This window comes from Aptenodytes patagonicus, chromosome 2 (genome assembly GCF_965638725.1).
Source record: "Aptenodytes patagonicus chromosome 2, bAptPat1.pri.cur, whole genome shotgun sequence".
Lineage (NCBI taxonomy): Eukaryota > Metazoa > Chordata > Aves > Sphenisciformes > Spheniscidae > Aptenodytes > Aptenodytes patagonicus.
In genome coordinates this window covers 44,869,236-45,013,414 of record NC_134950.1, presented here as the reverse complement: position 1 = coordinate 45,013,414, position 144,179 = coordinate 44,869,236, and the positions used below count along the sequence as shown (strand labels likewise).

The 144,179-nt window shown below is 37.8% G+C and overlaps 1 protein-coding gene across 4 annotated transcripts; it reads right to left on the bottom strand.

Annotated features, from left to right (window-relative positions):
- Positions 1-46,381: 46,381 nt before the first annotated feature.
- Positions 46,382-129,939, bottom strand: RB1CC1 (RB1 inducible coiled-coil 1). 4 transcript variants are annotated; one of them, XM_076329715.1, is made up of 24 exons: positions 129,885-129,939; positions 116,884-117,002; positions 114,764-114,891; positions 112,119-112,245; positions 111,686-111,856; positions 99,331-99,533; positions 97,769-98,204; positions 92,999-93,169; positions 86,646-86,830; positions 84,103-84,289; positions 83,941-84,022; positions 82,979-83,040; positions 81,861-81,964; positions 79,768-79,894; positions 69,703-71,618; positions 65,096-65,255; positions 62,158-62,266; positions 61,797-62,037; positions 58,045-58,096; positions 56,649-56,696; positions 53,362-53,420; positions 51,403-51,539; positions 48,387-48,457; positions 46,382-48,036 (listed from the first exon to the last, which is right to left on the bottom strand). In XM_076329715.1, exons 3-24 carry the CDS (start codon positions 114,832-114,834, stop codon positions 47,959-47,961), a joined length of 4,797 nt encoding a protein of 1,598 aa, XP_076185830.1. In that variant the 5' UTR covers positions 114,835-114,891; positions 116,884-117,002; positions 129,885-129,939; the 3' UTR covers positions 46,382-47,958. The 4 variants fall into 4 exon arrangements, with proteins under 4 accessions (XP_076185830.1, XP_076185834.1, XP_076185832.1 ...); XM_076329719.1 differs by having other exon boundaries at positions 51,412-51,539; XM_076329717.1 differs by lacking the exon at positions 129,885-129,939 and adding an exon at positions 127,341-127,408.
- Between the last annotated feature and the right edge of the window lie 14,240 nt (positions 129,940-144,179).

Here is a 144,179-nt window from a genome sequence, read left to right as displayed (position 1 = left end):
ATTAAATTATTTATTATTAATAGTTTACTTATTGTTATTAAATTTATTAAATATAGCAGAATTGCCTTGCATTAAATTTATGCTCACATAAATGACACATGATAAAATACACCAAAAGTTAAAAGTTATTCATAGGATCTCCCCAGCTCAGAGAAAGTAAGACCAACCCCATTTTATTTTTTCACTCACTAATCATGAAATCATGCTGTGACAGTTTAGATTAGCAGAACTAATAATTAACATGGTACAAAAAGCCCATGTCAGACAAAAGAAAAATGGCAAATAATGTGTTGTATCTTTCTCCTTCGGATGCCTCCAACATGAGATGCACAGCTGAATTGGGCAAAACCTGAACCCAAAACACAGAACTTGCAGCCAATGTCCTTTGTAACACCTCATTCCTCTATTGCTCCTGTTTGGTAGTTGGTACCAATAACATCCCATCCAACATTATTCCCCTTTCATTACTATTCAAAAGGAGAAAAGAATGGAAAAGAAAGGAGAGAATGTGAAACAGAAGAGACAAAGAAAACAAGTTGATTTTTCTCTGCCCTCCTGCCTTATCTTGCATAACTAATAAGCCAGGAAGCTTTTAAAAATGAGTGTACATATATTGCCTTGTTTCTCTTCATATATAAATCTGTGTTTAATGTGGCATTAGATTTGTTTTCTGCTTTCAGTCTAAAGTATCAGCCTAGACTCCAGAAGAATAGATCCTTTTTTTGGCATGTATTTCACTAGATTTTATTCCAGTGTAAAATTTTAACTTGGCCCAGACTTCCACAGCTGACTCAGTGCACGACATCCATAAATAATGTAATTTATGACACAGAACTTAATGCCACCAAGATAAGGCAGCAGGAAGTTTTCCTAGATCAGAACAGCTTTTTTCATGTGAGCCTTGATAGGTGTTAACAATTTCTCTTTGACCTTTTTAGAAAGGAGTTCAGACTTCTTACTCCTGAACTCAAGCTACAGACTGCCTTGATGATTTCTTGAGTTTCCAGTCAGTGCCAGAAGAGTTGCCAGAACAACCTTACTGCTGTTTATTTATGAGTTTCATTGGTTTCTCATTCACTTCAGAATAAATCCAGAGTCATTACTGCTTATCTTAAATCTGCATTATTTTTTCATTTCAGAAACATAAGAATTTACCTCTTTTTTCCATCTGTTACAGTAGCTCTGAAACATTTAAACTCTTCATCTAATTGGCTTCAGAAGAATTTTTATGGTTGTATTGACTTCTAGGTCACAGTGCCAGATTCATTGCTGTCCTCAAACATAAGTCTGGAAGGAGTAGAAGTCATTAAGAGGCTGAAAATAAACTTTTCTATTTTGAATTCTTGGAAAAGCAAGAAAATGTTATTAGATATTTAATTCTATACTGAGATCTAGAACAAGCATATTTCATAATGCACTTAATATATTAGAATCAATCCATTCGTAATAAATAATAGTAAATCAAGATTATTTGTTGAGCCCAGGTGTCAATCTGTTGCTCTAACCATATCTTGCTTGATTTAGTGAGAGCTCCACAGAGAGAACACTACAGCAGTTCGGTAATTACATAACCTATATTTGGATTAGGAACAGTCTCCTAATTAGTGAGGCCCCATGCATAATATGCAGACCTTTAAAAGAGAAAATCAACCCAGAGTAGTTAGTCACTGTCAGAAATGTATTTCAGTACTTGGTTGGTATCTCTCTTTAGAAAAGCAAATCATTCCATGGGTTTCAAAGATCAGAGCTCCTCTGTCCATTGATTCTCCTCTCTGTTTTATAAGAGAGATTGTATTTGAGTTGGTAAAATGCTTAATTTAAGCATAAGTTGAGTTCATATATGAGAGTTATAGCCTGTTACCAAATGCACCGGGATGGGAGAGAAGGAGAGGTGATACAAACTGAGGCCGGTGCTATCACCATTTGGCAATTCACCAGTCAGGATCATTTCCAGGTCACACAGAGAAGTTGCAGTGGATGCTGACCCTGTTAACTGTAGGTAGTTTAGCTCCTCTGGTAGCTTTTTTTAAGATTCCTCCTCTCTGGTGCGTTCCATTCACTGACATAACTAGAAGAAAGTTTGCAGAAGACTTTGGGGTGAGGTTTAAATCTATTCATTTCAAAGGCAAGGCTATGTTAAAGTAAAAAATCAAAGTCAACATGCCATAAAGCAACAAATGCATTTTAATATTTTGCAACTGTTGTATAGACTCCATTCTGAAATAGTTATCTTAGTGATAATATAGAATTGTTGAATCATGACATACATAATACCTTTCTCTCCTGGTTTCTGGCTGACTTGCTATGATGCTGATTAGAAAAATTTCTTTTGTAAAACCCAAACATTTCATAATAACACGTAAGTATTAAAATACAACACAATCTCTCAGTAAACAGGAATTAAATCTTAGAAGAATAAACATGTTCTCAGGCATATAAATAGGAGCTACAAACTCAAAGTAAAGTACTTTCTATTAAAACACTCTGCACAGTTCTAACCTACAAAGTTTAGAACGGGTAAATGTAATAAAGTGCAAACTACCAAGGCAAGATTCTCAGCTGAGAAAAATAATTCATCACCAGCTCTAATAAATTTTGAAATTACTATAGCTAGAGTTAACCAAGTTATTAAGAGTATGAGCCACTGCAAAGAGATAAGAGGTGGTCAAAACAGTAAAGATACAGACACAGACCTTAGAGATATACAACCTGTTGGCAAAAAAAAAAAAAGGTTTACATGGCTCACATACCAACATTCACTTAGGAAGCCAAATGCCCTAATTAGGACATTGGGAGAAAAAGTAGTTCCCTAGTAGGCAATAAGTGTATTCCCTTCGAGACACAACATCCTTGATCCACTTCCTTTTGAACTCTGTCTCGGTCTGATCAAGAGGATGGTAAAGTCAGATGATCTTAATTTCAGGAAGGACATGCTGGGAAAATAAGCTTCACAACTCTCCCATTCCCTCTGATTCACTTCTCTTGCCTCTTTTCTTTCTAAAGGGACCTGTGGCAGGTCTTCTTAGCAGTTATCCATTGTAGTTGGTAGAGATACGTAAAATTCAAGAGCAGGAAAGGCTTTACACCCATTTAACTACCTGTTGCGCTGACTGAGGCACAGACATAGCACAAGCAACTGGTACCTAATGAAACAAAGGTTCAATTCACCTTGTAAAGGAAGGGATCTGCAGTAACGCCCAAGGGAAAAATGGGACTTGTGCCAATTGAAACTAACTTCAGGCTGGATTCACAGAGTGAACTTTTCTGTAAATCTCTTCATTTTCAATTTCATCAGAAGCAATTTCTGCATTAAGCTAGAGCTTTTAATGCAGCTCTAGCTTAAATGTGACATTAATCCTAATTTACATGTGTTTTACTGGATGAAGTCCACCATAGTTAATATAAATCCCACAAGTGGATATGGAACAGGGCAGTGAGGGACCAATAGATTATACAAGGCCTGGTTGTGAAACATTTATGCACAAATTTAATCTCTCAAAATTATAGCAACATCACTCCATTGTACTCAGTACTTACGAAAACAAAATCACCCATTTTCTCTGATTTTATTGTGGTTCCATTGCTGGTTTAAACATGTCTCAAAAGAATCCTGTTACATCAGCATTTTGTTTATTAATATGATTAAGTTTGGACAGACTGTCTGTCTAGATTAACCCCTATAACATTCCAGCCAACAGGATCTTTGACATGGCATAATAGGTGAACACATCTCCATGGGGTTGGAAAATGGGGTTGCACTGATGTGATAATTGAAATTGCAACAAAGATGTCCACTTGAGCAAAAGGAGATGGAAATTACTTAAACAGTTATGGAGTCTTCAGAATTCTTTTTTAACCTGTGTCTCAGGAGACAACACTTAGACTTGTCTTTGAAAACAGTATGGGCATTTGTTTGGTTTCACTCTTATGGTGTCATTAATGGAATCAAAACCAGAACAGACTTCACGGACAATTCTCCACCTGCTATCATGAAAAACCAATAGCCTGAATGAACCAAATTCTTCTTGGCATTAAATCTGTGTAACTCCAATGAGTTTGATTACTTTGTACCATTGCTGAACTCAGCCCCATGAAGCTACTAATCTAATTCGTTAAGTTGTTCATTCCTCTCTAGGCATAAAACTCATGTGTATATATACACAATTATTACTACCTTCCTTCATCCTCATCATTTTCTAGGCCAGAGTCACCTTGGCCAGAGATGAGAAGCACAACTGGTGTGTTGAATAAAAAATACCCGCCATGGACAAAAAACAAGCAGAGAAAAAAAACACTCATACTGACTAAGAAGGAGTAGAAAGATGTCATCTGTCAGTCAGAGGGATTAGAAAGCATCCACACACGTTGTGTAAGACAGATAATAAGGAAGAAAGAAAATTCAGTCTCATAACTCAATAGGCATTTTCCACCCCCTGTGACTGAATGCAGTTTCAGAAACTGCTGATTTACTATTAACCTGGTATTACAACCAGAAAAATAGTTACTGCTATAATTATCCTTTAAAGAACATTTCAAGAAAGTTCTACTTAGCTACTTTAGCTCTATCACTAAAGTGGTCACCACTCTAATATCTCACAGATACATGAATAAGTAAAGTAACATCTTTTTTATGATAAAAAATGATTACCGTATAAAAACATTTCTATTGTGTTTCTACCAACAGAATATTCTTTATGACATTCTTACCCCAAGGCTATACCCTCTGATACTGCAGATCCCCATAGAGTAAATATATTCTCAAGATAAATAAAATTATCTTTAAGGATATTTGTGTGATTTAGAGGAGACTTGCCATATAAGCTTGGAATATTAGCTATGTAGTTATAATTAGACTTTCTTTCACTTGCTGATGATGAATTTTACATAATTTTTTGTTACAAGGCTTTGAAATGGTCACTGTTTCTGTTAGCTGCTACACCCTGGGATGGGTACTCAAACTTTCACTGCTGTCATATTCTTCCTTGGTCGTGTGGTTGTGAATGATTTGCTGTTCCCCAGACTTATTCATGGTGACATGAAGCTGAAAATGCTTCAGCTAAAGTGTTTCTTGCCAGTGTTTCTGTTTTCCTTCATTGTTATTCTGGCTTGTCACCCACCAGACTGAGACACGGAACATGGAATGAGGAGGTCAGGTCAGTGGGTTTTGGTAAGTAGAATCTAGGTATCACTGGAGTTGTGCTGAGTTTGTTAGTTTGAGGGTAAAAAAGAAGATGGCAAATGCAAGATCCTTTAGCCATATGCTCTAGTGTGACTTGTGGTCCAGATAGAGCATCCCTTTCTGGAAGGTTCCTAGAGCTCTTTTTACTGTTCTGAATTTATCGGAACTGAAAGTAATCGACCCATCTGAGGAATGCTCAAACTTGAAGAAGTCTCAAAGTTTTTCTTTAAGAGTCTCCTGGAAATACAGTGCTCATCCATTCAGCAGTAGGGACGACAGCATGTTTCATTCAGCTGAGAACTACTGAGCAGACTCCTGTGTTTTATCTAGGGTTGACAGGGAGCTCTGAGTATGTGACTGCTTTTGTGTGATCTTGAACTGCCACTCAGCCACTCTGTGACCCATTTTCTTTATCTGCAAAATGGGGTAGAATTGCTTGAGTAGCACCCTGAGATCCTCAGCTGAGAGACTTTATATAAGTGCAGTTGTGCAGTTCTTGTATGCTCAGGCTAAGCAGTAACTGCTGAAACCCCAAAGCGATAGCTGAGCTCTCAGAGCCTCGTGCCTGCAGGAATCATGCTGCATGCAAGAGAGTTGTGTCGGTGTCTCCTCTGGAGGTAGCCTGCAGCTAGTAAATGCTTCCTCTTCCATTAGCAAAGATGAAAGCAGAGTGAGCTTACACCTTGCAGGCACAACAGAGAAATGGCACTGCTTTCCCCATCATCCTTCCATTACAGGTCACATTGCTATTCTCCTACTTGCCTTATATATGGGTTGATGGTCTAGCGTTGGCACCATGGGAAGCATAGTCTCCACTGTCTGCTTTTAGAGAGATCACTGTTATGCTTTCTGCTTGCAGTTCTCAAGCTCCCTCTTCTTGTAGGAAAGTAGAGCTGGAAGTGATTATCACGTAACATCTAGTCTCTCACCCTTCTCCAAAACACACCACAGATGCTTGTTCAGTCTGTTCTGAAGAGTCTACAGTGGCAGAAGACTCTCCCATCTCTATAAGCAAACTACTTCAATGCTATAAGAAAGTTTTCTTCCCATATAATTTATTGTCACTTATTATAACTTATACCCATTATTCCTAGTCCCACTTAAAACAGGGTGAGTGTGCTTATTCTTCCATGTCTACCTTTAATGTAATTGAAGACTATTATCAAATCTTCTTCAAACCTTCACTTCCCTTAAGTAACACCCATCTTTGGGGAAGACTAGTGACTCTGCTGGTTATTTGTTTTCTGAGGGCCAATGGCATAATAGGAGCCCAGGAGAAGCTTTCTGCCTTTTTATTGTTTTTTTCCTGCAAGACAATTGTCCTGACCATTGCTCCAGGCTTGGCTCTGGGAATGGCTGGTACAACAACAAAGCCTGCACCATCTCCTGAAATATATCGTTTTTTAGATTTTAAAGGCAAAAGTTATTGTCTGGAAATATTAAATCATATCACTAGGAATTACGTAACCCTTGAACCAGGTTTTAAACTGTGATTCACTGAAGACATCAATCAATGATAGAAATAAACATTTTTCCAGGAAGGCAGAAACTACTTAATAGAAGACTAAGGCCAATAAAAAAAGGTCTGTCTCTTAAATCATAGTCCACCTTACAGAAAAGCCAAGAATCTATAACATTGCTGCATTACTGAAATTGCCTATTAGAGTCCTTAGAGAATTTCCCTTAAGACTTTTGAAACATTCAGACTGAGAAAGGAACAGGAAGAAAACTACTCTTGATTTTCGTCTTGTGTTATTTAACTTGAAAGCAAAGATAAAGGAAGGCAGTGAATTCAGCTGGAGGCATTACTTTTTGGAGGATGTATTTACTTGAAATATTCTGACACCAGCAGTTAGGAAAAAAGTGAATTTTACTGTAAAAGCATCAGCATTTTCACAGATCTGGGGCTCTTAGTGTTGCTTTGCCTTAGTTTAGCAAATCTGACTAGCTTCACGAAGAGGCATACTGAAAGGATTCATCTGAAAACTAGGTGTCTCAAAATCCCCTCCTTGTCCTTCCCTCTTCTGTCCAAACATTAGATGTCAATCCCAAGCACGATTCTTTCAGTACATGTCCATGTACAAACAATACACTTGGGTAGCAAACAGATATGAAGAAAAAGAGTCATTACTTAGTGACCAAACCCCCTTCTGCTGTACGCTGAAAAAAGAGACTAAAAGCACAGTGCTCTCTCTAGAAAGCTCCAAATGAGGTCTCTCTCACTATAAGAGGAAAGGGATTGAGGTTTTTCCATAGAAATGGTATCTCCCTGTTCACGCAAGCCAAAGTGAAATGAAAGATTGCCATCACTGTGTAGATGATGTACTACCCACAGAAAATGGATTTTCTCTCTTTTACTTACTAAATACTCAGAAGTCCACAGAGAAAGGTGATATGATCACAATAATAAATTTTACAGCTCTTTTGCTCTGATTTTCTGTCTGGGAATTGTAAATCACTTTTAAAATAGAAGCTTATCACAGAAGAAAGGGCAGTTCCTGTTGGTACCTCTCTGTAGCTGACAGATTATGAAATAGACTCATGGAACAAATTTGTGTAATCTGTCTAGAAAAGGCATTTTGTTGCATGGTATAAATTTCTACTGGATAATCTGTAAGAAAGGCTAAACCCCCTTAATTCCTCAGTGAACTTCTTAAGCCTACTCAAGAAAAAGCACTGGGTAGGTAGGAGAGAGGTGTGACTTTCCTCCTCCATCATCTTACACTGCTTATGAAACAGCGCAAACTCTTTAAAAAGAACATATCGATCCACCAGGCTTCTTCGTCTTTTTCCTGAGATGAAGCGCTGAAATAACTGCGTGCCACCATCTTCCTAAGCCCTGCTGGGAAGCTCTTGCATGTCTTGCTCTTCAAGGGCTGTGAAATAGCATAGCAGCATGCTCAGCGCACACCACCCTGATTTTGTGTCTGTAAAAAAGCAGTTTGTAACCTTTTTTCCTTCCAAAGCAGCTGCTTGTTTTCCATGTATTGCCTTGCAATTAGAGTGTGCCTGGGAAGGGGGTGCAGGGGCCATTTCTCCAGGGGTCCCCTGAGACCCACATTCCCCACCTGCAGCTGAGCGCACAGCCCAGTCCTGGGCCAAGCGTGCAAAAACCCTGTGTATTACAGTACCCATGCTGTAAGTAGCTAAGCCACTCACGTCCCCTGGCCCGTTGATGCTATCTGTACAGGTACCTGTTACAACCGGCATCTTCATCTTCAGCATGTTGCTTATTTGCCCTGTCAACCTGAAACAGTCCAGAAATGAAAGGGGAAAAATATATATGATAAAAAAAAATGGAATAAAGCTTGACAATATGCCAATGACATTATGACATTTTTAATGAGATGAGTAAGTCTACTCTGAAATATTCTGTCTCAGTGGATTTATATCGAGTTATTAATCTGTTATTGAATTATGGATCTATTATTATCGGTAATTTCTAGAAAGCATTCTGAACCTCTTCTTAATCAGCTAAGAACTGGAAATGTGTTTTCATACAAGCTTGTTTACATCAACGAGTACTAACTGGAAAAAGTTGGAAAGAAACTACTAGAATCATAAAAGAGTGGTCAGAAGAAACCAAATTTTCTCTTCTAGTCTAACCTGCCCAAAACCTGATATCAATACCTAGGGCCAAAGTTTTCATGTATGGTTTCGTAAAGGTGGACAACAAAAGTTATGTTTAGGTACCTGAAATCAAGCCAAATGTTCAACAAATCTGGAAAGATAAAAATAATTGAAGTTAGTATTTAGGTACCCAAGTTTGCAAATTTTGGGCTTTAATTATTGCATCTTACAGTCAGTAAAAACAATAATGTCCTCACTGAATTTCTCCTCAAAATGAGTGACGTACCTTCAATCACTAGAAGTTCTGAAACATTTTCTGATCTTCAGCATTTGGCAAATAATAAATAAGGATACTACTTGTATTTTTTCTTTAAATCATAAAGGTACCAACTGTAACAGGGAGAAACAGGTATGGCAGGCATTATACGGATACCCATAGTGTGTAATCCCCCTCCTTAAAAAGCTTGAGTGCTTCATTTACAGAGCGAATTAAATGTCCTTCCACCCAAAAATCAAACTATTTTAATTCACATAAATGAAAATTTTACCAGTGCAAGAACCAATGTGTAAATAAACTCAGATCTGGAAAGCAGGCTGTATCTCCATAATATATGCTAGTTTTGAAGGCTAACCCTGATATCACTATAATTTCTGCCCAAGGATATGCTTATGAAAACTTTTTCAAAAGAACACTTCTTTTCAAGCAACAATGTTCCCTTTCTGTGTGCCAGATTCTATTTTCTGTGACTAATAAGTAATTCAATTTCAAAGACTCATTCAGCAGCACTAAATATTACAACTCAGATTGCAGTATGAGCTGTTAAGAAACACTTCAACGTGACAGCCAAAAGTTTTAAGCCCATCATCAAAAATTCAATTGCATAACATAGGGACAGGAGCTGGTTGCAGGTGTAACTCTCTTTCACTTGATGACTCATTTCATTGACTCATTTTAATTATTTTAATGACTCATTGTGATGATTCTAGCAACATAAATCCAGTTTGTTTTGTCAGCAACATACAGATATCAGCTAAATGCTCCAGAGAGAATCAAATAACATAAGCAGCTAAAATTAAATAAAAAACTTATTTATTTTTTCAGGGTATTACCATTGATGTCAAACACATAAAAACATTTTTGTTTACAATACCCCTCATTTGCTTGTGGCATTCCTCCCAGAAGAAAGTGGCTGTTCACTTGTTGAGTGGTGTTTTGCAGACCATACTCTTGCAATTCTGTTGACCTTGATTGATGAAGACAAAGCTCTGAAAGGTCTAGGCCACCACTGTTTAGCTCCTGTGACTCTCAGCATGTAATTTCAAAGCATTTGTTACATCTGATGTGTTCATGCTAGTACACTTTCACTCAACTGAATACACTAATTGCCCTCTCCCTTTGGGAGAGGGGTGACGGGGCAGAGTGGAAGAAGAAACCGCCATCCATCTCCTCCCTTCTGCAGGCCCTCCATGGAAGCTGCCAGACACACACCCGTTTTTCTTGAACTGCCTGAGCCTGCAACCCCCAGTTTCCCTAAGGGGTCAGTAAAACCCCAAACCAGTCTGTATCACCATTTCGTGCTGGAGCTGAGAACTGCTAAGATGGGAAATATTTCAGTCACATACCAGTTTACTGCATGTTAGCAAGTGGCTGGGCAGGAGAACACCAACCTCGTTTCCCTGGTGCTCGCAGAGGTCTCCTGTGATGTGAGTGCCAGAGGAGAGATGATTTCCATACCTAAGACACAGAGAAGTATTTCCTAAGTCACATGTGGGTTATCAGGCAACTTGGGTATCTACACATACATTCAGCCATAACTACCAACAAGCTAAAAACTCACAAACAAAATTATGAACCAAATTAAAGTCATGAGTCATTTAGCTCAGCAGCAAACAAGAACTGTGGGCAAAATGCCCTCAACTAAGCCGTAGATCAGTCCTCTTTTAAATTTTCAGCACCCAAGGTCTCAATTAAGCTCACCTTTAAATTCACTTTTGAAAAAGTAGGCTAGTTAGTGTAAAATATTCTCAGACATGCACCATGTGGGAGATTAACTGTCATCCACGTCACTGAAATCACAAAAAAGTGATACTGTGCTGATGACAAGCCTGTTCTAATTTTTTATTATTCTACAGTCTTAATATGCAAAACTTTGATTGTATCAAAAAGGCATTTTGTTTCCAATACTGATAAATAAAATGTCCAATACAGATAAATAAATCTATAAAATATATCATATCAAGGGTTTTCATGGCATTTAAGAGTCCTAGAGTTCCTATGTTGTTAATGTGAAATACTTCAATTTTCCAAATTGTTATTTTGAAAGATGGCTCAAACTTTGTTATCAGGGATACATCTACATTTTTTTCTTTCCATTTCTTATTATTTTTTCTGCATCTCAGATGAGAAAATATTTAACAGCAAAGCAGACTTCCTCATTAAATATCTGAGTATTCAAGTACTGCCTTTTTTGTCTGATCTGTTTTCCTTCACGTTGAACATTTTCACATAGCAGTTTTACTGCAGATCTGTGGAAAACATGCCTACAGAGCATGCTCTTGGATTTGCTCTCACTCTTTCTGTGGTAAACACCAGAATCTGAGCAGAAGGAAAAACTCTTCAGAGAACAAACCAGCAGACGGCAAACTACCATGTAAAATGCTATGTTGCAAAGAAAGTTACAGAAAAATCAAAATGTATGGCATGTTTTCACTGCTTAAACCACATCACTTTGATGTGAAAGTAATCTCTAGTCTGATGAGGAGAAGTTACAGAAAACAGAAATAACAAAACACACATGGCTCTGAAAGTTGGTGGAAGAGGCAGTTTTTTTCTGGGCCTGACTCTACTAAAACCATTGCGTCCCAGGCTGCCTTAATATAAGTCATGGTAATTTCACCTAAATAGCAATTTGATTACATGATCTATTAATTTTAGTTCAAGCGCTCCACCCCTGATGCCTGACCCCAACTGTCCCATGTACCAGGAGGCGTCTCCTCAGAAACAGGTACCAAAGCTGGAGTTTACTGTGCTGCAGGAGGATGGGTCGGAGAGGAGGGAATATTTAACATCATTTTAACTTTGGAAGAATACAGCATTAACAGGCAGATCTGGGGTTTTTTTTGTAGTGCTAGCATTGTGGTCAAAACATCTGTGACTAACGTAGCAACAGCAGAATGAGCTTCTAGTAGTTGTGAAGACTGCGATATTATCGACAGTAGAAACAAAAAATCCTTCCTACCCAGGAAACAAAAAAAGAGCATCAGGAGGACAGAACATCTCACCTTTGCCCAGTAATAAAAAACTGGTCTCTAAGCGATAGAAATTAGTTTATTGACATATTATTGATTGGTTCATCTCCTATGAAGTTTTTCTTTATTTTTCATTTACCACTGGGGTGCATGGGGTCTACCTGGACCTATGTACACATACCCTACTGATTTGTTACTTGGATCAGTAAGCTGTCATATCATTGCTGTTTTAATTTCTACTTGTATGGGCAGCAGAGTGACACAAAAGCCAAAGCCCCTGTCATAAAATGGTTTTCTGAAACTTCTTTTCCCTGCTTTATTTGTTGTAAATTGAAAAAAGCACCGTCATCACATGAGGATTAGTTAACTGCTGTGAGTACAAGGGGAGCACTACCCAGACAGATTGCTTTTTCTTTTTTTTTTCTCTGGCTACAGTCACAAACCAAAGGGAAAGTTGCATATAATTCAGGATGAGCCCACATCTTCCAGGAACAAAATGCAGTGTAAAGCATTTCATGACTGACCTTAAACCTCACTACTACCAACTATTCTTGGCAAACAATTTCTTGATAAGCTTATAGCTCTGGCTTTTTGACTAATTTTCCTTTGATAAAATGGAACTATGCATTTTCCTGTGCTTGTCTGTCCATAGAGATAGAACAGATGACCAGAAGTATTTAAATACATATTTGTTGATATCAGACATCACAGAATCTTCACAGACTCATCATATATAGAAATCCAAATTGTTTCTCATATTTAAGTCAAACTATCTTTTGTTTTATATTCTTTATCTTCTTCTGCCACATCAGGTCAATAATATTAAATGCTTCCTTTCACCAAATAAACAAAGTGGCCCAGCCCTATTATAAAAACCATCCCAATGGTTCCTCCTAGCTCCTCTGAGAGGGACAACACAAAGATGTCCTTCCAGGAGAGCCCCAAAAACAAGTACACAGTTCATCACAGCTATAAGTTCAACCAGTTTCTTTAGGATTGTTCAACTGGACCTACTTTTCTCGTCTTCAGTACAGGGCTCCATGTCAGCAGAAGAGTTTCTAAGAGGCAGCAGAGGGGATAACAGCCTTCTCTAATCCAGTTTTTGCAACAAGGAAAGCAAAATAAACCATCACCATTTGGCCTTTCTGATTTGGTACCATGATGGGTCTTACAGGTAGAGAACTTCTAATAGCTTGGTTTGGGTTTTGTTTTTCAGATGGACTTGTGTATTCAGGAAGATAATTTTTCTGAAGGATTTATCATTCTTAGAACCTCTTGCTTTGTGTACGTTTACCACAGTATGAGACCAGAGCAATGTTGGTATGGGGTAAAAACCCAATAAAAGATAGCTAAACTTTAAAAATAAAGCTTTAACTTACCACGAATGAGCAGTCTGGGTCAGTAGGCATCCAAACCATTATCTCTCACCAACTTTAAGAATCACGTTCTTTCAAATAAAGAATTGGTTCTGTTTTGCAATGCCATTAAGTTGAGGCCAGCACTTTGGCCTCCTGCTGCAGCAGGCTGAATGGTGTCCAGCGAGCCTGCAGGTGTTCTTTTCTTGCTCTGGCCTTACCCGCTGACACTTGCTGTTGGGGACTGTGCCGTAGTGCAGAGGCAGGTTTTATCTCTGTGAATGAGACCAGTCCAGCAGCATTTGGCTTCAGGTGGGACTTGACAGCTTACAAAATATGAAGTAGGAGCAACTCAGACCTGTGCTGCAAGTTTACAGCTAACCATTCTGGTGTAAGACATCATTTTGGGGACAAATAATCAGCACAACTGAATTGAGAGGAGAGCAAACAAATTTAGGAACCCTAAACTAAGGCTTTAAAGTCAGACACGTTAATGTGCATTAGTGACAGCAGACTGCTCAGGCCTTCAAAGCACAAAATCTACTGAAAATTCACAGTCCTGCTGCCTGTCCTGGAACTAGTCGTGACCGCTAGCAATCACCAAACTCTTCAGCTGAAGGGGAGCCTTCAGGAACAAGGCACTAGTTTAAATTTTAAAACTTCTTTGAGATTAAGTTTATACCTAAAGAAAAAATCCCTTTAAAGTGGTGTCATCAGGAAGAGTTGTGAACAAGCCTTTCGGAAAGGGCTTCATCAGGTGTAAACTAACATATGAGGAATATGTCCTAAAATGTCGACTAAGTCCAGCCCATACTAGCAATGGCCAAAAAACATAAAGGTGTGGGAAATTTGATGATCAGTTCATTTTTCAAGTGACATTGCAGAGAAATTACATAGTTGTTGGCACAGACGATGGACTGTCGAAGAGGAAACGGATCCCTACAATCCTTTGAGGTTAAGAGCTGATTGCATTATGCTGGGCTTGAGCCACACTCCCAAGATCATCTGGAGGAAGCCTGCAAAACTCTCCTATGTTATACCTGTTCCTTAACTGGATATCGGCTTCCAGAATTCAGGGGTTCCTTTTTGTTATTTTTCCAGTGGGGCTAAAGTATGTTTTTACGTTGAAAACAGGGAGCAGAGCAGGGTGTGGACTCTTTTTGGAAGAGACGGGGTTGGTTTGCAAATACTGGAGACGTTCAGACATTTGGCTACACCCTGACTTATCTACAATAGCTGAAAAAAGGTCATCAGCCTGTAAACAATTTCTTGTGGATCTTACAGCAGTCAGGTCAGGTAATAATTACCATTGTGGAAATTAAGGCGGAATGTAGCCTCCAAATATCAATTGATTTTTTTTTTTTTTCACTTGTACATAAAACCAGCCAATATTTCTGAAGAATCCTCCCCTCCCAATTTATTTGTAACAATTCTGGTTCCTAGTGTCAATATTTGAATTCCCCTAGAAGAACAGTTTAAGGTGGTTAGGATGGCATTGTTTTCAACAGCACCAAAAAATCTAGTGAAACAAGCAAAGTGATTTTTATTCAGTTAAGAATATGTAGCTGAGTTTTAACCTGGTCTGTCTGCTACTACTACAGCTGAAAAACAGTTAAATCAGAACTAACAGAGGTTTAATTCTAGCCTTTGTATAAATATAAAGGAGTTTTAAATCACTATTTAAAGGTGAGCAACAAACCCACAAGCTTCTGAAACACCATCTGCAGTGCCCAGAAGGTAATAATTAGAGGTTGTCTACTCGCTGTTTTGCCAGTCCATTCATAAATCATAAGGCTTAAGCATTGGATCTGCACCGCATTTATGGAAGAGCTTGAACAGCCCCGCAGAAAATGCTGTATCACAGCAAGTAAACAGGCAACCAGCTAAGGAAGGATATTAAACACGTAATCAAACAGCAGTATAGGCTGTATTTCAGATCTCAAACAATTACACAGTTACTTTCATTTGTGTTGTTTTTTTTCTAAAATGTTGGACTCACTCAGAGGGAATGGTTTGCTCTGTGTTAAAGGGTGGAGGCAGCTTAAAAGACAGAATTGTTTTGAGCTTGGGGTTTTTTTTGAGTTACCATGAAGTTTAGGTTTATAATACTGGGAACACAGTATAAAAATTTGAGCATTCTTACAGATATCGCTAAGTCCTTTAGATTTTAATAGTCTCTGGCACATACTGATTTCTCAATGTATTTTATTTGTATAAACTAGTCCACAATCTAGATAGAAATACACCCACAGGGAAAAAATAGAAAGACCTATTCAAATGACTCTTCCTTATGAGCCCCTTGTGGTCCAGAAGTAGTTTTAGTAGAATCTGCAGAGAAACCAGAAAGTCACTAACACAGGCCCACATCTTAACAGGGTTGCCAGTGTTTCAGTAGTTGCTTGTGTGAATGTCAGAAGCCACAGATTATACCCTGTAACTTAAATAACTAAGACAAAAGAAAACTTGACTGTACAAAAATACAATCTTACACAACTATTTAAAGAGAGTAGCAACATTTTAAAATCAATATTAGCGGTATAACCCAGGGACCCCTCTCCGCAGTAGTTACAGACCAGTTTCCTCCTCCTTGTTCCAGACTGTTTGCTCACTGTCCTGTGCAGGCCCCACTGAAAAACAAGGCATGAAGATTTTAATCAAGGCAAAGATAAATTCCACTCAAATGCAATGAATTCATCACACTAAGTGAAGTAAGCTGTGTCACATGCAAATGTCAAAAGAAATTTTGCTGTGGTCTGAGTCCTGTATTAGTAGCAGGTCCCATTTGCAAGCATCACTGGTCAGACTATACTCACCCCAGAGGTAAGCTTACAGGAATGGGGAAAAGGTTGCATAAAACTTATTGGAATTTGTCTTCGTGTTTCTCTTCAAAAAGCTCTCCTGAATGCACTTTACTGTAAGGACTGAAGCTTCCCCATACAGCTTAGTTACCTTCACCTGTAATTAAGGTTAACTCCGAAGTTACCCACTAGTCCTCATCCACAACTCATTCCCAATTGACTCCCACCATCCTGTCAGCCTGAGCTTCACGTTCACGCTGGGCTGCTGGGTACGAGCCTTTGCCTGGTCCCGGTCTTTGCAGTGCCCCTCTCCCCATCCCAGTCCTTCCAGCAATGAGTCTGGATTCACTGGGCAGCTGTCAACCTTCAATAGAGAAAACCAACCAGTGCTCGCTGCCTTGCATTTGACCCTTCTGAACACCGTTTTTTCTTTTTTTTTTTTGTGCACAGAGGCAGGCATTGTGCAGAGCAATTCCTAGTAGGACTCTACAAGGGAGCCCATCACACCTCCTAGTAATGGGCCAGTAGAGCAAAGGGCTGCTGCATTTGATATCAAGCGGGGAGAAACAGCGCACATGGTCCAGACTGACTGAGGCAACTTGAAGATTTGCCCTCAGCTGAACGAGCACTCCCTGGTTTCACCCCTGTGATCGGTAGGGCCACTTTAGGCTACTTTGTCCCCTGCCACGTGCTTCAGCCTTCTGTCACGTTGGGTCTTAGCTCTCTTTACACTCCCAAGATAAGCAGATGGAAATTAAGCCCTATTCCTCTCAACACAACTAATTTGTAACAGCTTTTGGACAGTAAGACGCTACTAGTGTTTGCAGGAGGAAAGGCAAGTGGAGTTGCTGGTCTTGCCTTCATGCTGCAACATCTATCTGAGCTCCCCCCCTGCAGTTCCTTCTGCGCTGGGAAGCCTTCCCTGGGGTAACAGTCTGCAAATGCTCAAGGGCTGAAAATCTGCCCTCATGATCTAACATACATGCAGACAAAAATATTCACAGACATCAGAATAAAGTTATTTAAAAAACCCCACAAATTAAAAATAAAGGGCTTTCTTATGTGTTTTATGTGTAAAGAACAATTCCAGTACTTCTAACTGGTGAATTGGTATACCAGCATTTATCATCCAACAATTTTATCATTCAGTTTACCATACCTCAGAATTCATCTCTGTGTGTTGAAGAATCAGTATGACCGAGATGAAGAAGAAAGATTGCAAAGCTTTTCTATAACTCAAAGTCCTACCTCAAGAAAAAAAACTCTGCTTAATATATGTTTGTTCTTTCAATATAACATTAGCTTTCTCTAATGTGAGCCCAAAAGCCTTTGGGCTTTTTTTTTTTTTTTTTTTTAAAAAAAAACAACCTAGAAGTCAAGATCTATTCTCTTTCTTTGAAGATTTAGGGGAAATGGTCATGTGCAATGGGAACTTCAAGGCTCTCTTGGCTGATCTGACAACCTTTGGCTTACACTGGTTTCACTGGATAGACATAAACTCAGCCCACCTCATTGCTGCCTGGAGCCTTACAGAATCAAACCCGCATTTGTCTGAAAGTACTGAATACACCACTGATGTGCCATTGCTCTACCTGCCCCAGGATGGACTCTGAAGTAAAAGCAAGATATTTGATCAGCATATGGCTGCAGTGATTTTCACACTGAGAGTCATTTGAAAAATGCCATAAAAGCAATAGATCAGAGAAAAAAAACCCACCACTTTATTTTCATTTACTGTTTAAACACTTTCCCTTTTTTTTCCTTCTTTTTTTTTTTAAAAGGGATAATAAAGGGAGAAAAAAGTGTCCTCTTTAAAATGCTTGGTACTGAATTGTTTCCAGATAAAGTGTGGCACTTGATTGGGTAACTGAGAAAAATTACATACTTTAGGTACCCAAGTTTCACCTCTATTATTTGCAGATGCTTTCACACTTTGAAAACACTGTTTGATCTGGTACTGTCAGATGAGCAGTTGCTTTTGTGCCCATAGTGTCACTGCAACACAAGCGAGAAGACATTTAATGTACTGTTGCAACTGCAGGTTTGGAAGGTAGTTTTTGGGGAGGTGGGGGTTGGTTGGTTGGATGGTTTTTTAACTTACTTTGTATAGGACCACAGGCACTCAGCTGATGGAACACTTGTGAAAAATTGGAATAACCAATAATAATTCTTGAAATATTGTGTGCCAAATAATTAAACTCCTGCAAACCTCCACCTCATCAAGCTAAGAAAGTGGGAATGGCCATATGGTCCAGACAAAAGTCCTTAGCTCAGCTGCTCTACCCTGACTAGTTTTCAAAGTGGGAATGGCCATATGGTCCAGACAAAGGTCCTTAGCTCAGCTGCTCTACCCTGACTAGTTTTCACGATGGCCAGTAACAAAAGCAAAGGGAAGGAGTTTAAGTGTGAACAGTGTCTGCACCCAGTTTCCAGCACCCCAAGGTTTACAGTCTTCCTGAGCCAGCAGTTACACTGGTACCTTCACATACAGATATATCTTATGGCAGTAAGCAACACAATTTTATTATGCTTTGTGTAAAAAACCATACTATCTTTTGCTTTACATTTGCTGCCTAGTAATTCCACTTAGTTGGCCCACTTTTTGTATCAAGAAAAACAGTGAATAATTGTTCCTTGTATATGGCTCTACGGCAGCCTTTGAGACAGGCTGCTCCTACCCACATACACATCACAGCGTCACGCAACTGGGCACTAAGGAGTCACCCACCTGAATGGTAACAACGGTTTGCAAGGCAATCAGTCTTGCAAAGCAATTACCCTCATTTGACAGGCATGACTAGTATTTCAGACACAGCAAATGGATTGCTGAGAATATCTTTCTCCTACCGTGAAAGAGTAAAGAAATGATTCAAAACAAACTGACGTGTTCTAAAAAACAATTTCAGATATCCCAGGTACCCACGTGCAATCCTTTGAAAGAGGCAGAAACACTCCCAGGCATATACCTGGCCCCTTAGCTGTAACTATTATACAAAAATAAGCAATACAGGCTTAACTGTGGTTGGAAATGGTTATCACAGCCCTGTGTGATGCAGGAGTGCATGTGATTGTGCTGCGGCAGAGCAACAGGATGATCTGCCCAGCCCAGCTGGTACCTCACCCAACCTCTGCATTAGCTGCCTCAGCATCTTCATGGGGAGCACCACGGGCAGCACGGCTTGCCAGGTGTCACGCCAGCTTCAAGTGGATCTTGCTGCTGCTGCACCTGACCCCTGTCTCGCACCCTACAGCCTCTCCTGAGGAAATGCAGAATCATCCACCTCTCAAATTTTATCAGTCCTCCATTTCCCAGGTCTGCTTTCATCTTCTGTGATCCAAAGGTGTGCTTTGTACCATTAATTTTGCCCCTGAACTTCTCTCCCCTCGCTCCAGGACCTCCCTCAGACCTGGCCACCATGGTGAGTGTCTGAACGTCAACAAAAAATTTCAGAGTCACTGGGGCAAAATGATAGCAAAATCATGAATTAATATGCCGTTGCAGTAGGGCTGCGAGTTGGACCAGGAATCTGTAATCACTGTTGATTTTGACAATGCTCTGAAAAATACAGGCTTTGATAGACGCAAATGAAAAATTAATCTCTCAACCAACAAGTAGCATGGCAAGCCTGTGGCTGTGCCGTGACACACAAATGGAGCTGGCTGCATTGGAGTGAAGGTTTAAGCACTGACCAGTAACTTACCAGCCACCTGGTAGCTTATGGTTCATTGATGACCAGTGGGAATTGAGGAAGGAGGGCAGGAGCTGCGGGAGAGAGGCCTCTCTAATCCCAAACTCCAGGATACGCTAAATTCTGTCCTCAGATAAAAGTAGTCAGACCAGACACAACTAAGATGGACACCTGCTAATTTACGTGTGTGTCTTGCACGGACATTCAAACTATCAGGGTTTCAAAGCAAAAAAGTCTTGGTATACACACGGCATCAGCTGAAACAAGAGTAAAAGCATTGCCAAAATGACAGTGCAGAAACACTGTGGGATATCCAGAACCAGGGATATTACTCCGTACTTACAAGGCCTGTATCTCAAGCCAGCAATTCATAATCCCACAACAGCTGCAGCAGTCCAAGACCTTTCCAGCTTACGAAGTCCAGTAAGACAAGATTGGTCCATTTAGTCTCCCAGGCAGTCATGATCCCTTCATGGTTTTAGTTAACTGCAGTTTGTGTTTTAAAGTAGATAATGAAAGCTCTTTTATACAACTTAGTCAATGTAGATAAAGTCTGACACAGAACAATGTGCAAGTGCTCCCCAAACACCACCGTTCTTCATAACAAAGATGCCATTTACATTTCCTAAATTGGATGCTTCCAAAACAACGGAAGGTGATTGCATCCCATCAATACCAAACTTAAAAATTATGGCAGTAAAGTTCATGCAGTAGTTTTATAATAGGTTTTTCTGTAACTGATGATCTGTAGTTGTCTAACACTATGTTGATAATGTAAAACATTACACTATTTATAGTGTTTATCGACTCTTGGAAAACTAGGGGATAAATTTGTCATTACAAAATTGGAAACAGTTATAGGAGGAGGAAAGTAAGGTATATGAAAATTTATTTCAGAATCACACTTTATAATAGTTTATTCTCAGACATTTCAGTATTTCATCCCAGATGGGGGGGCCTGCAAATTTTCCTGCTTGCTCTGTCCCTCCCAGCACCTGAGACATCCTTTCTCTGAGCTCTTCTCACTGCTTTTGTTAATAATGAAATTGCCTCACACTCTCCCATCTCTCTCTCTTCGAGACTGTCTTTGCTGCTCTTAACTTCAATTAGCGAAAAAGCCCTTACTCTGCCTTGGAAGTTTCTCCAAATTTACTATCTGCAGTGTTTCTCGCTTAACACATTCCTCCTGCCGTAGGCAGTCCTGAACATCAGTGTCAGAGACACGGCCAAACATAGGAAGACTAAGAGATGCCCTGACAATGATCAAACACGAAAAATAACCCTCGATCATATGAAATGAGATGAGATTGCAAAAAGTAGCCTGAAAAGAAGATGAAAACTTGGTGCTGTAATAACAGCATACAAAATAACTATCATAGAAATAACCAGCACTCCAGAGAATGTAGACAAGAAATTTCTGTGCTCCTTCCCTGTTAACGCAGGAACAAAGTAGACTTCCAAAGCTGTTTTCACCCCAAGTGCAATTAAAGTGCAGATAGCACGGCCACAAAAAGCTGTGAAGGTCAAGAAATCTGCAAAGTTTGAGGAGAGAGTGGTAATTTCTGTGGATGACAGGAACATCCACAGTATCATAATTCATTACAGCTGATTCAGTGCAAGAGACATTAAACCACAGCCTTCAGGATTTAAGCCAATTTCAAATGATTACAAGTCAGAATAAGCCTTCAAATGTCTGTGGAGGAGCAAAGGCCACATAATCCCATTTTCGTCTGAAGTATATGACACTAATCATTGCTGGAGACATGGTATGGGATTAGGTGGGTTTTGGACCTAATCCAGGATGGTATTTGCCATATGCCTACTCAGCTCTACTTTTAGCTTTTCTGCTAACCCCCTTCAAGGTGCCCAGAAGCAAAACAACTGTTGCCTGCATTTGTCTTAGCTTGCAACCTTGAGACTAAAATGCTCTCAAAGACACCCAAAGACACAGTGCATCATCTAAGGGTCAGGAAATGAATCTTTCTCCCCAAGGAAGAAACACTATCAAAATATCTCCCAATTTCCATAATTCTGAACACTGCAAAGGGAAAAGCAAACAGTCGGGGAAAACACAGAACTGAGGAAAACTTTTTAGAAGTTCAAATGTGTTGTCTGAACTATCCTTTTCTATTTAATCATTGTTTCTCAACTCTGCTTTTTTCATGCTGGACTTGGATGGAAAGGAAAAAGACCTCTAGCCAACTTTTGCAGAGTCAAGAAGGTTGCTTTGAAATACATCAGGATTTGAGAAACCTGGGGAGATCCAGGACTGCCTATTCCAAGCATTCCAGTACTACAGGTCAGATCCCAAAGCATCACTTGATAGGCTTAAAAACACAAGAATTTAAAAAAAAAAAAACAAAAACAAAAACAAACTTTCAATCTATTTGCCTTCTGAAACTAGAACATTTGGTCAAGCTATTTTTCCAAGTTTACACTTACACATAAAGCATTAAATTCCATGGTTCAAGGCTTTAAAAAAAATAATTACAAGGGTTGGCAGTTCTCAGTTCTAATGCCACTACAAAACAGCCAGCATGCCAGCACTTTTTTCCTCTGCTCTGATCAAGCTGTGAAAAATATGAAAAAACAGAGCAAAGTCCTGATATCAAATAAAAACCTCCTATTTGATCTCCTGGAGCCAGACTTTCATCTCATAAATTGTTATAACATGGCCAAGAATTATACCCAGCTATTGTCCAACTAATCCAACATCCCCTTGATAGCAAACCCACGAGATTCACTATAAATCAGCATCCAGAACTATGAAAGGATTCCTGGGAAACCCCTAAGTCATCAACTCTGTTATAAATAAGGAATGTGATTAAGGAAAACAAAAGCATAAGCAGGCCCTCACGATATTGTACTTTTCTTCCTGGAGCTTTTCTTTATCGTTCCAAATTAAACAATTCACATGACATCTTTTTACCTCTTCTGCACGCCCTGTTTGCAAGCACATATTGCATGTCTTCTCTTCCAATTTCCTTGCTGCCTCTGGAGCTGCTAAAGACTCATCTTCACCTTTTTGATATTTCCTGACTGCTAGTATACTTCACACATCTGTTTTTCCAGAGTAACAGATGTTGTTGCTCAACAAAGACAACAGTCTGTATGTTTAGGCTAGGAAGCGCAGAAAAAGCATTTAGAGCTAGTTTCTGCTTTTTCTCAGTAGATGCTTCAACAATATAGATTCCGTAAATAAAGTGTATTTCCAGTGCATGTGCCCAGGGTTTACAAAGCAGACCAAACTGCAATGGACTTAGATCATTCTTGCTGCTCAAGAGGGCAAAAGGCAGACATCTTTCTCATATATAAAAAAAAATTAAGGCTTTAGCCCTCAAGCTGTCATTAATTGCCTGTAATTAAATCCACTACATTTATTTGATTTTGAACAAGATATTAATATATGATGTATTAATGCATACTAATTGCATTAATGCAATTCTCCTCTATTCTTTTGTGTTCTGGTTTTGGGCCTTGTTGCTCACTAACATACCACACCATTTAGCAACAAAATATCTCAGAACTGAGACAAAGAAAATAGATTTCAACTGACATCTAGCAACATGGCCAGAAGTACTTAGAGATTACCATTCTGCTTGTGATTGTTATTTCCCATCATGACTGTTAAGTCATTTTCATGTATTAAATGAGTGTTTCCTTTCCTGAGATTTTAATACCATTGTAACTTAATCTGTCTTCTTCTTTAACGAAACCACAGGTTTGTCCTATGTGCTTGCAGTATAGCTTGAAAGTTATGTGGCTCCGTAGAGGAGTTTGTAAGTTCTGCTAAAGTGACATGACCATGCTAGAAGTTGACATAGGCGTTGCTACTCAGTCAGTAAGCCAGAGGTCTATGAGAGCCAGCAGTTTCCCTCCCACATTTAAAAAAGCGCATCTGATACATAACAAGTCTGAGGAAGCAAATGCAGCTCTAATCCTCTGAGAATCCACCAAGTTCTCTTGTTAGCTGGTGGCTGGCATGTTCTGAATCATGACGATTATAGTCATCTGTTTTGGGTGGCTGGTTGTTTTTGGGTTTTTTTCCCTTTAAGTTCAACTGTGAAAACTATAGCTGCTATATATGTATAAAATGTCCAAATGCTCATCGAATTCACAGGATCACAGAAGTGCTGGTTGGAAGCCACCTCTGGAGGCCATCCAGTCCAGCCCCCTGCTTGAGTAGAAGGCCCATCTCCAACACTAGCGCAGGTCAGCCATAGCTTTGTCCAGCAGAGTCCTGAAAGCCTCCAAAAGTGCCACTCCCAACTCCTCTGGACAACCTAATCCAGTGCTGCACCACCCTCCTAGCCAAGAAAGGCCACTCTGAACTCTCCAAGTTGTGATTTGTCCCTTGCTTTACCATCTTTCACTATCCAAGAAAGCCTGGCTTTACTGTGCTTGTAACTCCTCTTCAAGTGATCTGAGGCTGCCACCAAGTCCCCCCTTAGCTTGCTCTCCAGTAGTTGTATGCTGCCATTAACAACCCCTCCCCACCATAGTCCCTTAGCCCCTCCCCACAAGTCAGGTACCTCTGACTATCTTGGTAGCTCTCTGATAGACCTTCTTTCAGTCCAACATCCTTCTCAAATCAGGGGACCCAGAAAAGGACACACTACAGCAGCCTCAGCAGTGCCAAGCAGACAGAATAAAACCTTCCTGCTGGCCATGCTTCTCCCAAGGTAGCCCAGCATGGGTTTTACCTTACTAGTGATGAGAGACCACTGTTGACTCATATTAGGCTGGTTTCTGCTCTAACACCTGGTCCTTTTTTATCAAAGCTATTCAGCTGGTCATGCCACAGACTGTGCTGATGCATGGAGTTATACCTTAGAGCATCAGGAAGACACAGAGCCCAGAGACTCCTTGCTTTGCACATCTCCCCGCTGAAACTTATGAGGGTTTTTTTTAACTCAAATTTCAGTTTTCTCTAGGTCCGTCCTAATTCAGTGTCATCCACAAATTTGCTGAGGGTATGCTCTGCCTCATCACGAGGCACATCGTTCACGATCTTTCCAAGAACGTGGGCAAGGCAGCCTAAAGCTCCCCTGATCCTCTGTTTACCTTTCCCATCCACCTTCCATAGCCTGTCACCTGTTGCTTTCAGTGATAGCTCTCCCTCTTCTTCACAAACCGTGATAGGGTTGCTTTTTCCTGTGAAGACTAAGGGGGGATGTATGTGTGTAAACGTTGAGTACTTCAGCCTTCTCTGTGTCATCCCTCCCTCAGCTGTCTCCCACCATTCACCCAAAGCCCACATTTATTCTGAGCTTCTCTGTGAGCAAACTTGTAAAATCTTCCTTTTTGCCCCTTACTACTCAGGTCCAGCTGGGCTTTGACCTTCTCAATTTCATATCTACATGTCCAAGCAATGCTTTTATACTACACCTCTGCAGCCTGTCATCGTTTCCCCTTTTTTACATGCTCCCATTTTGCATTTTAGTTCATCAAAAGGCTCCTTGTTTGGCCAAGTAGGCCTTTAGCCAGAATTATCTGTCTTCCTGTAAAATGGGATGATTTAGTCCTGAGCTTTCATGTCTTTTTTTGAAAATCAACTGCTTTCCTGGGCACCATGGCAGCTTCTCAGTAGATTTTTGCCTGGCCATCCCCTAAACAAGCCAAAGTTTGCTCTCTTATAAGGGGTATTGGAAAGACAGACAGATTCCCCCTGCCTTCGTGATATCTTTCCATAACATTAAATTTCCTGAGTTCTGTGTTAACAGAGAAGTTCCTAGCATACCACTCCACTCCATTTGCTGGTTTGTGTGTGTATCTTCCCTTTTACATATCTTCCTTCTACAACAAACATTCCGTTACTATTTCCCATTTCCTTCTTGTTTCCCCCCAAAAAACAGGAGCCTTTTTTTCTTCCTGTAGCCTTGACTATTCACACGATATTATGTGGAACTGCCCTCAAGTTCTACAGAAAAATAAACTGCTCTTAATGTGAATATTCCCTCACAGTTATCGAGGGCAAAATGCTGAGAAATTCATTACTTGGAGAGATGCAGTATTTCTTGTAGTGACCACCAGCTAGCATTTCCTGATATTGGAGGAATATCAGGTAGGACGCTGGATGTCTGGGAATCCTGGACAAACAGGCACAACGTCACTAGGCATCAGGGGCATGACTGCCCATGCAACAATGCACTGCACAGCGCGTACGTACCTGGTACCATGGATTCACTCTGTAATGCAGCGCAGGGTCTGCCCCCACATGTACCCTAAGCCCAGAGCATCAGGAAGGCGTGGAGCCCAGAGACTCCTCGCTTTCCCCAATATGCTTTCAGGCATTGAAAGACATCGCTCACTATCCCACTCCAGATACATCCTGGCTGCTTCTTGGACCACGCTGCACATGAAAAAAAAAGATTTTATTGCATGATCTACAGACATAGCCATCTGTCTCTTAAGTAGAGGCGTTAAAATAGTATAAACAATAGAAATGTAATAGACTTCCTTAGAAGTAAATGTCTGTAATCCCATAACTTAATGATCTCATTTTCTCAGAACGTTGCTGTTTGCCACTAGAACTTGGATTCACTTGGAAAAAATTAAGCGTTTGCCCATTTGGGTTTGTTCAACAGCTATAATAAGAACTTCCTGAATTTCTGTACTCCTTCTGTGGAAAAGGTGTCACAGCACTCAACTGAAAATAAAAATATTTCTAGATAGTTGTGGATTTTTTCCCTTTATAGAAACTTGCTGATTTTCTAATTATCACATTTTGAAGGCTGCAAGCCTTTTCGCATAATACATTTTGGAAATGTTTCCCCCACCTGTGACATCTCTAACTTATTCTGCTAAGTATCCACTTTTAAGAATAGTATTCCAACTTTAGCCTCACTGTTCTCTTTCATTTACTATTAGGGCTACTTTCTCCTATGCGTTAGTTTCTGCAGATCTACTGCAGCACTGCTTTCTTATTATCTGAATTTGGGTAATATCCCTTGCAATTTTGTTTGCCTATCCCTTCCATCAGTATCAAGAAAGGTACATGAGAGTGACAAAAATGATGCACAGATTTCATTTTGGCAGAAGGTAACGTAGCTCCAAATACTTGATATTGCTATTTCAAATCAGCATACATAAACTGTTTACACAAGGCCTCAAAGTCAGACTGTATTTAACGAATTCATATTCACTTACAAGGACTATTGTTATTCTAGGAGAGAATTGTTTTTAAGCTATTAAACAAGGCCAATAATTTCTGTGACATAGCCATATTCAAAATGTATATACGCTGCACCTACATGTTACTTACTAATCTGTAATTTAATCTATTACATTGATGAATAATCCTAAATGTCAGACAGTGAATGCACATAAATTCATTGTGCCATCCTCTGAAAATACGTCCTCACACTTGTAGCAGTGGAAAAGCTGCACCTTTCACCTGAAAATGATAACAAAATGGAAACACAATACTGCCCTCCACCAACAAGCTCTCGTTGCTCTCAGCGGAGCCCAGCCCTGCACTGTTACAACGCAGATTTCTAATATAACAAAATGCTATATTAGTCAAAGATTTTTTTTATAAATATGGGTCACGTCTGTGCTATGATGCACTTCACAGCTGTGATGCACTTGTCTCTAATGTGATAAAACTATCAAAGCTGAAAGTTTCTTGCAGACAGTTTACATTTTGTGATGACATTCCCTTGAATCTTAAATGTGGCAGCCTTTCTTGTTTGCGGACTTAGAGCTCTCTTCCGGGAATGGAAACATTAGCTACTGATGAAAATATTCATGAACTCTTTGTCATGCTGTTTTTATGGAAGGAAATTCCATCTATATCATGATCATGAAGTAACAAGTAAACTAATCTTTGCCCTTATGCATTAGTCATATTTTCCCTTATGTTCTTTGTAAAGCAAATGGCACATGTGTATTTAATTTAATTCTGTATAAATATTCAACAGAGCCTTTATCATATCACCTTGATAGCTCTTTGGGCTAACAGCATTTAGCCTTAGAGCCAGAAAAACAATAAATTTTTTACACTTAATACAACAGCATATGACGTTTATCGGCACTCAGCCTTGCAGAAGTGGATGCTGACTTAAGAATAACTAATTCTAAATATGCACATCTTATTAAGAAACTGGCCAATGACAACTAGGATCACCACTTTATTGTTCACTTTCAGTTACAGTATTTGATTTATCTGCAGATTTTACTCATTATAGCGTGCAAGCATTATTCAAAGAAGTTTTCAAGAGATGATACACAAATACGTTTAATTCTCCAGTTAGCATGGCAGGTGGTTTTCTGTATATTGTTAAATGGTTGATAGTGGAGAGTGTAGAGTACGGATATATCCCGCGTATTATGATGATTATTATTATTTAATATTCAGAACAACTTTGTGACACAAGACAAATAAAACTAAACCTCTCTATCATGCTTATTGCCCTCAGAACAGCTTTCTGAAGGGATTTGTGGTTCCAGCTCACCAAAGACCTCCGAGAAACTTTCCTATCTGTTTTGCCTTTTATACATCGCAGAGTGAACTTCTCATTTTCATCTTCATCAACAGGACACATTTGTGCATCACTATTAACGTTACATTTGCCGTTAAAGGTACAGGGCAAGCACCTTGATTGCACGTAGCTGCACAGTTTTCCTAGGAAGTGATGAGGGGAAAGCTTCCCACCTAGTCTGCCTCTTCTTTAGAGGATATGCCACCCCCTGCTCTGGCCTCTCAAAATGCAATAGCTAACAGGGATGAGAAGGGAAAGAGTCATGGCCATGCAGCTGCACTAATTGCATGTTGGATGGGGCACAGAAAAGCAGCCTAGGAGCTCTGTGCACGAACTTGAAATCCCTGGCTCTACTCCTGCTTACCATTGCCAATATTACATCATTCCACTAGGACAGCCAGACCAGTTTTCAAACTGCCATTGGACTGGAGGACAACTGAGTTCATCTTTCCCACCTGTACTATTTATATGCAAGATTTCCAGGAAAAAGTATATTGCACACTACTTTTTCTGACCCAAACATATGCTTGCAAGGCAGCCTACGATCATGTACAGCTTAGAAGTACAGTGGGACGTAGGAAGGAAAAAATTCTTACATAAGCTCCAGCATCGCTTACACCATAATACTGGTTGAATTTGCCCTACAAACCAATGATAGGGAGTTCAGAGTTATCAAAAGTGAGTTCAGCCATCCGAAGAATGCGCCTGGGCAGCCGATTTCCGTGATTACCCATTCTGCTCCCTGATGCCTTTCTTACGTGGGAAGATGCTCTAGCTGTTTAACTTCATCTCACTGGAATGTGTTTTGCAAATGTTTTAATAAGTTATGACCCTACTTGTCTATGTAATGCAGTTCCTCAAATACTTCAGCTGTGCTTTTCTCGTCTCAGCTGTTTAAGCTGCAAATTCCATAATGCCTGGGGTGTTTAGGAAAAAGGGAAGTTTATACCTTGCTAAATAGGGCTGTTGCTACCCCAGTGACAAATTCTCTGGTTGGATTAATATCTGAGCAGACTTTTTTTTTTTTTTTAAAGCATGTTTATTATCTTTCATGACTCCTAGGAACCCTTCAGACTGTGCTGGATGTTTTCCACCTCCCACAGTGCAACTGTTGTGGGAGACGTAACCTGCTTGCAGATCTCTCCACATCTGGCAGCTGCAGTAGCTGAAGAGATACTCACAGAGAAAGAGTACAGTACCTCCCACTTAACTGCTTGTTCCCGGCATTGGCATCGTGTCCCGCTTAGGCACAGCTCCTAAGGTGTGGGAAGCCTTGCTGTTCATCGGCTATCAAGGGGCCTCTGCCTCCAGGAGCAGCTGTCAGAGCGACATAATTTGTGTTTGAATGAACCTTGGTTTTACCATACAATCGAAATGCTTAGGTAATCATTTTATTTAACAAATCCGGATCAGAGAAAGATCAAAAGGCTAAAAGTGGCTTCAAACCAAGTTGGGGAAAAAAAAAACCCCAACCAATCCAATATATCATGCCCATCACATTTCAAGAAGGCCAGCCCAAAGAGACTGTTAAATACTGTTTTGAAGGAGTCTGGAAAGAGGAAATCAAATCAGTTTTTGGTTTACTGAGCCAACAGCAACAAATGCCTTTGAAGATGTATTAAAACCATTATGTCTACACGAATGCTAAAAGTTAAGTATCATTAACTTTTACTGCCTTGATTGCTTTGATCCCTCTTATGTTTCCGCCCTTGCTAAGGCCTTGAGAGGCTGCATGAACTGCTTTTTATATGATTTAAAACATTATATTGTTCTGTCTTCTGAACAACTCAGAACCTCATTCTCCCAAAACAGCCTGACCTCTGAAGCTTTCAGCCAGTCCACCCAGTTAGTGGGGACATGCTCATTACAGTGCTTCACGGCAAATGAGATGTCAGCCTGGGATGTGGAAGCAAGATTTGTCAGTAGGACCTAGGTTCTCAATGATTTTGTTGCAAGCTAAGCACTTGGCAACCTAAATAATGCTAAGGACAGCCAGTGACATAGGTATAAGATAAAATAAAATTCACAGAAGCCAACTCATGTAGTGGAGGTCCACACGCATTCATAAGGAAAAGCAGGGGAAAAGCATGAGGAGTCTCAGGGAACTGGGTTTTCTTTAGGCAATATCCCAGCCACCCAGCTATACAAACCTGGGACCTCTCCGAATGACTTGCATGAACCAACTATTCCCCTTTCTCTGGGAGTTAGGGTAGCTAAAACAAAGAACTGTTCACAAAACAACTGTGAAAGTGCTACCCTCCTCCTGTATAGAGGTTTAAATCACAGGCCTCGGTAACAGGAGACCTGAAGTTGTCTCTTTCCGGTGCCTGAGGAGACCTGAACAATATTTTTCATAAACTACTTATTTACTGAAAATAACCTAGCATTCCTTTGAGAAGAAAGGCCATCACAGACCAACAGCTGACAGCACATGAAATACCTCAAGGAGACCTTGGCCATGAACAAGCCTGGAGATAAATCAAATGGTTGACCAATTTGGCTGAGGGGAGGAGAATGGGCACACAAAAACCCCACAACTGAATATAAAAATGCAGCCCCAAAGTCCTGTTTATAACAGTTAAGCCATTAAACTCCAAAACAAAGAGGAAAAGCAAAATTCCTGCCCCTGCTTGAGGAGATCTGACCCCACCTCTTCCACCATCTAACCATTTTGCCATCAGATCTAACAGGACTTGGAAGGAATCGTCTCCTAGGAGGTTTGTCAATCACCTTTGTGTATCTCTGTGCACTGACACCCGTAGTCACTTTTTATTGGTATTTAACTTGCTCAACATGCTGGTTTTGGTTACTGCTTTTGAATGTGATAGAGACTAATTTTAAAAACATTTGTAATATTTCTAAATAAATACTTCAGTATGATGTCTACATATCCAACACCATGAGAGCACCTTCAGTCATTTTCTTCCCTGGCAACAGAGCACTCAGCCAATGCAAATCTGCCTTAGAGATAATATGATATCCACCCTTAGGATGACAGTCAGCTTTGGGATTTCTAGTCACAGAGCTGAGGACTGGACAAACACCAAGTAGCATGTGCACAGATACACACAACAGATGCAGGAACTAGACCACATGCTCCCTCCTGAGAGATAAGGAGTCTTTGCCCTTGGAGGTGTATCTGGTTAGAGCAGTCAGTCTGGTTGGTACATTTTTGTGAAGGTACCTTAGACCCAGCCCCCACAGCCACAGGCAGAAAAAAAACAAAAACAAAAACAAGCACACTCTTAAAGGCTTCTAGAGATCAATCTATGCAAGACAGATCAAAAAGAAGAGTAAGACACAAGCATCTTCAGGAGGGAAAGATGCTTTGCTGTTTCCCATAGCCCAGCAGACACAGGGTCACTCAAGCATTTTTGCGTGCAACATACCCCCCCGGGCTCTGTCTTATGTGCCCTGGGCCAGAGACCAGGAAAATGAGAATATGGACTGGAAACTAAGCCACATGCATTACATTTAGAAGTCAGGCCCATTTTTTTTGTTCTTATTTTTAGAAAGTAAGATTAATCACTGTGACAAATAGCTAGGAATTAGTGGGAGTCTTGACACCAAGGCCAAGTGTCCTTGTAGAAGACAGGCTTGTGTTATTTTTATTTAGGCAGGTTGTGTTCAATTCAGTCCTAATGGAGAAAAATATAATGGCCTATAGCATGCCAAACTAAAGTCAAATTATCTAATTAGCTTTCTGATGTAAATACTATAAAATTACAAAAAAAACACCAACATATGAAAACACTCAGTAGAACAGCAGCAAGAGAAGTCATCCCCAGCTTTTCTGGCAGATGGAAGAATTGCTCATGCTAGCTGAATATGCAGTTATTCTAAAGACTTTCCTCAGCACTGTAGAAATAGATCCGTCTAAACAAAAACTAATTTGCTTTTTAATAAAAGGACCTCTATTGAATTATTTTAAAGAAATTCATATTTATCCATAATTGAGACACTTTCTCACCATGAAAATTATTCTAAGAACATACTTGCTAGCTAAAGTTCACAGCTCAATAGATGTTTCTGTTTTTTAAGGCACTTCATTTAATTAGCTTGTAGTGGAAGACTATCTAAAGGGCCAACTCCCAAAATAGTTACCTAGATGTTTAAGCTCATTATAATGAATGTACATTTGCTTAGTCTCACAGCACCATGCCAAGAGATTTTTAACATGACTATTTTAGTTTTACCAAGATAAATTAGCATCAGCTTCCCCCCCCCCCCCCCCCCCTTTTTTCCCCCCCCCCTCTTTTCAATACCTGTACTTCCCTCAAGTATCAGAGGTGCAGAATGATCTTTATGGACACATTTGGCATAAACCTATGAAAAAGTATTTTAAGTGAGATTAGATTTTTTTTTTTAATTGTTGAAAAAACAAACATTAAATTAGATAGAACAGTTATTGAGAGCTTTAGCTTATACATGATTAAATAAATACCTTTAAATTTATATACCTTTAATAAAATCCCAGAAGGCAGCCTTTCTTATGAAGTGGCACATCTATTTCTTTGTAGATGGTTGTTGGTTCCTTTTATTGTTTTAAAGATGTTGGAGAAAGGCTCCAACAACATTTTTCTGACCAAGCTGGCCACTGCATGATCCTGCAACATCTCCTATAGTGTGTTTAATATCTAGGACTGCTTGAATTCTTGCAGAACACTCCATATCAGTTAATAGACTACCTCGTCCATGGCATTGCAGATGCTAGAGGAGTCAAAGGTTCATCTCAGCAAGACACTAATAGAAACCATTCTTAGTAAAGATAAGGCTTCTCATGAATAATGAAAAAAATCAAAGGCAATTTCATCAGCTGTCTTTTGGCTCATATTTCCTGTCACAGATGACTTTTTCCTAATTCGGAAAAAAATAATAATTCAAAGCAACTGCAGGTTTTTTATTAGTTTCATAACTTCATGGGAATTTCCCACTATTGTGGCTGTGACATTCAGGAATTCAAAGTACCAAAAAAATATCCCCTTTCCTCACGGATACCCATCTAGTTGCCACTGCTTTCTCTAGCAGACAAATCTCTACCCCTTTCTCCTGCCAATCAAGAAACTCAGTTGTGTAAAGGTACAAATTCCTACCACAGGCAAAAAGAAAAAAGAAAAAAAAATAAAACTATGCCTCCTAAAAATTGGCAAAACCCATTCCAAACTCTGAATGGTTAGGACCAGTCCACTAAATTCAGTTTATAGGTGATGTTTTGATGTTGCCTGGACTTGCAGGTCTTTGTTTACATAGCACTGCTCTGCAATCAGGAGGCATTACATCTATTTCATTTGGCATCACTGGGCCTCAAAGCAAGAGAGATGCTTTCCTCCAGCAGGACGTGTCTTGAAGTCAATTAATCCTCTATCGCCTGTCTCTGAAGATAATCTCATAAGAAAATGAAGCTATCTTATTCATAAAGACTGTTATCAGAAAGCACCACCTTTTTCCCTGCACACATCATGCTACCACTGCAGTATCAGCTGCTGGCATCCTAAATAACCACGTATTTTATTTTTAACCATTGTCTGTTTTGACACTCCAACGTTACAGGAACTGCAGATAGGTAGGTTTCCAACATGGTTATTCTGGGTCTTCTATTAAACAAATCAGAAAATGACAAAATAGCTTGAAAGTATAGATCCTAGATCTTTGATGGCTTTGGGCATCATCTCCCCCTCCCCCCCCACCCAGTGCTTTAGGATGAGGAAAGCGAGCACCTGGAACCATGTACCTAAGCCTGAACTTCTCTGCAAACCCTGCATTTCATGCTCAAACAGTGGCTCATTACAAACATTAGACTATCAGATATCATTCAGCTGAAGCCACCGAGATGTTTCTCTGTAGTAGGTGTCTGTGCTATGTAACATCACAGCGAAGCCTAAACAAGGATAATGGTACAAGAAATTAAGGGTAAAAGTGTAAGTAAGGCAAGTACCTATTTTTTTTCCCCCATGTAACACAAACCAGTCAAAATAGCTTTGATCTTCCCTAAGCCACCAGCTTGGGCTCTCTTGCTTCTCTTGGCCTTTATTTTTAGCATATACAGCAGAGCCTTGAGCGTTTATTCAGTACCTCTAGTCAAAGCAGTATGAAAAAGCCTTCTCAAATCTCTGAACTAGTCAGAGACTTTCATGTATTCTTTTAATATAACTTTATGTAACATGAGGGATTGTCATTCTGCTCTGGAAATACAGCCCCATGCAGGATCAGATGTCTTTCATTAACTACTTCATATATTTGCATCTTATAAGCAGGGAGGATTACAGGAACCTTTTCCCATGCTAGAAAACCAGTAATACTGGGAAAACCAGGATCCATTTGAGTATTTGGTGAAGCACGCGGGAACCTTCAGAAAACATCCATAATCTTCAGCACAAACGAAAAGGACAGCTTGCACTGAGCCACGCTATGGCTGTGTACGTGGCTGATATTACCGGCACATAATCCTTTCACTGGTGTGGAAACGCACATCAGCAGACGCTGCTCTGCAGATGTCACTGGGTTCCCGGAGCCCTGCTGGCTTTCCTTGGGGTCACAGCCACTACTGGGCTTGCTCTTCCCAGCATTCTGCACCCAGCGATCTTCCTCCAACCGTCCTTTTGGCTGTGGCAAAATAAATCAAAATTTCCTTTTGCCTTAAAAGTCGATAGGTATTCTCATAACAGAAATAGCTAATCTATGAACTTTCAGGATTACTCTCAAATCTGCATCACATTGCTAATTTCCACCTCAAACCTAAATAATGTCATTTCCACTCTGGTATTTCTTACAAGTACTGAAGCTTTTTCGAGCAGCTAGTACCACGAATAATCAATTTTCACTTCTACCCTGAAGACGAAATTTTTCTTGCCTCTTCAAAGTTTTAATATCTTCCTGAAATGGAAGCAGCCATTTCCTCCTTAAAATTGCCATCAAAGAGGCACTCAAAGTGTGAAGTCTTCAGGTCAGAAGCAAAACTATCAGTAGATGAGCTTTAGCTGCCTGGCACAGCACTGCTCCTTCTGTTCTTTCACAGTTCAGGACTTTCAGGTAGCAAATGATGCCGTCTCCTCAAGGAAAAAAATCTATAATGTTCTCCTACAGTATCGAATAATGGAGATGAGAAATCAGAAGACAAAGAAAAGAACAAGGGCTAAACATCCCATGTAGAAAGTGGAAAACATCACAAATGGGAGAAAAGGAATAAGATGCAGAGCAGCTGCAGGTTGCAAGGCTTAGTCTACGTGAAACACGGACCTGGAGAAGCAACTCAACTGAGATCCTTATTTCCGTCTGCCAAAATATTACACAGAGAAATGGGTGGAATTATGAGTAGCCACTATTACTAAGTGGAACTACAGTATAGTAAAATACGGTTACTTATCCTTAAGAAAGTATCCTCTAGTCCAATAGCCAGCGAATTACTTTATCCATTAGCTGTAGTTCTTCTTTCATTATTTGTTCTAAAACTCCATTGTCTCTCTAAAATTTGGGTTTATTGCTTCTTCCAAAGCATAAATGCAGTCAGTGTATATATATAGTTATAATCTTTTTCTTTTTTTTTTTTTTTTAAACAGGAGATATGTTCACTCACAAATCAAAATTAGAACTTAGTGGAAAGAGAGGAGAAATAGGCTACTTAAACTAATGCCTTGCAGGAAATTACTCTTTTTTGATGTCTGTCTTCAACACATGCAACTTTTAAAAGCAGGCCTAAAGGAAGTTCGTCTAATGAAAAGACTAATCTCAAAACAGACAGAAACAGGAGACAGGAATTATCAGCTTTACATTAAGCACATTCAAAACATCACCCAGTCATATAGCTATCGATGCAGCAACACTGTATTGCTCTGTTCGTGTGACATAACCTATATAGAAACATATCTTAGAAGCAGGGCACTAACAGCTCAGGCATACTGCCTTAGTCACAATCCTTTTCTAAAGGGTGAAACACAGAAGGAAGCAAGCAAGCAATTCCATTGTAGCTGTTACAATATTTATTGTCTACTTTTATTGTTCACCAAATAAACACACACGAAAGTGTCTTAAAACCACAAAATAACAGTTTAACTACCCTGCATACATAATCAGATACAGTTCAATAAAGGAGAACCTTAATTTTTAACTCTGGTTTTAAAATAAGAAAGCATTTAATTCTGTATCTTTAAAAATAGATTTAAACATTACTTATGTCAAAAAAATTGTATGAGAATAATAGTTTGCTTTTTTCCTTTTCATTGAAGTAACCCACAGATTTTGTTATAAAAAGACTCCTGGATTCCTGGGAAACACTTGAAATAGTAACTCACCAAGATCTATTTTATGCCTTCAAAAATTTAATAATAGTCCTCCCCTGCATTGGAACTTCATCACATTTTTTTTTTTTTTTCACATCTAGAATGGATTTAAAATGAAAATAACTACTAAATCAACTACTTCAACTTCCACGTTATAATCATATGCTTGTTTAAAAAGGAATAACTAAGCATGCAGAAATGGAAGTGCTACTATTGTTCTGTCATTTATCTAATAACTGTGTTCATAGACTTAACAAAAATATTCCCTCGGAAAGAACCCAAAGAAGGTTATGCAACAGTGACAGACATCGTCCTATAGAAACTATTCATCTATTGAAAGAAGCTAAAAGTGTGGAGGTTGTACTTTCTGGGGGTCTATTAAATATATATAAATGCCGCAACTGCAAGTGGTTTGAACTCTGAGTATTTGTGGTTGGGAAGAGTTGGAGCTGGCAGGGTAATAGACTGAATTTTTTGGGGGGATTGCAAATGACTACCTCTTGCACAGCATCACACTTCATAGAAAAGGGGGTAAGCTTCAAACAGGGTCCTTGGTTTAGTTTCTTTGAGAAAAAAATGTGCAGAACTGCTTCACCACTGATCCTGCAGAGCACTCTTAGCACTCAGCTGAAACGTTAAACTTGAACAGTTTCAGAAATGACTTTTTGTTCTACTGGCCAAGGAGCTAAAACCTGTGCTAAAATGATCTGGACCATCTGGGTACCGATTCCCAGGATTTATGTCAAGAGGAATCACAGGAAGCTTCTGGCAGGGCTTCTTCAACTCCCCCCCCCCGCCCTCCTCTTCCTCACACCTACATCCAGGCGTCAACGCAGCCACAACAGCCTGGCTCCACACAAGGAAAGGCACAAGACAAACCAACATCCAAAAGACCTCACGTCATGAGCATGGTCACAGGCCAATGACAGTCAGACCTCTGGTCTCAGCACGGTCTACTGCTCCTCAGCACATACTCAAATATCCACTCCCTCCTTCACTCCTTTAAACTGGCCCCGTTGCCTTCACCAAGAGAGTGAAGGGCTTGTAATGCAGAAACGAACTGAAACTCTTGAACCCACAAAGCAGGATTTTGTGAGCAGGTCAGTGTTAAAGCATCATATGGGAAAGAGCATTTTGTTAGAAACAAATATTTAATTCACCACAACACTAATGCAAGCAATGGGATAATAATTGCAGTATGAAGCAGGCAACCTCAACATCCAACTGATAACCTCCTGTGAAAACACATCAGACAAGTCACCCGGGCAGAACTGGCCATAAACAGCGGGCGCGTCACTCCGCTGGAACGTGCACAAGGTGCCATTGACGAAGAAAGCTAAAACACTATAAAACCAGCACAGAGCAGCAGGAGAGCTGAGACCATAATGCTGGGGCTTTCCATTACAGCCGTTAACAACCCAGTCCGAAGCCAATGCGCTTGGTCTACAGCAAAGCAGTGCTACCATTAATTTCCCACCTGTAAATTCAGCAAGAGGATCACAAGTATAAACAGTGCGTGCAGGGAGGCTGACACCATATTTACTGAAGATGAGAAGGTATGGGCGTGAAAGAAAATAGCATCCAGCCTGTAGCAAAGTGATTCAGCTTCTGCAGAAATCCCCCATGGAAAAATAAAAATCCCACCAACCCAGGGAAATAATTAAATGAGTTAAACATAACAAATATGCAGCAACTGAAAATATGAAGAGCAGGTGAAGAGTATTTATGGAAGATGGTGTAAATTCTGTGACAAGTAGAAAGCAAAAGGATTGCCATTTCTTCCCCACTTTTCCTTTTTTTGTACTGGCATAAGTTTCTCCCCACTGGTCATTAAGCAGGGTTCCTGTACTCGGCACACGTGGGTACGAGCTCTCAGCCAAGGCTCTCTGTTCTTTAGGCTGCAAAAATTCATTTTTGTTATAAAGGCTTCCAATTCATTTCTCAGTACCGGTGAAGATGGTAACCATAAACTCTTAAGAATACTCTTCTCACACTGGTCAACATGTAAAGTTCAGCAAAAGAGAAATGTAGCCATTAGCACAACATAGCAGATTTATCATTTTTCTCATCTCATCTTTTAAAACTGGTTTCCAAGAACATCTACTGGGCAATGATTGAACAACCTCATCATTAGACTTCCTTTTTAGATTACTTTATGCTTAAAAGTACAAGACATACTTTACAGATTTCTTTTTCTTACAATAAACATAATACCTGTTACAATTTTGGTTCTTTTTATCCATATTGAGGATGCTTAAAAAAAAAATTTCTGTAAAGTTGGGAAAAAAAAAATCAAATTATGCATTGAACTCCTGAATAGGTTTTCAATTTCATCTTCTATATCTGTCACAGGAAGCAAGGAGAGATGCATTCATTTCAATAATTACCATGTAGACAATACCATCTTTAAAATGTTGATTTTTGCCTCAAAATCTGATTGCCAGTGAAATTACAGCAGAATTACCTAGTCTGAGATTCAGTGACACCCCAAGATGTTTCTGCAGAATAAACTGCTATGTAGCCTGTTGTTTAAAACAAAAGATGCAAGACATATTGATTTCAGTTGTCTGAGAAACATAAAAACAGTAAGTCAGTCATTGTCTGACAGGCAAAGGAGCACAACATTACAAAAATCAGTTGATAGAAAAGTTTAAAATATGAACACTGTTTAACGGATACAGAAAAAAAAGTAATTTTAACCTCTTTTCCTTCTCGTAATTTCTTAATGTATCTATTAATAGTTGGTTATAAGAATGCTTTGTTAGTAGGAGAGAGACTGGTGCCACTGATGGCTACTAAACAGCTGTTCCATTGCATAGAAAGTGTTGCAGTTTTGATGCTTAATTCTTGTAATTAAGGAAAAAATGAACTGTGGGACCCCTTGGAGAAAGCTATTTAATCAATGGCCTAGAAGTCAGACAGCAAGGTGCCTTCCCTTAACAGCAGATGGCTCCCTTCATGCCAGATTACACGGTGGCACGTCTACTCATGAGAAATTACCTAAATGTTAGATGTACTTCTATGGGACATTTCACATTTGTAAGAGTTGGGATTTTCTAAAAAAGAACTTTCTACTAAAAACTTATCAACCAGCTCCAGCACTAAGGCATTAAAAGCTCATGCACTATTCTTTGTCACCAGTGGATAGGTTAAACTACATATTTGCAATGGAAAATATGATTCATCTACACAATGAGACAAATGCATTTGCTTCATTCAACCATACAGGGGTATAGAGAATGGACTCGAGTTGTCAACAGTAAGTTCCTCTTTCCAAACTCACTGAAGAGCTGGAAAGACTAAAGTGAGACTAAAAATTATCATAGACAGTCAAAAGGCACCATATAAAAATCATGGCTCATCCTAAGTTTCCTATGCAGTATTGGGTCATAAGTTTAAGAAAATTTCTCAAGATGATTGCTAAGGAACTATATCCACAGAAAGACTGAAAGTTCAAGATGACACTTGTAGATTAGGAAAGAAAGAAGTAATTTGGCAGGTGGAGAAGCACTGGGAATGATTTTTCCTTCCTTTTTTTTTTTTTAAATATGCACATTACAGAAGTCTAATACAAAGCAGAAAAACGCACAAGATCCCAGCAGGTAGAAACCGAAACCTACAAAACCCAGCTGAAAATAAGTTACAGCTCTTTAATCAACCATTGTAAAAATGAATTTTCTATTGTGTGTATTAGGTCTCCCTTAAAGATATATGCTAAAAGGGGTATGTGATTTGATACACAACACGGTACAACTGCATGCCTTTTATACAGGAAACTGGCTTACAGAGCAAGAACTGACCCGTGCAGACTACCAACATACAGTTTCCAGAGGTACCCAAGAGGAGAATCAGAAGTGTCGAACGGGGCATAGATGCAAGGCTGTCATTTTTAATTCTGGCGCTATGTGCCTTTGCACACATTTTTACTTTGTGATAGCAGTTTCTCATTTAGATAATGGAGAGAGCACAAGTTGTCAGAACACAGTATTTGAAGCTATAAACTGCTATCCTCTGAAACAGCAGTCCAAGTATCTCAGATTGGTCACTTTGTTTTCAGGTACCAAAAATAAGCGGATAATCTGGAGACTCTCATGTCTTACCTAAGAGGCACATAGCAAGCATTCTGCTTGGAAATTGTCATCATAAGAAGGACAAGATTGTAATCGCATGTTCAAGGCAAGGTTTTAATGTAGAACTGTGTGAACAGATGTGGAAGGGACAAGAAGAGCAGGAAAAGAGCACCTAATTAGCTAAATGAAAAGTGCATCCTCATGCATATAAAAGCAGAGTTTGACAAGCAGTCATAAGCTGACATTTTCTAATTTTTCAGTGCTTAAAAACTTAATCGTTGCAAAGATGGAAGCATATGCCATCACAGTATATACACACACACAGTGCAGTCATACATAGGTTCAAAAGATCTGGTATTCTGGACTAGCCACAAATCAAGCACAACACTGTATATGTACTTACACTTTACTGTTAATTTGGAAATTTTTTGCAAACTTGTGCTGGTTTTGGCTGGGATAGAGTTGATTTTCTTTATAGTAGCTAGTATGGGGCTATGTTTTGGTTTTGTGCTGAAAACAGCATTGATAATACAAGGATGTTTTCGTTATTGCTGAGCAGTGCTTACACAGAGTCAAGGCTTCTCACACCACCCTGCCAACAAGTGGGCTGGGGGTGCAGAAGTTGGGACTGTCATGGTTTAACCCCAGCCAGCAACTAAGCACACACAGCTGCTCACTCACTCCCCGCCAGTGGGATGGGGGAGAGAATCGGAAGAGTAAAGTGAGAAAACTCGTGGGTTGAGATAAAGACAGTTTAACAGGCAAAGCAAAAGCCACGCACACAAGCAAAGCAAAACAAGGAATTCATTCACTGCTTCCCATCGGCAGGCAGGTGTTCAGCCATCTCCAGGAAAGCAGGGCTCCATCACACGTAACAGTTACTTGGGAAGACAAACGCCATCACTCCAAATGTCCCCCCCTTCCTCACAAGCAAAGCAAAACAAGGAATTCATTCACTGCTTCCCATCGGCAGGCAGGTGTTCAGCCATCTCCAGGAAAGCAGGCCTTCATCATGTGTAATGGTTACTTGGGAAGACAAACGCCATCACTCCAAATGTCCCCCCCTTCCTCCTTCTTCCCCCAGCTTTATATGCTGAGCATGACGTCATATGGTGTGGAATATCCCTTTGGTCAGTTGGGATCAGCTGTCCCAGCTGTGTCCCCTCCCAACTGCTTGTGCACCCCCAGCCTCCTCACTGGTGGGGTGGGGTGAGAAACAGAAAAGGCCTTGACTCTGTGTAAGCACTGCTCAGCAATAACAAAAACATCCCTGTATTACCAACACTGTTTTTATCACAAATCCGAAACATAGCCCCATACTAGCTACTATAAAAATTAACTCTACCCCAGCCAAAGCCAGCACAAAACTCTACAGTGTATTGTTGGAAAGTCAACAGAAGCGTATTTAACTGCATGCATCATCTCTGGCAAATTATTTGTGCTTACAAAAATTCACTTCTACACAAGAGCTACAAACATAAGGATTATAAATATGATGATTATTAACAAGGTCTAAATTAAAAGAGGAAATTTTACTGCTTAGCTGTTTTGTTGATCAAATACTTTTAAAGGTACGATCTCTGAAAAATTGTTTCAGTCCAATTCAGGAAAGCGTAGTATATACCAAGAAAGGTTATTTCCAGCTTGCAGCCTTTTAAAAGCAGACAGTTGATTTTAGGCAGTTGGTTTCAATTGAAACTACCTATCTTTTTTCTGTGTATAGAGTAGTTACACAAAATAAAGCTCTCTTCTGGAGCTTAAAAAATGATCAGTTTTCTACACTATCAGGAACTTCTTTGCTAAGTTCAGTATTCATCATAAGCTTTTTCTACTATTTCAACCATTGTGCTAAAAATACACCCCACCATTCACAAGAGACATGGTAGTCAATTAATGCTGACCAGCACCCTGTGAGAGGCATAGCTCAGCAGTCTTCCGATTACCACTGCAATTACATTAGACATTAAGTGCTAACATTCCAATTGCTTAAATTAATACAGGCTCAGAGATGCAAAGGTACTTAAAACTGACTGCTTCTCCTTAAGTATCCAGGATCTTTAGGCTATTTTGTTTGTTCTTTCTTGATATTTTTCCTACAATGACTATCGAATGGGTAAGCTTGTAAACGTTTAACAAAACAGAAATGCTTTGGTTATACCAACACACAGGTCCTAGTCCTGTAGCTAATCTTCACAAAAAAAAATTAAAAAATTGAGGCATTACTTACTTTCTGAATATTTCTGGACCTCTAATACTCCCAGCACAGGTAAACAGGACCAAAACATAGCAGCTTTGGCTGCAAGTATCAGCATTTGTTAAAGGTGTGTACGCAAGCATGCATCCATGCATTCAGAACAGGTAGATCTCATGTAGAGATCTGGGGCAGAAACAGGATTTATTAGTCTACATGAGTGTGATGACAAAGGTTCTCCATTAACACCCTTTGGCGAACTGTACAAATTCTTGATTAGGAGATAAGATACTAGCAACACTCCTCCCACCGCAGAAAACTCTGCTCCTTACTCAGTAATTTTGCCTAAAAAGTAAAATACACAGTGAAAACCACCTATTAAGAAAGTCCCAAAACAAATAGGTAAAAGGCAAATTTAAGTCCAACAAGCAAAAGTTAGGGAAAGAAAAGCAAGGCTGTAACCCATAATCAGCATCATAGAATTGAGACAAAAAACTATTCAGCAACACAGTGATATACCATAAATACATGGCCTGAAACATTCTATTAAAAGTGTGAAATAGAATTATATACAGAACAAAAATTTGGTGCTTTTGCTGGGAGTAGCCATAGAAATAATAATTTGGCAGCTGTCACATTTCTTGCATTTAAAATTAAAAAAAACATTTTATAGTGAAAGCATGTTAAAAGCTAGCATTTACCCAAGATAATGAATTTTTTGAAGGGAAAATTTTAAAATTACTCAAATTATACCACCAGGTTCAACCCAGGCTTCAAAACAAAGGACTAAATTGAACATTTGCCAAATTAGTTGTAAACTCAAGACCTTTAGTGAAAAGGTCACAGCACTTCAGTCTGAGCAGGGGGTTGGACAAGATGACCTCAGGAGGTCCCTTCCAACCTCAACCATTCTGAGTCTGACGCTACTTGAGTGTGTCAGCATTGAACTCAATTCTTAGCCAGTATTTGGAGTCTGGGGACTAGATTTTCCCATGCGCCTCAGTATTCTATGTGGATGTTGTTAATACGAGTGAGTGTTAATACAGCGAGTGCTAAAGGAAGTAACTGTTTATCCTTTATCATCACCGCTTTAGGACTGCAGAATGGCTTGTGAAGTGATCTAAAGACAGAGATAGCTTACTGAAGTTAATAGGCAAATGTAGCTTGAAAAGGCAATAGAGTTCTTGTATGGTGAACGCTCCATTTCTAGAATTACCAATTTGGCACTAAGTAATAGTTCCCTGCATTACAATTTATTAATGAAAAATTTATAGGAATGAGTAAGCACTACAAAGTACTATTCCATTTTTGCTATAACGGTTTACAGCCAATCTGGCTTCTAGCTAAAACTCCACAAAACAAGAAAGGATGCAATATTAGGTCATGGAGAAAACTTGCGCTGCAAAAAGGTACAGAATAATTTTGCAGAGCAGAGGGCAGACTTTCTCGTCCTGCTATGCAATGTATGTAATGACAACTATATTTAGGGAAAAGTGTATACTTAAGTGTAAACTGGTCCTACTCATAGACCATCTTAAGATTCAAATGAACCACAGCTGAATTCTAAACAGCACAAGCTCATGGCTTGAGACCTACTGCAGAGCAGTGCAAAAAGCCATGTGCTTCCCAGAGTATTCAAATGGATATAGCCTTCCAAGAACAATGGAAAAAAAAAAAATCCCTTTTACATTATCACATCCTTTTTGTGTTAAGTCTGCAGGGTAACATTTGCTTTCAATCAACTTTCTCTACCGTTCATCTTCCTCTCTGCACTTCAGAAATATAGTTGCCTTTGTCTAAAGCCAGACTTATGGAATAAACATATACTAGCAGTAGCACAAGAGGCTTTTTTAGTAATCTGTAAGTTTCCCACATGCAGCTGCACAAAAGAATTAGAGAAATCTCAGATCACCGAATTTATCCTCCAACTTCCCCCCAGTCCCCTCTGAATATGCTCCTCATCCAAATTATATCACTATATACAAAGTTTTATTATGGAGCAAGATGAAACTCATAGGTGGTGCATAACAAACATAGTTTCAAGAACTAGTAAGGCTGTGACATACAAAAAAATATGTAAACTACATTTTTTTCAAAGACTGTTCAGAATCATTACTGAATATGTTAGGAGTTTGTTTGACAGAATTTCCATTTTGAATATACATAAAGATTATAAAATGAAACACATGACAAATACTCCTAAAAACCAAAGCCATTGCTGGTTATTTATATTTTAAAAATATGATGTCATGTAACAATAACAGATACATCCTGGTATTCTTTTAAGTGGCAGATATCAGCAGGGAAGGACTTTTTCTTCCCTCATAGTTTGCATTACAGTACTTTGTTTTATTAGGTGCTTCACAAGTTCACTTCCATACATTGCTCACGTGTTTCTGAGTTATATAAACGTCAGTCACGCCTTTGTCTACCTTAAGCTAGAAATCAAGCCAACTTTCATAGCATCGTAAATCATCACTGCTACTGTCCACATACAAGCTTAAACATATATATAATCAGGGCAACAATAAACTGAGACTAGAAAGCTCCGATTTTTTACAGACAAAGATGAAAGAATTTGACTTTTTTTTTTTTTTTTTTTTTAAATTCCCAGCATGGCGTTCTGTACTCACCTCACTTCTGCACTCAGGACACCATCCCAGAGCCTGCAATGAACTTCATGGTATGTCATCCACACAGACTAGCAAGACACACAGGCCTTAGTGCTTAATGAGATTAGAGTACCAGAAAAACACTTTAATTTTTGTATGCCCAAAAAGGAGTGCTGCTTGTAGATGCACAGGCCTGTAGGGCCATCATCAAATCTGCAGTTCTATCCGACTTGGAAGAACTTGACAAACACATCCTTTCCTCCGTGGAGGAAATTCTGGGCGACCTTATACTTATCTTTGAAGTAGACTATTCAGTAACAGACAAGTGGGGTCTTACGTTGTAGTGCTGGATTGCACGTTGCTACGCAGATCCATTATTGCTGCTACTCAAGGAGTAACTGTTCTCCCAGAAATGGAAGGAGACTGTGCCTCTTAGCTAGGCCTGGTGGCTTCTGGGAGACAATTAGTCCCTGAAGGACAAATAATATTCAGAGCAGTAGGGAGATTATCTGAGGCTGGGAAAGTTTTGTCAGTGGGGTAAAAGACAGAGGCTTCTAAATACTCGGCATATTAGAAGGAATGAATCGTGCTACGCATGCACCTTCTTAAACCACTTGTGACTCAGTTGACTAAAGGAACAAGACTGCATCCAAATTGCACACAGAAGTGAATTCCCATTTAGTTGAAGGTCAAAATTCAGTGATAAAAAACCCCATTGCACCATGATTTTTTTTTGCTTTAAACCTGTTCTATGTTCTATGTTATTTACATATTTGACACTGGGCAGTATTCAACTATGGTAATATTGTTCTTGAAGAAAGAGGCACATTTTTTTTGCTAAGTAATTTAGAAAGGTCAGTACATCAACTAGCAAATTTAACAATCAGACAAGAATGCAACTTGACGAAATGACATTCTGCTTTCCAGCGATCAACTGTCTTAGATTTATTTCAAAGGTGTGATACAGTTGCAAGCCCATGCATTTCATAAAAATCTCAAGTTAAATTGTTATGTAACAAAATTTTAAATAAAGCATATACAGAAGTTTCTTGGTATTCAAGTGGACTGGTTAGTCTGGAGGAATATTATTTGCAACATATGGGCAGAAGCATTGACATTTTCACGTGATCATTTCTTTCTCTCTTTTCCTCCTCCACTCCACACCTTCTAAAGATAAATCACAGTTGAACAACTCTATGGATTAAGTCCGAGACAAAAGCTCATAGTTGAATCCAGAATTTCACTTCCCATTGGCTACACATTTATAGTACATCTTTTTATACTGTTATTAAAAAAAATAAATTAGTCTACATTTTAAAAATGTAGCCAGTATAACTATTCTGAAAAATTTCATTTATCAGTTTGATTTGCTGACAAAATTAATTTCTGTCTAATTACATTCTTATTTAATCATTACAAGGTAATTCTCGTAATTCCTGAATGTTGTTGATTATTAATGCCCCTTGTAGAAAATTTAGGTATTCCTATGTAATGAAACTGCTGGAGGAATCAGAGAGAAGCTGCAACAGATTAACATGAAATAAATACTATAGATAGTATTTAAAAGGCACACAAATACTTCAAACACATACAGTTTCAAATCTTTATTGTTTTAAAATTCTACATGTCTTTTACAATTACAATAATTTGTTACTTAAATGACTCTTGTATGGTTAATGTACAATGAGTTTTTTCCTGAAACTCAACCATGAAATACAATTTCATCAATATGATTTTTCTAAATAGATTAATACAAGATTTCTGTTTTGTTGGGAAGAACAAGTGCTTCACTTTGAACAAACGGCACAAGTGTCTTCCCTTCAGAATCTGTGTGATCAATCCATCGAAAGTGCTTTTGAAGATTGCAGATCTAACTGCGACTGATTTTCAAAATCAGTCTATCAAATTACAAGTTTTTTTTTTAACATTAAAGAGCATTTTCATGTAATGAAACAAGTTGCAGTAGTTATTTTTATTCGTCTACTGAGGCAAACTCATGTTGAAGAAAAATTATATGATTATCTGCATGCAATGAACACTCCTCTTTAAATAGTTGATGAATTTTACACATATAAAGAATCTGTTAAAGAGTGCAAGTACTTTGATAATGATTTCACAAAAGGACGTATGCTGGTAATAATGGTAACTAACATTTAACATCTAAATACAAGCTAATGTATATTTAACAGGCAATTAACATGGCTAACAAACCATGTTTCATGTGGTTGCCCTTTGAGAAAATGAACTCATTTGGTCCACACTCTTAAAGTTATCTAGGTAAAAAAATTGGAACAGTTAGGGCCAGAGTTTTTGATGAAATTCTTGTTTCTAAAATATGACCTGTTAAAAAGTAAAAGCAGTACATCAATGACGTATCTTGTCACAACCTCTGTATAAAAAAATGGCCTGCTATTTGGAGCGATGAACGAGCACTGAAGGACAAGTCAAAAAAGAATGGAGACAGAATGAACTAAAAATCTGTTGTGTTATACTTTCTTGTTCCACGGTACTGCTTTCACTCGGTAGAATTTTGTACCCAAAGGAACTTTAAATCTGTTTTGCGCCTACAAAAAAAAAAATCAAATTACATTAGAAATGTGGGATTATTCCTCTGATTTTTACACTTTTAAGCCAAAACTGATTCCCACCTCTCAGCATTTACAAGACCCTTTGGAGTCTGGCAAGGTTCTGGGCAGTATGGACACAACTACCCAAGCCACTGCTCACTTACTCTTTTTTCTAGTTCCCCTTCTCTTGCTATTCACTGACTAAAAACCAGAGCAGGAATGGCAGAACATAGGACAATTTTCATCTCACTTATACAGAGAGTACTTTTCACAATTCTTACAAACATTAAATCCAATTTTCTCCTCTATTAATTTTGTCAGATGATTTTCCATTCCTATTTCCTTACCTTTTTTGCCTGGCAATATTCCTTTTCCATCACTTTTCCTAGCACCCAAGGTCTCCTAGATGCACCTGAAGCTAAACAGACAATATTTTTATTATTTTGGATAATCAACTACAGGTAACAGGATATTACATTCAATATGGTTAAAGGTTATTTGCTAAAGTGATTTCACTTGAGAGCAGAAATTCTTCAAAAAACCCCTCTTTTTTTAATAAATTAACAAAATTAAACAAGTTCAGACGTCAAGACAGGTCACTGGCATTTTCAAACAAAAAAATTGATTTTTCAGTTTAAATTTTGTTTTAAAGTTAACATTAGAGAAGATAAAAGCAAATCAAAACTGAAATTCATTTAATGATTCAAAATTATTGTAGTCAACCCAGCTTGACTTTTTGGTCTGATTTAAGGTAAGAATTTCTTGAAGTATTTCAAAGGATAGAAAGTCTTCTGTACTCAGATATTATCATTGCCCTTACTGAAACATTTGATGATTATTTTTCTGTATTAGTGATGGAAATTAGTTACTCATAAATAATAATTTTAAAGCCCTGCAAGTCTGCTAGTTTTGACTGCAGTCTTTGAGAGCACCCGATACTGTTCAGAACGGATAAAAGTGAAAAACCTCATTAATACAACACTGACAGGTCAAAAGAGCAACAAAGTGGGCATAAATACATCTTCAGCTTGTATCCTTTTCTGTAACAGTAAGGAAACGCATATTTGCCTTGTGTTCCAAGAAATTATATCCATTTTACTTGCTTTGCTCTTTTCTAACTATCACTAATCATGACATGAAGAACACGTCAAAACAGACGGAAGGAACAGCTCACATATGCTCTGCATAATACTAAAATCAATGCTTTTCTAAGCATATTTATGAGATACTGTATCTAGCGACTACAACATGAGTCACTCAAGAACCAGAGTTTGAAATTTTAATCTTACCCTTCACAATTAATCTTACTATTGATAATGGAGCAGATTCGGTTCTACTCCACACTCCTACAGATCAGTGCAAGGTATTCATACCTGGCCTGAATGCTCCACAACTAACTTAAGTTTTTTTGAATTTGCTTGGCTGACAGACTTAATTGATCTAGCAAAGATAGTGAGAAAGATGCAGGGTTTTTTCCCTTAGATTTGCAAATGAAAACTTCCATATTCTGAAGATAAGGGACAACACAGAAACCGTGCAGTCCTCAAAAAATTTCAGTGTTGTCATAGCATTCAAAGTGGTCTTAATGTAGGTAGAGACAACCTACAACAGCCTAAATCCCTGACACTTAATCCTGTAGGTGAATCTACACAGCATTATTAACTCGATATGTACGTGTTAGTACAAAAGGTCAGATTTAGATGCAACACTTTGGCAGCCCTTAAAACAATAATTTGCAGCACCTAGGTCCACACCAATTTTAATCTGTCACAAATACTACTAGTGTTCAGAGTTTCATTTTCCCCACTTCCCTGATGCAGAAATAGAATCAAGACACGGTTTCCTCAAGTACTGAGCTAGAGACAAATGCGTTCCTAAAGCAAATAGTAAGTCTTCGTGTTTATGTGCAGTTTTCTCAAATTTGAGACTAACTCTGGTTAGCAAGTGGTAAGGAATGGAGCAAGCTAAGTCCATTTGAAAACAGATAGGTCAGTGAATTGTGTACTCAGAGTAATATACCAACTGACACGCCTTTTACCTTATATATGTAAACCAACAGTAAGAAAATAAATCATATACCCCATAGTTATGTGTGCACTACTAATACCATAGTTCAGAATGTATTATGTCTATAAGATAGGAGTTCTTCCTGTATGTTTCACGGAACACATGGAACAGATTCTTCAGCAGTCTCAGAATGCAGTTAGAGCTTGGTGGTCTTCTGGAGACTACACAATTATTTCAGAGCTATCATCTTTCATCATAATTGAAATCTACAACGAGTCTGCTCATTGGGAATAAGTTGACAGCTTCTGACATGCAATAACATACAGAAACTTTTACTGATAAATTAGAATGAATACAAAATGTTCTTAGACAATTCTGCAACAAAGTTGGGAACACAGGTGGGTTTGCAAAAAATACTAGGTGTGACAGTCTAAAGACGTTTACATGAATCTAATGTAGCACATAGTTTAATGCAAAGCATTGTTATTTTTCCTTATTTAAAAAGGATTAATACTTCAGTTTAACTAAATTTACATAGCTGCTAAAACCAGCCAACAAACAATGTGAAGATTAAGGGAGTAAATAAGCAGATGTGCCATCAACCTGAACACAAGCAAAACATACAGAAACCGTTCTCTGAAAACTTATAAGCTCTGCTAAACACCATTTAAATTGGATGGAAAAACTTGATCAGCAAAAACATTGCTTCCAAATCCCCATCTACTGTGGTCTACACTTTGTTATTTCAGACAAGTATTTGGGTTAATAAATTCCAGTCACTTTGAGGAGATAAGCTATGGAGAGAACAAATTTTATCCAAAGATAATCTTCAAAGAACGTAATAAAATCAGGTATTAAAAAATAAGAACAGAGCATGCAGTTTTGACAGAAATGTTACCTTGACTTTTGTATTTACTTTCCTCATCAAAAAACATAAATCTACATAAAAATAAGCCTGAGACCTACACAATTGTACATTACTGTTCATGCTACTGAACAGCTAAGCAGCCCAATGGGAGTTTTCCCCATAGATATGTTAATATACTCTGTGTATGTACAAAATCGGCATTTGCTCGCTCTCCCCCTTTTTTTCCACAGCTTACTTTGAAGATGCAGATATTTTTCCCTATCTTTCCAAGATATTAACATCTATATAAATTTTTGATTTAATGTTCTGCCTTGAAAAATGTTTAGCATCAAAACAAATAGCAAAAGCTACAAAGATAGCTGACAGCTATCTATATTACATGCTTCTCATATTTATCACATAATATTTATAAAATCACTTACTCAGTGTTAGAAAGTTTAGCGTTATTTGTAGGAGGAGATAATAATTGGAAGTAATCTGACACTTACCACACTCACCTGGTTTGAGATCCAGTGCAGCAAGAGATTCTGAGTGCAAGAAATACAAGGTTGGACTAACAGTAAACAATACATAGTTGTCATGCCTTTCGTCCAAGATGATGAGAACCAAATCACCAACCTGAAAACTGGGGGGGGAGGGAAAAAAAAAATAAAGGAACTTCACTAAAAAAAAGCACAGAAGCTTAAAACTACATTTATTGCACTACAATTTTTTCCCAAGTATTGCACAGACTGAGACATAGTTGAACAGCAGCACAGACATTTCTACTTGTTATGCCAACTCATATACATCTTATATTTTCTGAAGTCAACAAAACATTCTACCTTTTAAAAAGTTTTTGAAATGTTTTTCTACATCCATCAGCTCAAATTATTTTTTTTCAAAAGAACCGACAGTTTTGCTTTAAAGTATAAACAGAAGTACCTAACAAAATACTAACGTTTCAATTCTCTATTATTTTTATCCAGCAATACTTATGGTAACGATCACTGTACCAGTGTTTACAAACACTCTTCTGATGTTTTAAACTGAAGTCAATTTGAACACAGAAAAAATACAGCAAAACATTTAAGTAGCTACTCAATCTTAAAAGTTTAAGCACACAGGACAAAGAAGGGATGAAGTGTTCATCTTTGATCAAAGGGTTAAAAGCAAAAGAAACACCATGGTGACCTTACACAAGAAGTTTCAAGAATCTGTTTCTTCCTGACACCAGTGTAACACAAGAAGCCACCAAGTTCTCATGCAAAGTTTCAGTAACAGAATTCAGAGAACTTTTTCTGTCTTCAACTTCTCTTTCACGGTGCAATTACATTGGAAGTAAATTATTTATCCATTAATGAAATCAAGTCTAGAATAGCTACAAATTAAGCCTTAGACCATGAGAGGGCTCTAAGAATAAATAGTACTACTACTCTGGGGATGAGGGAGGAAGTGGCAGAGAAAGGGGAAAACTCTTCTCCATAAAAGGAGATCACAGATACATAGTCAGAGATAAATAGGTAAATCTAGAGAGAAATTTAGCTCATCGTCTTTAAAGTTCTCTTTCAGATTAAATAAACAATATTCCAGGCTTTTCTGCCTGGACTTACTATGATGACAGACTATACTGACTTAGATAAAGACATCTCTACGGGACAGATGAATTCTTCTTTCATGACATTTTCCTCAAAGACTACCAAGAGAGTTGCCAGAATATTCAGATGCTCACAGGAAAAGCTGATTCTGCACATACTGACCTTGTTACAATAAAAATGCAATTTGGTGTAATTCAGAAAACAGTAAAGGAATACTCTTTGTTGGTTTTCTTTCCAAGAAACTTTTTTTTATATTACTCAATTAATATCAGACTGAAATTACTTAGGAACAGTTGTCTGTAGCTTTCATACTTTGCAAGAATTAATACTTCTTTTTCCAGGAACAATTCTACATGCAGCTGCTAACAGATTGATAATATCAAACAAAATATTTGAGTTAATTTCATTTCATTCTGTCAAGATAAGCCAAAAAATTTGAAGACTTCATGAAGGTAAAACTTCTTTTGAAATATAATGGAGCACTACGCATATTCAGGGTGAACAGGATTCGTTCCACTTTTTCTTAGCATGATTTCAAGAAGGTTACAGATGAACAAAAAGTAATCTAAAAGAAAACTCTGGGAGGATTCTAGAAATCCCATGAGGTATTATCCTTATGAACCATGTAAAGAAAGGCACAGAATTCAGGAAAGCCACCGACATACAGAATTCAGAAAGGCCTTTTTTTGTTTAAAAAAAATTGATTTATGCCCAACTGGGATGGTTCAATAACTGATGGCTAAACTACAGAGATGACCTATGTATCTTTTCACCACAGAGCAAGGAAAGAACAACTGTGACATTCTTTAACTACATACTTATTATTGAAGGTATATCCATCTGTTTATATGAAAATTAACATGTACTTACTCTCTAATTGCTATTTTTTCAGAATGTCTTGAGGATACTGATGACATGCTCTGAGACATCTATAAAGAAGAGAAAAGCTATAAAGTATTGGCAAGCTATGATGAAATGTACGTTGCAGGTAACAATATGGTTAAGAGAAATAATTTATTATTGATTGAAAACAGTGTCTATTCTTGCAGATCTTATATTCAGGCAAGAAAACAGCATACCTTTCTGTCATCCTGTTCTGTAGCAGGTTTGGTTGGTGTGTGTTTGTGGTTTTGATTTGTTTTGGTGGTTTTGTTTTTTTTTTTAATAGCTACCTTTGATTATGAAATTTCTTACATCATTTCTTACATAACTGACTTCTCCCTCATTATTTAAAACTGAGAACTGCTTTCCAGATCAGTGCCAGTGAAGATTTGTTCTGAGCATACACAAGACCTATGATATAGCTGTGCACTCTAACACAAAAGCTACTGGCATTCTAAAAAAAGGCTGACGGTAAAACACTGGAGGTTAAACATGTTTATTGCAATTAAACTCTGGATGCTGAACTTGATATGGTCTCTTGGTTTTACTAAGGACTGTCACATAATCTGAAGTCTACTGTAATAGACAGAGCAGCACTCCCTGGAAAAAACTGGAGTCAAATTTACTAAGACCAAACAAAGGCTCAACTATGTAAGGTTTTGGACATAATTCTTACCTCCTATATGCATGATATTTACCTTTAAATCTGTTTAAATTAATTAATACTGGCACATGAACCAACTTCAATAGGATAACCTAGATCTAAAAATGAGTAAGTGTACATACGCTTTCTACCGTAACTGTGCTAATAAGAAATGAAAATAGGTAATGCACGCTACTTTGTATCTACAAAGGGATATGAAACCCACATACAGGCAAGTAGACAGAGAAGCTGATCTGATGTAAATGTATACATTTCACTACCCTTTGGTAACTTCCCTACGGAAGACAATTCATAATTGCCCTGTAGAAACTCTGATTAAAGGTCTTTCAGTTTTTCCATAGGTTCCTACTTCCTAGACCATTTATACATGCTATTCAAATCCAGATTACTCATACTTGAAGTTTAGCAGATGATTTTTCAGCTGTAACTCAAATATTGTTACCTACAGCATATGTCCCATTGTCAGTCTTCCCCCCCCACTTCCCCAGAAACGGTATCAGCCTGTCTTAACGTAAGCTTGAAGCCTATTCACAGCTCGCTTTCTTCATTTCTTCAAAGAATCAGTCCAAATTGAATACAGTACAGCACAAAAAGCTCTCAACTTCTGATGACACTTTCAGCAGTTTTCTTTATGGACTCCAACTTCAGATCATTTTTTTTTTTTTTGTTAGAGACTACATTTCTTTGACTTACTCACATTGTACTTTTCTTTCTTGAAAAAGTTGCAGCTAATATAATTTTCTTAGATTGTTCGCTAAAGTGTTTGACAGTTCTCTTCAGATGTTAAGACTGAAGTTTTTCTTACTGTTTTCTAAAACTGGAATAAGTGTTAAATTAAGATGCAAACTAGCTTGATTTCTGTATTTTTCATTAATTTCTAACTTCAAGAAAAACAGAACAAATTAGAATGTTAAGAATATTTCCATTAAAACTCAGTAAAGACTATTTCATGACTAGAGTTCTAATAGCCTTTAAACAGAAAAAAGGTTCCCTTTTATATAAATTACTGAGAAAGTAACAAAAATCCTGTCATAACATCCCTCATATTAAAAGGAGCTCCTTTTTATCTTTTATTGCTTGCAGAGGTAACCCACAAGTTTTGCTGCAAAAGTCAGTGACCTGAAAAGATTTTCTTTTATTGCGCAGAACCCCTTCTGAGTTCCTTATCTGAAGTAGCTGGATAGAAATAAATACTGGTATTTAAGTGTTGATGTACATTTCTGTTTTAGAAGTGTATTGGGAAGGGGGGGGGAGAAAGGAGGATGAAGAGATAAGAAATAAAAAGTTTATTTTATCTATGAAATACCAATTTATAAGTAAGAAATTGAAAAGATATTAAGTTCCTATGCCCATTTAGAAACCAATTTTGAATTGCTTTAGACACCAATGAGCTGCTAATTCCTCTTACGTGGCTTGGTATTAATCATAACAACAAAAAAGAATTTTGTATTTGTCTTGTATAATGCTGGGTTTTCTTCGATTTCATTTTACTCTGAGATGACAAGAGATCAAGAGTTTAATTCAGGAAATCTACAGAGAGGTTTGGAAGACTGTCCAGTGTGTTTGTGTTTTATTGTAAAAACGACACTGAAATACCTTTTGTGCACTTCACTGGCATTCAGAAGAAAAAAAAACCCTCTTTTATAAAATATGCTTTTAGATGTTTTGCAATCCTTTCTTATGCCCTGCACTAGCAGGGTTATTATGGAGAGGTTTTATTGTGGAAGGGAAGGTGTTTAGAAAAAAACAGCAATTTTATACCTGAATATGTAGCAGGAGTAAATTATATAGTAAATTTCAATCCTATCCCAGGCAGCTCCTACTGGAGAAACTCAAACACTTTTGCTATGAAATGTAACTTGCAGCTACACAGATATCAGTTCCTACCAAACTCCTAGATATCACCTGTCACTTAAAGAAAGTGAGATCTCCATGGCCAATCCAACCAATGACCTACTAAAGGACATGTCTATTTCCCATACACAGTAATTTTTTTTAGACTTAAGGTCAAGACCTGCTAGCAAGGATAAACTGTGGCTAAATAAAAGGAGAAGGATTCATAGCACAGGAATCAAGGGAACTCTGTCACTATATTCTTTTTCCTTCCACAGGCATTAACTATTATTTGAGTGTTTAAGACAATGGCTGTTGATATTTCCAGTTGCTAGGCAGAATTAACGTTTCACACCTTAAAAAAAATGACAGGTGCAGTTTTCCAAAAACAATCTCTAAGTTATTGCTAACACTCTTCATTATGCTTAATGTGCAGGCATACCTACATTCCTGTAAACTGTAAGCCTTCAATCTACTGTTGTTGAAAAACTGAGTCATGGCACCACTGAAACTAACTCCCCCTAACCCAAGCCTGGACAGTCTGTGTTCTTTGGGAGGAAGTCTCTCTCTCTCCAGTCCTGTGAATCTTTTCCATGAGAAGACTGTTAACCTTTCAGAGTTACCTCAACTTAACAGGTTACCTATTTGCCACTTGCCTTAACACTTAAAACATTTTTGAAGTTAATTAAACACATTTTTAGATTTTAAGAAACTTAACATTTGTAAGCTTTTCTTATTTTTCCATGACACTTAAAACACGCATTGCACAAATACTTACCAATCTTTGATTTAATCTCTTATTTTCCTCTTCTTTCAACTGCAAAGTCTGAAATAAAATCTTATCTGATTAACTAATAAATACACCTTATAAACATTTAAAAAAAGTTTTAATATGACCAGAGCCAGACTAGTTATAGAATATACATATTTACTACAGCTTTCAGTTTTAAAACAATATCAAAACATCTTTTGAACAAGGACATGTAAAAAAATTTGAAGTCTAGCAATTACCACAGTGCTACAAAACCCACTGCTAAGCTATGCTTATCTCCGTACTCATCCTTCTCCTTAAGTTAGCAAAACATTTCACTGATAGAACAGCAAAAGAAATTTAATATATTACTATTTTATAGCTTCTACCCATGACAAATCCTTTCTAAGCACATGACAGAATACAGCATGTAAGTGCTCCTAGTCAGAAACATCCAGCTGCTTACATCATACAGTGCCACAATCCATTAACAGCAAACATTCATGTTTTCTAACTGATCACAGGTTTTAGTCTAAGTGATCCTAGAAAGCTGAAGACACCTTTTTTTTTTTTTTTAAGGTCAATTTTGAAGAGGCAAGAAAAAGATAACTGGAATGGAGTTAGATACGACTGGATAGTTAAAAGTTACCAGACTCTGAAAGATTCCAGTGTAACTACTAAGGGTTAATCTAGCCTTTTACCAAGAATAACTTTTATTTCATCAAAAAGGTTCAATTGCTCAGTGTACACTGAAAGCTATGCTCAAAATAAAAGTTGTAACAAGTGCAAATTTAAGATATGTATTTGGGAGAAGCAGAGGGGGTGAGGTATAAACTTACAATTCTAGCCTGTAGGAGCATGACAATAACTTCAGAAAATTGTAATTGTAAGCACATTCATAACAAGCGTTATTGCACTCTTTACAGAAGCAATATTGTCAAGATTATAATGCATCCCAGGTAGAATTAAAATGATCTAAGTAGTAGCAGCCTAAGAAGAGAAATTACCCATTTCCAAGAGAAACAGGTAAATCAATCTTAATTCCTGTCCAGCTGCTTTGGATGCCTTAATTTGAAAAAGTAATCAAAACTTTTTTTGCTACAGAAATTCCCTACATCAATGAACTGTCACTCCTAAGAAGAAATATTATGCCTGACTCATTTATACTGAAGCCTACATAGACAGAATAAACAAACTTTAAGGTAGGCCAAGTGTAAGTATGATGTATTAATACTTATTTTGAATTACTTCAATGAATTATACTGATCCGAAATGAGTACAATGAAAAACCATTCCCTGGAATGCTATTATAAGCCTTGCAGATACTATATTGCATCAGAGTATGTAACTGACCACAGCACAGCTTCACACATACGTATTTGTAAGTACTTAGTTGTAACACTTAACCTTACAATCTACTCACTCTTTCTAACAACATTATCCTCTGTTTTTCTTCAGACATATGGACATTTTCACTAAAAGAGAAAGAAGAAAATGGATAGGTTAAGTGAAATTTTCTTTTCATGATCAAAAATTATCTTTCCCACCCCGCCCCATCTTCACTCAGTGATGAGTGCCATGTATTTACTAGCACAGAAGGAACAGCACAGAAAGATACCTTAAGAATCAGCATTGACATTTCTGGCAAAAGGTTTTTGGGGATTTTTTTTTTTTTTCTTCTTTTAAAACCAAGGAGCTTCTTTGTTGCAACAAGTCAATAAATTTTCAGTCACTGATCAGTTTATAAGTTTGCATGGGGCCATTTCTGCATATTTTGCATTATTTTCAAAACATCAGGATGAAAGATACAGCTCCAAATGCTTTGGCAGTTAACCCTTGATATTGTGGTTCAGCTCTACAATATCGTGTTTTACCTAATCTTTGTAGTTTAAAGGCTCTGTGCCCCGGGACTCTCTGGTAGAGAGACACTAATGTGAACTTGCTAATTGTTTCCGTTTATCTGTGAGATAAACTGAGCACTGGGGCATGACAAGATAATGTTAACATCCTAAGAACACAGAGAGTAATTCTTAATACAATTTAAAAATATTTTTAAAGGCAGGTTAATAGGGAAGAAACAATATATTTTGTAGCCCAAACTGATTTGGTTGGGAAAAGAAAATGCACAAGGTTTTGGACGTATAGGCCATTCATCCAGTCTGACAAAACATGCTATAAATCTAAGCAAAATGCCACATAGTATATTGAGCCAAATTTTTTTGTTCCCAGGCTTATCTTTTCAAGTTTTTTTTGTAAACCTGACTTGAGAGTTCAGGACTGGAACAATTACTGTAAGAAATAGCTCTCCTTCTAAAGATAGGGTATTTCAGTGTTTTATTGATTATCAGTGCAAGTTCAGTTTGGTAAGCAACAACTGTTTTCATCCTTGCTTCCACAAAGTTATTTAGCGCACTGGGTATATTATTCTGGGTTAGGCAGCATCAGTTGTGATGGACACTGATTAAAGTGAATGTAAGTATATGTAAGAACTCTGCTTTTGCTTGTCTAGCAAAACCTCATTCCACTTCTGTGTTTCCCAGTCAGGTTCATTACTTCTGTGAGAGGTAAGCAGAAGTCTGGGATTGTTCAAAAAGCTAGTGGCACAAAAGTAAGAAAATGCATAGGTTGCAATTGCTTAATGATCTTCCACAAAGATTCTAGGTAAAGGGATAGCAACCAGGAGCTTACAGTTATTCTGCTTTCCTTTCAACAACAGTAAAAATTTGCAAGCTGTATCAAGTGGGTGATTCAAAGATGCAGCCAATTTCTTCAGGTAAGCGTTCTTAATGAGCAAAAAGAAACCTTTAATCATATTAGGGGTATAATGAAATTAATCTGAAAGTCTAAGCTTTTTTTCATGCAAATGAATACAACAAACATTACGCTGTACAGTTCTGAAGCATAAATCAAGACACACATTTCAAGAAGCCTCAGAAATAAGAACATACAAACTTTTGTTTTATTTTAAATAAGATCACAAGATCTGTCTTCCCAAAACATCTCATTGCACTGAAGTAACTCAAACAAAGCAGGCTTGCTGTTTATTCAGGGTAACATGACATAGCCTGTGATATTTATCAACTTTACAGATGAGAAATTCTATGGGAGGATTAGGAGGAGAGAGGAAATCTGACAACGCAATCATAACTGAGGTATTAAAAGTCTATTAAAAAACTACTGCAGGTGTAAAAGCATAAAAGAAAACATTTCGTGTGACTGCTAATATTTAGAAGTGCCTTCCAGTTCAAATCCAAATTTCCTTAGACACCTTAGACATGGTAGAAAAGGATCTTAAAATGAGTATTCCTAGTATAAGAGAATTAAAGAAATGCAATCTTCCACCATGAGGAGGTAGAAAGTGTTCGCATGAAAAACAATTCTCATTTATTAGTAAAAAATACTAAATGTTGACTATTTCAGTTTTCTTAGGCTGCTATAGCAGAAACATACTCATACCGTAGATTTTTTCATTTTTCTAGTTTTCCCCAGTTTCTATATGGTGTTAAAAAAAAAAAACCAATTGGAATGCCCAGGACAAAACTTCTTCACCCTTTTTTTCTGAATTCTCTCCCAGTAATCTACTCTGAATGGATTCTTATACTGCATTAACCATGATAATAGCTGAGTATCTTCTAGCAATGAGTCCTATTTTAATGCACACATATCACATGCTATTCATTTTGTCTTACTCTAGTCAGAAAGTACATGTAATAGAATGTGCTCATTTTAGTATAGAATTTTTAAGCCTAACATTCTACATTTGTTAAAAGACATTTACAAAAATTGTTAAGAAAATTGAAAAAAAAATTAGGATTTTTGCATGCATCATCATAACCCCTTCTCTTGGAGCATCAGACAGTCTTTGCTATTCAAAAACCTTTACAAAATTACTTTAGGTACATTTAAAGTAAGAATCAAGGCTCTGAACTTGATGTACATTTTCATGGAAGTCAGTATTCAAAAAACAGAAAATACATTTGCAGTAGCCTGGATTCCTGACACCAACCAGCAGGACAACTTTGTACCAGTCAGAATTATTTAAGTGCTAAAGACTTCATAGTCATGTACTGAGACCAGATCACAGCCTACTAGCTTTACATGTAGACTCTTAACTTACTAGGCAAGGCATTATATACCAATACCAAAGCATATTGCTATTGTAGGGCACCCAAAATAATATAGTGAAGTCGATGACTGCAACAAAACTCCTTAAGTTCCCTCTGATCTCTATAACCACCTCAGTATTTCAAGCATAGCTTCAGACACCTACCTGCAAACTAGCCCCTGCTTAATTAAACCTCCATACAAAAAGGGCGATAAACAGTTAAACTTGTATGATATCAACATAACGTTGTTTCAATCTGTTGTAAATCCAGATTAGCAACCAGATCCAAACACAGAACCACCAATTTTAAGTGAAAAGTTTAGTTCGAAGTACATAAGTTGCTTGCCCTAGCTGCTTTCCTCAAGTAAGGGTTTAAACCATTGCAAAGTTTTTTCCCAGTCCCATCGCTGCTTTCTAGTCAGTCAGCAGTACATCACAGCTGACCGTACTGATGATTCAGAGGTTATACAAACAAACGGATGCTGAATACCTGTCCTTCTCTTCAATAATACAAAAATATCAATCCATCAAGGCCACTTAATCAGCCTCAGTCCCATTACTTGTTTGGAATCCTGAGGATACAGCCTAATTTCTACCAAACATACCTATCGCCCTTTCCCCTTTATCAAGGAATGTCATGATGCTATCTTACAGCAGACACGTACATGAACAATCAAAGTTTTTTTGTTTGTTTGTTTTTAAATGAGAGCCAGCCACTGTTCAAAAGATATGCCAATAACATGCAGCCACCCAGCTCATTCTAGGCCACTACTACAATTGTTCTTATCCCCTTTGACTTACATTTCATATACTTAGGTCTATTTTTTCATCTCATAAATGTGAAACTTGGCCCCACAATTAAGTTGCATACTTCTATGTCATCAAAACCACACATTTCTGATGATTGTCACACCACAATTGTACGCGCACATTTAAAAGAATATTTTTAGCAAGAACATTAAAGACAGGAGTGTTAAACATGCTCATTTGTACTCCACAACACTCAACAGCACACATTTAAAGAACGAGAGCACGCTTTGTGTATTTCTACTACAATGCCCCATACTTACTGCACAGCCATCATACTGGTTTCCATCGTGGAGTCCATTCTCCCTTCAGCTGCAATGTCAGAAACCAATCTGTCTGTGTCAGTGGGAACATCGGCTGCGCAGGCTCCACAAGCTTCTGAAGCTGCCACCGAGTAGGTTGACGGAGAAAAATTACTACTTCTTAGTTTATTAACTTCTTCTTCAAGCTTTTTCTTCTCTTCAAGTAAGCGAGCTCTATCTTCAGAAAGTGTTTCAATCAAATCTATGACACAAGTAAATAAGAATTCTTTTAATAACAGCAGCACTAAGGATCAAAACCAATCTGTAGTGAATGGAATTGTTCTATCAGAAAAGATGAATACTTTTTCAGAACTTTGCTTACCTTTGTCTTTTTCTTGCTGTTCTGTAAGCATTTTTAATTTGTCACTAAGATCATTAATTATGTTTTCTTTTTTCATTTTCTCTCTTGCCAGAACAGTGTTAAAGTTGGTCTGAAAACAGAAAGACGTATTACTGAAATATGAAATGCACTGTATAAATGTAATGCAAAATACATCATTAGAACAAAAAAGTACAAAAGATATCACACATTTCAGTTTCCTAAATTATAATTAAACTTGTTTACATATTACTCCGGTGAAGAGATAACATGTCTGAAGAGATAACATGTCTGTACATTTTATTTTGAGATTTTTCTGCAACAATTTTCTTTTTTTTTTATTTTTATCCCACTGGTTCCCCCAAGCCCAATATACACATGTAGTATAATTATAAAGAAATCATCATTAAAAATAATAATTTGTAAATTGTTGGGTTTTTTTAAACATAATGCTTTATATGCCAGTTAATGTCTGACAGTTGCATGTTTTATGTTTAAAATAGTTACTTTAAGGATTAAAATGGTTATTAAGACAAAGCTGCACTGCATCAAGATGTTACATGTAATAAAAAAGAAAACATCATTATTAATAAACTAGAATAATATACTAGAATCTGAATTAAAAATACATTTCAAGTCACGCATTAATTCCTCAGTGAGCAATTAATTAATGCAAAAGTCATACAGGAATACTGGCTAATAGCTTGAATATCTGAACATAAAAGAGGCTACCATATCCTTCAGTATCAGTCTGACAAATCTTTCTGCTTCTTCAATCCTTCTACTAACCATTATGTCCTCACCCTTTCTACTCTTCAGGCTGTGCTGAAGAGACAGACAAAAACTACCAACAACCATCTATCAAAAGGATATTTTAAATCACAATTTCGCTTTTTTTGGTGAATTTTAAGATTGTCTTGACCTATGCCTATCAACTCTCAGTCTTAAAATGCAAGCTATTTGGCAGGCTACACACCTTACATAGTGCACAGCAGCCTTTGGTGTATGTGTGCATAACAAAACTATGACACACCACAAGCGTAAGTAACACCTCTAAGATAACTTTACTGAGAAAAAAAAGTTACATCAAGGGTGAGGTTAAATACCCAGAATATACAGTGATCAGCAGAGCCAGTCCAGTAAGATTTCAGCACTGACTGATACACCGTTTTTATGGGTTTGGGCTTTTTTTCATTTGTTTGTTTTTTAAATAAAAGGTTCCATCTTCATGGAATTTGCTGTTAATACATCAGAACCTTCTCTTCCATGCTCTGCTGCGCAAAGGAAGAATATTATTAGATAATGAGGGAAATGGCATATTAAGGCATATTCTGATGGAAAAACGAATCTTACAATTGCCAATGTAATATAGGAAATATTCCTATTAGATTTACTATGTAAGGTTCACTTCAGTATTAATGTTTGCAGTCCAAAAATTTCAAAAGTATTTCTTTCTTTATAACTGTCTGCGATTTTCTGCTCTCTGCACCAAGTGATTCATAGCATTCATTCACCAAACTGGCTGATCACTACACTCTTTGTCCTTATTTGATCCTACCATAGCTAAAGTAGAGGTGCTTAAAACAGAAAATAATTTCTTAGCGTTTAAATGCAACGAAGCTGTAGATAATAGCTGTTAGTAACAGAGATTTAAGAACTGAAGACTCATCTACAAAATCTGAGAGATTCAAGATGTTTTGAAAGGAAAAAATGTGTGGATACAGATATAATTATTAATCCAGTGCGATATGATTTTGTATCAAGGTGTGGAGTACATAGTGTTTCTAAGTTTATTAAGTAAAAGATAACATTTGCTTTGAACCTCAGATGCCACCTGCCCAGGCTACTAAATTTTAAAAGCCATTAAGTAGCATTCTAAATCAATTAGTATTTAGAATCCTAGAATAGTTTGGGTTGGAAGGGACCTCTAAAGGTCATCTAGTCCAACACCCCTGCAACGAGCAGGGACATCTTCAACTACACCAGGTTGCTCAGAGCCCCATCCAACCTGACCTCGAATGTTTCCAGGGATGGGGCATCCACCACCTCCCTGGGCAACCTGTGCCAGTGCTTCACCACCCTCAGCGTAAAACATTTCTTCCTTCTATCTAGTCTGAATCTACCCCCCTTTAGTTTAAAGCCATTCCCCCTTGTCCTGTGACAACAGGCCCTGCGAAAAAGTTTGTTCCCATCTTATAAGCCCCCTTTAAGTACTGATAGGCTGCAGTAAGGTCTCCCCAAAGCCTTCTCTTCTCCAGGCTGAACAACCCCAACTCTCTCAGCCTTTCTTCATAGGAGAGAAGATCCATCCCCCTGATCATTTTTGTGGCCCTCTTCTGGACCCGCTCCAACAGGTCCGTGTCTTTCTTATGCTGAGGGCTCCAGAGCTGGACACAGTACTCCAGGTGGGGTCTCACCAGAGCAGAGTAGAGGAGCAGAATCACCTCCCTTGTCCTGCTGGCCACACTTCTTTTGATGCAGTCCAGGATACGGTTAGCCTTCTGGGCTAATTTCAAATAATTAATTTTGTGTTGTCCATAAATTTTGTGTTGTTAAATTAAACTATAGTTAACTGGTATCTTTCTGGAGTTCAAGAGATTAATGGATAAAAATTTACAGCACTAGCTTAACAACTTAAGCAAAAGAAGTCACAAAACAACAAAAATTGAATCTGGATTGTCCAGTTCACAGATATTTAAGGTGGGTTTTTTTGCTGGGTGTTTTTTTGGTTTGTTTTTTTTTTTTTAATGCTTAAGTGTTGGATTCCATTAACACATCATATCTTGACTCCAGATAATAGTGCAAATTTAGAATGTGTGTTACATAGCAAAAAAAAAAAAAACCAAAAAAACCTCCAACCAACAACTCCGTAACTTCAAAACGGCAAAAGAACACATAATTGTCATGGGAGCAAAAGTAATAAAAAAATAATCAGCTTTACCTGCTGTTCTGCAGTGAGCGATGTTCTGATGTTCTGCATTTCTTCATTTTTTCTTCTTTCTTGTTCTTCAAGTTGCTCCAAGAACTTCATTTTTTCTTCCTGAAGCTTCTCTTGAAGTTCAGCAACCAAACTTGATTCAGCAGATGATTCAGTGGGAGGACTTAAAAGAAAGTGTTTAGGCTTTAAATTTGCAGTATATACAGACTCCCAGAATACATGAAATAAGCAAACACACAAAAGTCAGAAGTTCCTTTTTGAGACATTTTTCCTGAAATGTTTAATAAATACTGTATACCAATTAAGTCATTACTAATCTTCAATTCTACTTTTTAATCATGAGCATCTCACCAAATTCTCACTCTTGGGCATTCTGTTTTTTAGTGTACTACGCTGGCTCTAATTTTGAAATTTTGTTGAAGGGAAAGATTTTTGTTTCCATTTTTGTAACATAACAGAAGGTGTGGAAAGTGGTAAAGAGAGGAACAATGACATATCAACTCCCTGAAGATTCTTAGCATAACAAAATGCAAAGCCTCCAGAACTCTCACGTAATTAAAGCAATTCGGCAATAGATCTGATGCTAAGGAATTCAGATATGAAACTCAAAACTCTGGGTTGCAGAATCTGTAGAACAGTAGTAATGATCACAAAGAAAAAGCATCAACAGTCATCAAGGCAGGAAGGATAATGACCTTAAATGGCTCTTGAAACAGACAATGTTACATAGGCCAAATATTTTCCATCACTGAGCCCAAAGCATTAACTACCGTCTTCTGTGTTTTGGCTTGAGTTATCAAGAACCACCATTGAAGAACACTGGGATAGACAAATCCCTTTGTTGGGCAACTTTAGTGAAAAACTATTATTTTAAATTTCTATTATTCCTCTACACCAGAATCATATTTAATATAAAGACAATCTCCCAAACCTAACTCTACATCTACATACATGTGTCAATGGTTTTCTCTAGTCAGAGCAGCCTGGAGATATGGTCTCCTGATGTTAGGTAGGCTGTGCTGAAAGCAAAACATCATGTGCTAATATATTAACACTCACAAGCCTAACTCCTAATGCTAAAAATGCTCCAAGAATTCTTCTTGCTTCATAATGCAAAGCTTCTCTGTTAAGACTAAGGGCTACAGAACCTCAGAGACACCAGAAAGATTCAGCGCAAAGAATACGAAAGAAAACCGAATTGCAGAGGAGGCAGGGAACCTAAAATTCTGATCACTGCATACTTGATGGGCGTTTGGGTATCCGTGAAATGACCAGTTCCAGCCATTTCCACAGAGTCTTTGCTTTACCATACGATCCAGCACATGCTCGCCTACCTCTGTTTCTGCCATCAATTCTCCCTATCAAGTTAAGAAAGCACAGGATAAGTTTGTCTGAGAAGTGCAACGAAGAGGTATGCCTGCACAAGCAACAAAAATTTACTCACATTATTCCAAGTTATCTAAATGCCAAGCTAATATATCAGCCTAAACCCAAGGCTGTTAGCTGCACTAAACCAAAGTAGGTATCATCTGCCCCTCAGATAGGCTGCCTGGACTACTGATTGTTTGCAAATGACAGCCAAGTAAAGGATATTGTTATTCTGCAAAGGATGCTAACATACATTCCTAGGTTTTAAACCTTGTCACTATGTCAGGTATTGGGTTTACACATTTAATCTGCAAAGGTCTTGACAACTACGGCAATAGTGACAATGCCGAACTTTTTTTAGTGTTTTCAAGATAACAAAAGCACATTTCTTCAGAGACCGGGGTTCCTTTGCAAGTAAACACTGTAATGCCCTACCCTAAGATAACAAAGGATGTATTTAGCAACACTACCACTGTTTTACCACATGGGCATATACTGAAGATACAAACTATTATGCAGTAGCTAAGCACTCAAAAAGCCCATAAGAAGTTGTAAATAAAAGAGCCCTGAAAGTCAACTGAAGTTCTCAGAGTGGCAAAACAATCTTTGGCATTCCAGAAATTAAAAGTAAAATAAGCAGAGAACAAAGCAAGTCATGAGACACCCAGGCAAATCTTTTTTATGTCACTGAGAAAGCATTTTCGTGCTGGATTAAATTTCAATTTATTTCTAAATTAAGCCTAGCTGTGAGAGAGAGAGCACATGCTCTACAGAGAAGCCTCACTACTGATAGATACTGGTGGTCTGATAGAAGTGGCTGGACAATACCAAGGCTGGAAGACACCAAAGCTGTAATTCAGTTTTCAAAGCAGTCAGGATTACTTTCCTATTTTTAACATTCTGTACAATGTTATAAATCTTTTAACTAACCAGCAAACTGCTTAACAATGAAAGTCATTACAGAAACTGTGTTTTTCAGTTAATCTTGGTTAGTACATACTACATACAGGAGAAAGATTAAACAGGAGAGTTACAAATGCCTTGCAGTTTTTTTATCTTTCCTAATCATGACGACTTGAATTCCAGGCACATGATAACCAAAACAGATTAATTTTCATATGTTGGTGATGCATAAGTCATGAACATTTCTTTGTCACTTCTAAATATTTTTGTTAGTTTTCATGTAAGTTCAAAAATGAAATTTCCGATACCAGTGCAACACTTGGGTCAAATTTAACAATTCATCTCCCTGTCCGTGCCTCCCGGACAGCTAATGTAACATTGCTCTTGCAGAAAAGGACATTTATCTGACAAGCATATAGGCACATGCCCAACAAAAGTTGGTTTCTACCATTACAACTTAACTGCTAAACAATAACTGAGTGAGGATAACAAGTCAACTCGAATTACTGACACAGCTTGGGGTTTTAGGAACTCAAAAACCAAACAGCTAGACAGTGACTTTGAAATATTAAGACAGACTCACATAACATATGCCCTCTGGAGATAGAGCAGAGCATGTCTTTATTCCTAGAGAAAAAGCCTAACAGCAGATTAAAGGCATAAAAAGCAGCCTTAGGAGGCAATACATATTTTAATGTCACACTGAAAATTAAATTACTCGACAGAACTCACAGCAAACTACTAAAACTTCTTTAGACTGAAGCAGATAATATTTCTTTGAAATACATTACTATGTTTTATCCAGCTGTGCTCAGTTGTTCAAATTTAAGTGTAGATGGTGGATTTTTAAGAAGTCTGATGACACAGCTACATCTCTTTCCTGTTGAGTCAAATTTTTAAAACCTCTACAGTGCATTAATACATATAAAAGGAAAAGAACATCAGGTTTATGTTTTTCATCCTCATTTCACCATATTTCATTAAGAGAATATTTTGTTCAATTAAGAAGGGCAGTTCTTAATTTCATTATATCCCAGTCTTAGTTCAAAAAACATAATATTACCTTGATGTATTTTTTTGTACACTGACATACAAAACAGACACCGATACAACATCATTTAACGATGGATATGTTCGCATGTCAAAATCCTGAGGTAATGGGACTGAAGTGGATAATTCAAGTGAAGCAGATACATAGTGCAAGGGAAATCTGAGTAAGTGAATTGTGCGCACGTGTTGGACTCTCTGCATAACCTCCCCTCTCCTTTTTTTTAACATTACATTGATATTCAAAAGTTAAATGCTAACTTAAGTCTGTATTCATGTTCTGCAGTATTCTTCTGCCTTTTATGCCCATTCTGTCCATTTTGTTGGTCTTTTCCCATTTCACATACTTGGTGTACCATAATACCTAGAAAAAAATGCTCTATTTAGGTGTTGTACAAACAAGATCTATCCGCTGCGTTCCTTTACACTACAAGAATGTAAATGACAAATTCTAGCATTTCAAAATAGAATATTGTTTCTAAACAGTAATCACACAGAAAAATTCTAGTATTTCCATTTCACATCATCATAATCTACTCTGCTGACAGGCATTATGAACTAGTAAGTAGATAAGATATGAGAAGTCAGAAAGAGTAATTCTAGGCATTTATGGCAAGGGAAAGTGTATTTTTCTTTTTAAAATGGAAAAACACTGCAGAAATTAACAATGAAAACAATGATGTTAGGATGTTCTTTAAGATGATGTTACCCACGTGTGTTAAAGCTCAAACTGAAGACCCTGAAATACATAACTGTGGCAGCTAAAGTCAGTTGATATCCAGGTGGCCATCAGACAGTTCTCAGTCGATCATATATATTCCCACACTCTTTTTCATGCCACCATTAGCACCAACAAGAATGTATAGTTAGCCAATAAAAGAAAGTTACCAGCCTAAAAGCTAGCCACTGCATGCTCACACAGTGCTAATACCAGAGCAAAGGATGGGAAAGGACAGAGAGGCTGAGACCATCAAAACTGGAATTTCAAGCAACATGCTATGGTGGAAACACTCCGTCAACATAACGTTAACAAGACTGAAACATAAAACCTTCATTGCTGTCTGGAAATAATATTCTATAAGATATTTAACGATCTTTAAGATTAACTACAGACACAGGAACATCACTACCTATAAAATGGAAGTAACTTGAAACTTGAATATAGAAACCAACCCAGATAAACACAATTACAAATACGTAGAAATTTTACTTACTGCACAGTGCACCATGAATATACCATATTAATTACTTTAAAATACCAAAAAAACACAGCAACTTATTTCTTACAGTACCTCCGATTTACTTGCATCTCAAGTTGTTGTATTTTTTCCAAAAGCCCCTTTTCAGCAGCTTCCCTCTGTAATTCAAACTCTTTACAAGCAGTTTGTACTGCATCCTCTTTTTCACAATTGAGCTTCTGAATGAGCAACTGCCTGTCTTGTTCTTGGTTAGATACTAACAGTTCTTTCTCTTCCTTAAGCTTATGGATAATAGCTTCATATTTTTCCTGCTGCTCACAGAGAGACAATTTTTCTGTTTTTTCCTTTTCTAGGGCATTCGCTTCCAACTCTAACTTACTTTGCAGTTCCGTTATTTGCTCTGAAAGTCTTTTTTCTGCCTCAGAAGTTTTTTGATGGAGAAGTGTTACGTTATTTAGTTCAGTTCTAAGCCAATTTGATTCTTCTTCATATCTGTCTACTAGCTCAGAAATGCACTGATCTTTCTCAATTGTCATCAGAGCCCTTAGTTCCGATAAGCCCACTTGATATTCATCACTGTTAATTTGTATTTTAGTATTTAATTTATCTATCTCCTTTTTTAAGCTTTCAGTTTCCTTATCAATCTGAGATTTTAAGGTCTCTTGTTGCTGGTTTCTGCTTTCTTCCAAAAGAAGCTTCATTTCATCAGTTTCTGCCTCTTTCAGGGCAAGTTCAACTTCTAATTTGCACCTCAAATCAGACAGATTCGAAACCTTGAGTTGTAACTCTTCTACTTGTTGTTGTTTCTCTTGCACAACTACTGTATGACATTCCTGCATTTGTTCAAGTCTATGCTGGTTCTCTTTTTTTAATTTATCTAAACAGTCCTTGTGCTCAGCTATCACCTTCTCAAATTCCTGTAAATGCCTGGCTTGTAGGTTGTTTTCCAGTTCTTTTAAATGGCTTTGCTCTAAACTCTCGAGTTCTGCCCTCAGGAGTTGTAGTTTTTCATTGTTTTCAACATGAAGTTTTTTCAAGTCTTCAAGTACTATCTCACGTGACTGTCTCAGTTCCTTAATTTCACAATTTTGTGTCTCCATTTGGCATTCCAATTCAAGTAATTTCTGGTCTTTTTCATTCTGAAGGCAAACTACAGCTTCTTTCTCATTTTTCACCATTGCAAATTCATCATTCTTATTCTGAAGAACTTCCTCAAGGCCTAATAAGTCACCTTTTAACTTTTTAATCTTCTTTTTATTTTCTTCACCGTCCTCCAATAATTTATTAATTTTAGTTTCATATTCACTTTTCAAAGACTGTAATTCTTTTTGATATTTATCTTTTAGTGTTTGTTCAAGTGAAAGCTTTACCTTCTCAATAGTATTTACTATTTCTAACGAAGTGCATTTTAAGGAATTAGAAAAGTCACACTGTTCTCTTTGTACAAGTGTTCTAAAGTGGCTAAGATCTTCTTTTATACCTCTTAAATGTATCTTTGAGTCTTGGGCAATAACCCTACACTTCTCCATGCAAACACTGAGAGATGCACTTTCTACTGAAACATCCTTTACACAAGGATTTGTATCTTGCATACGTCTACTGTCTATTGCATTGATAACTGAAGAATAAAGAGATTCCACCATCATTTCTGGACTTTGTGGATCACTTATTACATTAGGAGATACTGGATTTTCTTCTATTACAAATTCATTTACTGCTGACATAAAGTCAGATTCTGGACTTTCTGCTAATGAATCCAAGTCTAATGATCCTTGCTTAAGAGCTTGCTCCAAGTTCGGATGGGGAATAGTTTCAAAATCAAATGTATGAGCGTCAATGCTGTCTGGAGACAATTCTTCTAATGGAGCTGGGGGACACACAGGAGGACAGAGGGGACCCTGAAGACTGAGTGATGGAGGAGTTCTTGAAGAGGTAGCAATTGCAGTTCCTGTTGTACTTTCCATCCTTGGTGTAGTAGCAGATTGTGGTGATGCTTGACTGTTGGAGGCCTACAAGTTATAAAATATGAAACAAACACTTAATGAAGTGATAGGCAAAAGTGTTAATATTTTAAATTGATTAAAAATTACCAGGCAAAACCAAGAACTTAAAAAGTCAGCCTTATTACCTGTAACAGTCCAAAATACTTACGACTAAAATTTAAGTAAAAATTGCAGAAATTCAGAGAGATTTTCTAGTAAGTTTCAAAAAAAAGCACCATTTGTAAATACATAAATATTAAATGTTCATCTATCTAAAAGTCCTACATAGATCACATATAATTGTATTTGAAAGGGCTAAAACATAAGTTTGGATGATACAAAAAACTGAAGTAACCAGTCAGAAATAGGCTTTGTTTTCTAACAGCCTATTGATTTTTGTTCTCCTAATAATTTTGTTACTAAAATATTTTTATTTTATTGTTACTAATACTGCTGTTAAAAATCAGTGCAATCCAGTCACTATTAACATACTAAATTAAGGTGGTTTACAAAAAGTACTACCACAAAACTGTTGTCTACTAACATATCAAAAACATGCATAAGAATTGCTCTCTGCTTGTAAGAGTGTAAAAGTAAGACAGTAAGAAGAAGGGCACACTCTAATTAAAAGCAACATTCTGATTTTTCAGAATGCAAGAATATCACAGTCTGACTGGATTTCCCCACACACACACACTGCTCCCATCGCTCCCAATTTTTGTCATTTTGCCTCTAGACCCCGGATTTCAGCAAACCTGATTCTGTAGCATCAGATCCTTCAATCTTCAGCTGAAAAGCTAATGGTTAGAATAACCACCCATAATCATCCATCAGTAACAGCAGCTTGTAAACTAATACAAAGATTAGATAAAGCTTCTCCACGTTCACAGAACTGTTCCCAAGTAATTCTGATCAATTCCAGTGCTTTTGATTCTTAAAAGGCTAAAAACTTACCTTCAAATCAATTTTCCAATTAATTGTGATTACATAACATGTTTAAATCTCATTATCATCAGTTCTTGTTCATTACTATATGAATTATAAAGCAAGATCTCAAGTTCTAGTGCACGCTCTGTTGTAAAGTGTAAATTCACGCACAGCGTTTGAAAATCAATCTTTGCTATTTCAAAGACATCATGCTTTTCTACACTGCCATGGAATATATACTTTAAGTGAATTCAGATGAATTTTGATTTATCATAGCTATAATAGTTGTAACTGCAGGACAAGTTACATGCACTTATTTCTATGCATCTGAAATTCAGTAAAGTAGCACTTTGAAATGCTTTAAAAAAATAATCAATCTCAGCAAGGTCTTAGAGACTGTGCAAACAACCCATGTTCTGTGATTGTCAAGCTTTTCCAATGTGACAAACTCAATTTAACTTACAGTAATGATGTATCTACAAGATTACACTTCAGTTATAGATTTTTCTTATCTTCGCTATTTACTTAATAGATTTAACACAATAAATTTACTGCTTGCAAGCTTTGTTTGACAGAATAAGTGAAGCGTATATTAAAGTCCTCTTCCTTTACTATCTTCACATCTACCAGAATGAGGAACAAATGGTCAACTTGTAGTATCTTATATTATTAACTATTAAATGCAACAGGGAATATAAAAGCCCTAATGCCAACAATATCATCATCTGCAGATTCTTAGAACAAAAATATAAACCTTAAGCTTCAGCAAGTGCAGAACACATCCCAGTGGAAGCCAAAAAGCAATGTACAGCCTCAGTATCCACCAAGGATGCATTCCTGGACAAGTTTGCAATAGGATGGATAGAGAAGCAATTCTTCCCAAGAAAATTAGAGTGAAATACACACAGTTAAAATACATAAGGAGAGTATCTGTGATGTGTAGGATGAAGAGGCATGAGCAGGATCATCAGGATCACAAACTGGAAGAGATGTTCAGTTTTTTGAATGGATCAGTGTCCTGAAAGATCTCAGATACATTGTCCGTAACACCATAGCCCAACTATTACCTTGCTTTTCCATCCTTCATCCTTGAAGGACTTGTTTGATCTTATTCATCTGAGGAATGTGACCATCTTTAAAAGAAACTGTTTGTAAAGACTCATGGGAATATTTGCAGTAAAAGATTCCCGTAAGATGTTCAGTCTCAAAGTGCTGGAGATCTTTCAGAATGGTGGTGTTCTCCAAAAAGCCAAGACTGCCTCCAGCTGATAATCCCGATGATCCTGCTTGTGCCTCTTTTCCAAACCATCCACACAGTCTCCATGCATTTAAATCATGTGTCTGGTGTTCTTTAGTACATTAGTTTTTAATGAAGAAACTTTTGCTATCCATTGAACTCAGCTACTTGGCTGGCAACAGTTAGTGGAGCTGGGCAACAAATCGTCAGCAGCAGAACTCCAAAAAAACAGATAGAAATGACTGATATTGGACTACTGATGTATAAACAGTCAATTCTTGTTTTTTCAATCTTTTACAAATGGCTGCTACCCAAAAAGGGACCCTATTCTTCTCTGAACCATGTAAAGGTTCTCTTAATGGAGATATAGTGTGACTGAATTCTGAACTGAGATTTAGGAATAATATATTTCCAGCCCTGACACTCATCTATATGCATTTACACCTCACCTCCATTAGCCTTTGCATCTATATGAAAGTAAATCATACAATGATTTTGAAATCCAATGATGAAAACCCACTGTAAAAAAAACCCTTATGTTCATTATATACAAAATATTGTCTTTAGTTATCGAAAACTAACGCAAGACATGAGACAAAAAAATAGAAGGGAAATGCTTCTTTTGTTAAAGGTGCTATTAGTCCAGGTTTAAGCATTTCCCTTGGGTTTAATTCCAACTTGCTATTTATCGAAGAAAACTTAGAAGAAGAAATATTGAAGGATACTGTATATGCTGATACATGCCTGGATTCAAAGCATATGCTTTAAGTGACAAACAGTTAACATTGATAAACCGGAGCTTTAACAGTAATAAAAGCTAGCAACACAGATGTCAGTATGCACATACTAAAAAAGCACTTCAAAAGACTTTGAATATTAGAAGGCCCTACGGAAAGCCACAAGCAAAGGAAAGATGGTATCTACTTTTAGCACCCCTGCAGAATCATCCTAGAAGGTAAAGACTGAGGATATAGCACGAAGAAGAAAACAAAAAAAAAAAAAAAGAAAAAAAACCCTGTCACTGTGTGGAACAATCTTCTGCTGAGCTTGGTTTCCTCATGACCTGGGGCTGTAACAAATTCCATGCCTCTACAGTGGCTGCTGTGAGCTGGGTCTATAGTTAAGAGTACCAGATTACTGCCTAGTGAAGAGTTAAACCTCACGTTTTGAGTAGCTGAAACTGTATGGAAGACTTTGTTTACTGTTGCCTATTTCCCTTAGAAGCTGGTGCCTGCCACCTAGTCTATTTACAATCTACAGACAGCAATGTATGCACATCATACACTAATTCCTGTGATGACAAAGGAAAAGGAGTCAAGAGCAAACAAGAAAAATATAGAAAGCAGAGACAGAAGCAGAGTTAATTTTTAAGTTCTCAGGTGTTGCTGGATTACATACCTTGTTCTAGTTATGTTACTATGATAAACTTAGTCGGGGAATGGGGCAATTCTTGGAAGGATTACAAATAGCGTTTGAATTTCGAACATAACTAGAACAAATGGTAGATTCATAATCTCATTGGAAAAGCCAGCTTCTCTTACAAGAGAAAACTTTTAATACCAAAGGATTGCATATGTTAATCACCTACTGACCGTGGAGAAGACACCTTAATCATCTTACCTGACTCCTATGGGGACCTTAACTTTCTCCTGGACATCTTAAACCAATCACTGATCTGCTTAAACTTTGTCTGTATTATGGAAATGAGAGGGCACAGCAACATCTTTGGTGTGAGACCATTAAATTACAAAGAATAAGCAGAAAGCTTTAAAAAGGAAAACAGATGTCAAAGTAGTAAATGAAACAAAAATCAACAACAGTGTTCTTTAACTACTCTGATGTGATACTAAAAAAAGAAATCAGGTATCAGATAGAGAAACATATCGACATTAATGTTCTATGAACTTAAAAGCTGAAATAGTAAGTTACAGGGACACTTAAAAAGAAATACTACTAACATCCCCAGTGAGGTATTGGATCTCCTCTCTGACTTGCTCTTTGCTGATTTGTCTGCAGCCACAGCTTTGCTCTCCTGCCTAAAGCAACTATCAAAAGACCAGCTGTTGTGGCTGATGCAGTAGGATGAACTCCCGCCTGACCCAGTCAGAGCTAAACTGCTGCACTACCAACAAGCCAGGGAAACCACCCCAGTCCAACTTAAAGAACTAGGCTTCTGCTGCCACTTGTATGTAAAGGGAGGTTGGTGTCAAATGTGTCCTCTCCTCTTGGGAGAGGACAAGAGCAACAGTCTGCTATATTGGCAACACTCAATGCCTGCACAGTCACCACCAACTCTGCAAAAAACTGGGATGATATCTCACAGTTCACCAACAGAACGTGTAGGTGCATGAAGATGTAAGCATCTTCAGGACTATTATTAAGTGTTTATTCATCCTTCTAATTATATACTGTAAATTCCCAGCAATACTAAGGATAAGAAAAGAACATTTTCAAATGTTCTTTGAAACAGAGCAACTTCTTAGCAACGTGTACGGAGGCACCCATTTGCTGACCGGATGCACTCTGTCCCTCCAACAGTTGCTAAGCCACTATCCATCATATTTGAGAAGTCGTGGCAGTCCAGTGAAGTTCCCACTGACTGGAAAAGGGGAAACATAACCCCCATTTTTAAAAAAGGAAAAAAGGAAGACCCGGGGAACTACAGGCCAGTCAGTCTCACCTCTGTGCTTGGGAAGATCATGGAACAGATCCTCCTGGAAGCTATGCCAAGGCACATGGAGAACAGGGAGGTGATTTAAGACCACCAGCATGGCTTCACCTTCAGGGCAAGTCCTGCCTGACTAACCTAGTGGCCTAGGTGTGGAGTGACTACACCAGTGGACACGGGAAGGGCTACAGATGTCGTCTATCTGGACCTCTGTGAGGCCTTTGACACGGTCCCCCACAACATCCTTCTCTCTAAACTGGAGAGAGATGGATTTGATGGGTGGATTGTCTGGTGGGTGAGGAATTGGTTAGATGGTCACATCCAGCGGGTAGTGGTCAACGGATCAATGTCCAGATGGAGACTGGTGACGAGTGGCATCCTGCAGGGGTCCATATTGGGACCGGTACTGTTTAATATCTTCATCAATGACATAGACAGTGGGATCGAGTGCACCCCCAGCAAGTTTGCAGACGACATCAAGCTGAGTGGTGTGGTTGACACACCAGAGGGACTGGATGCCATCCAGAGGGACCTGGACAAGCTCAAGTGGGCCCATGGGAACCTCATGACGTTCAACAAGGCCAAGTGCAAGGTCCTGCACCTGGGTTGGGGCAACCCCCAGTATCAATACAGGCTGGGGGATGAAGGGACTGAGAGCAGCCCTGCCGAGAAGGACATGGGCGAACTGGTGGATGAAAAGCTGGACATGAGCCAGCAATGTGTGCTCGCAGCCCAGAAGGCCAATCGTATCCTGGGCTGCATCAAAAGAAGCGTGGCCAGCAGGACAAGGGAAGGGATTCTGCCCCTCTACTCTGCTCTGGTGAGACCCCACCTGGAGTACCGCGTCCAGCTCTGGAGCCCTCAGCATAAGAAAGACACGGACCTGTTGGAGCGGGTCCAGAAGAGGGCCACAAAAGTGATCAGGGGGATGGAACACCTCTCCCATGAAGAAAGGCTGAGAGAGTTAGGGTTGTTCAGCCTGGAGAGGAGAAGGCTTTGGGGACACCTTATTGCAGCCTATCAGTACTTCAAGGGGGCTTATAAGAAAGATGGGGACGGACTTTTTCGCAGGGCCTGTTGCGACAGGACAAGGGGGAATGGCTTTAAACTAAAGGGGGGTAGATTCAGACTAGATAGAAGGAAGAAATTTTTTAAGCTGAGGGTGGTGAAGCACTGGCACAGGTTGCCCAGAGAGGTGGTGGATGCCCCATCCCTGGAAACATTCGAGGTCAGGTTGGACGGGGCTCTGAGCAACCTGATCTAGTTGAAGATGTTCCTGCTCGTTGCAGGGGTGTTGGACTAGATGACCTTTAGAGGTCCCTTCCAACCCAAACTATTCTAGGATTTTATATTATTTCAGTAATTCTACGCAAAAAAAGAACGTTGGCAAAAGTAGTATAACTTAAAAAAACACTTCTAGATCATCTGCGGAACAAACCAACACAGAGAAAGACCTAGTATCTTTCATCAAGTAATAACAAGAGCACTGTCGCTGAGATGGAAAAAAATCTGACAGATCTACTTGCTTCAATTCCAAAAAAAAGAGTTCAAATGAATCATTGAGATTACACAGAGATGGGCATTTTCAGGATGACATCATGAATGGCCCAGCTCTGACTATGCAATGCAATTTACTCTAAGGAAAGAGACAATTATCCAAATCTGTCTAAGCACTTGACATTTCTGAGTCAGCCAAGAATTCAAACTGGTCAAAGCCCAGCAAAAGAGAAGAGTGGAAAGAACAGATTCTCCTGATTTAGTGAACATCTTTTTTGTGCAGCCATACACGGATAAAGGTTTCTCAGATAAGCAAGTCTGAACCAAAAAGAGCAAACCATCAAGACTTGAACAAGCAAGGCATCTTTCCTGTTTATTTTTCCACTGTTATTATGTATATTTAGGATTAAAAGTTACTCTGATTTATTTCACACTCTTCTGACAATGCAAGCTTTAGTGAAAAATGAATTCGTTAGAACACCTGCCACTATCCTGGTTTCTTACGAGATAAATTTCAGGATGCTCCAAGTTGGGGGTGGACTTCTATATCTCAGAGCACGGTCTGTTGGAAGAGCATGTTCAGAAAACTCTACAGATTTCACAAAATTTACAGCACTCCTAGCCATTCCAGTGGCTAATACATTGATCAGGCCCTAACACTTTTGTTCTTAATGGCTGTTCACATAAAAACGAATCTTCATAAAGACAGAAAAGAGCTAAGATATGACATAAATGACACACCTTTTCTATATTACAGAACAAACAGCAGCCCGGATCTCATTTTACATAAATGAAAGACTTCCAGTAAATCTCTTGTTCAAGTTCCAGAGGAGTAAGAAGATAGAGGACTTCATGTCACCTGGTTCAAGCAGGAATTTTCTAATTCAAAATTGAACAAGTCCATAACCTTGGCAGTTACAGAAGATGCTTCTAGTCAGCATCAAAATGCATACACTTACACTGTAGATGGTAACACGGAGTCCCACAAAAATGACACTTTTTTTCTACAGCAAAACTACTAAAGAAACCCAATTTGAAGCAGTCAACTTCACATATAATTTTAAGCATTGCTAAATTCACCCAGGGTTTCACTGGGACAGACTACAATCAGAAGCTAAAAGGACCCCATTTGGTGTATTATGAAAGAGGCTGGACACATAGAAGCAATCAAAAGTGATTGGCAGAAACAGAATTTCTAGGGGAAAGAATCTGCTTGACAGGCAGAGTGAAACTAGGAAGAGTTCTTTTTGCCATCTGTTCCATCCATACTCAAAGAAAAAGACTGCATGCACATATTTCTCCCCCTCCCCAAAAAGCAGGACTGCAACAAAGGAGTAGATGACACATCAATATTCATGCTAATGGAGACAACCAATCAAGGCCCTAAATTCTCCTTAACTGCTTGTGCCAAAAGGACTTCAGGCAGCACTGCAAACATTTAGAGACAACAATGAAACAACTTCATTAAATACAAACTAAAGCGACAAAGGCAAAATGCACACATTCTGCACACAGAAGCTTCAGAAAATGGCAGAAAGCAGAAATATTAACAGAATAATTCTACAATTTCTGTGGAATATGAGCATCTGTTAAATGTTTAGAAGATATTAAATATCTTTTGACTATTCTCTAGATAGACTCACTTTACTTGTTGAAGAGCTCAAAATTCTCATAATATTTACTAGTATGTGATTTGAAAGGAAACATGCAGTTATGAGACCAACTAATCTTTAAATCTGGAAAAACAAAAGTTTATTTCTGAAGAGGTTGACAAAACAATACTATGAAACCATTCTACTCGTTTGAATAGATTATTCTCTTTTCTTGGTAAAGAAAAACAAAAATACCTTTTGTTCATTCAGCAGGTCTGTAATGGTTTGTGACATTTCATCCAAACTCTGTGCTGCTTTAACCAGGTTATGTAGAGCACGTACATGCTGGTGAAGAGGTTCAAAGTCACAAAGTATGGGAACCCTTAAAAACAGTACAGGATTAAGAATTTTTTTCCACATTGTTAATCTAACATTAAAATATATTAAATTATTATGTGTATATTCCAACAAGACTAAGCTTCCCTCTATATAAGGCTTCTTCATTACTTTCTTCATTTCATCTATTTTATATGGAAAATCCACTAAAACCACCTGGTATTTGTATTTTAAATTAAGAACTTGAGAGCTTTTAAGGAGTAGGTAATGATAAACACAATGATGGGGAAGTACTATGTCACAGTCTTTCCTTCTGAGGAAAACATTTACCAGTAGTACCTAGAGTTACAATAACAGTAACAGAAGAGAACTGATAGTTTTTAGATCTGTAATTGAAGCACTTGTGTTTGCAAGTGCAAACATACACTAGTGGCATCTAGTGTATTTTTGTAGAATTAAGGTTTCAATAATTGCTCAAACATGTAAGTTGAGACGATTGAAGCATTGTAAGCAAACAGAAGCTCAGGGGTTCAGTGCTGATAGAAAAGGACTCTGGGCTGGGTTTCAGTTTACCTATTGCTTGCTTTTTAAACATTAAATGAAAATAACAAAGAAGCTTCTTCTGCAGCTCAGTTTTTACCAAGCTGTGTGACAGCTTTGCCCACTCAAGTTCCAAGTCCACCACTATCATCAATATTTCCACCAAATGTAACCCTGAGCCCAGAAACCAGGAGGAACATGACATAATCCCACCTCTATTGCCATCAAGTGGAAAGCTATGTCACTACAATTCTGACCAACTAACAGTTTGGTTAGCGATTAGTTTTTTGACAGCAGCAAGGCAAAATTCTTCCTGAACTCAGTCTAAACTTCCCAGGAAGGTTGTAAAATTCTTACAAACCTGAAAATCAGGCAAATATCAGCAACATGATACTATAGTTTGCATTTTTTTTCCTGCAGAATCACTAAGGAGCAAGCCTACGAGCATAACAAGAGAAATTAAAAGGGTACATCAGCTGTATCATGATCTACGACACTAAGCTCACTATACTTAGTTTTAATTTTAGCAGCAATACCAGAAGGATGGCCAGGAATTCTGAATCAAAAAGAATGCCAGTACAAAACAGAGGTGGAAACAGCAGTGAATTCAGCTCCTGCACTGTTCACCAATAACAGGTATCAGGCTGATACTGTTGGTGAACCTGACAGATGACAGCGGAGCATCCTCCTTTTGGATTTACCTTATCATCCTTTGTGGGACTGTGGCCTGGGGCTGAAAAATGGAATCTCAGCAAATCTCTAACTGCGGATCTCTTCTAGCAGAAGGATGATGGATACATGCAGCATCTGACTGCAGTCATACTGACAGACAGATCTCTTCCTAGGCAGAACCTTACATAGAACTTGCTACTGCCGATTTCTTGCCCATTATCTTGGTTGGCATTTCTCTGTCCAATTGCTACAAGTTTACGACATATGAGTTTGAAAGCTCACTCTGACAGTCAACTTTTCCAGAAAGAGGCCCTTACAGAATACACCTTTTAGTAAAATAAGCCTGGTCAGAGAAAAAGCAATAATTGAATACAGGAGATCTCTATGATCTCATGCTGGACTAAAGAAATTTGTTTTATTTCCTCAAGAATACCACGTTAACAATGGGCAAATGAAAAAAAAAAATCTAATTCTGATCTGACAAAACATACATGAAGTTGAGTTTATTTCCATTTAAAACTGACAAGAGTTTTTTGGTTTTTAGCTATGACGCAGCTCAGACGAACGTCCAACATCTTTTACGCCTCGATACAGAATACATGTGTTCATCTCAGCTTGAGTACATGAAGGATATAGGTTTACATGCATTTGCATTAAGTCATTGAAGAGCACCGATTAAGAATGGTATTAGTTCAAAAAGATATCCTTGTCTGTTCCTTAAGAAAAATGAATTGTGGGTAGGAGCAGGACAGAAAGGGAAGCTATTTCCATAGCACACAGAGTTTAAAAAAGTGATTTACCTGAGTAACGGCTGTACTTCTGAAGGACAAAACGACTGCAAAAACTGCAAGTCACTTAATGAGATATCCGGAAGCTCACTGTCAAATCTGCGAGGTTTTCGTGTCTGTATTAAGAAGAAATTAATTTACACATTGTTGTTAAGGTAAATAATATCAAGATGACTAAGGAAGGATTAAAAAAGACCTTAATAATACAGAAAAGTTGCAGTTAAACTGATCTCTCTCTCAAAAGATCTCATACTTTTTTTAAAGGAACCATGTCTGGCCCCCCTCCCACCCCCCTAAAAAAATTAATTTACATTTATAGCCATTAATTCTATCCATAGTGCCTTGGGCAGCAGTACTTCCTCCCTATTACCAAGCTTCATAAACATTAAGGACATGTTTAAAAAGTTAAGCGATAAGAGGTGACACTGCAGCTTTACTTATTGTGCTACTAATCATAGAGTCAAGTATGAATTCAGTTCAGTATTTAACACACTGAAACGAGTAGCATTCTTATTTTTCCAAGTATCCTTTCAAAAAAAGTTGCAAAGGAGAAGCTGAAAAGGTTAAGTGAGGCCAAGTGAGATAGCAACATTAGAATCAGGGAGAGTTACCTTACTTGAATTAACCACGCTGTATGAAATCAAAATTAACAGGCAATGTTTGATTACAGCTATGCTTTTTCACCCCTTCACGTTATCAGCCAATAGAGAGATGAAAATGCTTTTCCACTCATCCAGTGATTATAGAAAAAACATGAAAGCCTTTTATTTGCTTTTATCACCCGATTAATTTTATGGCTTAATTACTCAGAAGAGTGGATTAGATGACCAAATTATCCCTACTGGCTTCTTTTTTCTTATCATTAACAGCAATTTTTTGTTCAATACCACAGACTCCTTGTTAAAAAGGAGCATCGAGTTGACATTTCCTCTCCCACCACGCTGCAAGTTATGAACTAATGTTAATATAGGTCACTTGAAACAGCAAAGAACACTAGCTCCCAGCTTTTTTTGTCCGTCAGAGCAATGTGACAGGCATATAGCTTGAATGAATTAAGATTAGTTTTTTAATTTATGGAAGTACTGTTTATAAAAATGAAGTAAAAAACCAAGAAGATATTGAGTACATACACAAAAGGATGGAGGCCAGGAGTCAAGTCCTCTAAACAAACGATTCCTTAGAAAAGACTTCCCTGGGCAAAGAAAAAATGGTTATTTAAAAGAAAGAAATGCAACAATGCCTCAAGAGAAGCTGCAGTAGCTTAACTGTTTTAACAGCTGAACTAAATTTGAAAGCATTACTAACTACGCCATTTCTTGACAACATAAGTTACAAGTGACCACAGAATTTGACACAAAACCCATCATGAAAGTAGAACTTCACTTCATTGCAGCCTTTTTGCTTAATGTTCATCCCTATGCTCCTTTTCAAAGGAGCTCCCTCAGCTCCTTTTTCAAATTTTCATTGTAATCTTGCTAATCTCCTTTCCAAAATTTTGATAAACTTTTGCTCAATTTTCTTATTTTAGTAGTTCATTCAGAGCGTAAGTTGCATACTTTTCAGAAAAAAGAAAAAATAATCAGATTTCTTTTACCAGCAACTTCATTTTTAATTTTTTTTTTTTTAAACTCTGGTCAAGCTCTTTAGATGTGAGTCTTCATTCTTGTTTTTTTCTGTAGTACAGAAGAAGCTGTAACAATACTCAAATATTCAGTAATGGTTTCAAAGGTGTTATTTAAAAGAACAGTAAAGCTCACAGAGCACGTTCAAACAGAAACTGCATTCAAATGCAGTAATTAGAAATCTTATCTTTTACTAGATTAAACTTATTAAAAGCATTAAACTAATTAGAACTTTCACAGTATTTTGGATAATCTATGTGAAAGTTCATTGATTTTATTAATAGAAAAATTAATAGAAAAATATTTTGTTCATAATAAGACCATCTGGCACACTGCATGCCTTTCCAATTTGAGTAAAAAAAACAAACAGTACAGGTATTTAAACGACAACATAATGAAAGTAGTTCAACTACAAAGACAAAAGTCATACTTAACCATAATTCTGATTTCACAGAAGAGAAAGTACTTACTGAACAGTTTACCAAAAGATTCCCTTTTTGCCTTTTCAGCTTCGTATAGGTGTTTCCCATCTTTTATTAAAGCACCCGCCCACTGTGGAAGGGAAAATATGTAGTTAGTTGTTAATTTACACATTGACATAAAGGTTTGGTCTCAAAGTTTTACTTACTTACCTCCCTGTAGTGTTTTATGAACATTTTTCTCCTCACAACCTCAACAACAGCTAGACAGTACATTTGAGGAACAGTACTGAGAGCCTCTACAACCTTGACCCTTTCTAGGAGCTCTGTTACAAGACGAAGCAATGCTTGTAGTTTCTCTCCATCTTGGTCAGCATGAAGCATTACAAAACAACACCACCTACAAAAGTAGGTTACACTTTAGAAGATAACAACTTAGTCATCTCTTCTGCATTTAAATTTCACTAAGAATAGCAACACATCTGGATGAGTTGAACAATGACATCATTTTACATGGGACAACAACAGGCTATCTGGAAGTACCAAGCAATTCAGAATTCAGTAGTTGCCTTGCAACTGTTGATTTCTCACAGTAAGATATCCATATCAGTGCTCAAAAAATGAACACTTACCACTATTTGAGTTAAGGTATTGTTTTTGACAAATAATGCTCTTAGCATACATAACCTTAGGAGGAATGATAATGTAACTTTCTCCAGAAGAATTTAAAAAAGCTGGTACATCCAGAACAAAGAAGAGACTTTGTTTGTAAATCTTAAAAATACTTATTGAAAAGCATTAGCAAGAAATATTAAGAGTAAGGATACTGTTTAGGAAGTTCACACCATCTACTCACGCACTATAAATTACAACCACAAATTCCCACACCTTGTAACCACACCTTCAATTACCTTATTGATACAAACAATACATTAATTTCAAGCACAGCCACCAACATAACTAAATCACAGGATAACTACTGAAAAGGTGATCAACTGGTATGTTTGTGGGGAAACGTTACAGCAACTTTGCCACCAGAGAAGGCATAAGGTGGAGGTATATCCCGCAAGTAACAAAAAAGTAAAAATTGTTTTTCTTAACAGAAGTGAAGTGAAACAACAAATACAAACAAGTCAACATTAAACATCTAGGAACATATACTAACAGAGAAACTACAAGACATGCACTGTTGACTTTCTCATAGTAATGAGTAGTAAGAAATAAAAAGAGGACATTATACAAAGCCAACAAGTGGCCAGTTCAAAACAAAGGGAAATACATTTTCCACACAACATACAGTTAAAGCTGCAGAACTTGCAAAAAACAGGAGTTTGTGGATTCAAAAAGAAGTTGGACTAGTTCATGGAAAAAACCTCCATCAGCAATTAAACACAGAAGAGCTGCTTCTAGATCAGATAAGAATGTGCTCCTCCAAGAATATTTACATATAGTTATGTTCTTTCCTCATTATCAGATTCCCATTATGGTCATTTGCTACTAACTGCTACTGAAGACAAGCTAGAAGAACCTTTAGCTTGACCCAAAATACAGTAGGGTTTTTTGTTTGTTTTGTTGGGTGTTTTCTTGTTCTTTTTTTTTTTACGTCTATGCTTTATTCTTCTCTTCAGATCTATCCTCTTTGCATTCACTCTCCACACCTCACTAGCTTATTCCTTATAAAGGGATGCAAGTCTTTTCCTCTAATAACTCATGAATTAAGTGTATACTACACAAATACTTTAACACATAGGAAATGAAAGCGGTATTTATGGCAACCTAGGTTCTACGTACTATCCCTAAATACCCGCTACAGTGAAAAATGGTGCAAAAAAAGTCATCTTTCATTGGACTAAGAACAGATGCATAGGCAAAGACAAATTCACATTTCGATTTACCTAGCAGTAATTTATTCTACAAACACAACAGGATCTTTGTCACTAGTGCACTGCTGATTTTACTTTAATTCTTCCTGCACCTTGCACCTGCCTCATCTATACAAACTGCAATCTCTTCAAGAAGAAAAAAAAAAAAATCTACTTGATGGATATCCAGCGTGCAAGTCTAACAGAGTCACAATGTTGTCTAATTATTAGCTGCTAGCATAAACAAAGTTTTTTCTTCCAAGTATTATTAAACTGTATACTATTCCTATGTATCTGACATGACAAACTATCTAAAGCTTAATAATTGAAGTGTAGTAGTATGAACAACTATTTCCCATTGAGCAGTATAGATTACTTACTGCCTTCCATGTTATACAGTAATGATGCTTACATGAAAAATTACAGTTTTTACTGGCTGTGACTGGGTATAATTATTTTTCATGAACTACAAGTAAATCAAACTACTGGCATGTTTTTCTGCTTTGATGTGATCAGAAGCTACTGAAAAGTGTTTCACTTATGCTTATTATAATCCTTTGAAAACACCAATACAATTGCCAGTCAAATTTTAAATAAGATACTGACGGCTTCTGATGTTGATGACAGGAGAGGGGATTGTAGGTTCTTGGACATTGTTTTATTGATATGAAGACCATTTAAACTCTAAGAAAAGTTTCTTAGAGTTATTCTCTTAAAATAATATTTTGTTTCACACTTACAAATAACTTCATATACAAACTGAAGTGATCCAACTTTTATTTTCTCTTCCATTAAGAAAAACTCTATGCATTACCGAAGATTTTCTTAAGACACATTATTTAAACAGTCTTCATGCAAATAGAAGCAATATAAAGTTGAAAAGTTGTAACTTACTTCAGTCTGACTTGTAGATTATTTGCAAGCTCCTGTTTGGCAGTGGTACATTTCTGTTTAATATCTAACAGTTTTCTGTGATTAGTTAACATAATCATCAGCTGATTTGCATGACTCAAACACAAATCAGGCAGCACAGAAGGATCTTTCAAGTTCTCAGCTCTCTTCTGATTAGCCAAAAATCCCTAGAGGAAAAGAGATACGTTTGTTACGCAAGCTTTGTGACAATCAAAAAGCATGGAAGTGATCCATCTTCTCTGTAAGAACGCAAGCATTTTAATAAACTTACTGTAACCATTGAGGAGTATAACAGAATGCTACACAGAGAAGTGTCAAGGTTGCTTTCTTTTCATTCTATAATCCAATCCAAATAAATCTTATTTGATATTTCCCTCCCAAACAGTTAACAACACGACCCTGTAAGAACTTTACACAACTAACCAACACCAGTGAAAGATCACAAAAGTTAATGCAGCAGAAAAGTAGCTACTAGGATGGAGGGAATCAACCATCATTCCAATTTCTGCAAACAACCAGCTTGTTAACTTGTGGCATATGCAAGACTTACCAACTTAGAGCATATTCAGTACTACTGTGGGCTAAAGAATATATTTTTTTGCATAAGGAAATTCATACATGAAACGAGTTCTTTTTGAGAGCCAAGATCGCAGCTAGACATCTTATTTGCACATAGGAGTTGGGCACAGCAAAGAATTATCTGTTGTGGATGGTAACAGGCAACCCCTAAAAGGGTGGGGGGCAAAACAGGGAAGATTGACTGCCTTAGATAAGCATGTCCTAGATGGCTGGTTACAGGAGGTAACATATGTACATATACACAGAAGAGACAGGGGGCTGCTGGCGTAACAACTACTGTGCCAGGTCATTGTCTCCTTCATCACGTTCAACAGGTGAGATAAAATACTGCTGGAAACAGTATTTTTCTTTAGGCAAGAAAATACCACCCAACACCACCAATTTTAGCTTTAATTTTGTCCACATTCATATCATGTCTCTGACATGTTTCTTGAACATCACAGTGGTCACTACGTTTGTAGTTCTACAAACTTGTTTATTAAGACTTTGTTTTCTTAATAAAGAATTCAAAACCAGGCAACAGTTTTAAGTGTTTCTTTCTGAAGCTGAAGTTGATGAGAACAGTAAACCATAGAGAATTATACAAAACTGCTGAAAAATGAAACGACTGTCATTACTGATTTGATATTGAATGTAAAGCAATCTTGTCATAAGATGCTATAAAACACATTTGCAAAGCCTGCAATAAATATTTATAGTGAGAACAGCACAGAAATCAAAGTAAGTATCAAACAAGTATATTAAATGTAATGAAAAGGAAGAAGATGCACACTGAACATGAAGAGAATACTGAAGAGTCAACCGTTTACTGAACTGTGCACAACTTATGTACTGAATGAGCGAGGACCCTCTGGGAAACAAAAGCAGGTTGCAAACATTTTAACTGTATGTATTATCTGAGCCAAGCGAATGGAAACCAGAAAAGGTGGGAAGAACTGTTACTGACATGAAGAGGCCAGGCCCACCAAAAGAACTTGGGTTGTTTAGTCAAGGAAGACAAAGACATTGAAGAAACATGCTGTGATAATCGTTAGGGAATTGCCAAGCACCAGAATGAAAGGCAGTATAGGCATGAGAGCATATAGATTTGAACTAGCCAAGAATACTTTAACGGATGTTTATAAACATTACAACAATCAGATTCTATACAACTTTGCAACAGGAACAGAGAAGTCAAGAAAATAATTGCTTGTAAATAGCAGCTCAGTAAGCTTTTTAAATGAATCGCATGGCACAGAGCCTGAAGTTACACAAAACTGGATGCAGTGAGCTAGAAAATCCCTTCCAGCTTTACTCTCAGTTCCAAAAGGCTATTCATAAATTTGAGTATCTTCTGCCATTTCTGTATCTCTGGACCCACCTTTAAAATAAAATTTAAACTAAAATTACCCTAGTATGCAAATCAGAAAGAAAAATCTCAGCATACTAGAAAAAGGCCAGTCAAGAAAAACTGCAGTAAACTGAGAAAAAAAAAAGGGGGGGGACGACCCCAATAAATTCTGGAGAAATCCAAGATCTAAATAATCAATTGTTCTCACAAGTTCTTGCCTTTCTCGCCCTGATCAGATGACAGGATTCATGACATGAGCATCATAGTCAAACTAAGAAGGGTCCTGTATAACAGGTATGATAATGCCTTTATGGATTTTTCCCAATGACTATTTCCAAATTAAAGAAGCAACAATAAAGAACATTTAAAAACATTTCAGACTGAAGTTCAAACAATCAACAGGGAAGGCAGTCAGTGATGTAATAAGCAGCTGAGAAGACCCCAAATCACTATAAAACTCTAAATCTAAAGTTTTCTTTGTTGTAACAAGCAGCAGGAGGAAAATAAACATACAGAATACAATAGTGACAAAGTCCTTTTCCCAACAACTTCAAGTGAAAGAGAACAAGCCCAGAATCAAGAAGGCTACCTGCCAACCAGGTTTTTTTTACTATATTTAACAGAGTTAATAGAAGAGTAACACTTCTATGAACCTAATTGATGGAAATGCATTTGGATGTAACAAAATGTTTTGAAGTTACGCTACTAATAGGGAAAATTAAAAAGAAAAAAAAAAACAAACAGAAGGAAATGTTGGAAAGGATAAGCTATTGGGCAGAATCATACTGAAAGATTAGAGAGGCTCCAAATTTCCTAGAGGCATACTCTTGTTACATAATGCCACCTAGTGACCACAATTCTATATGCTTATGGTACAAATCCCAGCTTCCACCGGGAAAAATAGTTTTTTAATTTAACAAAGCAGCTTTCCATATTAAACATTGGGGGCTGGAGATCAACTATTCAACTACGTAACTCAGGATGTAATTTTTCATATAAAAGTCTGTTTAATGGTCAGTTAATTGAAAAGGCTGACTGGAAGCAAAAGAACTCTTAAGGCAGGTCCAGGAACAAGCAAATTAACTAAGCAATGAGGCCTTCTAGCAGCAGATGACTTTGTTCCATGAGATAAGTTTGGTTTGAATTTTAATAATGGAACTGAGGATGGAGTAGGAAGTCAACTCAAATTCCGGATAGAACATCAGCTTTTTCTGGCCTGGGGAAAATAAGCCTGCATCTTCCAATACAAATACTGCCAATGGGATTACCATTGAGATGCTCCTTATCTTTGTTCTATAAAGTACCTCTACTTTATTTCTTTATGAACAGAAACAGTTCACTGCTGGAAGGTATGATGTAAAGGAAAATCGTATGAGCTTTTTTCAGGTAACACCGAATGCTAACAGTTATTACACAAATTGTGAGCAACACCTTTAAAAATACACAAGTCCTCATCTATATCTTTAAATATAATTAAACCCTTGCACTTCGTCATTCTTCTTAGATTTCTATGCAGACTATAATTTGAATGAGTTGTATGATACCACCTCTAATATCTTACAAGTGTCTACTGTTTTCCAAACAGTATCCAAACAACTGCTAAAACTGGTATGAAAAAACTTCGTAAGGCTTAAATATAAAATCAAGAAATAAAAGCATCTGATAGTACACTTAATCACTTAACGACAAACATTTAATTAATTGAAGCTTAAAAAAAAACAAAAACCAAACACACCATCACATTCTATCTGACTGTTCTTAAAACCCCCTATATCATAAGTAAAGGAATAGACAATTTATAAAAAGAAAAGGCAAAAATGAAGATTTGAAAGTAACAAGTCTCTGACAAGTCTTCAAAAGGTAGAAAGTCTAAATTTACCATGGCATTTAAACAAGGTGACAAAGTATCTTTCCAACTGACTTTTAGGCATCTCACTCAGAAGTGCGATTGGTAAGCTTGAGGTAGGCTCTTCATTCAAGTGAAGAGGGAAAACATAGCTTAAAATTACCACTCACAGCACTGGGCAACCAAGTATAGGGATGGAAGAGTAACTTTTCCATCATGCTAAATTCCCTTGGATGTAGCACTGGCCTACAATATGAACACTGTGAGACTGAGACTTAGCACAAACTTACTTCTAGACTTACTAATTGAAATTATTTGAAGACAGGCTCCACTTTTAAACAACGCTGCCAGAAGTACTGGTAGCATCCACCTTTACGTACCAGCCAGAGGATGGAGCAGGAAGCCTGGGTCCTATGTGACTGTCAGCCCAGTTCCCCTCAAAAGGGGGCTCTAACCACCCCAAGATAGGGAGGCAACATTGTTCACTTACTCCTACTAATGATATACCAACGTGCAAACAGAAATAAGAAACTCATGCCTCTTTTCACGGTCCCAGCTCCGATATTCAAATTTTCTCCGTTACATCAGATAATGACCACATACAGGTTTTAATATACTTTAAGTTGCAAACAAGGCATTAAAGGGCAATCTTAAGTATAAAGTTAACTGAAGCTCTTCACAGAAACTGTATTTAATAAGAACCTTTTATATGGCACTGTAATGTTTTTAAAAAATATGAGCTATATATTTTACATTTAAAATAATCTTTAATCAAATTTCTTATCACTTCAAATGACACTGCCTAGTGCAGGCACACTACTCATGTCCTCACTACAAGCTTGGTGATCAACCATTAACCACACTACCTCTTCCCTGATCCTTATCATTGAGTGACAGGTTACCAAGGACTCAGTATTTCCCTTCAAAATTAAATTTAACCTACTTATTATCTCTTATTCCATATCTCCAGCTGAAGTTCTGATCTTCTAGCTGTTTTTCTATTTCTAGACCATAAGGATAACAGAAAATCCCTCCACAACTCAAACCTGAAGGTCCCCATCTTCTAACTCCTAAAGTATATACTGCAGCAGGATCCTAACTCCCATTTTCAGCTCAGAAAAATAAAAACAACATGCCCTCTCAGAACAAGAAAAGCTAACTGCATGGAGCAGCACATGAGCTAAATAACATTACCAAGAGAAAGGATAAAAGGACAGTGGGAGCAGCTCACCAACCATCTGGCTGTATTTGTTTTGACTCTGGAACTAGTCGAAGGTCAGAAGATGACAACATATTAAGAATAAAGCAATGAATCAGTTGGTGTGACAGGAAGTGTTCAGGACATGCCACGTGGGCATGGTGCCAATTTCATGTCTCATTTTCCCTTTCCATTATTGAGGTTTTTTCCATTTCTGCCTTCCATTTAATGGAAGGCTGGATGAACTAGCAAAGACGAATCAATTCACAGCACCCTGGTCTCCAGCATATGAGCAACTGCAAACTACAGGCCGTCTTTGACAGTCTACCATTGGCAAAAAGTTGTTTGCTCTTAAATGTAGCTGTAAACCAGGTGGAACTTAGACAGATTTGACAGAGGTATGTATGGGCAGATACTAAGATAATATTTAAGCCAGATGTTTTCTTTTCCTTAAGCTCAGATTACTCATTAAAAACATCAATTTTCAAATAAGCTTTAAAATAAATACCTACAGTTTATAGCTGTCAGACACCTTCATCAGATCCCATTTTTATTAGCAGTTTTCTACATTAATGTGCAAAATGTTAAAATAATAAAGCACAACCTGGTTGTAAACCATTCACTAGATTTAACAAGATACACCTTAACACAACGAGAAACACCTTAAAAGGTATTCTCAAAGTTTTTAAATTTTACCATTTTCTAAGTGATTCTTACTCATCCAGAAGAAACCTAATTTCTAAAATAAAAATAAACTAGATGTATTCTATTCCAGAAACAATATCATATACTGATGTATCTCAGAAGCCAGCAATTTTACACTGGTGCTTTTATGAAAATGCTGATTGGCTGAATTGGAATTAAATATATTTTTCCAAATTATAACCAAGAGAATGTTGACAGAAATACTTTAGCTATAAAAACATACCGCTTAATATGCATTTGACAAAGTTGCAGTGAACTACAGCTCTGCATGTTCCTAGTGCATTAAGTCTAGGATATTTTAAGTAAGACATTTTTATTTTGTAGAGTGACTTCTCCAATATAGATGAAGCAACATAAATGTAAGTCCTATATTTAAGCTCCAGTGCTGTCCACCACCCACTGTTGCATTTTCAACTAGCTTGATGTTTTAAAAAGAATATCTAAATTAATGTGGTAGTTGGGAGTTATGAGCTGAAAACATGACCATCAGATGTAAAAACTACCAATATTTAAATGTCAAATTATTATGAATATAGCACCTTTTTGAGCATCTCCAGTGTGATAAGTTGAAAACCGTCTTGCATTAAGACATGCAATTGTTTCATTGTAATCTTTAACAGTATACACATACCAAACATCTACCATCTTCCAATGTTACACACTTAAATGTGTATTACCTGAGCAAGTTCTTTTTGTTCATTCACCAGTCTGCTGCAGCTTGCTATCATCTGGTCCAATGCATAGAGCCTATCCTCAAGGCCTTTAATAGCCTTCATGTTCTGATTATCTAGTTTGGCGATAGTTTGGCGACATTCTGCCAGAAAGGGTTGGATGATCCTTGGATCAAGCTAGGGGAAAAAAAAAAAAGAAACGCAACATTTTCTTATTAGCAGTTGACATATTGAAAGGTGACGTGAGCTAGCTACATGAGCTTTTATAACCTTAATATTTTTCTTTTTTTTTTTTTTTTTTAAATCTAATATGTGCCTACATCTGTCATCTGTTTCAGAATTTTGAGTTAATGAGTCTGTGGATTTGATATCACAGCATGAATTTCTTTGAAGTGTTCCAACCAGACCATCACAGAAATCAGGATCCTTACAAGGGAAAGGGACATTAATTAGTTGAGAGGACAAGGCAGGGTACAGGGGGAAGGGGCAGTTTAGAGCTAATGGACACAGTCTACCCTGGGACAGAATCCATACAGCTACAATCAAAACAAGTGATGAATGTGACTCAGTGGAAAGTGCAGTAGGGAAGGTGATGGGAAAAAGCTGCAAGACACATTAGCCTTTTCCCACTAAATAAATGTTTTAACTGATTCCTTAGACAAGCAGATCAATTCTAAGTAACTGGAAAACAAGCTATGGAAAAATAATACCTTTGTAATACTTTTTGCTAATGTTTTTCCTAAAAACCCCATATTTTAAAAATTATTTCATCATATTCCTTCACAGGCCACTAACCAGAAAAAAGTGTTTGAAACATTAAGAGGCTGCCGATGTCCACATATATTAAGAGTGGCTCTATAAGAGTAGTGAAATAAATTAGTTTTTATTTCCTTAGTTCTAAAAACAACATAGGTAATTACAACAGCTTATGTAGGACAGAGTTTAGTCTAAACCTGGAATATATTAGTTAGGAACACAGTAAGAGTCACATTAGGTGTTAGCAGAACATGAACAAATTTGCCCAAATTTATCCAAAATGGTTATGGTATGCCATCTATTATATGAGAATCTAGTGAAAAGGACACTATCCTGTGAGGTCATACAAGGTATCACAAACACTGACTTCTTCCATCAACATGTAGGGTTTATGCCACTTACACAGCACACAAATTAACCCTCAAAAAAGAAGCCACTTATATGACTCCATATTAACATAAATAAAAGTACTATTTTCCCCTCAATCTATTATTTAACTGTATAAAAGCTTTCACACACAGCACTTTTTTATTCTGGAAACACTCCTCTGGGGTATAGAGAGAGGCATCTGAAGAGGAAAAGCATTACAAATTAAGGAGCAGCTACACAGAATAGGTCTTTCATTCGCTTCAAACAAACAAAAAAACCAACCAAACAAACAAACAAGACCACAAGGGGAAGTACTAAAAACTGGTAATTAGCCCAGAACTTTTCATAATAAATAATTAAGGCTATTATTAATGTGACAAAATACATCGAAGTTCTCTGAAAACAGCAAAGGCTAATTTTTAGCATGTTATGAATGGTCTTATGAACCTTGGTCCTTCTCAAGAGAGTTGTGCATCTTCAAGAACCAGTAATAAAAATAATCTCTGAGATTAAACCAGATTGTTTTTATAGGATCATCTTCATTGCCATACCATTCAGGATTACTCCCCTGTGGCATACAGAATTACTCCACTGCAGCATCCAGAACGGTTTCTTAACAGACAAAATACTAAAGAACAATATGGTAGGTTTTTTTTTCCTTTTTACCTTCATAAACTAATCATGTTTTATCTCTTTTTACAAAGAATGCCTATTCCTCTCATTCCACCCTGTTATTTCCTCTATTCTTTTTATCCCATCTTTGACCTAATTGCATGTGTAGCACTCAGCTCTACTTTCACTGGTAGATAATACTGCTCTCCTCATCTTTAAGAGTCTCTTCCTTTTCTAGCCTTTTATTTAAGCAGCTATGACAGCACTTAACAGAAACATCTGGTTAGCTCCTACTTAGCCACTGCTTTTACCGCAGCCTAGGTTTCTGTAATTAGAAGCGTCATTTTGTAGAAACACCTAGAGCCTAGAAGAACCAGATACCTAGCAGTGCTCTCTGCAACACACCAGTTCTGCCAAGACTACCAGTATCAAAGTTATAAAGCTCATACTCTGATGATTTACACTTTCATGAAAATCTTACTTGAATTCAGAGTTTCAAATAAGAATTGCAATCACAAACCATTTGCATGGTTCATATTTCCAAGAAGGAAAGGGCATGGGGAGAATGCAGGAAAAACAATTAAAAAAAGTTAGTGCCATTTTATTCTAGCTTGCTATGTTAAAGTGGAATCTCAAGTAAATATTAAAAGAACAACTGTATTGCAAGATATTTATGTAGTATTTTCTTTTCCTTTTCAACTACAGGCCAATTCTGTTTTCAAACTAATTCTAAATCAATGGTAGGCAAAGATTCAACCCCTTGTCTGTGCTGCTATCGAGATAGAGCAAATTAATGTTTTCCTAAGGAAAACTAGGAACTACTGCATTACTTCAAAGCTTTGGGTTTTTTGTGAACCAAAACAGATCAAGATTGATCAATCACAGTTGGTCTGCCGGTGGCCAGAATAGTCTAAAACGTTTTCCCTACCTGCCAATTCTACTTATACCAAGAAAACAAAAAGAAACTTCATTTTTGCAGGAGCAATCACATTTTTTCCCTACAAAAATCAGCTTAAGTTACAAAACAATTACAATAGCTGAAACAAAGGAATTCTGACTAGTCTTAGATAAAGCAAGGACAGAAAAGCACACAGTTACAAGATAGCCTCTCTAAAACATGTGATATATGTCAGATAAGACTGTAAGCTGATCAAAAAAGGTTACAATAAGTATTTAATTAAAGTGGTGATTTTTTTCATTTTTGTATCTTTAGTATCACTAATTTATTTGGAAGCAACTGTTTAATGTCTGTCTCTTAAAATATTGGTTTTTAAGAGACACTGCATTTGTGTCCTGTTAATATTATGTACAACGTGAATTTATTCTCTTGCAACAGAACTACTGGGTTTTGCTACTCTTGTTTTAAACTAGTAGAAAGTACCTTGTAGCATTACTGAACGAACAGGACAGAGGATTGTCTCAGACTTCAGCAATTAGGAAGTCTTTCACAAACAAAGTTGAATATTGTTTTTGCTAAAGAAAAAACTTGTAAAGTCCAATCCTTCTCTTAGTCTTTTCTGTACTACTAAGATTTAGACAGCTCAAAATCTTAAGCAGCCCTTAATATTAAGCCCAATTCTCCAACTACTTTCAAGACAGAACTGAAAAATCAATTTACAGAATTGACCACATCATAACGTTCCCTACAACAGATGGGGTTTAGACATCACTGAAACAGTCTTCCAGTCCTACCATAAGGAGGAAATAAAGTGTCAAAGACAATAGAAATTGTTTTCTTTGTTCAAGGTATATTGAGTTGTAATAGTATAAAATTATATAGATGCATATAGATATGTGTCCTGGTTTCGGCAGGGATAGAGTTAATTTCCTTCCTAGTAGCTGGTACAGTGTTTTGGATTTAGGATGAGAACAAAGTTGATAAAGCACGGATGTTTCAGTTGTTGCCAGGTAATGCTTACACTAGCCAAGGACTTTTTAGTTTTCCATGCTCTACCAACTGAGAAGGCTGGAGGTGCACAAGAAGCTGGGAGGGGGCACAGCCAAACTGGCCAAAGGGACATTCCATACCATGTGACGTCATGCTCAGTACATAAACTGGGGAAAGCTGGCCGGGGGGGCCGCTGCTCGGGGACTGGCTGGGCATCGGTTGGCAGGTGGCGAGCAATTGTACTGTGCATCACTTGCTTTGTGTATTATTATCATATTATTATTATTATCATTTTATTTCAATTATTAAACTGTTTTTATCTCAACCCACGAGTTTTTCTCACTTGTGCTCTTCCAATTCTCTCCCCCATCCCACTGGGTGGGGGGGAGTGAGCAAGCAGCTGTGTGGTGCTCAGTTGCCAACTGAGGTTAAACCACGACAATATGCAAACAAGGCTAGACAATGTAAGAGATATAAGCTACAGTGAAAGCAAAGAAAGAAGAAAAACCTTTTGCCTAGAGATTTCAAAAGGTTATAATGCTTACTGGTTAAAACAATCATTTGGAAAGTAAAGAAAGTGAGCAATGTTTCATTCTACCAGCAGCAGAAATACAAACTGACAGGTTTTGATATTGATACTTCTGAGCGTATCTGTATCAGCTAAGAAAGAATGCATATATACAGTATGTAAATTTATCACAATTAACCACATGAATTTGTCCTATATTTTAATAAAAGCTTCAGTATTTTTAACACAAAGAGCATCAACTTTGTCCAGGAAAATCCTTACTTTCATTGTAAGCATAGTATCTTATGAAAAAGGCAAAGAAAGAATGGAAGTCACTTTGCTTATATGCTACAAGAAGCTATTGGCTTTCCAACAGGAATGGCTATTTGAGAAACAAGCAAGATAACAAGTATTCACTGTGAAATTACATACGATTTCCTAAAGGTCAAATTCTTAACACACAAGAACTCTCAAAATACTTCCCCCCCCCGCCCCCAGTCTCTGCTTTGGTCTCCATTCAGAAAGTTATCTGAGAAACGACGAGTTACAAGAAGCTGAGTCACTTCAAAAGCACTGGCATCTGGAAAATGAACAGCAACATTCAATGCGATATAATTTGATTTTTAAAAAATTGTTAACTTACCCTGCTCATAGAATCAAAACATTTTCTGACGAGCGATTCAACATCATTAGGCCTATCTTGAACATTTATCCAGTCTAACAAAGACACATTGAAGGAAGGCTGATCATCGTCTTTCAATTCTACTGATGTTTCATCGTCCTGGACAGTAGCATTTTGACCAGATTCCTTATTATCTTTTACATTTTCAGGATCCGTGCCTTCCAAAGCTGAATGTTCAACTGACTTGCAAAATGAGGCTAACATTGATTTATTGTTCACTTTAGATGTATCAGAATAAAGCACCAGTTCAGCGGATTTCCCATCCTCAGTTTCTTCACTTTCTGCCCCTCCATGCTCAGCTGAAGAATCCAGTCTTCCTAAACACTCTCTGTAACTATGTCTCGTGAGGCACTCCAGCAGTGGTATCTTGGCCATGATAGAAACAGCAGAACCCAAGCTTTTTTAGAAAAGGGTGAAAAGAAAAAAAATCAGTATCTAGAAGCCAATGTGACATAAACACAGATACAAACCACCCATAATATAAAGTACTATTTGTTTCAGAATTGGAGCAGATTTCAAAATTAATTTGGTAACTACCCTTTCAAAATACTGTGTTCAGTATCAATATCATGAGAGGACAGCTAAAGAAGTTACAATTTTTATTCTTTTCCACTGCTGAATATGAACTCTTCTAAACTTCCAAGTGCTTATGTTTATAATGCAATTAAAAAAAAGGACAGTTTGATAAACTGTGACATGCCTTTTTTTTTTTTTTTTTTTTTTAAAACATGCAGGTGGGACTTCTATGTTTCCAATCTGCATGGATACCAATGCTTATTAGCAAAGATTGAGTGTCCTCTGGCCAACTACTTTTGCGGAGCTTGAATAGTTTCTATATATTTGGTAAAAGCTATGAAGTTCAACTTTTTTATTTTTTTTTAAAGCAAAACATATTTATGCTTTATTTCTTTAAGTATCCAACATCCACTTACATTCTGTTAGGCACAGCACTCGCAGAAATACCACAATACTGTAATGTCCAGAAAGATTTCAAAGATTTTCCTTGAAGTAACATCCAGAGTGTGCAGGATACAAGTATACACACACACACACACTCAAAGGTATGCATATACACCCAAAGTTTGGGTTATGACTTCATACTTTCAACATAGATCATCATTCTTAGTATCTGCCCAAGTGTATTAAAAAGCAATTAATTCAAAAGTGAAAATATGTATTTAAAAATGTTCATTAATGTCTAAATTTATTATCTAGCTATTTCTAGTGCACATTTGGAAGGACTCCAGCTCTTAAACAGCTGTTCATTAACGATCTTCCATATATATATATATATATACTTCCTGTATAATTCAATACAGGTTTTGTGTGCTGATGAATACAAGGAAAAAAGTGTCAGTTAAAAAATGACTAGCATAGAACAGAAGGAATATTCTCCTTAACACATAATCAAACAAATACATGCTTGATTAACTAGAATGAGCACCAGACACAGAACACTCAAAAAATAAGTTTAAAATACAGCAACTTTGGAGTTTGAGGCTGAAGTTTAATGGCAAACCTACTGTGTAAGTTTCAACTTGATATCATCTATGGACTGTAAATAGCTTGAATATACATTTTCAAACTTGAAAAGTAGCTTTTGGTAAGAGTATGTACAATCTTCCAAGTTGGCCATTATGGCAGCCCAGCCTTGATGCTGAAGATGTTCATCATGTACAAGACCTTCACAAAAGGAGCAAAGCTTCTTGGCAACCTCATACATTTCCTGAAAAAAAAAAAAATTAAAAAAAATCCAAAAAAGTGGAAATCACTTCAGGTTATTACTGTGGTAACTATATAAAACATTAAAGTGAGACATAACATAAAAGTGTTAAATTTAGATAGCTAAAAAGTTGTACACCTTAAAACTTCATCAAAAATAACAAAACTTCCTTTATTCTTAAATAAAAAAAATAGATAAAAAAATGCATAGATGATTTACTGAGAAATATCTTCAAAACAGGCAGGTGAAAGTTGCAGTTCCAAAAAACCTTATAAAATTAATTAAATGCTGCTAATATAAAATATTCAGTACACACATACATGAATAATAATGCTTGTACTAATCTGATAGAAGGAGCTGGCCAACAAGGTCCATTAAGGAGAAAACTATCGATGAGCCAAGCAGAAGCTCAGAACAAGACAACGAATTGCAGGATCAGTCAGCAGAAGCGCAGGTGCATCAGATGCAAGAAGAGATGCATGAGGAAAACAGCAGAGCAGATAATTAATTGAAGTCTTCCATTGATTAATAAACCAGATGCTACATGATGAAAAGCAGTGCAGAGTGTCCACAAAACTCTAAAACGCACCCTGAAACTTGGTATATGCAAACCAACATGGAAGCTTTTTTGGTAAAGAACTGGATGACACAGAAGCATTTTACTGCCATAAGAAGGTGAGAATTTAATTACCACCTGACTTGGCAGAGTTAAAACAGAGACCTACATATGGCAAGTACCATATCTTACTAAAAGTGCACTAACAGCAATGCCTATTGTATTTAATTCCAAAGTTTTAACTACTAGTAGAAGAGTAACTATTGTAAGTTTACCAATTTAAGAAAAGAGACTGTCCCCCTCAAAGTGCATACTACTCAAATACCAAAATGAGAAAGTAAAACAAAAGTCATACAATAAATTCTTCAGCTCAATACTTTATCAATAACATACTACATGGAAAATATTCTCCTGAGCATACTTGTATGTTGGGTTTTAATATCTACCTACCCTCTAAGAAAGAAAACCTTTACTTCTTGCAGGTTGAGCATACTGTTAAATTAGGACTGAACACGTAACTGTCCTCTGCTATAGTACATGTGAGAAAACCATACATGGCGAAACAAGTTATACAAATACAGTGAGAAAGCAGTGTTAAAAACCTAACACATCAATATATTTCGGAATGCATTTGCTGCTGAACACAGGGTTAGCAGCACATATGCATACACAAAAAAAATTTAGAGCCCAACAACACTTATCTTCCCAAAATAAACCACAAAACTGCAGAGCATTTTATCCAAACATTTCAGAATTAATATTGACAAAACCTGAAAGTTACAAATACCCTCCCCTTTTCTTAAAAGTCCAAGCCTTGTCTCAAGCAGCATGACAAAACTCCACTGTCCTTCAAATCACTGGTACCTAAGCTATCAGATGAACAATGAATATACAAACATACATACAACTCCATGGAAATCAAAAGCTATTACAAATTTCTATCACTTCCTAGTAAAGATGCTATTTGTCATCTTGTTTTCCGAACTTTGATCACTTTCTGTGCACATGAGAATAAGGATTTCCGGTTTAAAAAGAACAGGGTTTTTTATTTGCTGCATGAGTTCTCACTTCCTAAGTCAAAATCAACCGATAACACAACTGGGACGACATCCAGATAGTGCTGAAATCTGCAAGTCATTTTCTTCAGAGTATCTCCAGTTCGTCTATACAATTTAAATTCACATAAGCTGACTAATGCAATATTGACAACTTGAACATTTTTTTATTATTTTCTTAAATTCACTTTGTATACAAGTTACTCAAAGGCAAATTCCATAGCATATAAAAAAAACCAGAATTACTGCTTCCTCAATTATCCTATTAAGAACCAAAAGAACAGGCTGTTTTACCCTAAGGTATACTAAAAAATACATCAAAAATATGAAACTGAAAAGGTCACTGAATGTCCCCATCGTGTTCTAATGTATGTCCTGGGAATGTACACAAGCATTTTACTTTCAACTCACAAACACTATTCTCTTCCCAAAGTCAGCCTTCCTCCAAACTACTGGCAATAATTCCAGATGTGAGAGCATATGCAGAACCACAGTAGTCTGAAGACTAAAACAATATAAGCCATCTACAAAATCAAAACTGATCATGAAGTCTTTTTATGCAGTTCCTTCAAGTGAGTATCACAGTTTACTAGGGAAAGTAAAGACTGGACTTCTCCCACCTTCAAACAAAAATGTTTCTTTAAAAGCCCTGGGTAGAAGCTTTTGTTAGCTCTATTTTCCTTTGGACAAACTCACTTAGCATGGCACAGCTCAACTGTGTAATAATGAAATGTATACACTAGGCTTGATATGACCAGACTTTCTGCCCTGAGACATACTCATAACTAGCGGCCAGTGTTTGCTTTTTTTAGCTAGATCTATTTATTGTGTTCACAATGGAAGTCAAAAGTTACAAGTTAGTGTTGTCCTATGAAGCTCTATTATATGTCATTCCTGATGCTCTCTTGAGAACCTAAGTGTTGTCAATTTAAGATTTTAGTTTTAACAAATGTTAAAACATTTTGTTAAAAACCAAGATGTTTGTTTCCTCAGCAAAACACTTTCAAACACAAAACAGAAGACAAGTTACCAAATTTTAGCAGGAAAAAAAAAAAATCGTTACAATTGAGATCGCTTGTTACACTATTGATGACCAGCACTGACACTCTGTACCTAGGAGTCTAACCTGTGGCGATTTACCCGAATTTAACCAAAGCAGAAGTTTGTGTCCCAGCAGTCTGACTCCTAGAAAAGTAAGAGTAAACAACAGTATGTCCCAGAGTGGCAAATTAATATTTCTTTATTTTTTAGAAACCATGTAACAGAAGGGCATTCTAATAAGTGTCAGGATCTGTCATATAACAGAGACTTGCCCAAAGGAACTGTTATATAAAAATAAAAATACCCCAATGCCATCTAAGATTTCAACCAGGTATTCATTGTCAGATGAGCTGCAGCTCCTTGTATACACAGGAGATATGGATGTTAAAACAAAAAAATCCCATTATGAAAGCAATCATAAACATGATACTGAGAGACAAAAGATTTTTTCTGAACTATTTCGAGCTCAAACTGAACCAACATTGAGCTCAAAACTCATTAGCCTGAAAACATAGCTAAGTTTCCTTCAAATAACATGTTTTCAAAGTTACCTGTAAGCTAATACACTACAAGTCAAATTGTACAACTAAACAGACACATGACTGTTTCAGGGCACATATACAAGATATTACAACAGCATTCCATATTATCATCCTCCCAAACTTATTTTTACTTGTGTATCCCAAGTGCCAAAGACATTCTCTGAGTGGTGGGGGGCAAGCAGTAGAATTCTGTCTGCATGGATGAACCTGAATGCAATTCGAGTCTGCAGGAACCTAGTACTGCTTTTGATGCTGGTTTCTTAGGCAATATCATGAAATAAGCTCATGTCACACCCCACCTGCGGGAAGGGGAGAGTGACTAAGATCCGCAAATCCCCTCGGTGTGGATTAAGGTGAAATAGCACTCAAGGTCCAAAAAACAAACTCCAACTTTAATGGCACAAACACTTCTATAAGCATCAACCCTCTATGTCTTAATATATATCACAAGCTAAGCGGCTTTGTGGTGAGTTGAGGTAGGCCTTGTATTACTTAACAACATCAAAAACGGAGAGCAAGAAGGAGAAGGAAAAAGAGAGAGAGCTGAGCAGCAGGAAAGAAGTAGAGAGAGACAGACAAAGAAATCACCAGTCCTGGATCCAGCGTCGGACCTGCCAACGGGGGCGGGTCGGTGCGGAGAGAGAGTGCCCCCGGGGGCTCACGTGCGCCCCTATTTATTGGCTCCAGCCCAAGGTTTCTAGAGTCTTCTCTCACCCCAGCTCCAGGAGTGGTTGAGACATCAGTCAGTCAAGGAGAGTGACACCGGGCCCCTCCCCGTGGCTGGCTTCTGGAGCTTTCCCTGGGGCATTGTCTGTGCTTACAGCACAGACACGTGGGCCTCGTCCCTTACAGCTCATTATGTTCAAATAGTAAAGAATATTACTCTGAATTCAGGGGGTCCAAGTAGATGGTTCTAATAAAGTTCAAACCACACGGAGTAACTATTTTTCCACCTATCAGAACTGTTTCAGTCTTAGACTACACTAAGCAGATACCAGTGCAGGGAACAAGAACACCATGTTAAACCATTATTTTATTTTTTAATGCTGCATGGAGGGGTCAAGAAGACACTGTTTCAGTCAATCCTATAACCCTGCTTTCAAAACGTGAAGGTGTGCAGCAAGAAAATGAAGTGGTGAAGCTTTTTGCTTCCTTTGGAGTATCTATGTAGCTTAAAAATAGTTAAGAAATTAGAAACTACACAGATGTATCTTTCTTATCATTCCATCACTACCAAAATACATCTTCAAGTGTTTTGGCTTGTTCTTCCTACCATCTCCACAGACAACATTTCTGGGGAGACCTCCTCAGGCTACTTTAGAAGGATCAAGACCGATCTATTTCACATAACCAGTACGTCTGTATGCAGAAAAGAATTAAGCAGCTCTCTGCTAAATGAATAAAGCCTAAAAAATGAATTATGTCAGGCATCTAAATAAAGGCCTGCAATCCAACATATGTTTTAACACTTCTCAGTAAAGTTGCCAGCTCCAGCACAGAAAATGAAGCCTGCCTAACAACAGGCTTGCTTTTGTGATTGATTTTTCACGGATCCACTCAAGGGTAATTGGCAGACACCCAATGGTTCACAAAGCATAAAAATTAACTTCAGTTGCCTTGTAGAGCTACATCCATCTTACTCAGCTATACCAGCATACTTAGAACACTGACAGCTTCACCATACCACTGGAATGTGGACCTCAAGAAGCACCACTACCAGTACAAGACTAGACAAACCCAGGCTAATCTCAACATGCTGTTATGTTGAAGAGTAAATAAAGGCATCTTGACTTCCTAATTTGTCAAGAAATTCACAGGCCCTCCAGAAAGATTTTTATCTTTGGCTGGGTGCTTTATCAGAATGTTTACTTGAATTATTTCCTTCGTTCACTGTAACTTAAATTTAGGTGATTCTTCTGATGATAGTTACTTCCATTTAGTAGATTTCAACCAAAATCAGTAGAAGCAACAAAGTACGTTTTATCTAAAACAGAAATTAACTGGTAAAGCGTTTCCCATCAATTTCAAGACTTCATCTTTGCATCCTACTGTCGCAATTCTGCTCTTCTGAATGAAAAAAATCCAGGGAAGGTCTGTTTGTCTTAAGTGGTCTTTGGACTTACCTCTAAAGAACAAAAGTTCTCAGGAAATGCAGGGTTCTTTCCATTCTCTACAACCCTGTGGTAAAAGGAAACAAGTCACCAAAGTCCTCTATTGCCATATGTCTGAAATCCTGTTAAAAAGGACTCCTTATAGGTTTCAGTCACCCTAAAAAAAAAATCAACCTCAGGCCAACAAAAAAGATACTTGAAACTGAAATTACACATGCCTATACACTATAACAGCAGATAAATGCTTCCACAAAAGGTAACCGTTATCTTGCTTACCAAAATCAGTAACCAAGACCATTATCCCTAATCCATGCACCTCCAACTCAGTAAAGCTACTAGATTAACCATTTCAAGATTCCAGCTTTTAAAACCTGTAATTGGAACAGTTAATGTCACTGTGAGGGAGACTGATATTTCAAGGCAATTTCTCTCCTTTCATTAGACATCTGATTATTCCATTCTCCTTTAATATTGGTCATTTTTGGTGACTGCATCCTTTGGACATTCGTCCACACAGTTCAGGACTTATTACATACTCATAAAGTATTTATTTCATCAGCATAATACAGAACAAGTTATTCTGTAGGTTGTAGCTTAATGGCTTTTTCTTCGGTACTGTTTTTCACCAGCTCTTGGCTCTGACATTAAAAGCAGGCTAGGAGAAGTCAAATGACAGAATTTACCACCAAAATAAAAAATATTGAGAAGCTGACATAAAGCACCACAGCCAGGGAATCAAACCATGGTACAAGGTAAGTGGTAACTTCTACTAGCTTGATTCCAAGCCACCCAAGTCTTTTTCCTCTGGTGAATTTTCTAAAAGCTTGATCTAACAGTTCTGGTTACAAAGGCCAACCAAAACAAATGCTGTATCTTCTAGTACACCTTAGGGTAAACTAAAACCTACTCCGTTTTAACCCCACCCAGCTCAATTACTTTAAAAGATTGAGACTGATTGCTAATCCAAGTTACAAAGAACTCTGGACTTCTGTAGAGGAGCCAGAAGCATGTCTGGCTATTAGACTAATAATTTAGGAAAAAAAAAAAAAAAATAGTATTAATTTAGCTACACAATTGTTACAAACATTACAATGCCTTAAAGAACATTAAAATTTTAAGGTAACTCTTTTTCAGAGTGTCTCAAAACAGCTTTCTAGTAGAAGTAAAAGAGCATTTCTCTAAATAGTAGATACACAGCTTTCAGGAAGCATGACTAAACTTCTTGGCTTAAGTATTACAAAGCGTTTGGAACTAAACCAAGAATGATCTAGGTACTGTAACTACAGCCATGGTTTTAGGCAACCAAATGAAATAACCACACAGTTTCTCACCCCTGTTCCCATTTCTTAAAGAAAAACCAACCGCAATTGACAGTTTGATGATGACAGCAACAGTATCACATGAAATGTGAAACATATCCACTAACAAAAAGTTGAAGTTTCCAATATCCTTCTTCTGGCATAAATAACATAGGAACTTCAGTTAGATCACTAAAAAAAAAAAAAAAATCCTTTTCTAAAAGCTAAGCTACTGGAAATTATTTAAGCAGTAGTGTTAAAAGACCACAAGATTAGACAAAATTCACATAATATAGTTTATTGCACAATGTGCTGTGTAGAGAACAGCTTGTCTCCTCCTAAGCTGGTGTGTACGTTAACTTTTTGCAAACACTCTGTGCACCTAATTGTCCATATACTGCAGCTCAAGGCCAAAACTGCTGAACTGGAAGAAAGGTGGGAAACCAGGCTAGCTGTAACCCTTCAGGAACAGACATCTCAAAGGTAAGTTTTTAGTCAAAAGGAGACTAGGATTCTGGGACATAAAATGAAAATAGGCTTAGAAAGTTGCTTTAACTGAGATTTAAAAGCCAGACAGTAGATGCAACAAACACTCAGCAAAAAGGATCTGATAGAAAAAGTTTATAAGACAGAGATAATGCACATGTGACAAAACCTATGGCAAGAATTTCAGTTTAATTGGTAAAGGAACAAATTAAGGTAACAGACATAGCTTCTTTCAAGCTACCGAATCTTTATACTGTGAATTCTACGTAATGAGATCTCATGTAATCAACAGGAACTTAAGAAAATCTGTATAATGTTAAAATCATGAAAGCAAAAAGAAAGAAAAAATTAACGTATCTTGATATGATAATCACAGTACAGTGGAAAACCGAACAGGAGATAATAAGTTTCTCACAGGAATGATTTTTGGTTAGGACACATTAAAATCTAAAAAAAGGCTATGTATACGTTAATAAAATTAGTTTCAATTGGAAAAAAAAAATAATGGCTGCTTTTACATATACTTATACCCTATACATACATGGACGAAAGGCTGTAAGAATGCCAGGGACTCCACTGTGAACTAAAAGATGACTTTTGTTTTTACCTGAATAGTAACTAAAGATATCTGAAAAGTATGGCAAAAAATGCAGAAAGCAAAAGCAGAATTTAAATCAATAATGGCTAGTTTTAGACAGGCAGAAAACAATGGAGGAGGAAATAAAGGCATGGATTAATAAAAATACTTGTTAAAGGAGAATCTAGAACTACTTGTTATTGTGGAAAAAAAAGTTAAAGGCCATATACCAGTGCGTTCAACGTATGGATCAGAAAAAGTGAATCAGAAATATCTGTCCACCTTTCTCCACAGTACAAATAAGGTAAGGTAAAAACCCCACCTTTCATACAGTCAGAATGATAGAATAGTTTGGGTTGGAAGGGACCTCTAAAGGTCATCTAGTCCAACCCCCCTGCAACGAGCAGGGACATCTTCAACTACACCAGGTTGCTCAGAGCCCTGTCCAACCCAACCTCAAATGTTTCCAGGGATGGGGCATCCACCGCCTCTCTGGGCAACCTGTGCCAGTGCTTCACCACCCTCAGCGTAAAACATTTCTTCCTTCTATCTAGCCTAAATCTACCCCCCTTTACTTTAAAGCCATTCCCCCTTGTCCTGTCACAACAGGCCCTGCTGAAAAGTGTGCCACCATCTTTTTTATAAGCCCCCTTTAAGTACTGACAGGCTGCAATAAGGTGTCCCCAAAGCCTTCTCCTCTCCAGGCTGAACAACCCCAACTCTATCAGCCTTTCTTCATAGGAGAGGTGTTCCATCCCCCTGATCATTTTTGTGGCCCTCTTCTGGACCCGCTCCAACAGGTCCGTCCGTGTCTTTCTTATGCTGAGGGCTCCAGAGCTGGACGCAGTACTCCAGGTGGGGTCTCACCAGAGCAGAGTAGACGGGCAGAATCACCCCCCTCAACCTGCTGGCCACGCTTCTTTTGATGCAGCCCAGGATACAATTGGCCTTCTGGGCTGCGAGCACACATTGCTGGCTCATGTCCAGCTTTTCATCCACCAGTACCCCCAAGTCCTTCTCGGCAGGGCTGCTCTCAATCCCTTCATCCCCCAGCCTGTATTGATACTGCAGGTTGCCTCAACAAGTTCTACAGTTCTACAACATAGTTGCCAAGTAGTATACAGTTCAAGTCACAGATGCCGAAAAACATGATTAAATGCAACAGTTTTCAGGCAGGCTTAAAATAAGCGTGAAACAAGACAGAAATAAAAGTCTTCACACCCTGAAATATTCATAATCTTCCACACAACAAGCTTGCCTATTACTAAAGTAGACGTAGGGCATGAAGTACAAGAGATAACCAAGAGCTCTTGCACAACAAGTTAGCAGCCATCTTCTAAGTAATTTTTACTATTTCCTATGCTGTTTACAATTTCATAGCAAGCCTCATTTTAAAATCATACCGCATATCCTCTGGGCAGAATAGATACCAAATTAAATAGAAACTGGTAGCTATCAAACATTCTCCCCTACTTTTACATAGTTATACATCACTGTTTCTTATTGTTGACAAGAATAGGTAAGACTTTCTATCATGAGCAATGATTTAGATTGTAACTTTTATTTTCCTAATACAAAACATTTTTATCAGGTATTAGTAGCAAATATTAATTAATTAAATTACCCTGAATAATTACAACAGGCAAAAACTCTCCATCAAGTACTGCCACTGCTTTTCTGGTAAAGCAGGTACTGTCTCTCAATTTTAGAGAGATCAGAAAGCTTGGATCATTTTAAGGCAGATTTTTCATGCCCATTTTGCTGGAAGTCTCCCGTACAGTATTCTCAGTGTGGCTTTGGATGCATCAATCTCAACTACAGAGGTTCAGAGCCTTTCTAGCTCTCCCCAGATCTCAATCAATTTTGCGAAGGATTAATAAAACATGTTCCCTCTTCCTCCCAGCCAAGAGGCTTACGGTGAACCTTGAAGAAGATTAATGTTCTAACCACATTCCCAGTCCTCCCTCGGTTTCTTCTGAATTACTGCTCAATATGCTTCAAGCAGGCATCAGGAAAAACTGCTTTAGTACAATACTGCAATACTCCTTTATACAGTTTTCACACCTTGGTACTTCTAAAGTCATTATAACCTATTTACTAATCTTCTACCATACACGATGGTATTGTCATTCCCCTGACCTCCCAAAGAAGTACCCAGTGCATTTTCACAGCCTAACACAGAGCATATGGTTTTGAAAGATTTAAAATCTTGGATAAAATTAACTGTGGGTATAAAGGTGTATCAGATTTAAGAATATTACTACCTATTTAATCTTTAAATAAATTTCTAAGTTTTTCACAAAAGATTCTACTATCACTGTAGCCCTTTTACAAGCAGGGAAGAACTAGAATAAGTGGGGAACAGAGAATAATCTTTTTCAAGATAAATCTGCAGGCTAAAAATAAAACCTCCATTCTACTTAGATCCATGTTTAAAGACCTTTAAATACTGAATTCCTCCCCCCATCCCGTAATAATAGGTGCCATCAAGTATGGAAAGATTTATTTTCTTCTTGCAAATCAGCTCAGGATCACTCTCTCTAGATAAACTTTTCAGTCTCTAGCTAAATATTATAGCTCCAGTTGGCCAATAAAAGCTGTATTCCACACAGAGACTTTTAAAAGTATTTCTGAAATAAGGCTTCCCTTACAGAAGACTTGCCACCAGAACAAGCCAGTAAAGATCTAAATAATTAATTTAAAAGCAGAAACACTGCAATAAACTTGCTTGCTCTGCATATTAATACATCCTTCAGAATCAAAGGGGAAGATAAGGTAGCACTAACAATTCTTTTCAAGTCTAAGTAGGAGTATGTTTTATAAAACTCCTGGAATATAAAAAGCTTACTCAACAGGAATTAAGTCTGTTCTATCAGTGTATACTAACTTCACCAGACCAAAACCAAAATTAAGAATCTTCAAAACCACAAAAATCAGGGATGGGATGAAGAAAGAAAATAAAATATCAACAACGAGAAATATGAGACCGGGTACCACCACCTTTCACTGCCATTACCTTAAGTAAAGCACAAACACAAAGACCATAGTTAATTACTACAGCCCCCCTTTCATATCAAATCAATGTTAAGCATTTAACAGATATCAGTCTTGCTGACTTTTACAAGATCCTCTTAACACCTCACAAAAAATGGTTTTAAAGCCCTTTCAGCTGCTAAAACCAGAATCCTCACACTCTTCAAGGAGCACAAGTGAAAACCTCCCACTCCTAGCTGAATTCACATCGATATCCACTCTCTGCCGTATGACAGTCATATGATTCACAGATCCCTAATAACTCAAGGTCCTATTTACTAAGTCAGCAGTAACTGTCAACAGGTGGTGGAGAGAGGAAGAGAGTCTACTGGACTCAACCCTTGCCTTAATTCAGACAGTATGTCAAGGTCAGATTATTCAGGCTAACTTCCCCCTCCGGACAGGTCAGGAGGCCAAGGGGGAAAACCAAAAAACCCTGTACTATATGCAACACTTAGCACTTTCTCTGAATTCAGCTGTACAGTATTAAAAAACAGCCACTTCAAGTGCTAAATATTCTTTTGGACTGCGTTAAAGTTGTCACTGAAACTAAGAAACTTTATTACCAAGACAACATGCTAAAAGCATATATTACTACTCATTCTATGCTAAGTGCTACACATAACCATTCCCCCACTCCCAGCCATTGAAAGTTTAAATAATCTTCAGAGACGTGAAAAATATTTAACACATTTAAATGTAAAACTTGAAAAGGAAAATGAGGGCAGTACTTCCTAACATGAAGAAAAGCAATCAGTCCAGCTACTGAGGGCACTGTGTCACTCTTGAACACGCAGCTGTTCTTACTGCATGCACACTTGATATCTTGCTGACCATGTTACAGGGAACTAGTTCCCCCTATCAAAATAATACAGAAGTAATCAAATTGGAATTCTGACAAGTTTGCTTTCTCTGCAAGTAAAAGCCAGCACTCAATAATAAGAGACCTGAATTTTAGGAAAAGGAAGCTTAGTTTTATCAATTCCTCACCAGTTGTTTAGACATGTAAGATGAAACAGAAGCTTGGCAAGGTGCTTTTAAGAATTATACTGCTAATTTTCTACTTGGGCTAACAATGTTTCCAAAGTAACAAAAACTTTTCTGTTTGCAGGTTGAGGCAGACTGAGGAAGACACTGAAAATATGGCAGAGCATTAAGGCATGGGTCCAAAGCAACCAGATTGCTTTTATTTTGCAAATGCTGTAAACATACGCATCCATAAAGCTGTATTACAATATGCTTTTGAAAGAAGCTTTGAACATGCTGAAGAAGCAAGCACATTTCAATACCTACCTTGAAACTTCCGAGACAAAGGCTCTGAAGAATACATCATCACTAATACACCATTCTTACTGTCTTTCGAACAAACTATTTCATAATTTATACCGAGCTTACCCTCTGACATACAAAAAGGTTATTTTCCTTTGGTGTGCAAGTACAGTTAGAATTTACTTACCACAGCAAGTTGCGTCCGTGATGCTACCGTATGAAACACTGCAGGCATCATGAGAGATTCTTCTACTTTCAATTCCATCTCATTCTCTGCTGAAAACGTGGTTTTGGGGATAGCCGGTGGACGTTCACACAAGATCATTTCTTTGTTGAATAAAAAAATTGGGTTGGTATCCTACACTCAAAAAGAAAATGAAACCAAACACTGAGTAAAGGCAATATACTGTTCAATCACCAACTATTTCATCCTGTGGGTAATGTGCCTTAAGAACATGTTAAAATCTACATGTATAAGCTAAATACATAAAACATCTGTTTCTCAAAGCAAAGAAATCCAGCAAACAGTACACTACAGAAAAATACTTAAAAATCCCTTAGTAATTCTTTTTCTTCCCCTATAAATGACAGTTTAGACGAAGAATGCAGTATGCACTTACTGTTCCAGCACTGTAACTACACACTCTTCTATCTGGTGCCATACACTCTCCTCCATTGACAACCAACACTTGGTGCTGAATGGCAATCTTATACTTTGTTTGAATTGCATGTTTCAGATCAGCCACACTGGAAAAAAATGGGAAGAGAAGATGACACTATCAACATATTTGTGTCTCTAATTTTACATATTCCTGTAATAGAAACACGTGACTTGTCTGTTGTCAAAGCAGAACTATTTTTAAAGATTACTTTTTATTCTGCATGATGACATATTTCTAAGTTTTTTAAGTGCTGTAATGTGTTGCATTCTGGATATCCAGCTAATAAGCTATCAGCTAAAAGACGACAGCCTCTGCATTACTGGTAAGTTATCAGCAATCTTTTTCCAAGAAGATGTGATAGCATGCTGAAATTCTGGATTAAGTCACATCAAGCATTTAGGATAATAACTGTAAAAGTCGTGTATGTTCTTTGAATATATACTTTATGAACAAACAGCTGACTTACTGAAAAACCCTAGAAGATGACACCGAGAGTATTAACACTTCATTATCCATAACATAAGCACAACTTCACGTAATCAACTCTGATTTACTGTACATGAAGTGCAGTACAGCACTTAACAATAATAGGAAATTAAACAATCCATATATATGCAACAAATTCATATAAAAACATTACAGACTTTTAATGTGGAAACAGTAGATCAATAAACCATCCCTGTTTTCATTCACCATTCTCATACCTTCAATTCTGGGTGATGGCATCTTCATGTTACTGCTTATTTTAGACAGTTCTAGACTTTGTCTTGAAGACACAGGCAAACAGCAAACTAAACAAGAATTTACTAATATGATACAGTAACTGACCCAAACTATAACACGCTGGGGTAGTACCTATGCAAAGGTATTAAAAAGCTTCAGGGTATCAAGTGAATAATCAATATAAGCATCAAAGGTTTTGATAACTGGCAGGAAGCGTAACAATGTTACTGGCTATACGATACTTGAAAAATAAAGATCAATTATCTAAAATAACCATGAGTCAATACGACATCGTGAATTCACTACAAACTTCTAATGAGCATAAGCTTGTACTCCCTAGCTGCGTTACAGTAAACATTCACCTATCGTTTCCATGGTCTTTGGGAAGATAGTTTGGCCTGTCCATGTACAAGGAGATAGGCAAAGAACCCAAGAAAGTTAGTCTTGCTAGAAGGAACAAGTCTATATATACAGATACACAGAATAAGAAGTTGAACTCTTCAGCTGAAGAGTCTTGGATTTTGTGTGGTTCAGCTGTTGAAAAGCTTCTTTCTCAAAGACCTATCCAACTGAGCAAAAAGTCAGCCCATACCAGACTATTAGGTGCCTGGTCTGGCCGTTCAGATGCTGTACCTCACTCACCATGATTTAGGAACAGAATGTCTCAATGTACCAGGCAGCATACAGGGGTGCTGACACATCTGCAAATGACCCAGTAGATCCAGAATGGCTGAGATGAAACACTATTTCATGCTCAATAATACCGTGAGTATCAGTGGGCTTTGCAGACCAGCACACAAAAACAATCAGTGTAGACAGTCTTAGGGCCCTTCCGCCCCAAACAAGTTTCAAAACCCAAATTCACTTGCTGAGTCATGAAAATTACAAACAGAAATTCAGGAGAAAGGAAACAATGGATTTGAGCACAAAATCCATGGTAGAAGTCTTTCAAGCACAATTACTTGCAACTCATTCATCACTGATAGAATATGAAGACAGCAGGTAAGCTTGGCTCTTGCTAGCTCTAAGGTATATGGGCTATCATGGTATTATACACGATTTACTTATTGGATCAGAGTCCCACATAAGAACAAGGAAAAAGGATACAATACATCCAGTATATCTAGACCTCTCTAAAAGCATCTTTACATTTGCAAGATGCTTTTAATGTGCAGTGAAAAAAATACAAACAGCAAAGTTGTTGGGACTTAACTGTGATTCTGTATCACTGCTCATGTTTCAGGCAGTTGGGCATTCAGAAGTTCATGTTTTACATATAAAATGCTGTAAAACATTTTGGAGCCTTACAACATAGGACAGAACCAACTTTTACCTATCCTGGACATGAGACATAAACCTATATGCCAGTTCTTTCGCATCCAATCTAAAAGTATTACAGAGCACACATTTTCTTCAGGATGAGTATATACTGACAGGAGAAAGAACAACCTGCAGAATTTCTTCTATGATGCCAATCAGTAAAAAATAAACCTTTTACAGAGGAACCCTAAATAAAAACGCCATCCAATAAAAGGTCACAGAAGATCAGAAGTCATTCTGACAGTTTTTCCAAAGAGCACCAAACGTAACACCAGTCTCAGCTAAGAGCAGGTCATCTTCTGTCACTGCCTCAGAAAGTAAATAACCTCTCCACTCTTTCATGGGACCTCAAACGCACACAATCACCTGCAAGGCATTGAAAATGATAATAAAAAAAACCAACCCAAAATTCATTCAAATACATGAAAACCTAGAAGATAACTACATGCGCATACTGAAAAAAACCTATCATCTCTCCAGAACTCAGTATACAAAAAGTATATATACCCTTTTTTTTAAATTTAAAAAACAAACAATATACAATTAATTTATTTTCTTACTTTTGTACAGCAAGTTCCGTATCAAAGGTAAGGGTAGTTCCAGTGTTGACCAGAAATACATATAGCTTCATGATGATTTCTTTAGGTCTCTGAAGTTTATAACTTCCACTGCTAAAATCATTTAGAAACTGAAAAAAAATTCAAGTGTTAGTTTCACATACAAGCTACGAAAAAGACATGTACATGCTTTTGAAAAAATACTTTTAGATATATAGTGGGTGAATACATCAGCTCTCATATTCCACAGTTCTTTATCCCTTACTAAACATACAGAGGCTCCTCTGACCAGAAGCGTGGGCAAGGTAAGCCTCCGCACATGCAGATAGTTAGGAGAACATATGAAAGTACACACAGAGGAGAATTTAAAAAAGAAAAGATGGCTTTCAGTTGCAGAGGCTACCATCTCAATCATTACCTGCCTTTTCTCAATTATGAAATGCATTTTTAAAGCCCCAGATACAGTTATTCCCACACATCTTTTCTAGATTTTACAAACAGCAGCATGATCTATGCTGTAAGTATTCATTCCTCAACTTACAGCTCACTACTATCCCTATCCATAGTTTTTTTTCACTCAGACATATGGAAGCATTAGCAAAAAAAAAATAGCAGCTAAGATTATGTAGATTTTCTTTTTGTATCTCTCCATAATTAAGTAATAGTTTAAAAAAAAATACTTTCCTGTTTTCAGCACTAGCTAAATCTGTAGCTACTTTCTTCATCCACTAATAGCGAATATGAAGTGATCGAGACAGACAGTGCAGTCCAACACATTAGACGCATTTTCAGCCCTGTGCCCTACAAGCATCTGGATAAGTGCCTATAAGCACATTTTTCCAGTGTACGTAACAGAAGAAAAACATTGAACTGCTTTGTAAGACATTGAGATTTAATCTGAGATTTTATCACTGAAATACTCGGTGCTCCTGAGCCTTTTTCTCCTCTCCTCCACAGGAACTCGGAAGTTTATGAATAATTTTCCTCCACACTAACAAAGCTGCCACAGAAGTACAACTAGCACTGCAGTCACTAATGACCTGAAATTTTTTTGATGTGGAAGGATTTACGAAAAGTTAAGCTGTAAAAGTTTTAGCCATTCAGCAATATTCTTATACCATGATAAAAATGACTTTTTAGATTAAATTACTTCACAGGAAGTATAAGAAGTCCCTCTTTCCCTGAAATATGAACAGGACACACACACAAGGTCTATACAGCTAATTGTATTATTCTAAAATGAGTCTGAATTTGCATTTATCTCTTTGCCTACACAGTGAAAAATTGACAAACCATAGCGAAAAAACCGAAAAACACCATTAAAATGGGGAAGGGGGAGAGGTTTTACCAGTATAGTAAGTCCAGCAAGTCAAGAGAGCTTTCTTTCAAAAAGGTGGCTTTCCACACACTTTTCAAGTATTAATTATAGTACATAAACTAGTCAAAACATGCATTTTCACAACAAGGCTTCAGAAACAAACCACAAATAAAAAAGCCCCAGTTAAATAATTTGATCTGAATTGAGTTTTGTTGTCCTTACACTTGAACTGTACTGTACTCAGTGGCACCAGTTCCAATTTATATTGGAAAAAGAAGAATATACTCTATAAACAAAGTTTTAGACAGATAAAAACTGCTGAACACGAAGAACAAGCTAGCAATGTTTTACTACTAAATTCTTTGGTCTAGGTTTCAGAATTAATCAGTCTATACGTGTAGCGAGACTTCTTTTCACAAAAGGTATATTTGTGACTGTGGTCCAGGTAGAATTAGAAACAAATGTGTTAAATAATACAACGCTGAAAGCAAGCACTGTGGAGCACCCACCAAAAAAAAAAGCTCTCTTCCACCTAAGCAGAGTAAAAGGCTTGTACAGTATCCAGTTCTCACATAAACATTACTTTCTAAGCTCAAGTGATATTTAAGAGAGAATCTGTCTGGAAACCTCATGTACATAAAGTGAAATTTTAATCAAACATTTCCCCCTCCATACCTTAACACTAAAGCTAACTATTTAAAACATAGAAAGAAAAAACTTTATCAAGATCAAAAATATTTATGACAGCATCTGCCACGCCTGCATCAGCAGTCTCAAACTTAACTTCAAGCAAAGAAAGAATTACCTTCAGGCACTATATGAAGCTACCACCTTCTTCAAATTCAAGAGGATAGTAAATGCGCTCATTTGCTTTACTTGATTTTTGGCAACAGAGTAGCATGGCTGTTCAAAGCCAGAGAAGATCTGCAAAGAAAAGATACGGAATGCAATTACAGGTATTATTAAATGTCAGGATTTCATGGTCATCATTGCATCTAACCCAGAAATGATTGTATGTCAATACCAGAAAGAACGATTATGTGGTAGGTTTTGTTTATTTTTTTAATTAACAATGCTATCCAGTTACAAGTCTGCTCAAAACTGCTACATACATGGATATTTTTGCCCATAAGTTAGTTCACTAAAAAGAACTGCTTGTATTTCTATTAACTGAAAGTATTTTTCAGAACTGGTGCAGAATGCTGATATGATGATGCTAAGAGCAATACAGAAAGTCATAACAAAACGCAATTTATCTAAGAAAATCCAGTGTAAAAAGGCACACGTGCTACTGCTGTTGAATGAACAGCCTTATCCTGCAGCTGTATCCAACAGATTCCTTCGGGAATCAGCATCATCTTTCTTACCTGAAACAAGGTAACCTTGTTTGTTAAGCCATTCACCTACTTTAAAAACATTTGTTAGGGTTTTGTGTTTCGGGTTTTTTTGTTTGTGGTTTTTTTTTTTTTTTTTTAAATAAACTGAAGATGTTACCATCCCAGCTGCTTGTCACTGGCATCCTTGCCAGGGGCCTCCTCTCCCAGAACTGCTGTTTAAACTACAATTGAAAAATGAGCCAGATCAACAAAGGTGGTCTTTGAACTACCCTAGTTCATTTTAACTGTTGTCACTTAAGTAGCGGTGCCAAAGGAGAAGAAGCCCTTGGCAAGGAATGCAGTGATGAGCAGTTGGGCTCAGGGCAGTCAGGCAAGTGCACAATCAAACTCCAAACTGAAAACAAACATTATTTCTATCACGTTAATGCCCTAGCAAGCTTTCCGAGAAGATGATCAGGCACTATAAAGGGTGATAATCCATTACTAAAAATAGGTTTGCTGAAGCATGAAAACCATTAGAATGTGTAAATCATTTTATACAACTCATGCTACTAACAGTAAATCAAAAACACTTCTTCCCAAATTTGAAACCTTATGATAAAGGAAAAAAAATACACAACTATTACATGTATTTTATGTGCATGAAACAGTTAGCACTTTGTTAGGCTGTTATTTAAGCTATTATCTTCCTCCCTCCTCTCCACTCCCTCTTTCCTCCTATGCAAAATGCACACACATCACCTTGTCAGAAGCAAAGGTGCAATAAAAGGGAAAAAAACAATGTGTTTAAGAACCACCACTGGAAAACCAGTAACTGAAGTGTCCTCTTCCAGTTTAGCTATCAGCAGTCAGTAGTTGTACTTGAGCAAAATAAATTTATGAATACTTGCTTTAGATCAAGGTAATGCATATTAACATGAATAACAAGAAACTACTGAAACACTTCTGCCACAAAGTAGGATCACAACGCTATAATCTTAATGGTTGCAAAGGAATTAGAAGAACAGAGAAGTCAAAAAACAAGTGTTGTTTCTTCCACCCAACGTTTCAACAAACAATCCTGGGGGAACAGAACTACACTCACACAGACAGGACAAATTTGTATGGTCTCACTATTAGATTACTATTTAAAGAAAGAAAAAAAAAAAGTAGAATTCACCCACTCCCAAGGTTGCCACAAATTTCAGTGAGTAGTTCCAGGAACAGAGGAATCGTGTGAAGCAAGGTTTCAGAGAACACGCGCCTTTAACACCAAGCTCTCCTGCAGATTCACTGGTGCCCAATAAAGGCAGGCTGCAGCCCTCCCTTCAGCAGGAACTATGTCGAGTGACTCTTTCCAGCTGCCTGTTTCCACAACACTGGAAGAAACTGAATTCTGAGAGCTCTCCCTAGTCTTGCATCTCTGGACAACATCTGGCTGAGTCTGGCCAACAAAGTCCAAGATAAGTTAAAGGGGGAGATGCCTGAAAACCTGTCACAGCTGCCTACGTCTCTTTTCTTTCAAAGGTCAGGTTACAGCAGACTATTACAAGCAAGGTCAGCTACATATCACAAATTAGCCTTTCAGTTTGTTCCCAGTGTTCAAGAATATTATGATTCAGCAGTAACACAAGTTTTTAACATAAGCTTGGTGTGAAAGTCAGGCACCATCAAGCTTCAACAGAATATATCCATAAACACGTACATTTTATTTTTCTGTTTGTATTACCTCAACAGGCCAGTAGGAGAATTTCAGGCTTTTTTAGCATTACACTGTTACATAGTGTTACAAGTTTCAAGCTTTCTAGCATTACTTCAGTTTTCAGTGTTCCCGAAATTATTTTAATTCGTTTTAATAGAGGTTGAACAATTACAAAATTTGACAGCTACTGAAGACAGAGCTGCTAACTATGTAGTCAGACAAACTGTAACAAAATGACTAATCCAACCAGATTACTTGTTTGAACCGTGTGACCTGCAGCATTAGATCCATGCTATCATATAAACTAGATCCTTCAAATTATGGGATGGAAGCTTGTATGATCAACAGCCATGAATTATCAGTAACACCATTAAAAAAATAGCTGAAAATCTGGAAAGGAAATTTCTGTAGCAGCTGCCAGAGCAGACAGAAGATGGTAGACATGAATATAAGAAAAGGAATAAGATGACAAAAATGAAAGTAAGAATAGCACAAAGTAGAAAAAGCTTCCAGAATTAATTCAGAAGATGTATATTATGTTACATTACCTAACAAAACACCAAAACCAGCCATGAATACATTATGCTGGTTATAACATTTATTTCACTGCTCTATATTGTGTTTACATTGCAATGCAATTACTACATCTGCTTCGCTTCATTAAAGTACTGCAAGCTTTTCCTATGCAATGTAAACTCTTCAACAACTGAGTACTTCTGAAGTCTGTGTTGATCAACACTTTCAATGCATGTTGTTTAGAAGTTTTGAAATGTACCTTATTTAGTTCAGAACATACTCATTGTTACATCTGTAAAAGGAAATTAATGTCTGTTTACAGACCTTTCCTTTTTGTAATTACACTACAGGCATCATGGGTTTCACAGCACTCCACAAATAATCCTATGGCTACATTAACCATCCATTTCTGCCATTAAGTGCAGAATCCCTGCTCCGTTATCCAATTCTGACTGTTCCATCATTTCATGGTACAATTCTTTCCAACTTCACAAACTCAAACACTGAAATATGGCATTCAGGGCAAGACAAAGACAGAAATCAACATTTATGCTGTTTGGGTTTAAAGGGGTATTATCAACTTCACTTTAAAGTCATTAAGTTTCCTCTCCGATATCCCAATATTTAAGTTCATGCACATGTGATTGACATCTCATTTCCCATGCCTCCTCTATAAACTGGATTACAAACTAAATTTAAGCAAACGAAGTTATTAATACATTTTTCTTAAACTCCCTGAAATTTAAACTGAACTATGCCAAAGCCATAGCTTTCCTTTAAACCCAGTGGTTTAAAATTCCATCTTTTACAACAGCAACACACCAGCAGCATAACGTACCTTGCTTTTTGTGCCTGGGGAAGTACTGCTTCACATCTGTACAGTAAGTGCCATACTTATCAATGCGTCATCTCCCAGGTCATAGAGGACCAAGAGGCCCAAACTCTTTCCCCCCTGTGTATATCTCCAGGTTGGAAGGGGTTCAACTCTGAAAGCAGACAGATAGAACTAGCTTAACTACCTAAGCAGGGCAAGACTCTCACTGTCCACTCAGAAGCCTGCAGTTCCACGTTGCTAATTATTAGACATTCACATAGCTCTGTATGAACATCATCTGTATGCTGCTAATAAATGAAGTTTCTCTTCTTTTACTGCAGACCAGCTGAGGCTATACTGCAGGTAACGGATAGCACATCCAATATGAGTCATAAATGTTACCCCTGATTACAAGGGTCAGGCATCCCACAGGAGATCACTGCAGAATTCCTGCCTGTCAAAAGGTCAATTCACCTGAAGCAAAGGCTGACAAGTCTGTCACATGCTTAGAAGACTCAAGTGCTATTCCTCATTCACTGAATATCTTATCTGGAGAACATCTCCCCTCAAGGAGAATATACCTTTGTTACCTCTGGAGATGGAGAGCCAACTTTGGGGTGCATAAACATCTTATTAAGCTGTGCTTCATATCCATACAGCAAATCTTAAGGCTTGCCTTTGAGATGCTGCAATTCCTGTGTTTTCACCTTTCTCTCCTCTCCTTTTAGGGCAGGATTTCCTGTTTCACTTTGACTTAGGCAACTCTATAATAGACAAAGGTACAAGACTAGCACAGAATGTTCCTTCCAATTCATTTCGTTTTCTTCTACAAACCTGACTTCTACCTCTATTTCCTGTGTTTTTTCAGGTGCCCTTCTCAAAAAACGCTCTCTTGCTCCAACTTGCACACCTCACCTCAGAAGCAAAGGATTTTATAGCACATAAATCCTAGCATCAAAGGAAAACAAACATAGAGACTGAAGCTGAATTTAAGGAAACAAACACCTTCCTTCACGTTAGTTTTAAGATCATCTCTGAAAACAGACTTCAAGGAGCTTTCTTCAATACTGCAACCAATGTACTGAAACAGAAATACCTTTCTTTTGCAGAAGACTACTACCACCACCAGAACAGACAGAATGACCTCATTATGAGGGCACACATTCTTTACTAATGCTTTTAGCAACAGAAATGGCTTCGTTTCTAAAACACAATGCAAATGCATACCCTTATCTGGACAACAGTGTTGAAAGGAAACATGCTTTAAAAAGCACTTAAAAAACTTAAAGTAAAACTTTTAAAAACAAAAATCCTAAGCTATGTGATGAATAAATAGTAGGGCTCCTCCTGACCCAGTTGCAGAGAATAATTTCATCCCCCGCTCCTCCAAAATAAATTTAACCAGAAGACCACATCTAATCACTGAGATAGATGTTACTCCAGGCAGAGATTTGATCTCCCATTACCACCTTATATCAAAGCCTATAAACTGTTCAAGCCACACTGTAGTCTTAAAGAAAGGCTGTCAATCCCTGACATCTGTAAGGTGCCATCTGGAGCTCTATTTATACTGTGTTGAGATGTGCATCAGGCACAGAGGCGGTTACTTAATTACAGTATCTCCAACAGTCACTGCGTTAGCAGCTCTCAAACTCAGCGGCTGGTCAGTAAAGCAAGTCTTTTCCACTCAACACAGGAATGAAGCTGCAATTCTGCAGAGCAGCCAGGAAACATGCCTAAGCCCCTACTTCCCAATTCACTAAAGAGGAATTTCAAAACTCAGTAATTCAGTATACAGTATTTTACAGTATAAGAGGCTTCCCCCTCCCCCCCTTTAAGATTAATCATTTTACACAACACCAACTTAAGAGTTATATATGACCACCATATTCAGAGTAGCTCTTGCAACTCTGAATTACACGGAAGCTCCTCATTCAGCAAAGTAGGTGCAGCAATACCTTCATAGATCCTCAACAACATCAACGGTGAAACAGCAGGAGATCAAAAGCAACTGCATCTGGGCAGGTAAGAAAACATTGTGCATTAAAGAATAGCTTTGAAATTGGTGTGGCCCAAAACAATGCAGCTTCTTACAAGTTCAGACACAACTTAATTCTGCGAATTCTAGGAAAGCAATAGTTTCAAACATGTTTATGAGGCAACAAGCACATTATTAGGCATTGTGTCATGATTCCATATGTATATTTCAGATCTGAGGGTTAGCATCTATTTACACTGCTCTTTTCACCGATTTGAGGAGCTGCCAAAACACAATCCATATAATGGATCAGACAAAAGTTCTTCTCCTCCAACAGTAAAAAAACCACTCACACCCAACTTTACCACATTTTTTAAAACCCCACATCTCTTACCTGACAGAAAGTGAAACTGCTGTGCCTCAGTTAACAGGTGCAAGTCAGAAAAGAAACCAAAGGTTTCTGACATTCTTATTGCTAGGAAACAGCCCACAGCCTGTAGAAGTACCCTTTTTCTTTCTTTCTTTTTTGTTTTTAATTGATGGAAACAGTCTTTCCACAGCTGTCTACAACTCGGTCTTTGACAAAGTTAACTGAAGGTTTTGTCAGCTTTTTTTTTTTTTTTTTAAAATGTATAATTTTGCCATTTCAACAGCATTTGTAGACTACAAGTCTCCCTCCAATTACAGAGATTAATACATTCACTCTGCAAAGAATGGTGCTCTTGGGTATGTGGAGCTTCAAGTGCTTTTATTCAAGTTACTGACTGACTCCATGCTGGTGGGAAGGTTCTCCCTGTAAACATATACTCTTTAAAAATAATTAGCATGTAAAATCTTCCTGTGTTTGCAAACAATTCTGCAAGAAACAGCCAACAAAAATTCCTTTATTTCTTACATCAAACTCAGACAAGTTGGCACCAATGCTTCTTGCACCAACACTCTCTCTCTGGTTAACCAAGACCACAATCACGTAAACACTGGTTATAGTAAAAGCACCAGACTTACAAATACCTTTCCTCACAAAGTTCTTCTGCTCCTCTCCCTGCACCAACTTTCAGTGGTGCAACTTTGCATACTTCTATGGAGTAAACTGGATTACTTTGCTGGAACAAGTTAGAAACAGCATACGTCCCCAGGTTACTGCTAGCTCGAATTAGTTCCATGATCCAGTTCGCTACACAGCCCCACAAACTGTTACAACTAAGGCTGGAAAGAGGCTGATGAATACAGGGGGTACCGAACGTCAGCACCATCATCCAAGAAGACAAGTGAGAATTTGCAGAAGGCATCATTCACATTCCTAACTGCCCGTGACATAGATAACTTCTTATAAATGGTAACCTATTAAAAAAAATGACAGTATCCTCTTAAAGAGCAGGCTAAGATAACTCAAAAATGGGCAATTACTACAGATGCAACTGAGGACAGTTTCTCAAAATATAGACTGTGAGGCCACTTCTCCTGCCCTCCCCTCTCCAGATACACCATCGTAATGCTACAAGTTTTTTTCTCTCTTTTATGTGGATAGTACAAGGTAACTCGGCCAGACCTACTTTAAAGGATGAAAGCACAGAACGTAAGACTGATTAAATGGCATTTATTTTACAGGAATGAAAACATTACAGATAGAAAAGAAAGTAAAAGATTGACAATAATGAAACGGAAGACAAGTAAAGATCCTTGTGATTTAGTCTGATTGCCTACATAAAAGTCACAGGTTCTTCCTTAATTAATTTCTATTCATAAGCAATCATATTTTAGAATAACATTAAAGTTTTCCAGTAATAAGGAAATCCACCACCCACCTTGGTAAACTGTTTAAATTATTAGCAACTTCCAAACTTGTTGCAATTTTTTCTTATTCATAAGGATGTTTATAAATTTTGCATCTGAACTTTCATGATCTAAAGATGGAATTTCTCTTATAATTCTTATAATTCTTATAATTTTTCTTATAATTCACATGTCACCTATGATCCTCCTCCTATTTATCAGCATTTTTCTTCTTCAGTGGTGTTTGAAACAGACAAGTAAAAGACCATCAGTGACATGCAGAGTCAACATAACCCCCACCCTCCCTATGAATACATATTCAAAAATCACGTCTAGATTTTTTGCAAATCAGCTTACTACTCTATTTGCATGTTACATAGTTACAAATCACCTTCAGATCTCTATTGGCATCAATCTGAAAGAAGATAACAGCAATGTATTGAGAAATGAGAAAAGCTGCAGGATGGGTTTGAAGAATATTACATTTTATCTTGCCTCAAGAAGGTGTTTAGTAATTTTCAACAGCCCTTTACCTTTCCGGGACAAATCTTTGGTAGTTTAAAACAACTAACAAAGTGCATGAATAAGTCCCTTTATGGAATATTACCAACTTAAGAACTACACAACCTCACCAAAAAAAAAAAAAAACAACCAACAACCCACAACTGTTGAGATACTACAACTGTACTCCTGCCTTATTGAACCCTGGTTCTGCTGTTTGCAGCCATAACATGCATGTGAAATTGCTGTTATATTACATCTGCTTTTTGAAATTTATAGGTATTTTATCTCCGAGTCTTCACATAACATAAGTGAAGGAAAGTTTACACATTACACCCCCTCTTTTCGTTCAGACAGAATTGAGAATTTTGAGTCATATTTTCATTTTTTGTTTAAAGCAGCATTCACTGGGTTTGAATCAAGTCTCTTTCAATCGACAGACAACACAAGTATTTGTAAAGAATATTTTTGATTACAATAGACATAAAAGTCATCTTGACTTTACTAGCAGAATACTTGCAATATAGCATAAGCATAATATATTAGAAGAGAGCTGCTAGTCCAGTTACACAATATATTCTTATATAAGAATCTCCATTTCATCAGAATTTAATAAAAATACACACTCTGGAGGATGGAAGGAAAACTGTATAAATAAAAGCACCATTTTGTCAGTATGAACTGTCCACCCTAGGCACAACTACACTAAATAACAGTCAAATATCCACACTTTTGAGATACCAGCACAGCTACTTGGCATGAACAAACTCAAAATAAAATTTGAGATAAACCACTGACATTTAGAGTCCCTGCAATATCAGGAAAACACCACCATTCAAATGATAAAGAGCAAAAATTGCTGCAGCCATAGCTACAATATTCATAATAGACAAAAGAGCATATTTTACAGAATGTAGCATGAACATACTCAATCACACAAAAAAGTGGCAGGTAAGTCAGTTACAAAAGAGAACCTGAGCACTAAATCAAAATAAAATTTGGGAATTTAGGAGCAGCTACCTCAAATGTTCACAGAAATCTTATCTCAGCAAAGTGCCATTCTTAACTGAATTTACATTTAAGTTTTGCTAAGAGTGGTCTGGTTTTTGAATCCATGATAGAAGTAAAACTTTCCCTTTAATTTAGTTCTTCAATGCTGCTTTCTACCTCTAAAATACACATTGCTTTCAATCTGTTCAAACTGAAAACAGCACACTGGCCTTTCAAACATACCTTCAAGAATAATAATGAAGATTGATGTATTGCGTTTCTATCATACAGACATTAGTTTCATCTAATCCCTCCAAATAAAAAGAACAGACAATTGAAATACCGAACACACTATTTCCCCACCACCAAAACTTTCCTACTCTCTTGAAAAAGCAAAAATACTGCTGCAAAAATAAGTCTTAGGAGGTAAGAAAATATGAGCTATTTCATAACAAGAAAATAAAAGTTCTGAAAAGATCTGAAGTCAGACACCCATTAAAATATTCCTTAAGCAGAGCTGTTCTCAAATATTCGCACATCAGTCTGCTTATTGGACCTATGGCATTACACAGCAAGACAGATACAGGACATAAGGAACCCAACTAGCCAACGAAGCAGTTTTACATTTTACTTTCAATCAACGTGTAATCAATACAGGTCAGAGAAATTCATATAACACTTAAACAAGTCGTTTCACATAGAAAGCCGGCTACCGTATTCGACAACAGCTAATTTTCTAGATGCCGAAACTACTAGAGATTTATATATAGCACACTGTAATCATTTCACCTTGATGCGATAAAGGCAGCAGGCCCAGCTGCAAAATCTGTTCCCAAAAGAAACTGTCAACATCGTGTATGCACGTAAAAAGCTACACTAGCTGTTGCTTGAGCTGGTAGTTTGAGCTCAGAACTCTACTGGAACCATGGACTGCAAACCTGAACAACAAAAGGAAAATACACACCTGGAGATGGACAGAAGACAAGCAAGAGTTGCCCTGACACCCCAGGTGGTTCTCCTGACCACAGGAGTCAGCCAACAGTAGTCAGCTCCATCTGAATCTCTGAATGAACATTTTGTACCAATAGATTTGTTTCGATATTTCTATCAACAAGTGCCAACAATTTAGATATTATTTATGTATTATTAACAATTTAGTTATGCTCAAATCCCATTAGAAAACACATTACCAAAGTATATCCACTTCCAACCCTTCTTACGAATGGGGACAGAAATAGTTGATACATGGCTATGTCATCTTCCAACTCCTCTTTCAACTGAACTCAAAACTAAATTAAAAGTGGATCTGCAATATGAATTAACTCATAAATAGACAGACTTTCACAGTAACCACAGAATCCTAATTAGCTCACAAAAATCATTGTTAGCAATTTCTCTATCACCATTAATAATGCTGTAGGCTTTTACAACAAAGAATTCACGTAAGGATCTTTCAACTTGTACACTGAAATCATTACTCTGACAAATCAGCTACAAAACACACACTTTGTAATTCTAGCAATTAGATTAGTAATTTACATATTAGTGGTATTTTTTTTGCCTGCTTGGTATCAGTGCATTCAATCAGGTCCTGCAGTATAATACAACATTATTATGTAAGTTGGCATCTTGTAATCAAGTGTTTACTATTCGATAATACTGATTTACCAACCTTGCATGAGAATGCTATTAGTAGAGTCCTTGAAAGTAGCAGGGTATTAAAAATTTCTTTTTTTCCCCCTTCTTCAGAAACTCCTCACATAATGTCATTGAGCTGTGGACCAAAATCAGAAGCACGACTTTCTTGAGCAATATGCATATGCAGAAGGAGACGCATGACTGTTTGGACAGTGTCCAAATGACTCTGAAGTAGCTCGTGTGACAGCCGGGTATGCTGTTTTTCATTTTGACTTGCTTCACTTTACCACAATATGCGAATGAACCCAACATGGGCAATAAAAGCCTCAAGACCCTCACTCCACTCTGAGCCAGTCTTCCACAGAAACTAACTGCTAGCTTAAAACCAAATAAAGACTTAAGAACACACTGATAACAACCTACCCTACAGGATAACACACAGAAAAATTCTTTCAAACGATCCTACTGTAACTGCCACTCTTATCAAAAGGAAGAAATTGCTATGTGCTACTCCTACCCCACCACATACACTCACCCCCTACTTAACCAGAATAACTGAAATTCTAAGAAATGTACTCACCCTCTACTTAACCAGAATAACTGAAATTCTAAGAAAGGTACTAATAGTTTAGAAATTGTATTTTCCACGTTAATTTTTGCAAGACTATGTAACCTTAGCTGTGTTCAGACAACATGCAAGGGACAAACAATGTTTTAAACAGACACCACAAGACCTCAAAATAACCCTTGCCCTCTTCCCCTGTCAGAGTGCAAGTCTGCTGCGTACACTTCTAATTATAAATATGGTAACATGACATGGGGAGAGAGCCAGCCCCTCGAATATGACCTCAGAGACTACTAACCCAAATCTGTGCTGAGCACAAGGCTAGATCAACACAATACAGCATAAGATAGGTTTGCCTTTTTTTTTTTTTAAATCTACAAAACCCACAGCTCTTGTACAAAGTGTACAACAATAACATACTTCCAAAGTGCAATTAGGTCTATCTTACACTAATCCATTATCCCAGAAGATCCCATTTGTACTTCCAGCTCTATAACTGGCACAGCTGAAGTCCCTTACCTCACGTTCCTTCAGTAAGTTGTTTCCTTTACTACTCCCAACATAATAAAACCATTTTGAGTTCCAGACAGCATTTAGAATAAGTACAAATATATCCGCTGCACACTTTCATTTAAACTAAACTTAATGACATTTAAACGTCTAATTTCTTTCTTGTTAAAATTTGCTTCTTGGCACTATAGTTTGTTAAAACACTAGATAACAGTAAAGTCCTTTCTTCACGTGCTTCATCTTCTAAAAACTTCCCAAGGAACTAGATATTAAACATTCTTGAAGTTCACAACTTAAATACACCATAATAGCACACAAATTTTCTTTTTTGTTATGAAGTATTTATAGTGTCTAGTATTCCTCACAGTACTTCCCAGCTGTATGAACTTCAGCTGCAAGAAGCATGTTTTTCCATTCTCATTATTTCTCCGGCACCATTAAGGTACCTTTTACCACGCAGTCAACCAAACAACTTCAGAATTGTACGTTCTTCCATAAAGCCAATGGCATTGAACTACTTCTAACGCACATTTACCTGAGTGACAGAAAAAAATATTCAACCTCCTCATTCTCTCCCATAAAGAAATAAAGGTGAAAGCTTTAAATACAAACCACGGGGAACAGCTCATGGACAGAACGTACCACTTAATAGTTTCAGACAAAAAACAAATAACACACAAAAAAAAAAGTTCTGTCTTATAAGAGGACTCAACTAACATTCCTGGGTTGGTTCCGAGCACCTCAGGTTCAGGAATGATTTTTTTTTTTTTTTTTCCATCTCTAGACGAAGTTAAGTAAGAAACATGAGTGTTACAAGGATCAGTTCATTTACTTTTCCCAGTACTCATATTAGCATTTCCACCTCTGGATCACTGTCAGCCAGAACTTTGGGAGACACCGAGAAGGAAACCCCAGGACGGATGAAGAAAACAGCCTGAAAGTCTACTAGAAAGCAGTAATGAGAAACCGACGGGAAAATTCAGCACACGACATATGCTTCCTCGGGAAGAGGAACACGTAAACAACCGAGGGAAAGGCAGACCAACGTTTGTAAACACAACGCTTCTGCACGGCGCTCGTCCGACCGCTGCCGACGGCGAGCACGGAGGCGCAGCCAGGCTGAGTCATTCCTTATAGTAACTTCACCGCGAATCCCTCGCCCTGGCAGCGGAGCCCTGGGCAGAGAGGGAGCACCCCGGCCCGCCCGGCGCTGCCCCGCCACCGCCGCCCCCCGCGGCTGCGCGGGGGTCACCCCGCCACCCCGGGACCGGAGCCAGCAGCGGGATGCCGGTCCTCCCCAACACCCCCCTCCTCCCCCCCCCGCCGCCTCCCAGTTCTTTGTCGCCCGCCCCACGGGTGCAACCCTGCGTCCAGAGCCAAGGCCGCCCTCCCGCTAACAAGAGCCCCCGCCGGCGGGGGTCTCCGCCCTCCCCCCGGTTGGGAGGGGCCGAGACGAGGAACGGGGCGGCGGCGGGAGCCCGCGTCTCACCCGGCGCCACTCACCCGGGGATCCCGCGGCAGCGCCGCGCATCCTGCGGCGGCGCGCGCCTCCCCCCCGCGCGGCCGGGCCCGGCGGCTTCGCGGGGGCACGCACCGCCTCAGCGGCCACCGCGCCCGGGCGGGGGCGAGGAGAGGCGGCGGGCTGGCGGGCGGGGAAGGTGGCGCGGGGCCGGCGGGGCGGGCTAGGGAGCGCGGGGACGGGGTGTCCTGGCGCAGCCGCCGCCGCCGCCGATGTTTGTTATTGTCGTCAGCCGCTTCCGGCGCGAGTGCATGCCGGGAGAGGGCGGCCCGGAGGAGGAACTGCGGGGCGGAAGCGGCGGCAGCGCGCGGGCTCGGGGGAGGCGGAAGTCGCGCCCTCGCGCTCACCCCGGGAGACCCCGGAGACCGTTGAAGCGCGGGGCGGGGGGCGGCCGGGACCGGCGGCCGTTAACCGGGCCGGCCCGTGAGGATGCCGATCCGAGGCCTCCCCGGCTCGGGGCCACAGGGCGCCTAGGCCTTACCCCAACACAGCAGGGCAGCAGCCCGCCCCCACGTTTAACAAACGTTAAATTCATCCCTTCCCCGGCAAGAGGGGGAGGCTCCGGGTGTACTCCCTGCCCAGGGCGGGCTCCTCTCGCTGCCTCCCTGCAGGGGCCGCGGGGAAGGACTGGGGCCCCTGTAGGGGCTCATGGAGCTTTTGACACAAAGCAGGCCGTAAACTGTAGGTTAGGAACCGGCCTCTCATTCCTGTCCCGAGAAAATGAAAGTGAACCTTGCACACGTCACTTTCAGGTTCCTTTTTTATTATTAGTTTCTTTAGAGGCTTAGCCGACTGAACTTTTCTTTGAGATGGGGACGTAGCCACATCAATCGGAGAAGAGTGGATTGGAGAGGGGTGCGAGGAAGCGGCTTGTTTCACTCGGAACTGCAGGTGGGGGTCATGACATTGGAGCTAGGGACATCCTCCAGCAAAGATCCCTTGAGCACAGCGTACGGCTGGGTCATACCTTCTCTGCTGCCTCACCATGACCCCTCCTTCTTCTGTAACACACCATAGGCGGCAGGTCATGGAATATAAGAAATTCAAAGCACAGTGTTGTGGCCAGAATATGAAGCAAGCACATCAGAAGAGGAATGCGAAAGCGCAAGCATCTCATTTTCAGCCTGCAGGACAGATGCATTCAGTAAAATAGCTACGTTAATCATAGAAAGCATTTTCTTCCTCTCACCTAAAGTTTCCTCTTAGGCCTGTTTAAACCTCATAGGCGCAGCCCTTCACCTAATTTTATTTTTTACTTCTAGTTCATCAGCTTATAAATCTACTATTTCTCACAAGCTGGACCAGGCTTATGGTTTTCACAGTGAACTCTTAGTAGCCAGGTTGAAGAGCTTTCTGCCTGTCTGTCCTGTTAAACACAACGTTGAACCGTCACAGCCTGTGCAGACAGGTATTTGTTCTTGGAAAACGCTACTGCTGTGGGCTTCTGAAAGTAAACACGGCTTCGCTACCCTCAGTTGCCACCTTGTGGCACCTGATAAACAAGCGCTCTCCAATTTTGCAGCTTGTTGGGAGACGTCCTAATCACCCACGTTCTGAAAGACGTCTTTGACACTTCAGACTACAACAGTGAATGGAGCCGAGAAGACATCGGTACTCTGATGAACAGACGTAATGTAATGGGCGATATTATACAAGTTTCTAACAAAGCAATTCAAGGCAGCTTTGTGTAATACAACACCGATTATGACAAAGTTAAGCGTTGTTTTAGTTCTACAGATGTCAACTTCTGCTTTTTGCATCTCCTAAAATGGTCTTCTTCATAAATTCTTTGAATGTGATGAAGGACTAATCTTTAGTGTGAAGGGAATGACATCCATCTAGAACTTCACAAAACAAGTGCCATACATGCTATAAACAGGGAGGTAAGCCAGAGGTAAAAAACAACTTTGAGGTTTAGTAAGCCTGAAGCACCAGTGAGCCTCATTAAACTTGTCTTGAGGAGATACTACAGAGAGTGACCTCTTCCAGTTTTAGGAGCTGAGAGAAGCAGCAGCAACTATTCAAACACTAAAGCTGCAGTGCCAACAGGGTTTGTAGTTTTCTGGCGAAGCACCTCTGCCACTCAAGCTCTCAGCAATTGCATAAACTGAGACCCCAGGCACTTAAGCGCTGTTCAGTTTTTTACAGCACGTGTGGGACAACTGTTGATTCGAGAGGCAGTTCGGGCAGGACTGAAGCAGGAACTGGGGAGTAAGCAAAGCGCTGCTAGCAGAGCAGGTTGGTCTGGCTTGTTCTTGTAACATTTCATTATGTTGCTTCCTTTCAAAGTGATCCAGAGCCACTTCATGCCAAGCAACTAATTACAGGGTTTTTTCATGAGCCTGTCTGAACAAAAACAGAAGTTTAACATTGTATCTAGCACTTCTATCCTGAAAAAAGCAGTATTTTATGAAGATTATTTTGCTCCAGGATATATGAAAAGAAAGCATTAAATCAGGGTTGCTGATAATTCTTCACATTTTCAAAGTGCTGTACCTAATGTAGGTTATTATTCTTTCAACATACTGTTTAGAATTCACCTGTATATTTTTTTTACATTCTGTAAAATAGACAAGAAGATTGAAGGAGTTTTTCACTGTGTGCTTTTAATTTTGGGTGCTAAATTTGATATACTAAAGAACGTGTCTGTTTTAAACTACATGTTTATGCAGCTGTAGTCAGGGAGCAAAAAGAACAGGCTGCTCTGCAAGGGAAGGCAAGCTGGGAGCCAAGGCTGGCAGCAAGGCAGGCAGGGGCACTGTCATGGATTAGGGGCACAGTCCCACAGTACCAGAGTGAGGTCTAGTGAAAAAAAAACCAGTTCAGCCACCAGTTCAGTGACCAGCAGACGAGTCCATAGTGAGAAGGCAGGTCTGGGGTAGAGCCAGCACAGTGCAGCAGGATCAATGGGGTCACAGCTGCAACCTAGCTCAAGAAAGGGCCAAGGCCAAGGGCTGAAGCTTGAATGCAGCTCCTGAGCAAAGGGGAAGCAGCCCCCACACAGTGCTCTGACAGCAGCCTGACCAGGTCCCACGGCCACTCCGTGTTGGAGCTGGCCTCAAGCAGGGGCAGCCAGGCCGCTTGGAGAGGCAGAAGGGGTCGCAGAGCCAGTTAGTGCTTCCAGGGCTTTGACAGCTGCCATGACTGGAAGTAGATTTATATGCAAAGGTAAAACACAGTGTAGATACAGAATCCAATATGAAATAAACAGGTACACCTATTTCTGTTACAGATTAGCATCTCTTTCTTATAGTCAATCTCAAAATTGATTTATCTGTTACGAGTATTCGTTCCCCAAGTTATTGTCAAATTATTTCCAACCTAACACCTGAATATGGTAGTCCATTCTGCCTTAGCTGTTGCATTCATGACCCCTTTTAAGTTTTGCAATGACTCTGCTTCTTTTAATTTAAATATACACTTCTCAGTAGATTTTGTATATTAAACTGGATACTGTAATTGTGATTTATAATTAAAAATTCCAATTGTAAAACAAAATTATACATAAAAAAAATTGGAACCATGGTTGATTAGCTACTACAAACTATGGGGGTGGTGGATTTCTTGAAGTCAAGAATGCTTTTTGAGAGAGAGAATGCTTTAGAGAAAAAAAAACAAAACAAATTATTGAGTTCATTCAATTCCAAAAGAAAATTGGGAGAGGGGAGTTAGTCTGAGCACTCCACTTTCTTCTGAAAACAAATGGGACAAGACTGTGAAAACTCCTGTTTGATTTACAGTGTGTTTTAGGAAAAACATCAAGCGTGAATCTAAACTTTCAAGGATTACAGTGGCTAATTAGCATCATACTATTACCTCAACTGGGCAGTTTCACTGTCAGCCATTTAATTTGTTATGCGTTTCTCTCTGGAGATGTCTGTTCACATGTGGTTCCTTAACACCTCTTAGTTTTCTCCATGGCACCAAATAAACTAAGCCTCTTGAGTCCTGCTCTTAAGAGTTTATTCCCATAGTTCATCTGTAATACTCTAATACTCTAATACATTAAACACCCCTCTTAAACTGATAACACCAGGTCAGAGAAATTATTTCAGTATCAAACAGAGAAGTAGCATATCAGTCTTTCTGTACGATTGTAATCTGCCATGCCAGTAATGGACCAATACTGTCAGTATTTATTTAGTTCCAAATGTACTTGAGAAACCACATCTTCCTATTTTCCTTAGCTCTACTTGCCATAAATTCTCCCTGCGTACTTCTGCTTCCCTTACAGTTACTATCTTTTAATCAACTTCCCTTCATTTTTGTCTTGGGGTTTTTTTGGTTTTGTTTTTTTTTTTACTATTGGAAACAGCTGCATTCACTTCCCTGCTGAGCCAGGCTGATGTTTTAAACCCAAGTTCCTTCCTTCTCCATTGAGGCTTTGTGGCATCTTGTAATCTTGAACAAGTATTCGTTTTCAATATAAGTTTTCCTACAACTAAACAATTTAATCACTTTAAAAAAATAGTAATTTTTTCAAGCACAAAGTATATATTATTGTTCTGAACTGGAAAATACAAAGTAAACACCAGTCTCCAACAACACAAGTTCTCCTGCATGTTAGGGAGAGATACTTCAAGAACTTCGATTATCCTTTAATGTAGCCTGGTAGTCCATAGCAAACACCAAGTACTATCTCATCTCTTGCTTCTTTTCCAGAGCACTGACTGGTCCATAAGCTCTCAGTAATTTGTTTTTGAATCGTCAATGACTCAGGAGCAGCTGATGCCATTTTTGAAAGCACGCCACTCCCTCTGACCCCTTTATGGATCATTCCTAACCAGTGATTTTAACATCGTGTGGCTACCCAATATGTTTCAGTAATTCTGACTACACAGGTTTTGAATTCATAAGTGATTTTTCTTGTTTATTGCCAGAGCTCCTTGCAGGAAGGGGATAGTTAACCTCAATTTACCATCTGGGTCATGAGATCAGTTCTTGATCCTGGGCAGAAATAAGCAAAGGACATTTAAATCTCAGATAAAATAGTCAGAATGGACATACCCTCAGAAGTGGTTAAGGACAGAAGCTCTCAAGGGAAAACGGGCAGCCTGAATAATCCTATAAAAATCCCCTGCTGCGCATTTTGATTTAAGAGACCCCATTTGTGTAACGTAGCAACTGGACCTTCCGACATCACCACCTCGCCGCAACACACAGACGATACTGAACACAACAAGGCCAAACAAGTAATACGCTGAAGACTACATGGAACAACACTAATACTACATTTATAGAAAGGTATTGCTGTATTAGCATTACTGAATATTTAATGTCACTGAGAATAGAGTTCCCATTTTTTACTGCGTAGCAGCTCTGTTTTTTTATATTAAAGCACTTAAGTCATGTTCACATATACATTCATAGTTTTAAATGTTAAGTCTGATTCCTGCTAACAATAAAATTAATTACATAAGCAGATATTTCAGCTGAAGAAGTTATACCAGGAATTAATTTGGCCTGCATTGCTAGGAACCTGATTTGTTTTTTTTTTTACAGATATGGCACAGGATATACTGTCCCCATTTGCAAAATAACATTCTAAATAGCTAATGGTCTTTCTGTTCACAGATAACATACTCTGATCCTTTCATGACATGATTTGCATCAATCACTCTCCTGGTTCAGTAACCATAAAGACAGAATTTGTAAAACAAGGTGTGCAGGCATACCTGTAGAGGCTTCAGCTCCTCCCTTATCCCTGGCAGTGAACTTTGCCGGGAAGCCAGATGCAAATGGCAGTATTGTTACAGGAATGGGGATTTTGGGCATCTCCAGCTGAAAGCCCAGGCCACAAGCCAGCCAACATCACAGCAGCCAGCCTGGAAATGTACCTCATCAGTGAGGCACTCCAGTGAGACAGACTCAGATGCTTCTAGACTATGTCCACTCCTTCTACATTTAGATTTTAATGTGCAGTCTATTTTTTTAAAGGCTAGAAAAGTATGATTATATTTAATCTAAGTCACTAATTTAGACATTTGGGGTTTTTTACATTTTGTTAATAAGGACTAATTGCCTTTTTAAATAAGCATATAAATTCCCTTCTCCTCCTCAAGTTTTCCATCAACACAAATGGGAAATTCAAGATGCAGAAAGTCTTCATTTAATGTATTTTATTAATACATTTCACTAAATAAACTACTAAGAGCCTTAAACCAAATATATAAAACCCACTTTGTGCTTATATGGAGATGAATTGTTAAATAAAAATATCATCTATTAACATATTGAATTAACTTTTTGTCCTGTGTTCTAGTAACTTATAGCATTCAGCCCTTTTTGTTTCGTTTTTATTCCTGAATGGAACAGAAACAAAACCATCATTTTTTTCCAACTCCCAGAGTCTCAATTCAAAGAATTAGTCATTGACCTCAGTTAACGGAATAAACTGAAATGGTGAACTAAATAAACTGAAATGATGATTCTTTGCATCTCCAGAAGAGACTACACCTATCAAACATTCCTAAGTACCTAGTTACATTATTTTAAAAGATACTGTAGCGGTAGACTAATGTAAACTAGGTTTTAAATAATTAAAAAAAAATCTGACTATTCTGAGTGCACTTGCATTCATTACTCATTCTTAGGAGCTTTTTTGTATTCATTGATGAGATCAGGCGTGGGTGCTGGTAGAATCCTCCTTCAGGGCTTTGCAGCTTTGGAATTTGCTCTGCACTTGAGCTTTCCAATACAGCAACTCAGATGACTGCTGGTCTGATTGCATCATTTATGTTTGTATGCATTTTAAAAGCATGTAAAGATTGTTCAAATCAGTGTAGACAGGGAATTGTTTAGAGAGATTGAGATTGTGGCAGGCTATTTTGAAGTTAAGAATAGCCAAAGCTCTTGAATGTCTTTCTAAAATGCATTTCTAAAATGATTGCATTTAGTATATTTATACTCCAATGTGTGAAGAACACCAAAATGGAAACTAACTGTCGTGGTTTAACCCTAGCCGGCAACTAAGCACCACACAGCTGCTCACTCCCTCCCGCCCCCAGCCCCAGCAGGATGGGGGGAAGAGAATTGGAAGGGTAAAAGTGAGAAAAATCGTGGATTGAGGTAAGAACAGTTTAATAATTGAAATAATAATAATAATAATATAATAATAATAATAAAATTGTAATGTAAAGGGAAATAACAGAGAAATAAAACTCAAGACAGACACGTGATGCAAATGAAAACAATTGCTCACCACCAACCAACCGAAGCCCAGCCAGTCCCTGAGCAGTGGCCCCCCGGCCAGTCTTCCCCCTAGTTTTATTGCTGAGCATGACATCATATGGTATGCAATATCCCTTTGGTCAGTTGGGGCCAGCTGTCCCAGCTGTGTCCCCTCCCAACATTTTGTGCACCCCCAGCCTCCTCGCTGGTGGGGTGGGGTGAGAAGCAGAAAAGGCCTTGACTCTGTGTAAGCGCTGCTCAGCAGTAACGAAAACATCCCTATATTACCAACACTGCTTCCAGCACAAATCCAAAACATAGCCCCATACTAGCTACTAGGAAGAATATTAACTCTATCCCAGCCAAAACCAGCACACTAACACATAAATATCTCTACTAATTACAAATTACTCTCTTCTACTGAAATAAGCAAGTTACGGATAATAGAGATCAATACCTGCATAATTATTTGGGCACAGGAAAGAAAGAAAAATATGTCAAAACCTACAATTCTCCCCCCCAACTGGGAAAAGGATTCTTTCCTTGAAGACTGGTTTGGGGTTTCGCCTTTCTTTATTTTTTACACTGTACGTACAAAATCAGATTTGTGCATAAAGTTTTACATTGTTCCTGATTTAACAGTGAAGAAATTAACTTCAGTAAGCAGTATGTTTGTTGTTTCCTCAAATACATAATCCCAGTCAATTAAAATTTATTGGTTTGGATCCATTTTCACAGAACCCTTCTGAGCAACATTAACTGTGTTCTTAATCCTTTTAGCTGTATTAACTGAATTGAACTGTTGGCATCATAAAGAAAAAGTGTGATATAGGCGTCACATCAAACTCTAGATTAAGCAGTTTTATCTGTTTGTCCTTTTTGAACATTGCCCTAACATTAGTGCTCTCTCAATCTTCTGAAGTTTCCCTGATTTTCACATTTTTATTAATACTAACTTTAGTGGACCACAATGTACAACCCCAAGTTACCTGGACTTACTTAAATTCTGTGAGTGTCTAGTAACTTTCTTAATTAGCAGTAGACAATTTTCATGTCATTAACATTTTCAGCACCTTGTTACAGGCTCAGTGTTTATTTCTAGGACTTTGGGAACAAAAGAGCAACTGACCCCTGCCTTGGCTGGCTATGGACTTCAGCTTTTCAGTGTTTCATGTTTCGTAGCTTCCAGTTCACATTGCTGCTATCCATTTCTCTTTTCCTCTGGTGTGTTACATAATACTGGTTAGTTTTGTTGTTGCTGCTGTTGTTTAATTTCGAACTATGTCTTTTATATAACTGGTGAATCTGGATAGGCTCTCGGCAGTAGCTCTCTCTAGATTGCGGAGTTGGGGCTTTTTGCTTATTAAATCGTTCAAAAGAATACTCAATTTTCATCCACATTTTTCTTTGTATGTGTCTTTTCAGATCAATTTTGCTCATTATCTTTAATTCTGGAAAATTAGGCAAAAGGAATTGCGGAGTTTACATACGTCCCCTAATCTGAACAAAATATACCTGTTCTGAATGTGAGACAAAAAGTATTGGTGGTCACTAAACAGTCACAAATCCCAGCTGAAGAACTAATTAATCTAGATTTATCTGCAGGAGGAATTGTTTTTTCCAGCTTAGTTATAAGAGGTTATTTTTGGAAGACAGAGCTGGAGAAACTGTCATAAAGAATTTTGTTTTGTTTAATATTTCTCTAAGCACTAACTCAACTTTGGAGTTTGCTTCGGATGCAGAAGACAAACCCCTGGTCTGTCCCAAATGCTTCTTAAAATCTGAGCCTGCTTAAGCTTGGGTTTGCATTATGCTTTCCAGAGCCATATTCAAGCATTTCCTGCAATTATCTTTAATTCAGAAATACTCCAAACTACCATCTCAAAAAGCCTTTGTTTTCCATACACCCCTAAGATCATTGTGCCTCTTAATATTTTGTGAGGTACATTCTAGCATGAATCGGGGTGTTTTGTGATTTTACTGCGGACAGCTAATCTTAGAATCGACACACAGTGCTAATGCTCTATATGGGATTTCAGATCATAGAAGCGGAGTGGAACTTGCTTTACACAACTGCCTCTTTTATTGGTGACAGCACAGCTGAAACGTCATATGGCTTAGCCAAGGCTGCAAAACCAGCAAAGGGGAAATTCACAATCAGCTAACCCAGCCTGAGCTTTGTGTTGCTGCAGCTATGGCACCAGCAGTGCTGCAACCAGTTTAGGGCTAGCAGCGTCAAACCTTTGACAAGAGGTTTTATGGTGACTTTCTCTGTAATTACAGGATTATATTTCTGCAAGTCTACAATAAAAATCATCTCAAATTGCAGATAAAGGTTGGCTAGAGTATTGCACAGGTGTACTCTGAAAAAAGCATATCCACATTGATACAGGAAGTAGCAATAAAATGGAGGCATTTAAAGAAAATCAAAGAGCTAAATAGCACGTGAAAACTCTTACAGCTGTAAGGAATAGCTCAGCTGTGTGCTTAACGTTGTTAGGAAGAAAAAAAGAAAGAAATATTAAGAAGAAGAAAAGTGAGGAGCAAGTGAGAGCAAGCCAGATCCAAAAGTGGAATTAGGCACAGAAATGTTACTCTCTTCAGTGCTTGGCGACCAGAGCAAGCCCTGGAAAAAAACTAGGGAGATCATTTTGTGATTTCAGTTCAGCTGTGTTTGTGAAGTACCCCTGAATCCTCAGGTAAGCCACACAAGGGTTTCACAACAGATTTCATACAATCTTTTTAACCATCCTTCTGTGGCGATTTGTCCCTGAAGAAAATTTTTCATATTTCACTGAAGCTGCAGACTTTTTTTTTTTAATATTTAGTAGAAATAAATTGATCTTAAATAATCTTAAATAATTGCTCAGGAAATCTAAAAGCAAGGTTTGAGCTACAAGAGTTACGCCAAGAATTCTGTGGTGTTACCAAAGAGAAGTATTGTGTTTCCTTTCAAGCCTAAATGGGCAATTGATTTAGGTCCTAGTACTGTCTTTTTTAAACCACATCTGTGCATCTAGGTTTGTTCTGTTCACGCTCATGGCTGATAAAGCCAGTATGCAACAGGGACATTTGCTTGTGTAGGGGACAGTAATAGCCTTTTCTTTGCATGAAGGTCATCTTAGAAAGCAACACTGGTCTGTCCTTTCTCCACAAATGGTCCAAAGGATGCGTATGCAGCAATAGCATGAAATATAATGGCCTCTCATTTGCTCTTCTTGTTGGGATTTAATTCACTTTCTCCTGCTCTTTCTGTCCTACCTGTCCTGGGCACATGAGACAGCCATCGTGGCATCTCATCTGATACATAATCTTTGTTCTTGAACGAGGTGCAAAGAAGAGTAGAGAAAATTCCCCCCCATGTCATCAGAAACAGATGCTATGAGTCCAGACAGTATTCCACTAGTTTTTACTAGCTTTTAAGGAAAATGGCAGAGTATTTCTGCTGCTGTTAGCTTTAGTTAATAGACAAAACATTTTTTCTTCTTTAAAAGAGCTTCTTCTGTGTTACACCACAGAGTTGAATAATACAGTCTAGAATTACCTGGCTGTTTCACGGATGCTGTGGTTTATTGCTAACACTATATTGCAGTACTTAAAACGCAACACTAGAGGTCATTGCTAGCCTTTACATTTTTAATCTGTCTGAAAGCGAGTATTGGAGCTCTCAGTTTAATGGTAGGAATTACTTTTTTTTCTTCTTTAATCATACACGGTGTGGAGTACGTCTGGGATCCAAATCCCTCTTGATCTGTGGTTTCATAAGGTTTGACACTTGGATTTTTTTTTTTTTAGAATTTTTTTTAATAGTTTTTTTTATTATTTTTTAGGAAATTTATTAGGAGTAGGACAGCCATCCCAGAACAGACAAAAGAATATATACATTTAAAACAACACAATGGTCTAGCAACCTGTATGTCAGTCCTATGCGATTAATTTCTTACTCTTTAATTGGTTCTTAATTATTTTCCCAATCTCTCATTTAGCAAGGATGAATTTGCCTTTTGATATTTTTCATTAAAGGCCAATATTAGGAATTTCTACTGAATTCTGATGCAGAATATAGTATGTAGAAGCCTTGGTGAGGTTAGGAGGGTTTTCAGAAAGAAAGTTTACCTTTGTTCTGTTTCTTTTACAGTCCAATGATTGCAAAATTGTCTGAAAGTCTTTGCAAAAAGACATATCCTTGAATATTTCTAACGCTCTAACAAAAAGCAAGTAGAAATTTAGAGGTCCAATGTAGTATGACATCAAATGTTTAAATGCTGATGCTTAGATATTTTACTAGATGCATATACTTCATTTCACAAAGGATTGAAGTTGTTGGAACTGTTTAATGGGTTCCAAGGTTATGTTCCAATTGAAAATTACTGTGTTCAAAAATCAAAGATAACCATAACAAAAAAAAAATTTTTGGAACAAAATTTTTGTTTTCTTAAAACAACACTTTAGGTGGGACAGTCATCTCTGGTGTGGTATTTTCTACTGAGTTCCAAAGTTCCTATAGATTTTCTTTCAGCACATTTTAATGCAAGGAAATTTTATTTCAAATTTACAGAATAAATTGTTTCCTTTACAGAAAATGAGTTAAAATACTTTCAGAACCCCAAGTTACTGAAATTTCATTAGTTACTAGATGAAGCAATAGACAGGATAATAAATAATGCACATATTTCATTGGGTTCCAAATGTATTTGCATTTGCCGTATGGACCTCTCTGAGGACATACTGGGATTTAAGTATCACCTTCTGTTCATCTTATTCTAACGCTAACCAGAATTCTGTAATCAAGACATCACCACTTATTACTGTAAACCGCCAACTGAAAGAGGATGACAGTGTGTTCTTTCTTTTGCTCACTAAAAACAGGTAAATATGGTTGGTTATTTATATATGCAGTAAATACAGGAAGAAAACCTGTTTAACAGGACTTTTCTTAAATTTTAAGTTAAAACCTTTATTCCCTTTACCCACTTAAGTTCAGTATCTACCTTAATCAAGAATAGCAAGTTTATTTTACTCTTGCACTAACTGCCAAATAAATATTTTAAAATAAAATTCTTGAGGACTTTTTTTTATTTTATTTTTAAATTGACACCAAGATTCCTTCAGCTGAACTTGTAAGAATATTGCTGCAATGTTGCAAGGATGAGCAGATGAATATGGATCTGTTCTTTTTAAACCTTTAAATCAGTGCAGCATTTACCTGTTCTTTAATTATTATTATTCAAAGAATAATTGTAATATTCTGATCAATTTTTTTGCAGTCTAAGGTGGTATGAATCTGATTTGTAAAGATTAAAAGTTTCTTTTAAAACCTTCATATCTTTCATAGGTCATAAGAGGGTGGAATTAAGGTTGTTTCTATATTTGAATTACCTATTCACCTACATAAATGGTATAGGGTTTTGTTGGGTTGCTTGGGGTTTTTTTTGCAAAGGCAACTTTTTACTTTTTTTTTTTTTTAAAATCACCCTTTTATTAATATGTTTCATGTTAATAAATTGCCCTTATGTAATTTTGGGTTATTTAGCTTCACTATACTGCCTTTTACCCTTGGAATAACATTTACAAAGTAAACAGATAATGTACATTTGGCATCAACGTTACATTCAAGAATAGATATTAATGCCCTGCATTAAGTTTGTCATTTTAAAAGTCTGGTGCCATGGTTCCTTGAGGCTAATTTCAGCAGGGCTAAATAGATTAACAACATCTCAAGTTACTGACATTTATTTTTAATCTTGTTTCCTTTTGGATATGTGAGCATAATCCCCACTTTTGTCAGAATATCTAGTGCAGTGTTTGAATGTTGTGAAATGGAAACTGAATTTGATCATGTGGCTGTGGCAAGTACATGTAAGTAGAAACAAAAATTTCATATGATCTTTCACTTTGAAAACTAATAAATATTTCCTTGAAAAGGTGATCAGATATTCTCAGTGCAATATTACTAATCAAAGCCATAAACATGGGTGTTTATGAAGAGTAAGGCTTAAACATAATAGCTATGAATATGGCTCTGTTCTTCACTATGCAAGTTGAAACAGTGTGCTCACTGAAATACCTTACAAGTGCCCGAGAGCATGACTCAAACCTGTCATGTTTGCTTTCTTGTTACTTTATGTAGAAAAGAGGGGCAATTCATGGGAAAGTATGAATAAATTTAATGCATGTTCTTGTTTTGGCAATTTAAAGTTTTAGTTGTTTTTGTTTATTTGGGGTTTTGTTTAGCAGTATGTCCTAATGTTTTTCTTCACTAGATATGTTTACTTATTTCTTTAGTTCAATTGTACTGAGAGATTTTGGCTGTGCTTTCTTCTAGCCCACAATTCCCTTAAAGCCCTGACACAACTGCAGTCGCTGTTCCTTCCACTATCTTCTGTAATGGTATTGTTTTTTCAAGCCCTGTATTTCCTCTCCATTTCATATTTCCTTGCTGGACATGCATGTTCAGCTGCATAGACTTTTTCAAGGCTGAGTAACTATATAGCAGAAGAAACCCTGAATATCCAAACTTTAGGAATTACTTTCTGATTCAAAGTTTTTAAATTAAGTTGGGAAAAAATAGTATTTAATTATTCTGTGTAATCACCAAACACTTGCAGAAAGTTTTTTGGACACTAGATGACGGTGGAAGATAGTCATTGCAAACAGGATTTTGAAGTAGAACATAATTGGAAACATATATTCAGTAAGGTTATGTGTTATGATCATTGACACACCACTAATGTTATTTCTGGAGTTAGATATTTTGCGTGTAAAAGGAAATATTATTGATCTTGTCAGTTTGGCTTAATTTTCTTCTAGTTTTAGTATTTAGAATGTTAATGCCCCAATTTTCTTTCACTTCTCAGAAAGTTACGGCATGTTTAATTCAAAGGTAGATGATATTTCAGGTTTTCTGACACACCTGAAAGCCAAAATTGCACAACAGCTTAGGGACATGGTTTAGTGGGCATGGTGGTGTTGGGTTGACGGTTGGACTCGATGATCTTAGAGGTCTTTTCCAACCTCAATGATTCTATGATTCTATAATGGGATCTCTGCACTAGAAGGGCAGGACCCGTACTCCACTTTCATTTCATATTAGTCTTGAGGGAAGAGGT

What these genes read in the sequence shown, in the direction of transcription:
- RB1CC1 (XM_076329715.1), bottom strand. Translation starts at nt 114,834, where the DNA reads ATGAAGCTATATGTATTTCTGGTCAACACTGGAACTACCCTTACCTTT. An exon ending in ACAGCAAGAAAAAGACAAAG is followed by an intron (nt 62,038 to 62,157) that starts GTAAGCAAAGTT and finishes CTTGTGTCATAG; the next exon opens with ATTTGATTGAAACACTTTCT. An exon ending in GAAAAAATAGCAATTAGAGA is followed by an intron (nt 51,540 to 53,361) that starts GTAAGTACATGT and finishes CTCCCCCCCCAG; the next exon opens with TTTTCAGGTTGGTGATTTGG.